This window comes from Uloborus diversus, chromosome 2, assembly GCF_026930045.1.
Source record: "Uloborus diversus isolate 005 chromosome 2, Udiv.v.3.1, whole genome shotgun sequence".
In the NCBI taxonomy this organism is placed as follows: Eukaryota; Metazoa; Arthropoda; class Arachnida; order Araneae; family Uloboridae; genus Uloborus; species Uloborus diversus.
This window is the reverse complement of record NC_072732.1, coordinates 206,352,470-206,496,648: the sequence shown is the minus strand read 5'-3', so window position 1 is coordinate 206,496,648 and position 144,179 is coordinate 206,352,470. Positions and strand designations below refer to the sequence as shown.

Sequence of the window (144,179 nt, the reverse complement as noted above, 5' to 3'; positions counted from 1 at the left end):
AGTTCGTAATACCATTAAGACTTAAGACCAGTCATTGGTAAATGGGGACTTTATGGTAATTCCGTCTGTAATTCCCTCCTTTGTCTTTGGAGGCATTCCGTTTGACTGACAATGACTCTTAGCTCCCCAGACGACTTGATGAATTGCTGGCAGGTCCAGTGCGTGACAATTTGCGTAAACTTATCCTGTGTCGTGGAAGCAATCAAAGATGCCTGCAAACAGCTAGCGGCACATTTGCTGAAAAGTTGTCCTAACTACAGAGATTCCTTAAAAATACCTACCTGGGACTTCCTGTGGTGGTAAGAAGAATGTGGAATTCTGCGTAAACTGCTGTCCCCAAATGATTAATAACGCTAGGTGACGCGTTCCCTGGTTGAATAACAGGCTAGTTAAAAATTCATTTATGCAAGAAAGCACATGTTTTAAAGTGGCGGTGGATTTATGAGTTTTGAATTAAGACTTCTCCATAGAATTCAAAAAGCTAAGGAAATAATAATTTTGATGAACGTAAAATGAAGACAATAGTACTATATTTCAAGTGCGTAGCATTTTTTTTTTTTCAATAACTTTTTTTCTCTTTCACTATTTGTGCATATCAAATTTTAATTATTTTTTGTTGGTTTTTAAACTGAAAAAGAAGTTCTCATTAAAAACTAAGCAGAAACAAATACTAATTTTGATTAAAAGCAAAATAAAGGAAACAAAATTGTTAGTTGTGTCATCTATAATATATATAAATAGATGTGTGTGTGTGTGTGTTCCCTAAGATATCAGAAACTACCCGGCAGATTTGGCTTGAAACTTTCACCGTTTGTTTTTTTAGTACTGGGAAGGTTTATAGAACGTTCGAAAAAAATCCGATTGATAGTTCCTTTTTTATTCTAATTTAAGTCTCAATTTTTGCATAAATGCCCCAATATGAGGGTGAAAAAATGCATGCACAAATTAAAATTATAGATCCATCGAAAGTGCTAATTTTTCTGCTGAAAATGGCATCTGTTAGAAAGTTCTAAGTTGCATAAAAAACGAGTTATGAGCTTTTTTGTTCCATGTTCGAAAATTTTCATCAACTCCAATTCATTATTTAGTGTATCATCTCAACTCCCAGTTGATAACTAGAATTGTTGTATTATTGAATATTTTTGCGTTTCGTCTGACTGTTCGAGGTTTTTCTCAATTCAAATCTTAAAGTAACGTTTTTCCACAAGATTGGCTAATAGTAAATGGATTTGGCTGGTGATTTTCCATTTAAGTGGAACTTTAATGTAATTAATGGTTATTTTATTATTATTTATGCCGATTGGACACTTACTCACTATCCGATCAATCAGCAGAAATATCGCGAAAATTTTTGCAGAAAGCTTCAGTAGCTGATGCATTTGGTAGTTTTTCCAACTGTCGCTGTTTTTGAAGCCAAAGACTATGTAATAATGTTTCTCAGCTTTTGCCATGTACACAAAATATCGCCAATCAAATAATATTAAAAAAACTTTTTTTGGTGCATAAAATAATCCACCAACTAAATTAGGCAAATTCATAAACAGCAAAAAAAACACATTAATTTTTCTTTTTGCACAATTTCAAGTAATCGCAAATTTTATTACTTATTTTGAAAACATTTCGAATGAAACAGTTCAGCGCCATTTTATGGTGACCAAAAATATCTCAGCGTCTGGCGACAAAATCTCTGCAACGAAAATTAGTAACATATCCTTTTACGAAGTAAGGAGGGGGAACATTATCGAAGGTATCCCAAAACGATTCCCGTAAATTTGGTAATATCGCACCAAGAGCCCACAATGATTGAAATTTCCCAAAGTAACTAGGACAGATAAATCTTTTAAAACATGTGAAGTTTAATTTCATATTTTGGAAATTCTTAAAATTTGTATATGCTTAAATGTCGTGCTTTCGTTTCTAAATGAATACTATTTTGTTCTTTATACATACTGCTATTTCAATTTTACGAGTAAGGAAGAAGCTCGATTTTTAATCACGTCAAAAAGGTGTGTTTTAAATTCTTTCACTTAAAACAGAAAACAAATGCAAGTAACGATTGTTTCTCATAATTGTTACTGACCCAGGCAACTCCGGGTATTTTTGCTAGTTATTCTATAACTGAAAGCTTATTTTATTATTTGTTTTCATTAAATTTCATTTTCATTCTTAAAAGCTATTTCTTTTAAAGCTTCATCATGTTCATAATTCATGCCCATCAAAAATTAAATTGAAACATTCGTGAGCTTAATTTATCTTTATTATGTGTTTAAAAGCACTCAGCTAGTGTCTTTCAACTGAACGAAACTATTTTCAACAGGTTCTGTAGATCACGTACGATTATTGCATTAATAATACAAAAGCTATGCGAGTCAAAAAGAATTCGCAGACTATCGGCATATCAGATTATGTGTGATTTTCAGCGAATTTTTATAATTTCATCTTTTAAATTACAAAAAATACAGTAGAGGAACTTGGGGTAAAGTGAATTAGTGGTGCAAAGTGAAATGGTAAAATATTTTCTCTGCTTTTAGCTCTACCTATCTAGTATCATTTTAACTATTTAGTACCATATATAGTCTATTCCAGTCAAGAAAAAAATAACGTCGAACATTAAAGCATTTGGTAATACAGGCAATTTTAAAAAAATAAGATTCATATTGTAATTTTTTGTTGTAAGTCAAAAATTATTTTTGTTAATATCAAATGATAATGTTATTGTTTTGAACATTTTAAATATCACAATTGAGACCTCCTAGCATTCAATGCAGTAAAAATTTAGTTAATACTGAGTTTATTTGTATTTTAAATAAATTGTACAATTAGTCAAGCGCATATGGGGCAAATTGAAATAGTTTTTTCAGTCACTAAGTCAATCATTCAATATAAATCACTTACGTTTTCGCATATTAATTAATTAATTTGGATTCCTTCATTTAGTAATTCACTTATTTATTCATTCATTCACTTCTTTTCTTATTCATTTATTCTTTTACTCGCTCATTTATTTTTCTTCATATATTAATTGATTTATTCATTTAAGTATTGGTTTATTGTTTCATTACCTTTTCATTTATTCATTGAACCCTTTATTTACTGATTCTTTTGATAAAAAATATGTTTTATACTTGAATAGCAAACATTTGACTAAAAAATATTTTATTTTTCAATTTGTCCCATGAAAAAAATAAATAAATAAATAAATGAAAAATTTCCACCTTTTTTTGAAGACACAAATTTACTGCCAAAAATTAAAAATACTGTTTCAACGCGAGTTTTATTATAAAATACAATGTTCTTTCTTTATGTACTTGAATTTTCAAAACAAATTTCTGATTTATTCATTTTGAAAAAACTCAGTCATCTTAAGAGCCATTGTCTGTAAGAATCAGGCAGTTTAAAGCATTTGTGATTGTTGACATTTTTAATTTTTTTTATTTTTACATATGTTCTTCCTTATCATAAATGTAATGTAAATCCGAAATTTGAGCTTTGTCTGACTCTTCGTTTTTGAGAAAACAATTTCTTTTGTTTAGAGGGCGTGGCACATTTTTGCCGGTTTTTCAAATTTGCAGATTTTAATGTGCTTGTTGCTTGAAGCACCCTTATAATGACATGGATTTTTCAATTCCATATTACTATATGGTCTTGTTAGATACTGTTACAGCTGTCAAATCGGTGACACTACGAGGGCGACGCCCACAAACTCCGTTTAAAAATGACCGAAAATGAATTGTTTTCTATATTCAAGGCCAATTTTCTCAAAGCGCCTTCATGATGACACCAACATTTTTAGATCATTTTCTAGCCACACTTACATACATCAAAAATATGTATCAAAATCGGTGTCACTATGAGGACGCCAGAAGATATTGGAACTTTTATTCAATAAATTTCACAAAAACACAAATATTTAGAATCTAATTACAACTGTCGCCCTCATAGCAGATATGTGATACTACATTAGGTTGATAACCAACATGTTTGTCTAACATTTGCACAAAAAAATCGGTGTCACTCCTATTATTTTTGGAAATATAATCGTTCTAAGTTAGTACGTGATGGCGTTTTTTTATATTTATTTATTTAATATTTTCACACCCATATATTTTTTTGAACATATTTATTTTTAATTTAATACAAAGAACTGTACCTTATAACATAAACAGTTTTTGGGCAGCAAGAGAGTCTTTTTCTTAAATAGAAAATGCCCGTTTTGATATAGGTACCAGGTGGATCTATTGTGCATAACATGTCTAGACTATTATACCAATACTCGTCTTGTTTTTCCGGCCAAACAAATTTATTTATTCCAATTGTTCTTGACATGCATTTGACCTAAACTTGCAAATGGTCAACTTCTACTATTTTTCTGGGATACCATGTTTTCCCATGCTTTAGTGCTACAAAATTAGCAGTTTTGAATAAGAGATGACCGTCTTTCTGAAATTGGTTTGATTTGAATCTTAATGTTTTTTTCGTTTTGGTCTACGTTATACTCAAATTCAGTTTCAGATTCTGAATGTTCGCTTTCTTCAATATTCTCATTTGATGTATTGAGAATGCATTCATTTTTTTGTTTCTTCCATCGAAAAAAAAAGGAATAGGATTTGTTTCATAGTACAATACTTTGAAGCAATGAACAGTTTTTTCCCCTTTACGAACTGCATTTCTCATCTAGTGTGCAACTTGACAGGGATGTTGTTTTTTCCCAATATTTTCACCAATCGTAAATTGTTCTTATAAATACTCCTTCTGCTTTGAAGTGAACTTGAACTGAGCTCGTAAAGATAGGGCCCATCCAATTTCATTAAATTGAACTTTTGGCAATGCAGGGGTATTTATTAGTTGAAAATTTGAAGCATTTATAAAAGATGTTTGTAAGAGCTTCTCTCTATATACCTCTTTAGTATAAAATCCATTTGCAAGTTGAGGTCAAATGTATGTCAAGAACAATTGGAATAAATAGATTTGTTTGGCCGAAAAAACAAGATGAGTATTGGTATGATAATCTAGACATATTATGCACAATACATCCGCCTGTACCTATATCAAAACGGGCATTTTCTATTCAAGAAAAAGACGCTCTTACTGCCCAAAGCTGTTTATGTTAAAAGATACACATTTTTGTATTAAATTAAAAATAAATATGTTCCAAAAAAAACTATCTGGGGATGAAAAGATTAAATAAATAAATATTAAAAAACGCCATAACGTACTAACTTCGAACGATTATATTTCCAAAAATAATAGGAGTGACACCGATTTTTTGTGTGCAAATGTTAGACAAACATGTTGGTTATCAACCAAATTTAGTATCAGATCTCTGCTATGAGGGCGACAGTTGTAGTTAGATTTTAAATATTTGTGTTTTTGTGAAATTTATCGAATAAAAGTTCCAATATCTTCTGGCGCCCTTATAGTGACACAGATTTTGATACATATTTTTGATGTATGTAAGTGTGGCTAGAAAATGATCTAAAAATGTTGGTGTCATCATGAAGGCGCTTTGAGAAAATTGGCCTTGAACATAGAAAAAAATTCATTTTCTGTCATTTTTAAATGGAGTTTGTGGGCTTCGCCTTCGTAGTGTCACCGATTTGACAGCTGTAACAGTATCTAACAAGACCATATAGTAATATGGAATTAAAAAATCCATGTCATTATAAGGGCGCTTCAAGCAACAAGCACATTAAAATCTGTAAATTTGAAACACCAGCAAAAATGTGCCACGCCCCCTAAACAAAAAAAATTGTTTTCTCGAAAAAGGTTAGTCAGACAAAGCTCAAATTTCGGATTTACATTACATTCATGATAAGGAACAACATATGTGAAAATAAAAAAAATTAAAAATCCCAACAATCACAACCTGCCTGATCATTACAGACAATGGCTCTTAACCATTTCACTTTGCCCCACATTTCCATACTGTAGAAAACGAACGTATGATTAAAATGTAGAACCAACAAAAGTTTCATCACTTTGCATGTCTCATCACAAAGATGTCATAAAGAAACTGCAATAGCAAATAAATACATAAAGTTTAAAGAACAGTCTTCATCTCCTAGAGCTACGATGTCATAAGAAATACATATTATAAAGAATAATTAGATCATAATTCATTCTTATATTTTAAATATCAATTAATTACTATTTAATTAGTGTATTTATTGAGCAATCACGATTGCTTATTGCTTTCATTTGACTGTTTTTGGCGTCCTTTGATTTTATTTTCCCACCGCCACCCTCCGCACCATCGACCGGCTCCTCACGATGCTGCTCCTCTAGCGAAAGCCGTCTCCAGGTTGCATCCATGTTCTACACACACGCGCATACCTACACAACTACACACACACACACACATACACAAACACATACACACACGCATACATACAGACACCTACACACACATAAAACATACACACACACATACACACAACGACCCACACATTCATGCCTGCACACAGACACAAACACATATGCCTACATACACATACCCCTCCCCCCACACACACATTCATACATACAACTACCCACACACACATACACATATCCCCTACACACAAACACACATACTCTCACCCACAAACACACATACCCCCCTCACACGAACACACACGCCCACATAAACACACTCGTGATTGCGAAAAACATAATTTGAATTCAAAATGTCAAAATTCAAATTAATTTTCTTTTTGATTTCGTTATTCTTTCACTTATTTATTTGCATGTTATAATATTCAATCTGATATATATTCTTTACTTATATATTTTTGAGTTTAAATGATGCTTCCTTACTTAGGTGTTACAGTAACGCTGCAATATGATAAAGTACGTAATGTAAAATTGTATCTCAAGATTTATTGCTCCTTCACTTGTACGATTCGTTTATTTGTTAATTTTTAAAATTCATTAATTCATTTATTTATCATTCATTCATTGCTGACTTATGCACGCATTTACTCATACATTTTTTAAATTCAATCAGTTATTACTTATTTTACTGCTATATACTTTTATATCATACTTGAAACTTCAAGTGTGAATAACTGACTACTAATGGGGTCGTTTCCAAAAATTTAAAAGTATATTTTTCTGAAAGAGCATGCTTAAAAACATAGGATCTGACCATTTTTTAAATAATTTATTTAAGTTTAATCTTTTAAAAAAAAACTTAAATCGGTGCGCTTTCATTGTTTACACTTCTGTCGTGTGACATCACAAATGATGAAATACCATTCAATGTTGCCATTCACAGAACAAAATATTTAATTCGCATCTTTACTCACGTGCATTGGCAACGATATGGTTGATAGCAAGCGTAGAGCGCAATTTTAATTCGCTGCTTGATTGTCATAACGTGGAAACGTGGTAGAAAGATGCGCCAAAGTGCATCATTTGTGACGTCATAAAGACCACGTCTTGCTTTCAAAATCGGTCATTTTAAAAAATTAATTTAAAAAAACTGTTGGGAAAATGAAAGTATTTTCTGGGTCCATGTTATTTTTTTTTTTTTTGCTCATTCTATCCATTTCAATGACTAAAAGTAGTACTTTTGACTGAAAGAAACCACCCCATTGCAAATTTTTCATTTTTTGCATTTTTGTGATGCTGAAGATGTGCCGTAGATTTGCTTCTACGTTAGCTTGCTTGATTGCACAAGCTTGCTTATTTGGTTTCCGCTGGAAAAAAAAGCACAAGCAGAAAAAAAAAAAGTCTTTTTCCAAGATTTTCATGTTGAATCCGAAACGCGTTTCATACCTCAAAACTCATTTCTGCAGATACATTTACCTATTCGCGGCAGTACTATTTTCATAAACTTCATATTTACAACTAAGATAAAATTCTAATTTTTTTTTCTAAGTTTTGACTTAGAAGCAAGATTATGCGTAACTTATCCTATATAAAAGCTTGCCTTGAGAGAAAAAGCAATCTAAGAATAATATAGGAATTGAAACACTTAAATTTATTCAATTTTGTTAACAACCTACATCGCTAACCATTTGTTGTCTTTAAAATGGCGTGTATTTTAAGCCTTTACATCTGGCGAGAAAAATACAAAATGCCTCCAGGTAAAATTATACCTTACTGAAGCATATCGTTGTAAATTACTTCCGCTGAAAATTTAGATTAAAAGTATTGTGCTTGATCAAGGTTAATTGGCGAAAGAAAGGTTAATTATAGCCGCCATTGAGCCATGCGTAATTTTATGTTTTTCATTTACTCATTGAAGGTAAAGTAATAAATTATCTTTAACACTTAACACCTGTTTCCTTAATGATATTTGTTTTCTAGGATTTCTATGGTTTTAACCCTTAAATTATGTGTATTTTTGTATCACAGAAGGTATTATTACTTGAATAAATAATAATTATGAGTCTTAAATGAATTGTAACTATTGAGCTCAAAGCTTGGAATTTAATGACTGTTCGCATAATATTTTTGAAAAATAATTCACTGTAATCTTGATATTTAATATGTTGAGTGTATTAATAACTATTTATTACGCTTCATTCTTATAAGTAATAAAATATAAATTATTTGCATATTTGAAGCATTAAATTTCATGACGACATATATTTTAAAAGTTTCTATTTTAATATGCATTGCAGACGGCCCACTAAAGAAAAAAATGTAATTTCGCTCTAAAAAGCTAATTCAGCGTCCCTAAAGTTTAAGTAACATCCAGCAAAGCACATACTGTTTCACTTCGCACTGCATGATTTACTTTATGAACCTTGGACATCAATTTTCGATTTGAAAGGGGCCTTATTCTTTTCATTTTAAATTATGGTTAGTCAACCACACACACACACACACAAAATAAAAAAAAGAAGGAAAAAAAAAACACTTTCTGAATTTTGTCTATTTTTGTTGAACTCTATACTTTATGATATTAAAAATACTGCCCGAAAGTTTGCTCCACCCAAATTTTGAATAAGAAAAAAATAAATAAATAAAATAAATAAATAAAATGAAATTATAAAAGTTTTGTTGATACATTTTTTTTATTGGGATTAAATGCCAAATTTTTATTTAGCAAACTACATATTATGTAGTAGATAACAACATGGCTATAGAGAAAGACTAACCGTAAAGAATGCAATTCAGGTTAAAATTGAATTAAATTCTTATTCTTGGTAGAACAAAGTTACAACAGGTACTTTTCACATTGAAAACATGTAGCCTTTGCAGTTCGACATTTTACAGAATTGCTTGCTTCAACTCATCATAAGTTAAATAGGTGAAAGGAAAGAACTAGACTTTTTACAAAAAAAAAAAAAAAATCATTTTTCTCAAGCCTAATGCCCTAGAGACACGATGGTCCCCCAGTACGAGTGCAGACAAGTTTATTTTACAAGTAGTAATAAAAATAGCACGAGCGAAATGATGGGATTTGGGGAGTTAAAATACCTCTCGAAAATTTTTGGCTATGTTAATATATTTATATTTAGCAAATATATAACCATAATTTATATATAAACAAAGTACAGTATGACAGCCTCGGAGAAAGTTCTGGCTACCCTAGTGGCAGTGTCAAGGAGCATTAATTGTGTTTATTATTCTTTATTACTTGATTTGGAACTAGAACTGCATTTAATTTCTTAACAGTTATGTTAAAAAAATGGTGAACTCTTTTTTCCGTGGTGTCAACCAAGTAATTTGATTAGAGTGTAAGAACGCAATCACAGTTGAAATGTTATTTGACAAGTAAAGGAGATGTGAGAATGTTAACTTCAATGTTTTTAACTTGGTCAATTTCATCCATTCCACAATTCAGGGTATTTTAATACGATGACAAGAAAGAGAGATAGTATTCTTAATTTTGATACTTTAAGCTGTTAATTTCTCTCCGTTGAAAATAGTGGCCATTGGTCAATTTCTTCAATTGAGGTAACCTAGTCTCATCACTGAAAAAAAAAAAAAGAGTTATCTGAAGAACTAGTTCAAAAAAGTATTTCATGTTTAAAAGAGTGACACATTCATCCAGCCAAAATTGAATCTTTTCAAAAAAGGAAAAACAAATCACTAAACTCCTCCTTCTTACGACTTCAGATGCGACTAGTTTCAGTATTACATTGAGTGAAAAAGCAGTCTTTTTATGTGATAGTGTTTATAAGGTGCGAGTTTATCTCTGTAAGCTATTCCTTAATGTAAGAAAATCACAATATAATGCTCAAGCCTTCAAATATCATCTAGGGCTGGACTAGAATTTATCTATGGATCACCGCAACACTTCAGCTTTTGCACATAGCTAAGGAAATAAATGTGATCCGAGTCAAAGAGAAACGAAGCACTAGCTGAGGCAAAAAAGTTTTCCCACTAACCAGACCTATCGCTTCTAAATTGCTAGTTCTGTGAATAGTTAATCTCGTTCATTCATGTTTCTGGAATTACTGAAGCAAAGCTCCAAAATTTAAGGAAACGTTCAATATGAACATGAAATACAGTCAACCAAGCTGTCACTTAAGTCATCTTAACTAGTTCTTAGATTCAATGGTATTGAATAAACGAATAAAACCAGAAAGGGATAAAGTTTTGACGACTAAATCTTAGAGAAATTGAACATTCAGAAAGCAGAAACACTGTCAACTTCGTTCCGTACATATTCCTCCTTCAAGCAGCAAAAAAGAAAAAAAAAATCTAAACAGAAGTAGTATCGATATAATTAGTGAACGAATGCTCAATGCTTTGCATGAAAGTTTGGATATTTATTGCCAAATGCTTTGCTGAGATCTAAAAGCAGTTTCGAAGTTCCCACTGGATAAACACTAGAAAATAAAAATCCTGATGCGTCTGATGACTTAAATGACTTCAAGGAGCGTTCACTTCAAGGAGGTGTCTGTGCTTAACTACGCAGCAAGCAAATTGACAAACAGACGAAACACAAATTATTTGCAAAGAAATAGAAATATTTGTCTTTTTTTTTTTTTGCTTTTTAGAATCAGATGCTTAATCTTATTAAGTTTCAGTCTCTAGTAGAGCCAAAACTCTCCTAGTCCCCTTAGTCCTCCCTTTAAAGAGCTGTAGTAGGGAAGAGTCGGGAGGAATGGGACGGTAGGAGGCATGGACCAGCGATATACATATGTCGAATTAAAAAATGAAACATTGTTTCTATCTTGCCAATAGACGTAGCATCAGCAGTCTAAAGCTGCTACACGTATTACAACACGGACATGTTAGATATTTTTTGCACGTTTTATTTCGGCATAAATGCACTGCTGCCCCATTCCTCCCACCATCCCATTCCACCATACTCTTAATTACATATGGCAACAACATCAGTAAAAACAAGCTGCAATCGAAACCACCCTTTCACTCTACGATTTCATTTGTCCAGTCATCCATGTCTGCAACAGCAACAAAACAATGTCCTCCTCATCGGCAGTTGTTAAACGTCAAATCCTCAGGTGCGAGATTGCCTGCTAGCAGATAATCTTCTGTGTCTTATCGTTATTTGAGGTGTGTATAATAATCGCTTCCTTTCCTCTGGTCCATTGACGCTTGACAAGCGCTACCAGAGCATCCGCAAGAACTCGCCAGATCACAGGATGTCCCTGTGGCAATATGGATTAACCATTCAATTATGTTCTCTTTATTCCATCATCCCTTCTGTCGAACGTGCTCCAGGGGTGTTGCCGGGGCAAAACGGTGGCACGTGATGAGGAGGAAGGAAACGAAAAGGAAACGTGGAATTACTGAAGCGTTGAGGTCGCTGCTTGGAGGCATGTGGACTTCGGGATCCACAGGATGTGATTTGTTTTGGAATGGGTTTTTGCGTTATTAGGAGCTATAATTTTTTTCGCCGGAACATACAATGTTGGACAAACTGTTAGACTAACATCATGTTTCTTTGTTTCAAGAGTAGTTTAAATATATTTACTTGAGTTGGAGTTGCTTTAAATATCATTGTATTCTTCAACACTTATCAAAACTTCGTTTGTTTTTCTTTCATGATTCGTGTTTCGCAGAAAATTAACAGCACTTTACACTTTCTGATTATAAAGTTTTATTCTTGTTTTACCCTTTATTTATTTACATTACTAAAAACATTTGCTAAACGTTTGCTTAAATTAAATATTTTAAATTGAAAATTATGTTTTTATTTATTTATTTTCAACTATTTATTTCAATTCATTTATTTTGTTTATTTATTTATTTATTTTAGTTTATTTATTGTAAATTTATTTATTTATTTTAAATTTATTTCTTATTTCTTGTTTGTTTACAAATCTGAAAATTAAAAAAGAATAATCTGGGTTAAAAAAAAGAAAAAAAAAACATATTTACGCTGTAAAAGGCAGATATGTTTTCATTACATTGTAGAATTCTGATATGACTGGAACTGAAATTGCTAAAAAGACTGTTTCCTTAAAAACTGTACCAAGATCTTGAAAAAAAAAAAAAAAATATATATATATATATATATATATATATATATATATATATATATATATATATATATATATATATATATATGTATGTATGTATATATATGAAGCTATTCCAAGAACCACCAAAAAGTTTTTTTTTACAGAGAGGAAGAGAGATTTTTTTGTTATTGGAGAGTGATAAACACTTTTCCTTTAATTCACCCGTGTAGACCAACACCATATATTTTTGAAGCACGTGTGATTTTATAAAAAGAAAATAAGGAAAAAGTGTGAATTAATTCTCGACAACTTTGCTTTTTGATAACAGTTAAGAAGCTATGGTTGCCGTAATTGATGCACTGTTCCTATAACTTGGATCCACTGTAGTAGTAGATCCTCGTTTTCAGAATGCTATTAATATATGTATGTATTTTCTCGTATATCTCTGTGTTCTCCGCTGTTTAAGGCTTAGTATAGATCGTCGGAGCTCTGACAATGTTATTAAGTCCTCAAAAGAAAATTTGATGAATCACTGCAATTAGACTTTATCAAAATTTCATGTTGTAAAACAATTACATAATTTACAAGTTATCTGAATAAACTTACAGTAAAAGTTTTGGGGTCTGTAAAATGTTTTTGGTTATTTTTCATTGCGGTTTGAAAGTTGAATTTGACAATATCTCAAAATCGGAGTTTTGGACTTACGAACTTTTTCCGAACGGCGTCGATGTATGGTACAGTCCTGGAACTGCTTCAAAGCCCAATTTTAATTTCAAATAGCATTTCACAATTGCATCTGACCAATACCCTCAGTAATGAAATTAAAGACTTCTCAAGAATTAATTTAAAAGGGCTTTGCTACCACTCAAATATGAGGAGATAAAGCACTTTCAATAAAAATTGGTTTATTTTAAATGATATTGGTGAATAAATAATGGTTAATGTTGCTTTGTGCTTATTATAACTAGTAAAATAGAGCAACATGAAATTAAAGACTTCTCACGAAATAATCAAAAAGGGCTTTCCTACCGCTCAAATGTGAGGAGATAAAGCACGTTCAATAAAAGTTGGTTTTGTTTAAATAATATCGATGAATAAATGATGGTTAGAATGTGTATGTTGCTTTTGCTTTGTTTTCTAACTTTTGAATATTCCAATTGTTTTAAAAAGAAAAAGGGGGTATTTTACATAAAAAGCACATCAATCTATTGAGATTTGCCAACAAGCATTCGGCGCAAAACTAACATGATTTTAAAGCAGAATTAAACGACTTATTCCAAGACTCACTGGTTCATATTCGAGAAACTGTTGCATTATGGAAGCATAATAAAGATAGCTGCTATACAGGGCCCCTTCTGTGCTTACTTAATCTCAAGTGAATCATTCATATTCCACGGAAGAATCCGCTGAATGCTGCATTTCGAAAATTGCACACAAAACTGCGTTCATTAAGCCTCCCTTCCATCTTACATCCTGAATAAGATCTCAATTTCTAACCTCGTAAGGAAATCTCCCGCCCAAATGACTTTCATTCCAAAACTCTAATCAAACGTCCTCAAAACTTTTGCACAATAAATGTTTAGAAATTCCATTTACCCACCAGCCTGGAACGAGTCAGTGAGGATCCGATGCCGAAGTTTTGCTTTAAATTTCAGTTAAATCTTCCCTGATTATGCAAGTTATTCCCATTTAGGCTAAGAAAATTCTTCCTTTCGTTTTAATTGACTGGAGGGTAGCAGGAGTATCATTTTAAACCTGACTCTCGCTGGCGTAATAGATAGCACGAGAGGCTCCAGTTTCGCGTGTCGGCCTTTTCCGTAGACAAACCGTTTCTGCTGAATATTAACTGTATTTTAATCGGAAATGATCCTCTCCTTAATGTTAGCCGGCCCGCAGGAAAATCAAATGTTTCGTGAATCTAAATTCATAACTGTGGGTAATATTCTTGGAAGTAAAGTTTCTGGCAGGGGCTCATCATTTTGGGTAAAGGGGTAGGCTTCTAGCTGTCGCCATTTTGTTGGGGGAGAAGATGCATATTGCACTAAATGCAATTGAACTGCAATAATTATGCCAAATTTAGATTTTAATGAGTTTTATTAAAAGAAGACATCGTTACAAAAATGATTATTTGTGAGATCCCGTTATAACGAAAACCAATACAACGAAAAATCCGTTTCAAAGAAATAATTTTCTCAGTCCCGATTTAATTTTGAAGACATTGCTTGAATTTTCGTTACAGCGTTACAGCAAAATTCGTTAAAGCGAATAAAATTTGCGGTTCCATGAAGTTCGTTGTAACGGGATTTCACTGTATCGTTTTATTTCCAAACATCTGCAATTTTTAAGTTGATATTTATGTTTTTCTAACTAAATAAAATTTGAAGTACAGTACAATTCTTAAACATTTATTATGAATAATCATTAGTTTACTTCAGAGTACCCCATGCAAAGGACTATCTTAAAGAAATATATCGTACAAGCAACAGATATCATTTGCTTTTTTTTTTTTTCAAATAAAAGAAGAATTTAATAAGACAAGAAAAATATGGTGCCCTAATCGTAAAAAAATGTTTTGTGGAAAAATTTTCGGCAAATTTCATTTTGATAAAATTATTGACAGTCGGTTCATTTCTAATCCATTTTGAGTGAAAGATTTTTTAAAAAAAAAAGGTTACTGAGTAGTGCCATTGGGCAATAAATATTATATTTTAATAAAATGAATAAAAATTTTGCGTCTTCACTCAGCTTTTTTTTTCACACTGAACAAGAAGATCAAAACACAAATTAATTCGTACTCTATTCAGTATTACTTCATGGCATTTAAGTTTAGTGTCACGTTTTGTTGTTAATTTCTGAAAACATTTAAGGCAGTGGAAGCCAAAACTAAGGAGACATTTTTAAATTTTAAGTGATACGCTATGCGCTAATATCAAGTCACCAATTTTGAAAAGATGCTTTCTGGTTCTATAGAGCGTTGTATTCAAATGATATAATAGGAAATATGAGCAATGGTTCCTATAATCACAAATGTGATTATTTACGGCAGTAAGAGTAAAGTATTCCTTTGCGTAAAATATAAAACTTCTGGAGAAATAGATGAAGTCATGCAACACAATTAATATTTTTTTACATTCTTATATACGTTCTTCTATGCGTTCTTACAGTGCAAGATACAAGTAAGGTAGTTCAACTGAAGTTCCTTTTTTTTTAAATCAAGATTGTAAAACTGAAAAAACACAACGTGTAATTTTATCACTTACCACATTACGTGCTCTTACTTGAGAAAGTAAAAAATGAAAAGTGTATTTGCTTCCTGATTACAAGGTTATGATTTGAATCATAGGCGACTCGTACGAGGGGGCAAGAGGGGCAATTGCCCTCTCACTTACAACAGTAAAGGGACTTTGCCCCTCCACTTTTCTAAGTGCAAAACTAATAAGGGTCGAATGAAAAATTATAGTGACGATCTATTCACGTGATTAAAGAAAGAATTGACTCAATAAGTGCTTGTTTTATGCTTTTTTCTGGTTATTATTACGTAAAAATTAAAATGGAACTTTGATTTTGGTAGGAGGGAATCTTCTGGGGCCATCTGGTCCCGCTTTTTGAGTCCGTTTCTCGAATTTTGGGAAGAAGGTCAATTCATTAATAATGACGTAAAAATTCAATTGCCCAATTTTTGAAGAAAAAATTTAGCTGTAAGTGTGAGTCGCCCACCAAACCTGCCGCCTCCCGCACCTCCTTTGACCCCCCACTTTTTTGGATTACCAGCCGTCTATGATTTGAATTACCAAGAGCAGTACCTGATTGAAAGTCACATTTTAACCTAACTTGTTTGACAGAATAAAATTGAAAAAGGAGATTTTTTTTTTTTGAGAGAGAGAGAGAGAGGAAAGAACGAGAACCTCCTGAAGAAGGACGAGGAGAAAGAGAGCATGTCTGATTACAAAGCTATGTGTTAATTTATCAACGATAACATTTGGTTATTAGCTTCATAACGTTACTTATTTGGCGCAAAAAAAAAAAAAAAAAAAAAAGAAAACAAAGGAGAACCCCCCCCCCCCCCAGTTACAGAGCAAGTACTTGAGCTAAAAAGGCATATAATCAAATTATTTGGCTGCATTAAATTGAATTTAACTTATTTATTTTTTATTTCATTTAGTTCTACATTTTAACGTGAAACACATTATGCTTACTTTTAATAAATCATAAAATCTGGGGGAAAAAAACTGATTTCCAGATACAAATCTAGAATATTTTTGATTAGGGAAGTTTTCGATTTTTCAATTTTATTTTTATATGATAGAGTAACATGTATGAACATCATAGGTGAAAAAAAATTTTGCGATACGATAAGTAGTTTTTTTTTTAAATTAATTTTTAAAGTTCAAGCGCTTGTGACGTCAACTGGCATAGGAAGTGATGTCGTGCGCTCTTCCGATAGGGGAGAAACCGAAGGACGTGCATTCGACTTCGAAGACGAAACGTAAAAGGCTTTATCTCCTTCGCATTTAACTCCTCGCGTTTCTGGAACATTAAACCTCTCATCCTCTCGGAAATATTCGAATATCATCATTGATGTTACTTGAGGAAGATTATTTAGATTGTGCTTTAACGAATCCGGCCTCCATAGTGTGTTCAAAAGGATTATTGAATTTCTAAAAAATAAAAATATCAGCGCGCTCAAAATGTCCGTAGCGAAAACAAGGGATCTTCGGCGGAAGGCTGCCCATTAGTGCCCTGTGACGTAAGCTCGTGACGTTTCAGAAGAGCGCACTTTTGCGCGTGGATTTTTAAAAATTCATTAAAAATCAATCACGGTGTTTTAAATTTCGGCGATGGTGAATTTTTTAGTTTTGAGGGTCAATTAACAATATCCAATAGTCAATATATGAACATTTAATAGGTTGCAACTCCCCTATTATCTGGTCCAGTATTCCAAATAATGAACTTGTGTTAAACTGCTGCGTTTCTACCGTTTCATGCTAAATTGTATTCCAGATCCCATATTAAACAGGAAGTCTATACTTCTGAGGTACAATTACGACAAAGTCAGCGTTTACAAACAAACTAAATACGAAACCGTCAACGTTTGTAGAATAAAACGACCTGCTAGTGCTACATAACAAATAAACATTTCAGTAATTGGCATTCCGAACAAACAAAACAGAGAGTCGTATGTTGTGGAAATGAAAATAAATAAAAAATGTGCAACAAATTCACATCTCAATCTTTGCCTTAAAAAAGCAAATTTTCAAAACACCATCGCCAACTTCGCAAAAGACCTACAACCACGGTTATGTACTCGCAGGCAAAGACCCCTTCTTTCAAGTTCCGTGCTCCAGTCAAGATTCTCCTGTTGCACGGATGGCAACTCCGATTTCCCGCCATTCTATACAAACGCAAGGCTTTCTCTAACTGCTACGTCATTACAATTGCAAACCCTTTGCCTCCTCTCATGAATATTCAAACGATACCCCCATTTAATATATGGCACGAGAAAGACCACGTGTTACTGCAAACTTTGAAAGCCGGCTTGGCGTGATAATACGACTGCTGGATTATATGTACGACGGCCTCGCATGGACTTAATTGCTTTCACGAGGGAATTACATTTTCCTGAAGACCCCCGCTATGAGACGGGTTGGCGAGAATTTTCAGTGATGGAATCTGTAATTAACTGTGCCAACTTGAAAAAGTTGTTCTTCAGAAAACTTCGTAAATTTTATTGAAAACTTATTTTCGAAATCGAAACAGATTCCAGTTGGCGTTTTGAAAATCGGTTGATTATACAGCTAAAATATTGCAGAAGATGTCACTATCTATTTGAATTAAAATGAAGTAATTTTTTTTTCAGAGTGGTGATCACCCTAACTGCCCGCAGACCGTACACAACCGGTGAAACTAATTCTAATCGCTCGTTGTTGTGTTCAACGTTACGAATCCAACTGTGAAGGTTCTAAAACTGTGTGCTAAGACCTACCAGAACAGTTGATCATCTTCACTTGATATTAAGAATGATTAAATATTGTTTCAAATTGGAAGGAAAATAGTCATAAATTAATTTCTAAAAACATATCGTCTCCTCAGAGCAAGAGTAAGATATCTTAGTGTTATTTCTGGGATTAGATAACTTACTGTTGCTCTGAGGCGACGATACGTCAACTTCGATTTAATAAAATAAGCATAATAATAGCAATTCTTGGTTTGTAATTTTCACCATCTTAATGTGAGATACAACCTTGGGGTAAAAAAGGGTTAAAAAACTATTTTAAAGTATCATTAAGCTTTTTGTTGTGCTACGTTATTTTATCACACACTCAGTCAATGCAGTCTAAAATTTCAGAAAAAGTTTCCTCAATTTCTTAGGAAACTGCTTCGAGTTTCTCAGATTCGTCGTAAAACTATGCACTGCGAGGATGAAATATCCCGGAAAATTTTCATAATTTTTTAGTGAACCTTTCTTTTATCGAAATTAATTTCAACGAGATGCGCAAAATCATATAAATTAAGTGATTAAAAAAATACTTTGGGAGAAAACTTAAAGGACTTTCACTGTCATACTGAATTTGAAAAAAAAAAAAAAAAAAGCCTTTTTTACTCTAAGATTGGATTTTATAAAAGAAGTTGCATTTTCATATTGAACAAATAATTACTATCATTCTCATAATCTATCAAAAAAAAAAAAGAAAAGAAAAGAAAACCTCGTAGTACACGCAGTAAATTTTGTACTAAGCTAAAATTCGTACTGATAAAAAAAGAGCACTTTTAATCTCAAATGAGATTGAAAAAAACAATTCTGAAAATATCAAAAAAATGAACAGGAGTGGTCAAAATGTTGGGTTTTATCAAAAGCTATTCCAACATGTGAACAAATCGCAAAATTTGAAGTGAGACATCAGAGCAAAAACAATAATTCTCCTTCGCAATTAATCGTTTTTACCCTTTTGATAGTTTAATATGTAAATTGATCTGTAATCAGCTGATTTGGATACAAAACATTTTTAGCTCGGTTCAATGAAATGATTTTTAGGCTTGAAGGAATCAAAGTTTTTCTGAAACTTCAGACATATTCCTATCATTAAAAGAATGTAAAACATGATTATTACAGTTCATGATTTTTGTAAGAATTTTGAATATTTTATAAGATATCATTTATTTGTTAGAACTCCAGCCATAATGAAAAGGTTACTTATAACCTGAATTACCAAATATCGTATCCTGAGTAATAAAATAAATAATTATTTTCTTAAATAAGATGGTAAACATGCTCTTTCAACTGCAAATTATAGTTTAATACTTTTAAGCACCTTCGTGTAAAAAACTAAGTAAAATATTGAAACGGAGCCTAAAATGAGTTTTTAATGAAAGATAGCAACTCGTGTTTTTTTTTTTTTTTTTTGCAAAATGAGTTCAAACACTGAGAATAAATTAATTAAAAAAATGTTTTAGTTGCAAGTAGAAAAGTTAAATGAATGCCAAATATGTAACCAGAACCCGGAGCTATCACTTATTAATTTATCAGATTGCTAACATTTTTGAAAATAGCTAATGAGCTCCAAAACATAGCTCTACATTGCTCATATAGTTTTACTTATATGTTCTTAAATAAAAACGTTTTCGTTTCGCTCAGACAGTGAAAAGCAATAAATAAATGAAAAGTAAATAAAATAAAAATAAAATAATAATAAAAATAATAATAAAAAACAACAACTTCGGCACAAGCTCTCAAATGTAACTACCAGGACACTAAGTATTTATTCCGATTCAGATTCGGGATAGTTCCTTTCCGAGTTACAAACAAAACAAAACAAAAAAAAGGGGATGCAAATTGAGAAGCACATTATCTATACATATAATAAAATAAGATGTTTGTGTGTGTGTGTGTGGCGCGCTTCCCGGGAAAACGGTAAGGCCTAGAAAGATGAAATTTGGTATACAGGTACAGTTTCTGCCGAAGATGTGCACCTCGGACTTCGATTTTTGATATTTTAATTAGAAAAAAAGTTATTTAATGTTTTATGTGTTTTTTTGCGCTTTTTTAGTACTTTTTACCTCACAGACCCCGAACCAATCGCACCACACAATTTTTTTTTTGTACTATAGTGTTGGAAATTTAATTTCAAATACGATGAATGAAAAAATTTTGAAGATAGAGCAATTTTTGTATTTTTTATGAATTTTCGAAAAAACCTTCAATTTGCATTTTTTTCTGGGTTTTATATTTTTCTAATATCATCCTACGAGAAGCAGCAAAGCCTCATTTCTAAAATTTAAGTTGGTAATAGTAAAAACATTTCGCCCTCTTCAGAAGAAAAAAGTTCTTAAAAATACGCAATAGTTTTTTTTTACAATTTTTTTAATGCAGAACACATCATGTCTTTCTACGCATCGGTCGAAAAAAGCGTTCTTCAATCTTTTATGCCTCTGACGTCACTACTTGGATTTCGATTCGATATTTACGGCGGAATCTTAATCGCAAACAATTTTTTTTTTTTTTTTTTTTTTTAACTATATATCTTATTTTTACATTTTATGACTTGATGACCACGTGTTTTTCCGACAGCGCTTGCTTTTTTTTCTTTCCTTTTTTTTTGTTTAATTTAGGGATTGCATTTATTTCTTTTTCCATTCCCCACCCCCACCCCCAAGCTGGACCTTTTGCTGTATCTATATTACTTTACATTTCATAGATGTGCGCATTTAATTCAATAAAAACAGCGAGATTTTTTTTTCTTTGTCACTTACTTTACTTCGTTACTTTTTGCACACAACGGGAAATTTTGTAGATAACTTTTTTTTTTTTTGCTCTATTTAAATAAAAAAGCGGTTTTTTGACTAATCTTTGTTTTTATTAGGAAATGAGCGGGGAAGTTAAAATAAATAGAGATGGATAAGAAAACTTAGAGATAGATCGTAAAGGTAGATAGCCGCCGGAGGCGGCATTAGGTAGATGTAGAGATAGAGATTTAGTGGACAAAAAATGTTTTTTTCGAATTAATACTTATATAAAAGAAAAAAGATTGTTAATTACTGTCAGCGATAGATATGCATAGATCGTATAGATAGATAAACAAATATAGAGGTCGATATAGTAAATAGACAGCAAAGAAAGAGACATGCCCGTCATTTAAGGAACTTCAACGAGGTGTCAATGCCCCCCCCCCCCTAACACATACACACACCATGACTTCGAAAAAACAATGCTTTCACATAAAAGTGGAATTGTTTTTTGTTATTTTTCGACAAAATTTGCATGAAGAGTACGCCGTTTGTGTCTCCCCTCCCCCTTCCTTTAAAAATATTCCAAACGATGGAACTGGAGATAGATCTAGAAAATATTTTATTCAAACTACTAATGATATAAATAGATATAGATTGATTGATACCGCCACGAAATTTATTTAAGCAGTCGCCGAAAGCGGCAACATTGGCGTAAAAAGGCGAATGATAATGTAGATAATATAGAGAAAAACATTGATTAATACCGTCGCTAAACTGTACAAGCAGCCGCCGAAGGCGGCAACCCTGGCGCAAAAAGGCGAATGGCGTAAAAAGGCGGACCAGCTGGTCGCCGCAGGCGGCTAGTTTCAGAATAAAATTATACAACAATGTATAATTTTTACCCCAATCTGCATACGCACGATACAGAGGAAACGACTGTGAAAAAAACATGACAAATGATAAAAGCGCAACCTTTCACCTCTATTTTCTCCACGGCCGATTAACCAACTGTATCAGAAATGGAATTGATCTACGGAAAGAGCCACTAACTGCAGGATGGACAGTAATCAATTCCTGCTATTGCGTGTTACGCTATGGGGAGATAACCGATGGATGGGGGGAAGTTATGCATATATGTATTACCGAATAAAAGGGGAGGGGGGGCATATGAGTGAAAGCGCTATTAGCAAAGCATTTAAACGGGACCTTTCCCCTTATTTGTAACACTGGAATGATATGTGTTCGATAATGAGATTAACAGATTGCGGAAATCGGGGCTTAGAATAGGAGATCGCCGGTTGCATGATTAGCATTTGAGTTTAAACCCGATGAGGTTAAACTGTCGGGTTTCAGTTGTTATTGTATTGAAGAGATGTTGCAGTTGTAATGTTATGAGGTGAGCAAGGTTTTTGGCGAGAGTGAACTGCGCCGCATTTGGCGAGGTATTGCTAGCGGGAAAGCTTGTTTTTGTGATGTAGTAAAGTGATGCAATATTTTATCTTAGCTAAGAGAAACATTAAAAACCGAAGTATGACCAGCTATAGGAATAATCTATCATGACCAGAGTCTATCATGGCCAGCAAAATTTTTTTTTCAAGTTTCTTTCTTTGTAGAACTTTATGCACGTACCTCTCTTTTCAATGATTAGTGAAGTTCTAAAGTAGAACACTTGAAAATGGTTTGGTTACGATTTTATTGCCAAAAATCATTTAAATTCTTTTGATTGTGTTGCATTCTAATGCTCATTTGAATTAATGAATCCTGCTTGCAAAATACCGTCAGCCTGGTAATGCCATCCAGAGACTGCAGTCTCGTCCTTGTTGTGGACTCATCAGTCTGCAATATCCAATAACTGAGCTGGAGGCAGATATTTAAAGAGACTATGACTAAGGTCTAAGCCTTAGCCCTTTTTTAGGTCGGTAACTCACTATTTATTCATCGTAGTTTCAAAAAAAAAAAAAAAAAAAAAATCACTTTTTCTACACTAAACTACAAAACTTCACAAGTAGAAAAATTTCTCAGCTCAGATATCAGAACTGAGACTCTCCGGGCGCGCGTCTTTATCAAAACTACTGTACTTCCCAAGCTTGATGGTTGAGGTCCATCCGTTCAGTTTCACCTCACATTTTCTCGTATATAAATGGATTATGATTTTAATTTTCACTGGACAGGTTACCAATTTCATATTTGAGGATATCCTCTTTGAAAAAGGATATTTCCATCAGATGACCTCTGAATATCTTAGATAGTTAGTCAATCAGAAGCACTAGCGTCAAAAATGAAACCGGTGCCCTATCCAATGAGGATTAAGATCATGATCCCTTTAGAACTTGAAGCACTAACTTCTGTTTTAAATTTACTCCTTTTCTAAACAATACTGAGACATAAAAGCCAGAAACTTTCTGGATTGAGCATCGCACGGGAAACAGTCCAATTGAAATATATCTTGAAAGAGCAAGATATCTAGCGACAGTAAGACATTTGCACATATCCTATTGCTGCCATGAAGCAACGATAGTTCATTTTTATTCCTAATTTTTTGCATATGCATTTTGCAATATTGAATTGATGATTATTTTTTTTTAAGAGGCCATCTTACAAAAACACAACTATAAATGTGGCTAATTGGCTTTATTAGGAACACGGGGGCTCTAATAAGGACAACGCTGAAAAAGACGCCAAAAAGTACTATCAAACAAGAAAAAATTGAAAAATTCAATATTGTCATGTAAAATGTATTCAACTGCATTTGATAAGCACAAAAACATTTTCAAAAATTTCATATTTACTTCAGTGGAGTAATGAAAGGTCAATTGTCACATTCTGGGCTCTCATAAGTCGTAATTTTCTGGGTGTTTTTTTTTTTTTGGTTTCTCCTGCACACAGTTTTTTGGCATATGTGCAGCATATGCAACACAAGATCATATCCTCCACCCTACAATTTAGTGTCTTAATAAGGACACCAGAGTCCTAATAATGCCAATTATGGTGTTATGAGGCTATAGTCTACTTTTCAAGGGTTATCGAATCATAGGAAACAATGTTGGTACGCAGCAACATTTTTATATCGAAATTCGTCGACTATACAAATTAGACTTTCTAGCACAATTAATAACTTTTTTATGCTAGTAAACTACAGTGAACCAGAAAATTTACTGCCAAATTTACTGAAAATTTTGACAAGATGGTTTTGTAATAACTGTTGCTGCATTTTTGCCTGTTGATAATGAACTGCTTGTTAATAAAGCTTTAGCATTAGTTAGGCTTTCTCATGACAATGAAATCTCGATCAAGCGAATTTTCGCTACCCTAAAGTGAAGAAAATGGATGGTTGATCGTACTCTGTATTGCCTTATTTGGTGCACCCACTTTATAGCTTAATGCTTAAAAGTGGATTTTATATGTACTGCACTTTTCTGAAACAATTCATACAAGTAATTAATGAACACTAATCTTAATGGCAAAGAAAAAATCATTTGATTTCAGCTCCTGAGTCTGCTTGTCTCTCTTTACAGTTTACAGCCATCAATGCAACAGAAATACAGAAATATCAATACAGTTATTGATCAAAACGGCCAAAATGACCTCTGGTTGGTCATGCAGGTGACTATCGATACAGCGATTGATCAAAACACCCAACAAGCGTAATTGATCTCTGCCTGGTCAAGCATGTGACAAGTCAACCCACCTTTTGTCCTGGGTCCTGCTTTGCAAAAGTAGCCTCACCTGTCAGCAAGTCATGAACTTCTGTCCTTTGTCACTTTGTCTCATTAATCTTATACTGATTTGCTTTACCAGCTGACGTTTGGCGTTGTGATAGATACGGTTTTAATTACCACAGCCTTTTGCTCATTTCTCATAATTATGAGGAAAGGAAAATGGATGAGGCTGTGATTTCTCTCTGGATATTGACTGTTATACAGTGAGTAATTCGATTTGATTCTGTTGATAAAAATAACAAATATCCAAGAATAGCGCGATAACACAAAATTAATTACATTTAATAACATTTTAAGGTCAGATTTTGTGGTAATTTTTACCACAAAATTTATAATATATTACGATTAGACTTTTATGTTTCTTCCAGTATTAAAAAGGAGGGGTTATCTAGGGTTACTTAGAGTCATAATTTCTTTCTTTTAACCGGCCTCACTCATATTTCAAAAGTAATAGTCGAGGCTTCTCCACCTGCTGGCTTCGCTCACCAGCCTATGTTCGCTAGCTCCGATGGCTCGACTGAAATCCTCTATCATGACTTTGATGTTTTTTTTTTGCCCAGTAGGATTCTTTATTCTCAAAGTATGTCTCTAACCCCTTAATATTTAAAATGGTGAGACAAAGCAAAATGGCTTCCCCTGGATGTCTACATTCAACGGTACCAGTATTGACCTGATAGAGATTGAAAGAACGGAGTAGACAGGGTTACAGACATACAGAGACCAACGCCCCAGGTTGTAACAGTATAGATTCTTTTTTTTTGGGTATGGTATAAAACAGAACAAAAATATTCTCTAAATAGTGCATAATTATAAAAAGTTAAGAAACAACAATTATTGAATCCACTAAAAATGAATTTTTACCTTGGTTCAAAGCTATAATGCCATTAAAGGTAACTTTAAACTACGTGAGAATTGGATGAATTATTTTGATAAAAGTAGTGCATCTTAACAGAGAGCAGAAAAATAACAATTTATTGGTATTTACTATCTCCTTCTTTTTACAGTATTACATAGCGTATTAAAAAGAGTAAGAGCAATTTCAACTGCTTCAAAAATAGCTTACAAACAGTAACTTCAGAATTATTGAATCGTGAAATTAGTTATTTTCTGTGCAATTCTGTATTTTGTAAAATAAAGAAAACTTATTTCATTACCTAGTCAAAAAAGTGCAGCACTGGGCCATCTAGTTTAAAAAAAAACTTTTTTTTTTTGTTTTTAACCATTGGTAACGTTTTTTGGCACCACGTTGGTTTCGTTTTTTTTCTTTCTTTCTTTTTCTTTCTCTCTTTCTTTCTTTTTCTTTCTTTATTTCTCTCTTTTTTTTCATTTTCTAATCAGCTGACACTATGACTTCAACAATTGGTTGAATAAATAAATAAATAAATAAAAATGGTGGCCTCAAACAAAGCCACCGTCCATAAAGTCAAAATAAATTAACGCACCCCAAGCCGTGAATAATGAAAAAATTAAATGCATAAAGAAAATTATTTCCTCATCGAATGTCTTAAAACAAATAATTCTTGGTGTTACTTTTTAGGTTAAACAGCACAATAAAAAAAATTACCTGAATTTAAATTTTTACGAAGCTCATCATCGCACAGAAAATAACATTAGCATACCATCGTCATAATGTCTGACTATGAAGCACCTTTTGCATGACATTCCAAAAAAGTAAATAAAGAATATTTCCTTCTTGTATGTTTTATTCAAACATCTTCAAGCAGTCAACTTCTCATCCTAGACCTAATACGTGAGAAGAGAAAACTACAGTAAAAATCAAACATTTCTCTTACATTTCTTTTGCTTTAACGAAACTTTATTTTTTTTCTTTTCGCTTGTCTTTTTTGCGATTTACTTTCGAATCACCATTTCTCTGGCAAAAGATGGAGGAGGAGTGTTGTAGAGGAAGTAGTCACTAGAATTGTCACGTTATACTCGTCCGCGTTGCCATCAGAAGTGCAAAATACTCGGAACGATTTGCATTTATTTGCTGAGGCAAAAACCATCGGAATTTGTTCACACGTGATGTCGTCATACTACTTTGAATAATGTTTTTTGTCGCCGCCGTCGTTTTTTTGTTGTTGTCTGATGCTCCGTGCAGGTGCTTTGGGTAATGACTTTGCGGGGGGTCATTTTTAAGCGAGAATCACGTTAAATCTTCAGAAGCAAAATGGCGCAAGAAATGTCTTTCGAAAAGTCTTGCTGTGACATTTCTGAGGGAATCTTTCAGGCATGGTATTTAGAAATATTGAAAATCAAAACACTTTTCAGATTGAAACCACCAAGCCATGAATTAGTTTTGGACAAAGGAAAAAAAAAAAAAAAAAACAAGCTCTTTTGGTTTATTCAGAAATATTCAAAATATTCTCAAATATTTCTGAGTTATTTCTCTCAGATTCTATCACAAACTGTTTACTCATATTCTACTGATATTTTTAAAGACAAACGAATAAAATAACCAAGTTAATTATATTCTACCTGTCATAAAAGAATTTGCTGCCACAAATTTATGACATGAGTCTACTATTTGGTATCTACAGGTAAGCTTTGGCAAAAAGTGGTAACTTATGCAGAAGAAAATTCCATGCAAAATATAATAATTTCTCATTGGAAGAAGAGGATTATCGCATAATGTTGCACGGACACTACAAGCCAGCTCTTTGGCAATTGCATAAAAAATACCGAACTTGATTTTTTTTTGTTTATTTGCCAGGGAAACGTTGTGAAGAAGGGTGGCGGGTCTTTTTTTGTACGTTAAGCCCTACTTAAGTACCAAGGGACTAGTGCCAGCAGTTACAATCAGCCTTAGTTTTATAACGGGGTAATAATGACTTGATTCATAGAATGCAGACGTGTGGTGCTATTAGAAGGTTGCTTCTAGTTTTTCTGCGTACAACTTAAAAAGAGCTCCTAGATATGTTTGTGGCATCTTACAGCAGTGGCATTACTTTTCAGGATTAGATAATACTTCGCTATGACGGTTTTGCATATCTCTGGACTACTTCCCTGCAATTGGTGTGCTTCCTTTTGGCCATCACGGCAGCTGGACCTTTCGTATATTGAACATGTCTTGGACAAGGCTGCCACAAAATGTAGCATATCATGGGCAACAGATGGATTTCAGGTAGAATGTATTGCAGCATAACATGAAGAATCTTTATTAATCTTTACACTGCCATATTCAAACATGAATCGCAGAGTGGAGAGAGGCTTTCACCAACTATTGGTTTGAAATATTCAATTGTTAGACTTGAATTTATCCTACGTCATCGAATTTTCAAGCATTTCGTTATATGTGCATGAGCTGGACACACATTCAATTTCAGGAAAAGCTCTAATTTTCTTCGCTATGTTTCCTTTTTCTTTTCTTTTTGCAAAGATGTAAATCAGCGAAAATTAGTTGGTTTTTGAGCACTTAAACAAAATCGCCTCACCTCTAAAGAATTAAATAACTTTAGTTTAATAAATGTTGCTATGAATTACTGAAAGAGTACTGTAAACAAATCTTGATATAATCTTCATTTTAAGTGAATGATGAAGTTATTAGGTACGCACTTTCAAACTACTAAATTATGTCATGATTTGCAATTGAATCGTGAGTCAATTCTGATTTTTTGAGTTAATTTGATATAAATTGTCATTCATTGTTGATATAAATCTAAAACAGAATTCGACTGATTGTGCTCATCTGAAGGCACTACGTTTTCTACGGTTTCATTGCACTGAGCAGCAGAAGAGTGAAAATGAAAATGACCTAAAGAAATAACCAATATATTTTATCAAGTCACTGCTTTTCTGAATATATTCAAGTTTTATTGCTATGATTAACTATTTTACTAATATTTTTTTTTATACAGTAAGACTTCTTTACTGATAAAATAATTATGAAAGACGATGTTAAGACTCGATTTGAAAGATGATTCGATCGAAATTTGCTACGCAATGTTTGCTATCAGTAAAAAAACATGTAAGCAGAATTATAAATATTTTTTTATAAACCTCAAGAATGAACCAGATGATTATGTTTCGACCTCAAGAAAAAATACATCAGCCTTTTAAAATTTCTCCCTTTAAAGAATAAGAAACACTTAAAACTTAAAGTAATAAGGAAAACTTGAAAGAAAATGAAAAACGTAACTTAAATCAAAAGGAACAACTGAAAACGTTGATTATCCAATCCAAAAATGATTGCTACAATGTGCTTTCAAAAAACGAAATAATTACAAATAATATTATTATTTAATTCCTATGTCTAGCACGAAAAATCTTTAAAAATCAAAAAACCTGCTGACTTAATCCATTCTCCCCGGCTATAGTTGTCATAACAACAAAAGAATTTCTCCTCTTCGCGGTGCGAAACAGTGATGACTTTTCGATAAAAAAAGGAGCCGCGCACGAATAAGAATAGAAAGTAGCTTTAATGCGTCAGCCACCTTGCTGCACTCTCACAACATTTGCGGGAGCCACCGTATAGCGAGAAAACTGCGGTTTTTAAAACACTTCAATTATCTTTGCTGTTACTAATGCTCGTTTTGCGGGAAGGGATTTTCGAAATGTCACTTTTATTGCGTCATTAGGAGCGGAATGCTCAAATCGAAATAAAGGTTTTCCGGGTTTTTTATTGGGTCTTTAGCAAATGGGATTGGATGTGGTCTTTAGTTCTACCAAATGATGACAATTAGATGCGATCCTCTTTTGCTCATTCGATGAGCATTGTTGCTTTTTTTTGCTGCTTTTGTTTGAGTGTTTATGCGAAGAATTGTCCAATAAAGAAGGGGAGATTTTATTGGATATTTAGTGTTGCTAATAGGGGCACATTAGGGTACAATTACGAAGGGTTGTATTTGGAGGTTGCTGTATTTTTTCAAACTTGATGTTTAAAGGGTTCGTTATGAAGCAGGGAAAACTTTTTACCGTGCTTCATAAATCTTGGGCGATTTTGTTCAAGTCTTAATTTTATCTGAATTCGTTGACGATAATAGGCACATAGGTCTTGCTTGGGATTGGCCATAAGACTACGATTATTTTTATTGGTTGGTTGTTGTTCGAAATTGGAGAGAGTTGCACTAAGTGTGTTTAAAATAAATGTCGATTAAATGATCCGTTTTTTTCAGCTATTAAATGATAAAGTACGAAGTTGTTTGGGATGCGCATGTACACATTTAAATGTTCAGCTAATTTCTGCCATTTAACGAAAGGTTGACAAGATAGCGTGGAATGTGTGTGTGTGTGTGTTTTTTTGGAAAGAGAAATCATTTTCTTATATTTTACATCATTATTTCTTTGTTGCTTGAGTCATAAAATCTCATGCTGCAGTATAGGACCGTTATAAGAAACTCTGTGAGTGGAAATTTTTTTTCGGGGGGGGAGGGGGAAGCGGGTGTTACTAAAGATCAGTGCATTGTAAGTCGAAACATTAAGCACATGTGTGCATAAAATTAAAAATTAAAAACAACCACATTAAAAAATATATTGATTAATTGCGTCGCATTTTCTGGAGATTCAAGGAACCCTATTGAAAAATGGGTTCTTTGAAACAAGTCCAATGCATTATCTTTTCGTTGCTTTTTAACAATGCTGTTTAACTCCTTTTTTCTGTTATGTGGTTTTGATATTTTGCTTGACTTAGAGCTTGAGATTGTTGAGGAAAAACATCGCATTACACAAGATAACCTAACAGTATAAATTGGGGTCTGCGTTTCAAAGCTACAAAGTAAATTTTCTTCAATACGGAGAATGTAACCACGACAAAAATGTGTGGCATTTATTTATGTGAAGTGAGCAACATTTAGTTTTGTCAAAAAGTGTCTTTTCAAGTCAACCGTCATTTATTCTGTTCTGGCATTATTATGGTCATAATTTGAATGTTTCAGAAACCATTTTTCATTTAACGTATTTTGTAGTGCACCAACAATAGGGAAGTTGCAACCTATTAAATGTTCATATTTTGGCTTTTGGATATTGTTAATTGACCCTCAAAACTAAAAAATTCACCATCGCCGAATTTTAAAACACCGTGGTTGATTTTTAATGAATTTTTAATAATCCACGCCCAAAAGTGCGCTTTTCTGAAACGTCACGAGCCTACGTCACAGGGCGCGAATGGGCAACCTTCCGCCGAGATCCCTTGTTTTCGCTAGGGGCATTTTGAGCGCGCTGATATTTTTATTTTTTAGAAATTCAATAATCCTTTTGAACACACTATGGAGACCGGATTCGTTAAAGCACAATCTAAATAATCTTCCTCATGTAACATCAATGATGATATTCGAATATTTCCGAGAGGATGAGAGGTTTAATGTTCCAGAAACGCGAGGAGTTAAATGCGAGGAGATAAGCCTTTTACGTTTCGTCTTCGAAGTTGAATGCCTGACCTTCGACTTCTCCCCTACCGGAAGAGCGCATGACGTCACTTCCTATGCCATTTGACGTCACAAGCGCTTGAACTCTAAAATTAATTTAAAAAAAAACTACTTATCGTATCGCCAAAATTTTTTCACCTATGATGTTCATACTTGTTAATCTATCATATAAAAATAAAATTGAAAAATCGAAAACTTCCCTATTGCACATTTTCATCGTGGGCGATATTAAAGTCAACCAGCATTTAAGAAGGATATTTGTTTTTGTATTCTATCCTTATCAATATTTTTTAATCTTTACACCGAGTTTTGAAATAAAAACAATTAGATTTTAATTTTGAAGCGTTTTTTAACTGGTCTTTTTGGTGTTTTTGTACAATATTGCTTTCTCTGAAAATAATTGTAACTTTTTTTTTCGCAAAAGGACCTTCCACTGTCTTTTGAATAGTTTCATTGTTTCGTTTCACAAATATTTGTGAAATGAGGCGTGTTTTCAATGGTTTTAAGTACTTAATTATTTTTTAAACAAATTTACATGCGCTATTTTTTTTCATTCAATAACAATGTAATAATAACAATGATAAATACGTGGTATTTATTTTAAAATCTGTTTAAATAATAATAAAAGAAAAATACAATGTTCGTCTGCGGCGACTGGAGTCTTTTTTGACGTCGAACTTTTATTTTTTGTAGTTCGAATATGTGTGCTATTTATTTATTTTACTTTAAAGGTGATGTTTCGCTAATATGTAGAGAAAATATCTTTTTTCCCCCCTTTCTTTTCAGAGAGTTATCTTGTATAAACTGGACAATGCATTAAACTACGTTAAGATGAAAGTGGTTCAAAGCTTCAAATACTTTAAAAATCAATAAAAACTGCTTTTCGCTCCCGAAAATTCAAGGTTAACCATAAGCAATAAATATTTTTTTCCTAGCTATCAAATCACATAAAAATTTCTTGCTTCATTGTCATAGCTACGAATTCACAAATGATGAGGATTTTTTTTTTACTCTGAGCTGTTTGCTCCCATTCTGGCTTAGGATGCTTTTGGTTTTTTCCGTTTTTATTACCCTAGATGTTCTTTGGTGCATCTTTCTACCACGTTTCCACGTTATGATAATAAGCGAATTAAAATTGCACGCTACACTTGCTATCAACCATATCGTTGCCAATACACGTAAGTAAAGATGCTAATTAAATATTTTGCTCTGTGGATGGCAACACTGAATAGCATTTCATTATTTGTGATGCCATCGGCAGAAGCATAAGCAATTAAAACGCGCAGATTTAATTAATTTTTAAAAAATATTTAACTTAAACAAATTATTTAAAAAATGGTCAGATCCTATGTTTTTAAGCATGCTCTTTCATGAAAAAAATACTTTTAAAATTTTGGAAACGACCTCATTGGCAAGATTGACAGCAAAATCAAACGATGACAAATAATCTGGATGAATCAAGGTCAGCTTTGTTCGGATTTATTGATGCGTAGCTAAATGTTCTTAAAACATTAAACTTTACTTTAGACCTTATACTTTTAACTCGTTGTAGTGTGAATAAAATAATCATAAATAATTGCCTATTTATTGTCAGGGAAGTTATCTAGTTTAAATTTGCGCAAAACTATAGTTTTAACGAATTAATTTATAATTTTCGCAACATGAAAAATTCACTAAGCTTTCTACAAATGTAAAGACTGGATTTTCATAGCACTGTAATAAAAAGACAGTAATAAATTATTAATACCATTAACAAGAAATATTTAGGAAAATATTTAAGCCTTTTTCTTATGTAACGCTTATTCTTTTTGAATATGTAAACTCACATTCACGTAATCAGGCGTTTTGTTACGAAGCATTCTATTTTCCAAGAATCAGTTCCAAAGTGTGTTCAAGTTTCAGAAACAGCATAATCCACTTTCAGTTGCCCCAATATTCTCAACAAAGTATGACCAAAATTCACCCATAATAAGCATGCCAAAAAATTTTTTCAACTGAAATGTTCATCTCATAAGTGCAAAACCTTATTAGGGTAATTCCACGAAAAACGGTAACTTTGTCCCGCACGTGACGCTTAATATTTCATTCAAAATAATAATTTAAAAGGGTTATGACAAAAGTTTTATTGCTTAACAAATTACAAACGAATGTGCGATTCATTACGCTAAATATTTCTTCATTTCTTTTTAAAATAATTACTTTTTGATAAAATATAAGCTCATTATTTTTTGCATTGAAAAAGGCGTTCCCTGTAACGCCGAAACACGTGTCTGCTGTAATTTACAAATTTGTGCTTCTACTTACGTTGTTTGGTCTGACTTTACAACACATAATTGTTTTTCAACGGTTTAAACTATTGTTTCTCAACAAATGAGATAGGTTTCCTTTACATTGGAACCTTTGCTCGCAAAATCCGTAGTTTATTTTAACATTGATACATTAATGTATCAAAGATATTAAGTAATTCATAAGCAAGTTACAAGGGATTCACTTCGGATGTCCCGCACGTGACGCATGCAAATAAATTAAACTTAAAAAAAAAAAAAAATGTAACTATGTCAGAAGTATCTTTGTATCGAATGTAAAGATTAAAAAATTTGCTTACCCCTGTTTAATTAAAATATTGAGAGATATGACAAAATGTTAATAAAATTTAAGCGTCTTTTTGTACCGCGCGTGACGGTGGAATGGCCCATTACATCGTTTTAAATGCGTAAGTAGCAAATAACATTCTAGGTATGTGTTTTAGCACTACTAGGAAACCCTTTCTCAATGCAAAGAAATGAGCTTGTTTATAAAGGGACATCCTATAAAAAGTAATACTGAAATTTTATTGCTATTTGTGCATTTGAAACGTTATTTATAAATCTAGCATTTTTTAGAAGATTATCAAAAATCAAAAGTCTATAAGCATTTTTTTCCAGTAACGAGGAAACCCTTCCTGTTCATCCATTTTTCATGCTTCCAGGACTTGTGAAATCAGTAAGTACATTTTTTCACAACAAAATCGACTATTGAAAAGCGATAGCTTTGTGCAAGGTAAATTAGATAAAAATGGAACAACGTTTAAAAGCACAAAAAGGATAAAAAGTTTTTAAAAACGCAGACATGTTTCGGAGGCAATAGCCTCCTTCCTCAGTGCGAAATGAACAAATGGATGAATCAAGGTCAAGGGAGAGTTTAAATGCGTAACCGGAAAAACATTGACCAATCAGCCATCAGCGAGTGCTGAGGTAAGATATGACGTATTCTAACACGTAAGATTAAAAAAGATTGGAGAAAAATGCGGAACAGCAAAAGACTCATTGCAAAGATTATTTAAGTTTTTATGAATGTAAAAGGATTCCAAGAAATCTAATTCACCTACTGTTGTAGATCTGCAAATGATCTTGACTTCCGAAAAGAGAAAATTGTGCACTGTGTCCCAACAATGATTAGCAATTGAAGATTTGTTCAGTTCATGTTTTTTAACGTGGTTTTCATGTTCTTTCAAACGAAATTTAATTTTTGTCTGCGTTTTTAAAAACTTTTTATCCTTTTTGTGCTTTCAAACGTTGTTCCATTTTTATCTAAAATCAACTATACTGCTCGGTTTCATTGATAGCTCTTATTCACACACATCTCATTCGAATTATCCGAACCAATTGGGACCTGACCCTATTCGGATAGTTAAAAATTCGTATATTTGGATTTTGTGAGAAAAAAATGATCTATTTTAATTAATTATTGAATGTCTATTAAAAATATGTGAAAAAACTATTTTTTAAGAAAGAGAGCTTTCAATTAATCAAATGAAAAGGCAAAATCTTTACTTCTTAAGCGTACTTTCAAGTGTATGTACGCCCCTTACTTTAAATAAAAGTCATAGCTTCCTGAATATCTCTGTCATAGAAAACTGCCTGACTAGTTTCACGGAGGGAAAAGCGCTTAGACAGAATCATTGTTTTGCAAATCGCAATTTTGACAGTAATTCGGATAATCAGCGATTTGAATAACTGGAACTCGGATAACTGGAGTTCTGTTTTTTACTGACAACTTTTTCGTAAAGCTATCAATTGTTCATGACGATGTAGTTTATGCCATCCTCAGCGACATATCAATTACGACTTTTATAGTATAATGAACTGTGTTTTGGGCTAAAACCGACTTGACAAAGCATTAAAAAATAATAATCGATATTATTTTTTAGTGGCAGTGTTTTGACTTCGATGTGACCAAATCCATTTTTTCTTGTACATACAGATATTTTCCATGATTCCTAGAGAGAATGAAAAATTGTCTCACATTCCTACGACAAAAGTTGAGATCCCCACGGCATAGGCGGATTTACGGGGGTGCCAGAAGGTGCGCCGCACCCCCAAAATTTTTGGTTGGGTTTTGAAAAAAAATAGTTTAGTATATTTCACTCAGAAACGCAGTTGGAGGGGGGGGGAGGGATGCATAGCTGCTATACTAGTAAATTTACTTGAATCCAGTGTATCACCACACGTCGCTAGTGCAAGAAAAACGTAACTGTGCTGATATTAAGAATGTAAGTAATTTTATCCATTTGGAAAAAAAAAACCTAATAAATAATTTCATGCAAATAAAAAAACTTCTCCAACAATATATTGTTCAGTGCTGTGTTATTGTATAGAATAATAGCATGTTCTGTAATTGGGTATTTATTCGTATATCAATACCAATTCTTCTATTTTGAAACAACAATGGCTAATAAAGTCCAAAAAAAAAAAAAAAAAAACCATGGCTATTGCAAGAAACTTTATCAATAAAATCTACACCGAAAACAACAGAAAATTAGCATTTTTAAGGTAAATTTTCAAAAATTTTTGAAGGAGGACTCCCGGACATTTTGCTGCAGTGGTGCATCCAGGGGGGAGGGGACACAAGACTGGTGACTCTCCCCACACATGCTGAGTAGATGTTTTAAAAAAATATTCTTATTATTGAAGAGAAGAAAAGATCTCATTTTGGGAAAACAGTTATTTTACGGAAAAAAAAAGAATATTGGGAAAAAATTTTAATTTCTTTCAAAAAGAAATACTGACATTTACATTTTTCAACAGCTTCAGATTATTGGCGGTGAATTTTGTGCCTCCTCCCTCCTCCTCGCAAAATCCTTTTTCTTTCATATCTCCCTCCTCCCTTTTTTTCATTTTTTTTCTATTTCGTTTTCATTTTCCCTATTAGTTCTCAAAATTTTTCTTCTCCAAAGCCCTTTCTCCAGCCAAAGTTATTACAGAGTAACTCAAATTTCGTTTCTTGGGCTTCACTTTCGCAAAATTTCCAAGGAAGATCTTCTAATCACCTAAATACATCAAAAATCGTTTAAAATTGCGTTTTTGGAGCTTCAGTTTTGAAAAACTGCAGTGTCCCTAACGTTACCAAATATGGTCATACACTCATGTGTTTAAGACTTTAATTTTGGAAAATATTCGAACTAGTCCCTCCGACCCCCCTTTCTCTAATATCATCAAAAGTGTTAACATTTTGGTATTGAAAACTACTATATTTCGAAATATTTAAGTGTTAGAATCCTTTTTTTTAATACCATGGAGGTATTACAGAAAAACTTCATTTTTAGGATTTCAATTTCGAAAATTTTCTAGGGGAGAGCTCCAGAACACCCTGTCCGGTAACAGTATCAAAAATTGTCCTCCGTAGTATTTTTGGAACTTTTATTATGAAAAGTTAAAGAGGTAGCATGGGGGAGGGGAGAGGGGTACGTATTTCTATTTGCTTTTCAAAAAATCGATTGGAGACAATCTATGAGTGTTATTCCTAACCCAAACTATAAATATGGACTATAATTACATTTATATGACTAAAATTTCTAAAAATGACCTTGGAGCCATGCGTACCTTTCTTGCCCCCAAAATATCACCAAGAACTGTAAAACTGCGTTTTCAAAACTACTATTTCAAATTTTTTCTGAGGCGTGAATCCCATTCCAAACCAGTAGCTGGATTCACCCATTGCTTCTAATATCGACTTTCGTTTAAGACTTTTTCTGCAGTTAGAAATGTTAAGAATTGCCCAACCCCTAATCTTCCTAAATATGGTTTACATCGCGTTTTTCAAACTTAAAAGTGTGTCCTGCCCTAAAATTATTTTCTGATTTCGCCACTGCCTTGTTATTCCGGGAATACCCCCCTCCCCAGATCCCTGTTATTGTTGCACCCCCCAAATATTTCGGCTTAAATCCGCCTATGCCCCACGGACTTCATTAACATGACTCTCATCCGCTATTTTCACCACTCTTATTGCATTTGAAATTTTTACTTCAAACTAGCGAAACTCAAATGAATACATAAATATATTTCAATAATAACTATCTTTTTAAACGAAGATAGAGGGAATAAAAAAAAGAGTTTAAAAAGGACCCGAGCCAAAACGCCAACTTTCCCCTTCTCCATCTCTCCATCCTCCGAACATCATCCCCCTCATCTCCGCATCCCGGATTGGCTGGCCGCCGTCAGAGGCCGACCCTCCCGTGTGTCACACGGCCGCGTGACTGCGAGAAGAGGGGGTGTAGAATACATCCGTGCCACGCATAAAAAGGAGACAACGCCGCCATTTAGGGACACAAGCTTGAATGTTTTTCAGCTATTTCTTGATTTTATTTATTTACTTGTGGTTCCAGCACGGTTTTGCCCGCAGTAGAAAGGTGAAAGGTCATTTTGATTCGCCTGTATATTTACAAATAATGGACAATGAATTTCTCGCCAATTTGGCTATGTTCATTTGCTCGCCCATGTTATGGTAATTTGCTCGTACACGTTATAATAATTTACTCGACCATGTTATGATAATTTACTCGTCCACGTTATGATAATTTTCTCGGTAAAATGTTCTTAAAATTGGAATAGAAAAAGAACAAAATCGAATTTTCGAAAAACCGTTTCGAGGGTCTCACTCTTATCCTACGAACTAACTTTGTGCAAAATTACATGAAAAGCGGCCGAACGGTCTAGGCGCTATGCCCGTAGCAGACATCCAAACAGAGATCCATAGAGACAGAGGTCCAGAGACAAAGACTTTCAGCTTCATTATTAGCAAAGATTCCCAGTGGGGAACTGAAAAAGCGTTTTGTTTAAGGAAACAAACGAATTTTTCATGGGTAGCATCTTTTTCTTTATGCAACAGTTTCCTTTTAGTTTCGAAACTTGCCTCTCTTTTAACTTTTAATTCGTCATTAAACTGATTTTCTTTAAGTCCGTTACAACTTCCTAAGTTATGCGGAAACCCGCAAAGTGCAGAGTGAAGGCAAAGCATAAAACCATGCCAAGTTAAAGGATCCCCAGACGACCTGGGCTCGATCCCAGGCATGGGAAGAACACACTACTTCTCCCTTACTCTATGACATGTTGCAGAAAATCTGTGGTTGGAACTAGCTGTGTTGCCCGGTCTACCTCGATAATAAAAGATGTGTTTCGGGACTCATGTTCATCAGACTTAAATCAAAGAAAATAATAACGTACAAATTCTAGTCAATATGTAGAGAACAGCAATTTTATGACTAAAAATTCTAATTTAGATTTTAATTTTGAATTTTTTTTTAAAGTTCCAAACATTCAGAGATTATTATTAACAGGTGTGAACATTCTTTTTCGTGAATTTTCTGGCGGACAACTCCCTATTGTGAATTTTTGAGAATCAAAGCACCTTTGGCGATACTGTGGATTTGATGTAAGGAACACACAGACACATCCATTTTTATGTAGTATGTATATAAGCAACACCTGTCGTACTACGATACACGTTTCATGAGTTCTATATACTATACGCAAAAACCAATAGTGAGTATTCAAAAGGAAGAAAAGCTCATCTCAAAATACCTCAAAATAAGCTTTTTGAATTCATATCCTTTACTTATATGTACTATTATTTTTACTACTGCAGAATGACCTTTTGCGTTTTAGCTCATAGTTTTAGATGCCTCACGATGTTTTGAATTTTAAGACTACTTTTACATACTTAAAAACAGCGTACATAAATTTAAAAAAAAAAAAAAAATTCTGCCTACTAAAGGGTTTTTTAATTTTTTTTCAGCCGTGTACAAATGTTCATCGGGTCATTATAGGGTTTTAAATACAGAATGAAATTTTCAAATTTCAAATTGTGCTTTCAGATATCACAAGATGTTTCGTAATATATTATGTTTTCGGAAATCAGAAGATGTATTTGAATTTGAGATAATATTTCAAGTGTCGAAAAATGTTTTCAGGTCCAAGATGCATGAATATACGTAAGAGTGGTGCCAAACAAAAAATGCCATGGTTTTTATGATTAAACATTTCAAGCACGTTAACCTCTACGAGTATTAAGTGTATAAGCTTTAGGTGGAAGCAGCGGGATCTTACAATGCAAATTTCACTAGAAATTTATTTTAGCCGGGTGCATCCAAGCCTCATAGCTATTCAAAACTTGGGTCCGGTTTTGAACCCCAAACTAGGGTATAAGAGGCCAATGACAGCAGCTTATAGACAGATAAATAATAACCTATTAGTTAAGGGGTGTCCAACTGGAGGGACCATGGCACAGACTGTGCAATTAACATTTTTAAAGGGGGGGGTTGAGGGGTAGTTTTACTTTTTTTTGGGGGGGGGGCTCTTTGCTCTTAGAGGGGTGGGCATTCCTGAATCAGAGTCATTCACACAAGACTCATTTTTGAACAGTGTGTACAAAAATGGCTATCGCATCAACCCATCACAAAAACCAAAATCCAGAGCAATCATCGATGTCGGAAAAAGAAGCAACTCCGTTAATGTCGAACCCGTTTTTCGGTCACGCTATCCCCCTCCCCTTCGCGTTTTTTCTTTTTTTTTCCTCTCTCTCTTCCTCCAGACAGCAAATAACGGGCCAATAGGCTTCGATCCACCCCTGCACCCCGCCACCCTTCCGTAGGTCGGCATTTATCACTTTTGTATTGACCGTCGCAATAATGGAACAAATCAGATGATTTGGTTCGAACGCACCTGGGGATGTACCCATGCGCTTGCAATCCTTATTTACCGCCGGTTACAGTTATAAGGATTGGAAAACGGGGGCAATGGATAGATATAGAGGGAAAAAAATTGGAACGATATGAAGGAAGGGCCTTTTCCCAATAATTTCTTTATTATTTTTTATCTCCTTCGTGGTAGACGGGAATAGATAAATATTCTGATAATATCTTAGTGTCCGACCCAATTTGCTGCCGATAATCGGAAATTTTTTTAAATCAAAATTGCATTTTTATGTGATTAAAATCTTTCGGTAAATAGTTGGGAGGAAATGATTTACTAGTTTTAATGATTATAATGGTAGTGGAAGCATTGACACGATCTTTATTGTTAAGTGTTTAAGGGTAAAGTACTTAATCGCTTTAAAAAAAGGTAATTAAAGGTTAAAATTATTAAGAGAAATTTTAATTAATGTATAAACAGATTGAAAAAAAAAAGTGTCAAACGCAGTAAATTTCGTTTCGTAATTATTGAATTCACATTTTTTGGCGACCGCATTTCAGTGTTAAGTCTGATTTCATTTTATTCATGTATTATGGGGCTATGGTGGGAATACGGAACCTTTTTTTTCAGACCACATACACATGACAGCTGTTTCACATGGACTAAAACGTGAATTTATTGAAATTTAATGTAGGGGAGTGCTTGGCAAAGTACCAAATAGTTTAGATAAGGGCGTTTTCAGAAATAAAAATTTGAATTTTTAGCACTAATTTTATTTATTTATTTATTTATTTATTTATTATTATTATTATTATTATTTGAAAGTTATTGAGCATAGAGAAAGAACAATATATTTTATTGTAAAACTTATATTAACGTTTATTTTTCCATTTTTAGCAGCAAATTTATACTTTCAAATGAAGGTGATAATTGAAATATTTTTCTAATGAAGTAATTTCTCTTTAATTATACAGAACATTTCTCTTCAAATAAATAAATGAATAAAACGTGAAACAACCAATGAATAAATAATAAATAAATAAATATGGTAATTGATTAATGCATAAGTAATAAGTAAATGAAAAATTAGTGAATGAATTGGAAGATCAGTGAACGAAACAAGAGAACCGATCAATGATTAAATACAAAAGATGTAGTTTTGGAATGAAAACGTAACTGATTAAATGAAATACACTATTTCGCTTTTCCCCATTCACTTTGCCTTGCATACACTTGATAAATTGTATTTGGGCGTAACTTTTGAAATCGAAACATGCATATACCTCTTAAAAACTTAGTACTGCACTAAACATTAGTAGATCTCAATTAATATTTGAAATGTCGATGAAAACAACCTGGTCGTCTAATAATAAGAAAATATGTTTGATGTACTACAAAATATTACAAAATGGGTATCAAATATTTAGAAATAGCTTGTACGTATTATCGCATATGGTCAAACTCCAATCATCCGAACTTCAGATATCCGAAACGCTGATTATCCGAATGGCTTTATAAATTTCAAGAACAAAAATTAAAGCGGAAACAGACTGCGATTCACAAAATATCGTTCCTTCTGCGAAGTTAGTCAAACAGCTTAATTTGACCGAGATGATTACCAAACAGTGACACTCATTTACAGTAACATATCTTACGTATACTGTTCAAATGTACAGCACTTGTAAGTACTTTGAGCATGAAAAGTGTAATGTTTCTATTTGATTAATTAATAGCTATTTTTCTTTAAAAATAGCTTTTTTCTCTCCTTTACGAAATAGGGGAATCTGGGGCAAAGTTAAATGAAAAGTGAAATAATTCTATTTGATTAATTAAAAGCTATTTTTCTTTAAAAATAGCTTTTTCTCTATTTTACGAAATAGGGGAATGTGGGGCTAAGTAAAATGGTCAAGACGACTGACTTTTTTTAAAAGGAACAAATCGGAAATTTGTTTTGAAAATTACAGCACATAAAGAAAGAACTTTGTATTTTACAATAAAACTTGAGTTGAAACACTATTTTTTATTTTTGACAGTAAATTCGAGTCTTCAAAAAAAAGTGGAAAATTTTCACTTTTTTTATGGGGTTGAGTGAAATTTTCTAAAATATTTCTAATTAAAATATTTCATAAAAAAATATCAAAAAATTATATTAAAAAATTATATCTAAAAAAATATTTTTCAAAAATATTTCTAATGAAATATTTTCTATTCGATTATAAAACATATTTTTGATCAAAAGAATAAGTAAATAAAAGTTTAAATGAATAAATGAGAAGATAATGAAACAATAAACTAATAATTAAATGAATAAATCAATTAATATGTAAGGAAAAATAAATGAACGACTGAATGAATGAATGAATACGAAGATAAGTGAATAAATGAATAAATAAGTGAATTAATAAATAAAGGAATGTAAATGAATGAATTAATAAATGAGAACATAAGTGATTGATATTAAACGATTGATTGAGTAAATGAAACAAACTATTTCACCGTGCCCCATCCACTTTGACCCGCATGTACTTGACTAATTGTACAATTTATTTAAAATACAAATACGCTTAATACTAACTAAATTAATACTGCATTGAATATTAGGAGAGCTCAATAACTATTTAAAATGTCAATAACAAGAACTTTATCATTTTATAGTGACAAAAACAATTTTTGACTTGCGACAAAAATATTACAATATGAGTATCAATTTTTGAAAATTGCATGTATTATGATATGCTTTAATCTTCGGCGGTATTTTTTTCCTATACAACATACTTAAAATAATACCAGACAGGTGGAGCTAAAAGCAGAGTAAATATTTCACCATTTCACTTTGCCCCGCTATTTCACTTCGCCCCATGTTTCCCTATATTTAATAATTGATTGATTAAATAGATCCCTGTTTGATTTAAAAAAATCCAATCATTCGAATTTTTGATTATCGAATGGGGTCCGGTCCCAATTGATTCGGACAGTTCGAGTTGTAGTGTAGTGATTTTGGATATTATGAATGATTTTTTAAAATTCGTATGTAAGATAACTTTGGAGTTTCTCATACCGAATCTCTTTAAATAAATTTATGTAACGCTTTTCATTTTCTTTTTCCCCCCTTTACAACAAAAATATTTTACTACTGTTTTCGCAGCATCATTTATATTTTAATATTACAAACGTTCAGAGTATTTATTTCATTTTATTACATTTGAATGATTTCTTCTTTATCATATTTATTTGATATTAATAAAAAAAAATTAACACAATTATAAAGGGGAAAAATATGTTTTAAGACCTGGCTTCAATTCTTGATGACGAATATTTAAATTTCTCAGACACAAATTCAATTTTTATTTATCTTTCTGTTTTTGCCTCATGGTTCCTTGGAGAAACTTAAAAATGTCGTTTTTTAACCCTTCTAGTCCGTGGCAGCTTACATATCTTTTGTTCCCAAGCCAATCTCAGTGCAGGTGTGAAAAATAAAATTCATAATTTGAAATTTTCAATCACAAAAATACCCACGTGAAAAAAAAAAATTTTTCGCCCGAAATTTTTCTCACGAATACATACGCTAACAAATAAAGAATTAATTTGCAGACCACTGGCAAAAGACTACTTTGCTGAATTTTTCATCATTTCAAGCAGTTAAACCATTATTTTCTCACTCACAAAAAGTTTTAATAACGACTTTCTCAACGGTTGTTTAATCTATTAACCAATTCCTATTGAAAGGGGCAAGCTCAAGCCATGTGTACAACGTGTGGGAAGATATTTTGAAAGCCACCACATTCAAAACTTATTATGAACCGATGTCAAAAACTTCCCTCCGAAATGATACAAATGATTGGGAGAGGGGCAAAAAATGAAATTATCCACATTAAAATGTATTTGTAGCTGAAATGCCGTTCATTGTTGTCAGAGTTGCACTTCAAAGACCTGATCACCGATCAGTTGAGCGTAACTGTGAATCCAGGTGTTTGTGAATCACATGCTGGGATGGGCAATTGTCTCTTCATTCCTCACCCCCTGCTCACCCCTCTCATAAACGTTTGTCCCCCCATTTTTCGTAAAAACGCCCCCTTGCGTTTTCTCTGTTGAACGCCCATCCCGGTGGTAATTTTATGCAATGAAGAAGGCTTTTTTACATTCAACCTATATGAATGTTATTTCGATTGTTATAGGGAGTACTGCACTTTGCAGAACGCACATCCGACACTGCGGTTTTTTTTTTCGTCCAAAGAAAGGTTGTACATTTAAAGAAGAAAGAAACTAAAATAATTTTGGGAAGAAACGGACTGAGGATCTGCTTCTTCCTCAAATTTTATTTTTCTTGACCTACTTTCCTTTTGGCATTCGCTTTTGTCGCGAACACAAAAGTGGTTGCCAATTTTAAAAAGGACCCTAATAGAAGACTCCCTAATAAATCCTTAAAAAATGACGATGACTGGTTTAACGATAAAGAGATGGAGCCAACAGTTAGCAAAACTTGCAAAATTGAGATATGAGGCTAAAGAGAAAGAAGCATTTCTTTTCTCCTGTATCCTTGATAACTTCTGAACGAATGATACACCGGACTTGAGGATCTACAAATTTAACAGAGCATAACCCATATGTACTCAGTGCGTATTTATGACTTCGGGCTTACTTACACCTTTACTACAGCATCTTATTAAAAATACTCTGATTACCATTATACGGTTCTGAAAAGCCGTAGCCTCAAAATCATTCTTTTTTCTGTGTCCAAACATCGAGATTGCTAAATGCATAAATGTAGTATTAAATAAATACACAACGAGGAACTGGCTATATATATATGGGCACCCGAGACCATCATGATAGACGGGCAAGCGTCGGAAAAACGCATGCGCGAAAACAAATTTTTGCTGTATCCATCCTCGTCACTGATCTTCTTTGGCTATGCTTCGGCCGTTTGCTTCAAAATTCGCGCCTTCAATGGCCGCCAGCAGGGGCGGCATTTCACCATTTTATTTGGGGGGTCGAGTTTCTTAAATATGTATAACCCCAAAGCGAAACCAAGCACTCATTAGCTAAAAAGAAGTTGTCATAAAATCGGGTTAGTATGAATAAAATTAGTGTTTAGAAACAATTAAGATTTTGATTCATTGACTAAAAAGTTATCATACAAAACATCTCGCTACTAAAGTTTTATACCTTTTGGAAAAGTTATAAAGCATGATTTTTGGAATTTGGAAGAACAGGGAATCGTGTTACTAACATATCAGTGCCCAATGCCGTTCTGTTTTGCCAGTTTAGCTAAATGGAAAAGGTACTTTTTTCCCCCTTTGTGCTTCGAAAATATTTCTCTAACCTCCTGAGACATAAAAAAAATATTTCTCTACTAGCTGAGCTGATTGTAGTAGTTAAAAAATAATTGAAGTAATACAAAGTCATGTATGTAAACACTTTTTATATCTTGCTCTTCAAAATCACCCAGGCTACTTCAAAAACTGCGAGGGGCAAAAACTTTTCATCATTGAATAATCTAGTCATGTCGGTGCTCTCAGCTTCAATGAGATATCATCTGCCTCCAGCTCTATTATTCACTATTCCAGACTAATGAGTCCATAGCAAGGACGAAACTGCAGTCTTTGGATGTGAAAACCATTCTGTCGGTATACTGCTTGTAATTTTTCTTGCCTCATGCTAAAAATTTTACTCACAGTTGAAACATTTTATTTTTCGTTTTCGAAATCTAATCCAAATAACCATAATCCCAGCCAACCGTACAGAAAAATAATTATCATCAAATTTTGTGTCAGTTTCATTCGAAACTGAATCTAATACCACTTCATACAAAATATTCAAAAATCCATGTTTGACTTCACATCATGTGGGTTTTTGTCACTTTTTTTTTCGCCTCTTTAAAATTGGCTCGAAGGAAGAATTTTTTTGAAAAATTTCACGATTGAATGAAATATACATCTATGAAAAATCTATTTTCAGTTTCAATTGTAGATTGAACTGTGGTAGTATGGTGCACAGATCAATTGCAGATTGAACTGTGGTTTGAATACTCGAGTAGCGGATTGAAGATATAGATTTTGATAGAGTAAAGCATTTTTCAAAACTCTTTTCCCGATGCAAACAAATTGGATAAAAATTCAAACGAAGTCATACATGCTAAAGGGCATGAGCTTTTTCACCATTGAAAGAATCGTTTTGCAATAATTCTTCCAGTCGTCAAATCACTGCTTCGAAGTTATAGAGAACTGTTTTTATCGTTTTAACTCTTGAAGATTATCTTGTGTCACTCCGCGATTGCATAATTATAGAGCCCCATAAAAGGTAATTGGTTGATATGTCTTTTTTATTCCATAATCACATGCATTTTTAAGAAGTTTCTATGAAAGCATTATAATGTATTGAGCAGCTGAAACGTGTTTCTAGCAGAAGAAAGCGATGAACACTCATTAAATAAATATACAATTAAAAAATGAGCGTAAAAGTGATTGTAGAATATCAAGGCATTTTCTTGTGAAAACCATGCAGCCACACCACTTTTCACGGGCCCCTCATATTGGACATACCATCGTTAAACTGGGCACACAAGTGTGAAATATTTAGCCTATATAAGGCAATGTCTTCCTTAGTTAAAACTAACCATGGTTCTCTATCAGTTTTCTATGTTCTGAAAAAGCCGAAAATAGTTCATGAATTTCAAAATCATCATCCAAATAACAAAAAACACTTTCTAGTCTGAGAATGTGTCGAGTTTCGTCAAATAGTTGCTGAGAACCAGCGAGATTTCCTTTAATGAACATTGATTTCCGACTTACATAAATTGAATTCACTCATTTTCTATCATTCTGCTCAAAAAATTTGGGGGTGCGACCGCCCCCTCTTGACCCCCCTATTTGCCGCCCCTGGCCGCCAGTTGTTGTGTACATAATATACTACATCTATGGCTTAATGTTACATTAACAAATTCATTAAAAGTGTTGAAGAAAGAGAATCGCAAAAATTTCATCAAATTTGGATTAAAAACAAGGCAAAAATATTATTGAATCAAAATCATCATGTTTTCTAAGCTAAAATCAGCACGTGCAGTGCAACTATACCACAAAATAAGCATGACTGTCTGCCTAATTAAATGAAAGGCGAAGACTGGCAATGTCTAATGAATAAGCCAGCACTGTTTTAGAATCTTAGATTGTAAAGCAACGAGATTGCGTGTTCCATTTGAAGACTCAATCTCAATAAACTATGGATATTATTTCAGTGCACTTATTACGATGAAAACATTCTCCATTACATTGGCTTTACCTATCCTAATTTAACTACATCAGCAATATTTCAAACCAAAAAAACAAGCACCCAGTATTCTATCGGCAATTATATTTTATGTGACATTTCTGCAGATATGTAATATATTATTTATTAAATGTACCAAAAGAAACGTCCATCGGTTTTATTTGCATCATGTTTGTGTTTACTCCAAAATTCTAACTGAGATAAACGCGGTTAAACCAACTCCACCTTTGTAAAATCTGCTTCTTATACACAAAATAGGCTGATATATCTCTATACTATTTTTTTTTCTAAATTTACTTTGTAAGATAAAGAGTATTTGATGTCGTTTACTGTTGATTATAGTGATAGCAAGTTTTTGCTTCGTTTCACTTATACCAAATTTTCGAATTGGACGGAATATATTAACTCATCATCGAATGCTCGTTCTTTGCTTCAACTGTCAAGGTGCGAGTAATGTCCAGGTGCATTTATTTGTGGATTCTTGGCCCTGACGTCACCATCCGTCATATCATTCTTTTAACAGGTGGGAGAGTTCTCTGGGTAAATCGGCGGGCGGCCGCTCCTGTATAATCCCGATGAAGCCGTCCGTTAAATGGTGCTCGAAAAGGGGAAGATCAGTTGGGGAAGAACATTTTTTGGGGGTAGAATGTTTAGTGGTAGGCACTTTATCTAATGATCAATTAGCATGAGGTAATACGAATACAACACAAAAAAAAAAAAAAAAAAAAAAAAAAAAATCCAGTGTTAATAATACGATGAATCAATGTTTAAGTACCTGGTATGTAATATTAACATTTTTGGGGATAACCCTATACTTTTGAGCACCTTTATTGCTCATCCTAATTAAGCACATTTACATTTCATTATGGCATTCAAGCCGCACTTTACTACAATGAACGATAATTTGGTTTGTCACAAATGCTAAAAAACATTGACAGCAGTCATAACAGCGGGATATAATATTTCCCTTTTTTTACCTAGACTGTACGTGCAAAATTCAAGAACTTCTACTGGCAATTAGCAAAAATTCGTAAACTATTAGTATAAATAGAACGAAATTTTCGATATAGCGGATGATCCCTTAGTGGCTAAAATTTCAGGCTTCTAACTTTATCCGCAACGAAGTTACACTAGGGGGGAGGGCGCAAAAGTGCCGTGATTTGCTTCGAGAAAAGGATGGTATGGCTGTGCTTCGTTTGACTCGGACAAGGCTTGCTTTTGTTTGACTTGGCGGGGCACTGTCGTGCCCTCAGAGAATAATATTAAAGTATATGTCACAAAGAATTTTGTTAAGACATAGCATAAAATATACAAATCAAGAAGAACTCGACATGGCTTAAAATATACAAATCAGGAAGAACTCGACATGGCTTAAAATATACAAATCGGGAAGAACTCGATGACTTAAAATATACAAATCTGGAAGAATTCGATGGTTTAAAATATACAAATCCGGAAGAACTCGACCTGTCGATATCTCCCTATTACTTGCAGTCGAAATTTCTCCGAATTACACTTTAGTATCATATTAAAAATGGCTATATTTCCCTCTAACTGACTATTAATACGCTGTTTGCGCTCAGTCATGTGGTTGAATGTTTAAAATTTAGGGCTATATCCTTTTGCACAGAGTTTTTCGATTGAAAATGTGATGGAACTGATTTTGAGACAACAGCTCAATGCTGATGGTAAAAACAGCACACTCATTTGAAATTATCAAACTAGTCAAGTCCCGATGTGATCTCATTACATATAAGTATTCAATAAAATTATCAGTTGCTGTTTTAGGGGGAAAAAAGATACGGTATTACTTATTTATGCGATTCAAACGTATCACTTCATGTGGTTTGTTAATTGTTTTCAATCACCTAACATTATCGAGGTGATTAAGATTATCAAAATCTTGATGTGATTAAATTAAGAATCATTAAATCACTCTTGAGCTTCAGTCAATGTTAATTCTACGCAAATATACATTTTGATTTATACTTAACCTTTTTTCCTTCTTTTTTGTGAAGCTAAAAATTAATATAAAAAAAAACATTCAAAATTTCAGGTATTTTTTCATATTTTGTATAACAAGAGGACATTAATGTATATGCATTTTTATAAAATTGGTTTAATATCAATAAATAAGTCTAACCTTCTAATTAGACGTCTACGTCTAGAACTTTTGAATTGTTGAAAAAATACCATTAAAGTATTTTTTTTTTTTTGTAAGTTTTGAATTTTTTGAAGTTATGTTCCTCGCAAATTTGCCCGTATATGTAGGATTTATATGCCACTTCAAATTTCATTATAGAGGTACTAATCTTTACGCTTTTTAAATTGTTGAACTTGTAACAAAACAAAAGTTTATATAACGAAAAATGAAACCTGACAATTAGGTGTCTTCAACGAGTTTCTATTTTGAGTAAAATATGGTTTGCTCGAAACGGATTGCTCCCTCAAAAGCTATTATGAGTGAAGGGTTAACAGTTAAACCGAAAGACACATACAGATATGAAAAAAATTGTAAAGACACGTTGAAATATGAGTTTTATGTATGAAAGTAATCATCAACGGAAAACAAAATAAAACAAACTTTACTACTTGTAAATAGGAAACATTAGAATCCTGTTAGTATGAAATTAAATTACAACATAATTGTTAAATCCCAAATTAACACAAATGTATTGGGTGAAACATGGGAAAAACTACAAGGACATTAACAAATATGTCCCGAAAAAAATAAATAATATTCTACAAAATCACTTTTGTTTTCAATTACCCTCATCAATCGTCCAGTCATTGACTCAGCAAGTTCAGTTAAAGATTTTCTAGAAATGTTTTTACATGGCAATTCAGTGGATGACGTCCGTTCGTCTTTATTTGCATCCTGTGTTCCATCCTTAGACACTTTTCTAGTTAAAAATGCCCCACAGATTCTCTATGGGGTTCAAATGAAGACTTCTTGTGGATCAGTCCAGAATTTTCAATGGATTGGCCTCGAACCATGAATGTGATGCAACAGACACATAGCAACTTGCATTGCCTTGTTAAAACAAATAATCTCCACTTGTGATAAGAATTGATTGAGGTAATAAATTTTCAGCTAGTATATCAAAATATGATTCTGAATTTAAGGGATCTCGAATGAACACAATTGGTGGTTTCCATTAACTACAAAACCTGCCCACACTCATAACAAAACCACTTTCGAAATGTTGTTTGGGAAAAAAAGGTTTCGTTTTGGAAATCAGCCAGTAATAGTGAAAACCATTTGATCCGTCCAAATAAAAGTTCTTTTCATCAGAAAATACCACTTATTTCCATGGAGACCCAAAAGAAACGTGTTTCTTAGCGAATTCCAATCAAAGCTTCTTTTGAAGCCTTGTAAATGGTGAATATGCCCGTAGTTTAGCACATGTAACAGTTTAGCACATGTAACATTGGAATTCATTGCTCGTTTCTGGCTCTTAGTAAGAGTGAGGAGCTTTCCAGTTACTCTTTCTCTTATCATATTCTTTTGGATTCTTCAAAAAATTATAAACTATTGTTTTAAATCTGTTTATTTTCCTGGAAATTTCACGTGCAGTTGTTCTACATTTTTTTAAAGCAACAATTTGTCACTTTTTACATTCAGAGAGTTGTGTGCTGATGTTCGGCCTGATGAAAAACGAGATAAAGTGAACAAGCCTACGACATAACAGTTTTGGGTTATTGTAAATAATCATATGATACGAGTAAATATGCAAATTTTTGTTCCCGGTCTCAAAATAAATGTGTGTCCTTATAATTTTTTCAATGTGGCAAACTAGCAAAACCTTAAAAATTTATGCTTTTTACTAATTAAAAAAAAATTTAATCAAAGTTTGTTTGAAAATGTTTTGTTTCATGTATTTTTTCATCATGAAAATATTTGCAGACTTTTCCAACCAAGTGGCGCTTGGAATTAGCGACTTTTTGCTTGTCTTTGACTGTATCTCTGGTTCGTCGCCTATTTAAAATTTTACTTATTAAAACATTTACTGAATTAAATAATTTTATTTCTTTTGCTTTATTGCTAAAATGAAACTAATAAGCGTTATGTTGTGTCAAGCATTCTTTTATGCTTTAGCTTTTCTGGTCGTTTTATTTGTTTTTTTTGTTTTTACTTTTATAGTAAAATAGGCTAAACATTTGAGTTAAATAAAATATCTGTTCAGTCACAACTATCGTCACGTTATTGGTGATTGAATTGAGTTTTGAAAAACAAGAATAAACATTTTGTTCATTTCTTTTCACCTTTACAGAAAAACTGACTAAATATTGGAACTAATTGAAAAATCAGTTCATTCATTGCTATAATCACATTATTTCTGACTGAATTAAGTTTCAAAAAACGTGACTAAACAATTTGTTCATTAACTTTTCTTTTACAGGACAATTGACTAAGCATTAGAATTAATTAAAAAAACTACTCATTCATGACTATTATCACATTATTGGTGACAGAATTAAGTTTAAAAAAAAAAACGTGACTTAACGAATATAATTCATATTACGCTAGTGGTCACTGGAGTTTATTTAAGGAGCATTTTGAAGGATCATGAAGAGGAATGAGGACAATAAAATTATGTAATAAAACCTTGATTATTACTAAGTTTTAGATGTTTTCTGACGCTGGAAGATGATGTGGAATTTCAAATAAAAACTTAGTTTAGTTTTCTGATGAAAACGATTGATAAACTTCGAAGATCAACAGTCCGAAAATTTGGTCAAAAACGCCCGGAATATAAAACTCAATTAAATTATAATACGAAATTCTAAGCCACCTTTTTACGTATGATTTTTTTTGCTGAAAATTCAAAAGTTTTTTTAACGCTTGAAAATAGGTCCTAAAACTAAAATTCAAGCCGGAATAATATTTTATGAAGGGTGACAATATCCGGCTTATGAAATGGAACATCTGAGCAACACTTGAGTAGAAAGAGACTATTGCGGCATCCAAACATGTAATGTAAAACATGAAAACATTTCTTAGTATCTGAAACACAATAAATGCGTAAACAAATTCAAAATTTACTTCCGATATTTGAAAATATACTTACGTATCCTGAAACACAAAAACTGCTATAGACGTCTCAAGATATGTCATGAAGATCAAAGATATACATCGACCGTTAAAGGATGTTGAAAATTCAGATTCATCCTCCGAAAACTGAAATGATATTGAAAAGTAAAGGTTATGAAGACGTTTAAAAGTAATATGCGAAGTTCAAGAACAATTTTTATTATGTCAGGAAAACGGATATTAAAGGCAAAATACGAGGGATGTTTTTAAAGCAAGTACCGTTTAAAAATAAAAAAAGAAGAATTACAGATAGAGCAAAGAAATTTATTGCTCAAAAATTTACCAACCTTACGCTATTTTTCGACATTGCTCCCGTGATTTTCAAAGCATTTGTCATAGCGTGGTGCAAGTTTTTGTATACCGATTCGCAGAAAGTTACCGCCTGTGTAGTCAACCATGAGGACTCTTACAGAGCTTTCTTTGGCTGGGACGTTTTTGAACATTCTTCGGACTGCCTCGACCTTGCTCGCAGCAACTTTCATTTCTTTTGGCATCTAAAGTCTTTCCTTGTCAATCGATGGCACAACATAAAGGATGAGCTCAGAGCATGTTACCCCATGGCTGACTACATAGCCGGTTACTTTCTAGGAATAGGTATACAAAAACCTGTACCACGATATGACAAATGCTTGGAAAATCACGGGAGTAGTTTCAAAAGATAGCGTAAGACTGGTAGGTTTTTGCGCAGTAAATTTCTTTGCTAAATCTGTACTTGTTCTTCTTTTATTTCAAAACGGTACTTACTTTAAAAACATCCCTCGTATATCCTCCAGCAACTAATATTAGAAGCTTATACGGCCGTAAGCGGGTAAAGGGCAGTAACTGCAAATGTTTCTTTTTTTTTTTTTTGATTTTTGGCATCTGTTGTATGTTAGTTTTGTTGTACAAGTTTGCTTATTTGGTTTCTGCTGAAAAAAAAAAAAAAAAAAAAGAGGCTCGAAATACACGTCGTATTCTAACATTTCCCTATTGTTAGTATTGAATCCAACACACATTTCTTCAAATACAGTAAAACCTGTAAAGTTGACTACCCTTGTAAGTTGACCACCTGTCTATGTTGACCGCTTTTGTCAGGAACGGAATTAACCCTATCTCATATAATGAAGGAAAACCTCTGTAACTTGACCACTTCTCTATCTTGACCACCTGTCTATCTTGACCACTATTGTACACCAAATTTGGTCTGGAGTATTGTAAAAAACCCTTTGTAAGTTGACCACTTGGCTTATTTTTTCAAACTTTCTCCAGCATATTATTTTATTTTATTATTTATTTATTTATTTATAATAATAATAATAATGTTTTTTTTTTTTTGATAGCTTTCAAAGAATGTTTTTAATGCTTTGACGACATACTATCATTTTACTAACTGAACAGCAGCATAAAGTTTATGCTGCTCTTTATTCTCCAAGCTTGTTTTTCATTTGTTGTTCTATTTGAGATAGCTTTTTGTACTCTGTTCAATGAAAATAGGTGTCAGTAGAAAAGTTCAAAGTCTTTTCTTTCAGTTGCAATACGTTGTGGCAACACAGGAATTCTGCTAAAAAGAGCAGGCTCGGATCTATACATTTTGGGCCCCCTGCAACAAAATATGTAGGGCCTCTCCCTAGTGACTAGCAGTGTCAATTTGAAAAGCGATAAGCCTTAGTGCTAGTTTTTTTTTCATCAATTTCTAGGTTCGTTAGCCCTTTTAAGGACGCGGGTCCTTCGCACTGCGGGTACGCAGATCTGGACCTGCTAATGAGTAATGAGTAAAGTTACATGTTTCTGGTGCGAGAGATTAAGCGATAGGACATTTTAATTTTGCCTTTATGAACTGGGAGAGTCAAGCTTGTTGCTCTTTGTGCTATAAATTTTACATAAAAAGGCTTCAAAAAGAAAGTTAGTGGAACTTGAGATTAATAAAAAGTACGAAATATTAAATGTAATTGAAAATGGAGAAAGCCAGAGAAAATTAGATGGCATATATGGAATTTCTAAAATTAGTGTCTAATACATTTAAAAACAAGGAAAAAATAAAAGTATTTGAATAGCATTTTTAATTATTGTTTTACTTTCAAAAATGTTAAACAATGAAAGTGGAGCCGGACAGAAGGATTAAGAGTGAATTCCTCAAAAAATGAATACATGGTGCAAGAATTGACAAAAAAAAAAAAAAAAAAAAAAAAAAAAAAAAACATTACCGCCCTTTATAAGTTGACCACCTGTCTAAGTTGACCGCCAAAGCACTGCACCGCGAGTGGTCAACTTACACAGGTTTCACTGTATCTGGAAAGCTCATTTCTGAAGATACTGCCGCTTATCTGCTCACGGCAGTATACTCAAACACATCTCTCAACATCTGAAAACTAGCATTTGAAATACATCATAGAGAAGAGTAGAAGAGAACCTTTTGTTAACTAAAACTTTTATTCGAGCAAAAACACATTCAAAGAATTTCTCTTCTTTATTTTACTTTTTTTATTTATTGATTTGAATTTGCTTAAAAAAAAAAAAAAATTTGGTAACTACTGCTATTTGTTTTTTCTGTCAATATTTCCTGATAGTATATTTTAATATGAATAAAAAATATATTTTGTGCATAAATATTTATTTTAGCATCAAAAAAAAAAAAAAGATTAATCTTAGAGTATCTTTTTGCGATCAGGGATTCTTTAATTAAAGAAGACCAATCCATTTTGAGAATTTAATACGAAAATTATTTTTATAGATTAAAAAAAAATCACTGAAAAAAAGTAAAATAAATAAATAATAAAATAAAAATTAATTATTAACCTTTCTTTCCCATAAAATACTTTTAAAAGAAAAATTTCTCCGGTCAACTTATCAAAAAAAAGGGGGGGGACAATGTTTTATTGAAAATTTCGTAGTTTTTCATTATTATTTTCTTTCGGACAAATGCCACTGAAACTAAACTTAGAAGTTGCACTGAAAAACTTGACAAATTAGTTTTTACGTAACGCTGATTAATGAATAAAGTCAGCGGTTTCTGGAAAATAAGTTTTAAATTCGTTTTGTACAATATAAATTTTTCCAAACATTTTACAGAAGTACACTCAATTCTCTCTCTTTTTAAAGGTATCTTTTCACAAAAAATAAAATGAAAAATAATAAAACAAAGCGGATGAAAAGATTACTGTCTCAATCTGTACCAAAACTATTTTGTTCCTGAAGTACATCTCACAACAGTTATTATGATGGTAGTTGAGGAAAAAATAATACCAATAACACACATTTCGCCTTTCAATCCTACCCATAAAAGCGTAACAAAAAAAAAAAAAAAAAAAGAGAGAGAGAGAGAGAGAGAGAGAAAAGGAAGATCGAAAATAAAAATCATCTCCCAATACTTCTTAACAATCCCCTCTCTTTCCTTCAGAGTAGCCACTAAGGAAGAATAAAAAAAATCCTAAACAAACACATCAAAATAAACTCGGCGGCGATAAAGACCGCTATTGCTACTGATCAGCGGGCAGGGCACAAAAAATCAAGGGGGTGGGGCTCCGATTATTGACGCACCCCCCAATCAGAGTCCTGATTGGCTCCCGCTGCGTCGAATGGTTGGTCGGTACTTCAAGCCCACGTGCATTTCAAAAGGTAACGCGCACCTTCGTCGGCTTGCTTTCATCTCCGCTGACGCGCAGTTCGGAACAACACCGCTGTGAAACTCGTGGTAAAAGAGTGAATTGAAAAAGTCTGAGAATTAATATCTGTTGTGATATCGATAGCTGTAGTGACGATTGAATTAACAGTGGCTATCTGAACTTGATTTTGATGAGTTCTGATGCATATAAAAATTTTCAATTAAATCGCGGAGAAATCGAGAGAGATCTTTAAAAGAAAGCAGTTGCGAATTCAAGAACTAGTACTTGTTATTTGTTAGAGCCGAATTGGATAAGCGATATAATTATTGCAGTTCTTCAATATCTGCAATAAAGTGTAAAGAATTTCGCAAACATTAAACACATCGATATAATTTAAGAGCACTTATCATTAGACCCTTGATTAGCTGCGAGAGTCACCTGTAGAATCGATAGTATTTTAACCTATATTTCTAATTAAGTTTATCGTAACGAGTATTGACTTTTCCTGTTCGGCAAAAGTTCAAGTGGCAAAGTTGCAGAATACCAAAACTTTTTTAAGAATCAAAAGCGTTCAATTAAGATAAACTTCAAGAACTTCAACTATAGTAATTAACATTTTTAGTAAAGCAGTCTATATTAAACATCGAAAATTGAATGATTTTATTTCTGCAAATGAAGTTTTGGAAGATTTCAATGTATTGTAAGCAAACATCTACGAACATTGTCCAGCTTGCTCCAATTGCAAAAACAAGATTTTCATCCAAGATTAATCACTGAATCTCAGGCCTCTAAACTGAGACTTTTTGTTTGTAAATGACAATACTTAAAGCCATGTCCAGCGTGAAAATAGACGACTCTGGCTCCAAGTCCACCCCCTCTCCTTCATCACCTGACAGTCGAGATCCCCCGGACCACTCTCCAGCGGTTGTCACTTCCAGCAAAGTTCCAGCAATGGACCTGTTGCCGGATGAAGCAAAACCTCGGCTTTCAGCATTCACTCCGGTATCGGCCGGACACCAAATGCCGGCACTGCCCGGACTGACCCCCTCTCTAGTCGGACTGTCCGAGTACTTGAACTCGCGAATGTTGCCTTTCGCAAAGTTTGCCGATCTTGCCGCCAAGTCATCAGCAGAGAATTCGAGTCTGCTGGCAGGGAGGTCGACAGTGGTGGGGGGCTCGAGTTCAGAAGGAACAAACGCGGCAACAGAGAACTTTCCTCCGATGTTCCGGCCCATGTTCCCACCTGGCGGACTCTTCCCTGGAGCTGACACTGCTCTAATCTACCGAGGTCTTGGGGAATTCCCACTTGCTCCAACCGGGCTACCTGCTTTCTGTAAGTGATTTTTATCTTGTTAAGTGATTGTCTCACAAAATTTAAATTGTGGCTTTTACCATACATTTTTTAAACCAAAAATTGAATAAATACTTTTGTGCTCGAAAATAAAAGGAATATGAAACAAATTACGTACAAATTTGCTGGAATTCGTATACATTTGTTTCAGGGTTACATGAAACTTCTTTTTCGATGCAAAAGAAGTGATCTTGTGAAGATATCCGACAAAGCCCGAGAACAGCTTTAGTCGGGTGTGTCTTTTCATTGAAAACTCACTTCCTTTGCATTGAAAAGGGGGTCTATTTTCCCCCCGAAACATATGTATGCAGTTTTCAGCAAATTTGTGCCTAGTTAGGTTGTATTCTTTTTCTTATTTAAAGTGGTGAAATGAAAGCATATTTCATGCCACTTAGCAGAAATATGTGGTTTTCGTTTTAGTAGCTAAATAATAATGCCAAAAATATCCCTTACCAGTTTCTTTTTCCATCTAAAATCTGTTAGCGTATTTCAGAATGTAATGGGCTAAATTGTAAAAGTTCATCACCAACACAATTTGGGAATAAAGATTGTTGTATTCAGTATAAAATTTCTCGAATATAAAAGATCAACTAGTAATTGCTCTTTTAATTTTAACTAGGTAGTTACATGTCTGCAAATAAATGTCATGGCTGTTAGGATAAAATATAATATTGAAGTACTGAGACTAGTTACTCAAAGCAATTTTTCTCGGTATATGGGAATGTGTGGAAAAGTGCAACAGCGGGGCAAAGTGACAGAATGAAATATTTACTCCGTTTTTTGTACACCTTATACGGTAATATTTTAACCATGTTGTACCACATGTCATCCATTTAAGCCAGGAAAAACTTAACTCTGAGGATCAAAGCACATAATAACACAAGCAATTTTCAATAATTGATACTCATATTGTAATAGTTGGCGGTAGGTCAATTTTTTTTTGGTTTTACAAAACGATAAAGATTTTGCCATTAACATTTTGAAAATTGAGACCTACTAATATGCGGTGTAGCATTTATTCAATTAATATTGAGCTAATTTTTATTATGCTTCATACAATTAGTCAATTTCACGAAATGCGAAGTGAAGTATTTAATTTTTTTTATTCATTCATTCATTTATTAAGCAACGAATGTATTCATTTATTAATTCATTTATTTACATGCCTTCTTTTAATAATTTAGTTCTTTATTCATTCATTCACTTATTTTCTTCTTCATTGAATTTTTTATTCCCTCCTTAATTTTCCTCATATATTAATTACTTAATTCATTTATTTGTTTATTGCCTCATTTTATCTATTCATTTCTTCATTCATTCTTTTATTTACTCATTCATTTTACCGAAAGTATTTTTAATCATCAAATAAAAACTATTTTATTAGATATTTTCTTCATTTTGTTTCATACCCTTTCACTTTGCCGCATGAAAAAAAAGTGAAAAATCAACTTTTTTTTTGAAGGTAAATATACTGTATAAATTTAAGAATAATGTTTCAATGCAAGTTTTATTGTTAAGTACATCTTTCTTATCTACGTACCATAATTTTCAAAACAAATGTCTATCTAATTTTTTTTTAAAGTAAGTTATTGTAACTATTTCACTTTGCCCCACATTCCCCAACTATTTGCTTATTAATGTTTATCTCTGTTCAAAATGTATCAATTAAATTTAGAATGTAAAATGTCAAATTTAAAATGTTTCAAGAAATCTATCATTAATTACAATTTGGAGATATAAGTTAAATACGCTATTAAGTATGTGTCAACAATTTTTTCTAGAATACGAAAAGTTAAGCTGTTAACCTCTAACCTTTCACTGACAGCGTGTTATAAAACTTATTATTGAGCAAAGTTGGTGATGAGAGTTTTCAGGGCACATGTTTCGAAACAGCTTGATATCTACTGCACATATAAAAGTGAAACTTGATATCAAAACAATAATGTTTTCGTGTATGTATTTTCTTACAAAAAGAATGGGCTTCCTGACAACTGCAAAAGATGTCATATGACAAATCCGAAAGAAGTGTTGACAAATCCATGTCCAACATAAGTTTGCATTTTGAAAAGATGAACTAATTCAACTATGAAATAAACAATGACTTAAATACACTTTTAAAACTTCAGGAAAACTTTAAGGTTAGTAACAGTAACAAAGCCGATAACAAGTAACAAAGCCAATAAGATGCATGGATTTATCAATAGATATATTTCAAACAAATCTAAAGAAGTTCTTCTGTCCTTATATAGAAGTTTGGTAAGACCTCATTTGGAGCATGCTGTTCAGTTTTGGTCTCCTTATCTTAAGAAATATATTAATGTATTGGAAAGGGTTCAAAGGCATTCTACATGACTAATAAATGGTCTTTCTCATTTAGAATATGATTCCAGGCTTAGAAGGCTAAAAATGTACAGTCTTGAGCAAAGAAGAGACCGAGGGGACATGATTCAGTTGTTTAAATTTAATAAAATGAAGGATGTTACGGGGCTGAAGTTTAGCACCGAAAACAGGACAAGGGGTCATTGTTTTAAGCTATTTAAATCTCAGGCTAACATGGATATTAGGGAAAATTATTATTTTAGCAGGGTAGTGGAACCTCGGAACAGCTTACCGGAAGAAGTGGTAATGAGCACGGGAATAGATAGTTTTAAGAGGGCCATTGATCTTCACTGGGGATTGTAAATTGACTAGGACCAGTCTAGCTGGGCCCAGAGCTTGTTGCTGGTCGTCACTTTTGTACTTGTATTTGTAATAAGGGAGAAAGGGGGCAGCTGAATTCCGGAATAAAATGTGAATTTTTTCTAACTTGTCAAAAAGGTGTAGCAGATGAGAACTAAGCAAGAGTCTAAAGCTGCAACATCTGCTGGACAAGCAAGAAACAATTTTCAGTACTTATTTTGACATAAGTGCAACTGTCCCATTCCTCCCAGCTCTCCCCTACATTTAATTGAATGCTCACAGTACGAAGAAAATTTTGCAGCACATTGTTAAGAACTGCATACGATTTCAGCGCCAATTGGTACACTTTTTTGTTTCCTTAAAAAGTTTACAGTGAAATAGGACTTTAATGACAGTAACTTTTCAAGAATATTTTTAAAGTGTATATTTTAAAACAAATTTTTTAGTGAAGGTGATGTGAGTAGGGGTGATAAGTTTCTATTTCACTCGCTAAATCAGAAAAGAAGAAGAAAGTAATTTGTTTCTGAGAAATTAAATTATTTGCAGAGAAGAAGTGCAGCCATAGGCTTTTAGTCTTTTTTTAAATATATATATATATAAATGAAAACTTTTTTTTTTTCCTTTTCGAATCCATGTTTGAATTTCAGTCTCTTTTTAAAAAAGTTTTATTCAAACTAAGTATCATACAAGGAGAATACTAACAAGTTGTATTTTAATTATTATCAGTTATTTATTATTTTGATGACTGCGCCACAGATTATGTTAAAAAAAATTATTGCGACACTTAACATTTTAAGAGTTTTAGAATGACGCGTGACGCAATCGACAAAGCAGTAAATTACCGATGCAGTGAAAATATACGCTATTGTAACATCTAAAAAGAACTATTTATTTTGAAGTACACAATATGAAAATTAAATGGATTGAATTAGAGAACGAAATCACTGCCAAATGTACATTAATTCTAATTTCCTCGACATAAAATTTTGAATTTGAACAGGTAAAAAACAATGAAATAAACAACTGAAATAAGATCATTCTGAGGCAATTCTTTACAACCAGCTAATTTCTAGCTTTTAATTTTTTATTGAGCAATCACGAATTGCTTTTTGTTTTCAATTGTCCGTTAAATGACGTCGGCGTTCGTATCCTTTGATTTTATTTTTCTATGCTTGAAATGCAGGCCTCTATGTGCCTCGGAATCGATAAACGACCTTCTCGACTTTACACATCCCTTTTTACGTAAAAACAGTGTCCTGCACACAAAATCCAGCATCTAGCACATAACATACAGCCCTGGCATTCATTTGAATTTATACGGCTTGAATTCAAATTATGGTTTCGATAAAAGCCATTGGTAGAAACAAGAAACCCAAAGAGTAAGGTCCTATCTCAATTCGTTATTGCGAAAAATATAATTTGAATTAAAAATCTCAAAATTCAAACATTTTTTAAAAATTATTATTTTTTTTTTTTACTGATCTTTCATATGAGACTATTTTCGTTCTTTATTCTTAGTATTAAGTTTAATCTACAGAGAAATTGCTCAACTGCTTGTACAGTTGATGCTCGATTTTACGAACCTCTAATTTACGAACATTTACTATTTTTTTAAACAACTCATCAGTCTCGAATACTCCGCAGTAATGTTGCTATTAGATGTTACGGAAGTTTGATTTCATTTACATTTTTCGTGGTTTCCAAGAGTTTGTAAACTCAAGTATCAACTGTTTTCGATGTTTAATGATTCCTTTTTTTTTGTTTGTTTGTTGAAAAAGTAATCAGAACCACTGTTCATTTCACGCGTTTCAATTGAGCAGTTAGTTTTAGTTGTTTCCGAAATAAAAATGTTCACATTTCTTGCGCAAGTATGTTCGTTTTTTCTCTTTTCTTTTTTCTTGTTTTTTTTTTTTTTTTTTTTTTTTTTTTTTTTTTTTTTTGTTCTTCTAAAAGTTACCTTAAAATACAACTTAAATAAAAAGAAACAAAATCAACACTTGGTAAAGTTTCTACCGTAATTGAAGCATTTCTCTTATAGCATGGGAAAACAAGCAGAGGAACGAAAGTTGCAAACCAAGAAGTGTTCTTATCATTATCTAATCCACATTTTATAAATGCAAAGCTTTCATGGGATTTAAGAAACTAATTTCTAAATATTTAGAATGCAAATTTGTAGCAATCACTTTCAGTACCAAAGGAAGATGAACGGTTACTTTGGATTCGCGATTTTTGATTTTTCGCGATTTTTTACTTTCGCGATTTTTGATTTGTAACACTGAATGCAGCTACACTACAAGTTGTTTCCGATAGACTTTGTTCAAGGCAAATTCTTTGCTTACATCAAGATTTATAGATAATTCAAACTTTTCAGCACACACTGTAAAAAAAATTGTGTAAGATTACCAGCATTAATGGGTGTAACGTTGCAACAATTTTGGAGTGTGTAGTATCGTTTTAAAAACTCAAATTGTTTAAGGAACCTTGCATTATGATTTCAGCAGAATTCAAGGCGCATGCAAAAAGATCAGAATCGACGGAGAGCTGGTAAACTCTAAATAGCGAAACGAAAAACGGCTTTTGTGGCCGAGCGGTAAAAGCTCATTCTATGCGACCTGTTTGTGAGACTCGCGTTGTAGGTTCGAACACCACTCAGGTTATTTCCTCTCTCAGTGCAAAATGTCTTGTTTGTATATTAGAAAAAATAAGCAATTGGTGTATATTGGTTGTGAAAAAGCAGAACTTGATAAATATTGAATAAATAATTGATTGAAAGCAAAAGCTGTAAAGAAGAAAAAAACAAGAACGAAGGTTTCTAGCAGGATTGTTTTTTGAAATATCGTTGTAACGAAATTTCAAGCATTGTAACCTAGTAATTTATTTGTATACTTTCAATTTAAAACGTATAGTAGAAATAAATTATTATTTGATTATTTAATATATCTGGATAATTTAAACCATCGAATAGTCAACTTGAAGTATAAGTCTACTTACAATTAAAAATGAGTACCCGTTCAAGAAAGTCAGATGAAAACTAAATGTTTGCTAATGTGTAAACTTTCAAGCAATTTCTCTGTGAGAATACAGATAATTCTGGTGTAACCTTACACAGAAATGAGTGTTACGTTACACTATGGTTACATTACCATGGTGGAACCTTCCACAACGATGTGTAACTTTACACCAGTTATATCAGTTAAGTGACTCCAGAGCAGTGGAAGCAGCTAAGCTACCACCGATTTTATGGAGTTTTTTAATTCACACAAAGTTTTTTAATACTCTTCAATTTGACTTTTGAAACATGAGTATTTTTTTTTCTTTTCAAAAAAAAAAAAAAAAAATAAAGAAAAAAAAAAAAAAGAAAAGAAAAAACATGGAAACGTTGTAATGTAAAGCTATCTTTGAAGCAACAAAGTTTTGTTCCGAATTGAACTACTGTGTGGAAAGTTTAGAGGGGACGGTCTGACAAACACATATTTCCTGATCTCATGACGCTAATTTCAAAGTTTTAACTTTACACATTTAACGAATACTTATTTACTTACTAATTCTTTGCTGTACGTTTAGCCTTATTTCCGGCCATTATTTTAATTTTTTGCGTAGGATAAAACCTTTAAGTAATTGATTGGATGATTGAAAAGAAAAAAAAAAATCTTTAAAGCGAGTTAGAATTAAAAAAAAAGAAGAAGAAGAAATAATGAAATATTTAAAAACTTTACTCTCTCTTTAAACTCTTTTGCAGTGGCGCACACAAGGGGGCGGGGAGGGGAGGGTGCAGGGGGTCCGGACCCCTTTTCATGGCCCTTGAGTTTTTTTTTTTAATCGACTGTAATCCTATGTATGTGGTACGTAAAATAATTCCAAACAAAGATTACAATATTTTCAGATTTAATAAATGGGAAAATTAAAATTTATTTTCTCTTTCTTCCCCTACAAAATAGAACTGTATGTGAACATAAATTGTTCTAGAATGATAATTTTGCTTCGTTATTTTTATTTTTAACTATGAGAAAAGTAAATACATTCCTTTTTGTGCTTTCCAGTATTTTAATTAACTATTTGATACACTTTATTTTATTAACTAAAGCCAATTAATTATTCAATATTAAAAAAAAAAATTGTTTTTTCCTAACAATCGAAAAAATCAAAATAATATGTTTGGATGCGTGTTGGAGTATGATATGAGAATGGTGAACCTTCGATCCTGTACCCCTCATTTGAGAAATTCCTGTGTGTGCCACTGCTCTTTTGGTAGCTGATTTACATGAAATTTCATTTGCAATACGGATCATTTACAAATTTTATCAATAACGGAAGAGAATTTTTTAATGAAGCAGTAAATACGAGACGTTTCCGTTAGTTCGTTTTATTATTTAGTAAAGGGTGTTTTTTTTAGAGGTAGAGAACTTTAGGTTCAAATAAAACACCGTTAAATGTTGTTAATTGCCATGAATGTTGCTTTATTCCGAAAGATGATTCTTTGACATTTTTATTTAAATTTTTTGCCGGCATATGGGCCACCTCGGCTGGTTCGGAGAAAGTCCAATTGGAAAGTCCAATTTTCTCACTTTTTGCAGCAATAGAGGCCGTATGTCAGTAATAAGGTGGCGAATGTTCTCTTCCAAGGCGTCAATCGTCTGTGGCTTATTGGTGCAGGCCAGAGACTCCACATATCCCCACAAAAAGTAGTCTAGTGGTGTTAAATCGCATGATTTTGCAGGCCAATTCACGGGTCCATTACGCGAAATTATTCGTTCACCGAACGTTTCTTTCAATAAATCAATAGTAACACGCGCTGTGTGGCATGTTGCACCGCCTTATTGTCTATTCATGATGAAATGGCAAACCGAACTGAACACAAAACAAGTGACAGCTATCAAAATTGCACATATATCAAACAGTGTTGTCAACTTAAAGTTCTATACCTCTAAAAAAAACACCCTCTACTTGGTAATGGTAATTAAATTAATTTACCTTAGAAAAGGGAGAATAATTCGAATTTAGAAACTGGTGTATAGGATATACTGATATTTTCAATTATTTTCTTTATGGGGGGGGGGGGAGTTAAACGTAAAATTTTAAATCAACTGTTTTGAACCGTTTCACAACCCACTTGGTAGGCTTCCGGACATCTTGGTAGACTTCCGAATCCTAAGCTGCTGACATAAGATGAAAATATAATTTCTACAACTATTATATCTGTACCTCAGAGTCAGACTGATGTAGATCCAAAAATTGCGATTTTCAGTTTGTCTAATATACAGCGCATGTAGAATCCTATTCCGCATCGAAAATTTTTCAACAACGTTAAAAGAGCGCGCGTCCATTCAACCTTTTTCTCCTCTCCTGTGAAGTCGCGATTATGTGACATACGTTGTTCTAGTTCTGAAAAGTTATATTTGTAAGAATCATATTTAACGGGAGCAGAGTACTACATCGTAAGCTGCGGGCAGTATACTCAAATTTAAAACGGCATTTCATGAAACACATTTTGTGAATCACAAAGCATTTCAAGGAATATCATTTCGACAGTCGTTTCCGCAATGATGCATTTAGGGTAAGACCAGGTTAATTATGACCAGTGATTTTTTTTTTATTTTAAAGCTTCTTATGCCTCGCTACAAAAGAAAGTTCAATATTTTAATGGATTAAAGGGACTCTAAGAATGCAGAATGCAATATCTAAGTAGTTTACTTAGGCTCTGCGAGAAATAGTTACTGCACCGCCAAAAATTCCAAAAAATAAAAATTTGGGGACAATTAAGACAATTTTTGGCGGGACTATATACTTTTGTCACTGTTTCAATTTCTCACTGAAAGTGATTTCATGGAGCAATTATAACCACTAATGCCTTGGTTGTTTTGCTAACCTCCCTTTAAATTTTTGTATAGTTGTTCGCCGTAAACCTCCCTTTAAGTTGACTAAAACGTGAGATCCAGGCTTTAAATTTTCCTAAAACTGTCAGAAAATTAGAATTTTCTTGAACTACGTTTCGTATCACTTTGTAGTATGTCGAAATTTGCATTGTTGTCTGGATTAGAAGATGATCTAGGGATCTCTTAACTCGCTTTTTGATTAGAGCCATCTGAATTTGCCGTTTTTGATGTCATTACTTTTTATTGTTTTGGAATCTTGCTTGTATTTCTCTTGCTTGTATGATTTACTTGTCCACAATTTGAAAGTTCCTGTTTGATAAGCTTCCTTGAAGGGATTTTCAATATACATATATATATATGTAAGGATCTCGGCTGGTCTAGGGGTATTCTTCACACAACAAAGCATGATGAAGGCATCGTACACTAATAAACATTTAATAATTGACAGCACAAGACGAATACAGGAACATAGAACAAGAAACATTAAAACATCGAGAACAACACGTCTTCCACCACACTTCCCATCATTCCTTCTCAATCCGCCAAAACTGGTCGCGTCACGCACAATCTCACTCCGCGCGTAGGAATACACAAGAGTTCGAGTTCTTAATAAAGTGTCTTAGAAAATAATACATCACCACACTCGTCCATCCTGATTATTCACGTCCTCGTGAACTGGTAAAATTTCGGTGAGAGAAAAAAAATGAAATGTTCTAGTTTCTTGGAAAGAGGTAAAAAAAAAGGTCTGCAAATCCTTTGGAGTCGAGCTGGCATCAAGTCGTTGCTCCTCCATCGTCGTCAGCATCATCATCGTTGTCGTAATCTTCATTACGGTAGTCATCAGCATCGTTGTCGTCATCATGGTAGTCATCATCATCGTTGTCGTCATCATGGTAGTCATCATCATCAGGTGGAGTTGAAGGCAGCACGACGTCAGTTGCACGCTCCGATCATCATCAAAAGCAGGATTTAAACAGGAACACCAAAAAAAAAAAAAGAAAAAGAAAAACACTAATATTTTTTTCTCTCCCCCTTTTTTTTTTAGGGACAAAGTTAGTCGGTTGGAGTTGTCGTCCATTTTTTCATAAAGTCAGCAGCAGATGAAGTCGAGTAAGGGCCTTCGTGTGTGCCAACTTTGGTGACCTCATACCGATTGTTTGGGTTGACTTTCGTTACTCTGTAGGGAACAAGAAATTTAGGTCGTAACTTCATACCTGTACCAAACTGAGTTCTTTGTATGGCAACGAAGTCGCCTATTTGATACTGAGTAGCAATTTTTCGTTTTTTATTAAAATTCTTCGTATTTTCCTCTTGAATTTTAAGTATGTTTGTTTTTGCTGTGTTACGAAGCAATTCTCTATCATCATGAAATTTTTGTTCATTTTCTTCTTCAAGTAAACTAAGTATTTCTAGATCTTCGTTCGAACGCATTTTTACACCTGTCAAGAGTTCGAATGGTGAAAATTTCGTGCTTCTGTGTTTTGTGGAATTCAGGATTTTCTGCAGTGCCGGGACAAATGTGTACCATTTTGTGGGATTATTTATCGAAAGTTTTGCAAGAACGGGGATCAATGTACCGTGGACTCGTTCGACTTGTCCGTTTCCCCGCGGTATTCCAGTTGTGATTTTTACATGCTGAATATTTTGTTTTATACAATAATCGCTGAATTCTCTTGACGTAAAAGCTGGGCCTTTATCGGTAACTATACGAGAAGGATTTCCAAAAATACTCTCCTGAAATTCTAATTTTGAAATAACGTCATTTGTTGTAGTTGATTTTGTCGGGTATATCCATGTAAATTTTGTAAATGCATCGATAATAGTCAAAATGTGTTGATAGTTCTTATTTGTAGACATTAAAGGTCCTAAGAAATCGACGTGATAAGTGCTTAAAGGGCGATCATCTTTTGGAATTGGATTCAAAAATCCATCTTGCTTTCCACGTTTTTTATTTACCAAAATACAATGCACACAATTGGAAATAACAGTTTCGACAGCTTGTTTAAGGTTAGGGATAAAATAATTTTGTTGTACAACATCAACAGTTTTGGCTACTGCAAAATGACCATTTTCATGTACATGTTTGATAATCTCTGTTTGCATACCTTTGGGTATAACGAGCAATTCGCGATCATTTATCAATTTGTACAAAACACAATTTTTAACTACATAGTCATTTACTTTATTTACCTTGACTAGGGCAATTACTGTTTTTAAATTTTCATCATTTTGTTGAGCTGCAGCGATTTGATCTGTCAAGCAATTTTGAGTTATCATCATTACAGGATATCTACTCAAGGCATCTACATGGTTCATTTTTGTTGCGGGGCGATGAATTATATCGTAATTAAATTCTTCAAGCAACATGGCATATCGGGCAATTTTAGGTGATATATCTTTTTTAGATAATGTTTTCTTGAACGCGTCACAATCAGTAACAATCATAAATTTAGTATTCAAATAATGTCGAAATTTTTTAATTGCTTCAATGACTGCTAACATTTCAAGTTCATAGCTTGAATAATTTTCCTGCTGAGGGGTCGTTTTTCTACTAAAGTAGTAAATTGGGTTATAGTTGTTATTCGAAGACTCTTGTAGGAGTATAGCACCAAATCCGTGTTTACTTGCATCAGTGTGTAACTGAAGTTTTGCGCCAGGACGAAAAATGTCGAGAACAGGATAAGAAGTTAACTTTTCCTTCAAAACAGAAAATGCCTGATGTTGTTCTGGTCCAAAAACAAATGGAGCTGATTTCCGAAGCAAATCACTGAGTGGTTTAGCAATTAATGCATAATGCTGAATAAATTTTCGGAAGTAACCAGTAAGTCCTAAAAATTTTTGTATGTCTTTCACATTCTTCGGCAGGGGAAAATTTTGAACTGCAGAGGTTTTGCAAGAAGAGGGCATTATTTTTCCATTTTTAATCACATGACCCAAAAATTCTATTTCTCGCTTGAGAAATTGGCATTTCTTAATATTTAGGTCGAGTCCATACTCAGAGGCAATTTGAAGGACTTTTCTCAACTTGTTTATACCATCCACTTCATCAACGGAAGGAATAAGAATATCATCCATGTAAATAATGACGGTCTGATCAATTAAAAGTTCACGAAAAATGCAATTAATATATTTCTGGAATAATAAGGGGCTTCCACTTAATCCGAAGGGACATTTCTGGAATTCATACTGGGCATTATGAGTGACAAATGATGTATACTTCTTACTGTTTTCTTCAATATCAATATGAAAAAATGCATTTTTCAAATCTAATGTAGTAAATGTCTTCGCTGAACTTAAAGACTCTAAAATTTCATCAATTAAAGGTAAAGGATAGTGATCTTTAATTGTTTTACGGTTTAGTTTGCGGTAATCAACACATAAGCGATATGAATTATCTTTTTTCTTACAAAGTACGATCGGTGAAACAAAGGAACTACAACTAGGTCTAATAATATCTTTTTCAAGCCAATCAGCAATCTGAGAATCTACGATTTCTTTTTGCAAAGGGGATAACCGACGGGGTTTGCTTACAACAGGAATCTCATCTTCTAAATTAATTGACATCTTTAAATTGGTCGTTTTAATTTTATCAGGCTTATAACTCTTAATTAAATGACTAACTTCTTCACGTATTTGAGGGGTTTGAATATGTGCAAGGTCTAATTCAGGTTCATTGGGCACAATATTTGCGACATTCAACAAAAAATTTTCATGTTTTCTCAAGTTACAACCATTTTTATCAACACATAAAATACCTTGATTAATAACATCAGTACCAATAATTGCATCCACATTTAAAATATCATCATCAACTACATAAATCAATGTCGAGAACATACAGTCATCAATTTCAATATCAGAAAAGAAAGTGCCAATGGGACAATAAGTTTTGTTTCCCAAGCCGGAAAATGTTGCACTTGTAGGTTTTAAACTTATATTTCGGAAATTTTTAAAAATTTTATTTGAAAGCGCGGTTAGCTGTGATCCAGTATCAATTAGAGTAGTTATAACTGAATCATTTATTTTAGCTGACTTCAACATGTTGGAGTTAATTTGGAAAGAATTACAAGTTTTATGAGCATAGTCGGTCGTTTCCGTGGGTGAAAATGGAGTCTGATCGGCCTTGCATTTCGAAGAATTCGAAAAAGATCTCTTATCAGTTGTTTTCTTTTCACAGTCTTTACTAACATGGCCAAAGCCTGAACAAAAAAAACAACGTTTTCCTTTGTTTTTTGTTGGACAGTCATACTGCAGGTGGGAATCATTTCCACAAAGAAAACAAAATTTGTTCATCTTTCTTTCGTTATGTTCGTTATATCTGGCTCCTAGTGAATTTTTTTCCGATCGAGTTGAAACTGGAAAAGGTTTAAACGCTGTATTTTTTCTCGAATGTGCATCAGCAGACATTTCAGAATATATCTTCAGCTTATTTCGAAAGTCATGAATATTCAAGCAATTATACAAAACACTTTTATTAAATGGCGTATCATCTATTCCGTTTATTATATAATGCATTAATGATGAATCATCAATATTAGCCGTCGAACCAATCTGACGCATCTTAAAAAAATATTCTTCGACACTTTCATTATAACGCATTTTTCTGTTCGAAAGCAATTTGTGTACCTCAGCCGGACAACGACTGTCGGAGAATTCCGCAAGCAATAATTTTTTTAACGTCTGCCAAGACGTTGGCAAAATTTCGCTATCAATGAAAAGTTTTGCTTTTCCTACTAGTAATCGTTTAGAAAATAACAAAGCTTGCAAATCACTGAGATGTAGAAGTATGATCGCTTCTTCAACGGAATCTATCCAAATGTTGACGTCAGACATTGCGTCGCCATTGAAACGTTTAACTAGAGTTTCGAAATCAGAAAATGTAACGTACGGTAATGCGGTGTTTGGATTATCAACATTTGTTATTATATTTGTTTCGTTTTCGTTAGGATATTCGGTTTCAGTTTGCACTGTAGCAGTTGCAGCGCCTTTAGGTTTTTGATCTCTCTTTTTGGACTTCATTTTTTCCACACCACGTCTGTATGTTTTCGAAATAAGGAATTGAAAATTGTGAAAAGAGTCACTCACCGCTTTAAGTTGAAGGAACAGCTACACGTTGAAACTTTCAAAGGGGCGAGGTTTCGGAATCAAAGGCCGTGCCCCCATTTGTAAGGATCTCGGCTGGTCTAGGGGTATTCTTCACACAACAAAGCATGATGAAGGCATCGTACACTAATAAACATTTAATAATTGACAGCACAAGACGAATACAGGAACATAGAACAAGAAACATTAAAACATCGAGAACAACACGTCTTCCACCACACTTCCCATCATTCCTTCTCAATCCGCCAAAACTGGTCGCGTCACGCACAATCTCACTCCGCGCGTAGGAATACACAAGAGTTCGAGTTCTTAATAAAGTGTCTTAGAAAATAATACATCACCACATATATATATATATATATATATATATATATATATATATATATATATATATATATATATATATATATATATATATATATATATATATATATATATATATATATATATATATATTCTTTAATTCCTACCTTTCATTTGTTAGGTACTTCATCCTTATTAATAAAAAGCAGAAAAAATGTTTTTCAAGGAAAGCTGAAAAAAATATATTCAGTAAAACCTCTCAATATGGGACACTAAAGGGGCGGGACATTTTGTCCCTTAAATAAATGTGTCCCTTCTTCGGCGGTACTTGAGTTGGTGTTTGTAAAGTATAAACTCAGTATAATTTCGCGATAAACATAATGTATTAACGTTTAAGATTAAGTACTGGAAATATTTGCCTTAAAGGGAGTCAGTACCCTAAATAATTGATTTTTATATATTTTGAAACTCCATTTCGATATCTTTTTAATGATATAAAATTCTTGATCGTGCTCAGATTAAAAGGAAGTTAAAATAAGCTTTAAAAAAATGTAAACCTAATTTGATGAGGTATGATTTTCCTCTTTAAATTGCAATATCTCGAAATGGTATTTTTGAAACTAAATGTTCCTTTTTCTCAGAAACTAAATTGTTTCAGGATTTGAAATTTTTGCCAACTATTCCATACATCTAATTGCATATACTGAAGTAAAGTTTTTCGCATATTCGAAAAATGTTTTTTTATATAGAGCTGAATTCGTGTTGTAAAATGGCATATTTTGGAAAAAATACAGAGACTTACACATTAGATTTAAAAAAAACAAAAAAAACTTAGCTTTCTTTCTGTAAAATTTTACTTCAGTATAGACAAAAGAGTCTACTTAAAGTGCAGAAAGAGTTTCATAATTTTATCTTTAATAGATTTTTAGGAAAAGGTACATGAACCTGTGCAAATGAACATTTACGGTATATAGGGTACCGACTCCCCTTAAACTAAATTCAGAAGCACTCAAATTTCAAAAACTACTTTTTAAAATAATTAAAATTAAATCAAATTTAGTAATGGCCAAGTTTTGTGACAGAAACTATTTTGAAGTAATTCGCTACTTGGATTTTTTCAGATGCCATGTATTTTTCTATGCAATATGTTAGCATTCACGTTTTAAGTTTTCTACTCAAAGCTAATGGACCATTTAGTCTGCTCTGATCCTATTGCTAATTGAATAAATTGCTGATAAAGAACAACATGCATGTAAATTTTATCAAGAATTTCACAATACATAATTGTTTCATTGCACAAATTATTGTGAAAATTCCTCTAGTTACATTTTTGAACCTTGAATTTCAGTCAATTCAATATTTTGTATTCATATATCTCATTAAATTCACACATTGATTTCTGTAATTCCGTTCTCCATGACTGTCCCTTAAATCAAGTGTCCTTTATGTAATATTTCCCATAATTGTTTTAAGAAAACCATCCGATTTATTTTTATTAAATCTTCTCGCAGAATGAAGTTTAATGTTTTTTTCCCGAGCGGTACAGAAAGTGGGCTTGAAGGATTCAAGAACATTCCTTATTAGATCAATGAAAATGACAAAATGATCCACGGTAATTAATCCTTCAAACCTTTTCTTAATCATGTGAATCGTTCCAAGCTACGTGCTTGAACTGAACTTAATGATGATATAAAATATTAAAAGCTCAGACCGTATTCGAAGTTTAAAAAAAAAGAAACAAATTAAAAGAAAATGCTTTCATTTTTTCCCATTGTTTTCGTGTTCAAACTCTGCTTGAAGTAATATGGATTTTTATATGAAAAGATATGGATTTCCAGATCTCTAATGATATTGTTGAAATGAATCAATGTAATTGATCCTGAAATCATTTTGTTAACCTGGTAAATTATTCCAAGATAAATGCTTGAAATTTACCTAATGATGCAATAAAACATCAAGCGCTCAAAGTATATGCATAACTCATAAAACACATAATGTCATTTTTTCTATTTTTAGATTTTTACTTGCATAAGATAAACATAATACTTTCGAAAAAGGTCAAAAAATATGGATTTTACGATCACCAATAAAATTGATGATATAGTTGCCTGTAATTGAACCAGTAGTCATCGCTTCCATTTCGAATTATGTATCCAAATTTTATTCATAGCAATGGTCAAAAAATAATCTCAATAAAAATGCTAGTTTTAAAAAGTTTTTTTTTTGCTGCTGTTTTGTTTAAAAAATGCTTAACATTTGCCAATAAAATCTGGACAAAAATCAAGACTTAAAGTAAGTGTAATGAAATCGATTGTAAACGTGGTCAAAATCATTGGATTTAATTTCGGATTCGGTACTTAGTTTGTAATCAATAATATGAAGTTAAAAATATAGAGTAGGGTGGACCGGGGCACGTTTACGCAATGCCCTTTTTTTCAAAACGAATTAACAGACGAACGTCATAACAGATTGATGCTGCTCCCTAGCAAATATCCTCACAAGTTTTTGAGCATCAGTCGAGCTTGCAGAAAGAATAATCTGTTTTCTACCAAATCGAGTAAATTTTGAGTTGAACGTTTTGAAGCTTACTGTGAATAAATAATACTTAGTTAAGAAAGAACAAATATATAAAAATTAGCAGAATTTTATAATTTTCTGAGAACTGTATTTGTATGAACTGAAATGTTATGACATTATTTGCACGTTAAAAATAAATACAAGCTTGGCGACGGGGCAAGTTTAAGCGTTGACGTCTGAGCATCTTTACTCACGTGGTTACTGTGTCTTACTTCTAATCGTGCATTGACTCTATTTTCGCTCCGAACTGTCTCAAAACTTTTTAGTGTTTTCAGGCTATTTATTTTTGAAAATCACCATTTAATTTTTAATTGAATTACAAAGTAGTATCTTATAGCTTGCAATCATGTAGTGCTGCCATCATGCTCGTTCAGCTTTTACTTTCTACACTATCAAAATAAATATGCGTAAACGTGCACCGTGTCCGGGGCACGTTTATGCAACCGACTTGGACTCAAAAAATTTTTTTTGAAGGTTAAAAACACAAACTGAGCAACAACCGAATACACCAATTTTGACTGCATTAACTGCTTCATAAAACCGCAATTAAAATTTCCTAAAACATAAAATTTAGAAAATTATTGAAAAAAATCCGCGTAAACGTGCCCCGTCTACCCTACACACAGTTGATTAAAAGCACTTGCTTTAACTAGATGCCTCTTTTAATATTTATTTCATCGCAGCGAGTAAACATTCAGGGAATCAATCTACAAAACTGACTTGACAATGATCTATATGATTTTCAATTTCTTAAAATATCTTGTTAAATGAACAGCTCTTTCTTATGAAAATGAAAATAATAACGACTTTGATGAGTCATTTCGTGAAATAGTTAACATATTTTTCTTAAAATATTGAACTGTTTCCGGAAAAATATCATATTTTCAGAAGTTATTTTTTATTATGCCATACATTTAAAAACTTCAAAATTAACTTCTACTTGGGTCACGGTCCAGTAACAGACAGTCATAAGTTTGGATTTAAATAATAAGAATTTTGGGCGGGAAAAACTGTGGCCCATGAATACTGTGCAACCCATCTAGTGCTATCAGAGTGAATTTTATGAGCCAGTTGGTATTTACAAGGTAGTGGTGGAAGGTACGACAAGGTCAGATGGCTTTTCAAGTACATTTGAGTTTAATAAGGCTTTAGTTCTAAAAATTAAGAACTTTTGCACATTTTAAAGAGAAAAAGGGAATTTTGATCATTACTCATCCTTTCCTCATATTATCTGTTACTGGGTAACATCAGATTTTTTAGTGTCTGTTACTGGGTGTCGAACCTTTTTTTTTTTTGAAATTGAGCAAATAAAAATAAAAATTAACTAATTCAGAGGATCAAGAAGCAGCCAAAATGCTATGCAGTTGCATGAGAGAAAAATAGTTTAAAAAGTCCAAATACATTGAAAGGCTCAGAAAATTAAGTTAACCTGAGAGCGATGTCTTACTGGTGCCGTTACCCTATCAATTAATCATTAAATATTTCCTGACAAAAAGGGGAAAGAAAAAGCCTTTTTAAAGGCAGGTAGTTGAATTCAGGAAGCTATTGCTGTGTAGAGTCAAATGTAGTAGAATTAACTGCAAATCACTTCGAATTGCACAAAATGTTGTGAACATCAGTAGTTGAAAAAACGGCTCATTTCGTAAGAATTGCATGTTTTGAAAAGTTGCATTCCATCTCACTAAGTGTTATTCAAAGACTGAAATTTTATAAATAGGTCAAAAAATACAGCAAAAGTTCAAAAATCTGCTGCTTAGTCAAACATTCGAACTTGAAAAATCCAAAACGTCAATTTCCAATATTCACTTTCTGATCTTGATATACTAGCCACTCTCCCAGCTCTCACAGCAGTAGTTGAAAGAACGATTTCAACCTTTCATGAAAGAGGACCAATTCAAGTAGCAGTACTGGTCAAAGGCGTGTAAACTAAACTTCGGTCTGTCAATAAACAGAGTCATTAAAGTCTTTGATATGGAAATAACTGAAGATTTCTTGAAAAATATGATACATTTCTATGTTTAAAACAAAAATTCTGTATTAAATTTAAGAAAAAAGGTAATGCTATTGTTTGTAAAAACACTTCGGGATTTTTTTCTCTTAATTATGGAAGTATTTTATTCGTATTAATCATGCTATCACACAAAAACTTTGAGGTAACTCTACCCTTTTAAAAATTCTTAGAATCACAAAAATGTGTGCATCGGTATTTTATAGTTACTAATTACTAATTATCAATATTTTTCATAATATACAATGAAGTTCATTAATTTAGAGATTTAATGAAAAGTAATGATAATAGTTTTTTCAATGAAAGGACCTGCAAGAAACAAAATCCTGGCTACGCCACTCTCTGCAGATATTTGGTATGAGATGGAAATATCTTCTCCTGAGAAAACATTCACCAAATCAAGGAACATTCAAAGACTGTTAGTCAAGTTCTGAGGTAGTGAGGAGCAAAAGGGATATATATAAAGGGATATACATAAAGGGATATAAGTAAATATTAAAGGTTCTGATAAAAACATGTTCAAAATTCAAACCACATGGGCATGCATGCAATATACCAGACAGCCGGTACATTGCATGCAGTTCTGCCTTAGCTATAGGGGCTGTAACTTACTGCTAATCACATGAGCATGCTTTCATTGAAAAGTGATTTGAAAATATTTGGGGAAAAAATAACTCTTTCCCGTGTTTTTCCGAAGGGGTTTCTTTTCACTCGGGAAAATTGTGACATTTCTAGTACAAAATTATGTATAACGAAATTTACAATTTTTAAATTCTAATGTTTTTTGTTTAATTTTTTTAAACGTTCAGTATCACACATGAACACACTAACTTTGAATTTCAAGCTGTAATATAATTTCCCTGTACCTCAAAGAATTACTCGCCGCTTTTCTCACTAAAACTGTTTCGCATACACCTGCATAGAATTACTATTTCGATATTAATAATTAGTAGAAATTTTTAAATAAATGTTTTAATATGTATTCCTTTGATGTATATTTGTACACACACACATATCGTCGCTTCAAAGCAACACTAAGACATCTAATCCCAGAAATAACCTAAGATATCCTACTTTTGCTCTAAGGCGACGATATATATCATAAATGCAAGAAACTAAAAATGAAAAAAGCTGTTTTCTGCTTAAAAACTCACAATTTACAAACAAAAAAAGATAATTAACATTTCTTATGCCTTTTAAGAAAATATAACTTTCAAACTGCATTTTTATTTGTAAAATTTTTTTTCCATTTTTTTCGAAAAAAAAATCTTTTTTTTTTCCATTGCCTCAAATTTTCCGGAAATTTTGCATCGCTACTTTCTTGAGAATTAAATACTTTCTGGCAAAAACTTCGAAAATAACTAATAAAATGCTGACATACTTGTACGAAAATCATTAAGTTTGCCATGACCCTCTTAAATCTAGATACTAAAACCACGATCAGCATCATGAAGTAAAAATAAAATCCCTCGTTCGTTCGTGAGAAATAACATATTTTCACAACTTATGGTTAATTACTCTACCTACAGCATTCAAGTACTACTCCTTAAAAATATCCTGAAATCAGTCAAACTGATTAGGAATAGTTTTAAAACCCCAGTCAGACAAAATGCTAACTATTTTCGAGTAAGCGCCAAAGGAAAGATGAGTTTAAAAATCGCTAATGAAAATGCTGAAATGAATCAGTCTAATTAAATCCAAAATCAGCCGATTAACCCGACTAATCTCTCGAGGCAAATTTTCAAATCTCACTCCCTCTCTCCAAATAATACCCGGAACCAGCTCCCAGTTGATGAAACTCAATTCCTCAAGTGAACCTTGTGGAGTAGAAAAGCTAAAAATAATGCGAAATATACTTTAGTTGCAGGAAGATTCGAAATGCATCGAACAAGCCAAGCATCCCCTTCTTCGGCCTAATTAAAACACTAAAGAACAAGTTAATAGGCAGCGCGTGATGTTGAACAGCGTTGTTACATTATAATTACTACATTTATTTTCCCGACTTAACTAATGAATGGCGCGGGCCGCTTAATTGCTACCCCCTAATTAACAACGTTTTAATTGTTGCCTAATAGCCAGCCGATTAGGAGCTTTTAAAAGAGCGCTTTCCGTGCTCCTAACACGCCTGGGGAAAGAGCGCTGCACTTTTCATTTTTGCTCCAAAAGGGGAAAAGTTAAAAGGCATAACATGAATGACTCCCTCAGAGAAAATTAAACGGCCCCAGGAAGGTTAAACTGCCGGAACCCATTAAATTTAATTGCATTCTAAGGTGGAGCGTAATTTTCATTTGTTCCTACAATGTGATTTAAAGTCTAGAGAGCAGTCTGAGCTAAAAGAGCAAATTAAATTTTTGTCAGATGGAAAAGCTCTGGGGGGTGGGGGAAGGATTGAAATAGCTTGACTCCTTTCCTTCCTTATTTAATTTAAGCCAGGTTCCGTGACTTCGGCAAGCCAATCCTCTGGCTTCTCCACCGAAGTTTTTTTCATTAAGATTAGACCTCATATATGTATGGATGAAAAAAAAAAAAAAAAAGACTCATATCGTGTGGGAAGCAAGGAATGGGGGAAAAAATACTTTGAATAGCTTCTTTCGTTTCTCCCACTTTTTTTTCTTTATTTTCCTTTTTTCCCCGTCCGCTTTCCTGCTTTAAGCAGTGTTTAAGCCATAATATCATTAGAGCTTAAGAAATCGTCCAAAAGCCGGAATTTCTTTCTTTCTAATAAAAAGACACATATTAAAAAAAAGGGAACTTTTTTTGCACAACTTGTAATTCTCTCGCGGGTGAAAACGTTTTCTATTTTCCAACTGCCATCTTAATTTGAAAAAACTTATGAGATTTCAAGAAGCTAGTGGAGGAGGGGGGAAAAGTATAAAACAGTTATCTTACTTTATTTTAGTCATTTAATTTTTTACATCGCAGAAAAAAAAATCCCGGCACGGTATGTCAGCCTTTAACTTGCACGGGAGTAATAGAAAAAATAGATGAAATTGATGAAAAAAATTAACTTTTGCCATTTCTTAATGATTTCCGTGGGTTAGCAACGATTTTTTTTCTACCACTTCTGGGCTCGCGAAAGTTAAATGAATAACATTGATTTGGCGTTTTTCAATTTACTTTAGGCACATTCGGTTATTAAAAAACAAACCATTTTGCACCGGGGAAATTTATTACGCTGTTCTTAAATGGAGGCGGAATCACGAAAATGGTTTTCGAACACACATCTGATTAAAATGCGATATTGGAAAAACGTTCAAAAAGTATTATTTTAAATAGAAACAAACACAGATTAATTTATTAATTGATTGGTTCTGCGGAAAGAAATGGCATAATTTCCTCGTTTATTGAATTTCTCCCCGCTGATTACAAACCGAGTGCAAACCGATTTAAAATGTAATTATATTTATGTATTTAATAAGTTTTGTTATTTTAATTACATTTGTTCATAAATCGAATTGAATTGCTTAAATGCTAGCATTGTTTTTATTTTAATTAGAGCTGTTGAAATGAAGGAATAATTAAAAGCTTGGAACTGAAACGTTTGCTGTGATTTTACTGAATATCGTTAAAATGTGAAAATTATTATTAATATTTTTTAAAGAAATTTTGTGTTTCTTCATATTTAAATTATTCAGCGTGAAAGTTATGTTATTATATATATATATATATATATATATATATATATATATATATATATATATATATATATATATATATATATATATATATATATATATATATATATATATCTTGATTAAAACATCCTCAATTTAGATATCACTAAGAGATTTACTCATTGTGAGAACTGTGATGTTGATTTTTATAGTACGTGTGGTTAGTACGTTGCAGTAATGGAATGTCGATGCAAAGACCAAGTATTTTGGTCTTACATTGTGGTTTTCAGAACGGATATAACGAGGAGAAATTTCGATAGTACATTTCAGTTGTAGAATGGATATAATGGCGAGGTACTTTGATACTGCATTATGGTTGTAGAAAGGATATAATGGGGAGGAATTTCAGTTGCACATTTTGGTTGCAGAATGGATATGATGACGAGTTATTTTGATGCTTCATTATCGTTGTAGAATGGATATAATGACGAGGAATTTAGATAGTACATTTTGGTAGATTTTGGATAGTACAACCAGTACATTTTGGCTGTATAATGGATGTAATGATGATGTACTTTGATATGCATTATGGTAGTAGAACGAATATAATGACAAGGAATTTCGATAGTACTTTTTTGTTATAGAATTGATGTAATGATGATGTATTTTGATAATTTATTGCACAGAGAGCTATAGAGTTTAAAGAGAATGGCTCTTGATTGGGTTTATGACTTGTTGCATCTGTACGAAGTTTTTTTAGTGTGAAGGGAGTCACGACCTGATTTATTAAAATTTTCTGCAAAACCTGAAAAATGTAGCTTCCACATTAAGATTTAAATGAAAAGAAATAATATTCATTGAGAATCAAGCGCAATACACGTATATTTTGCTACTCATGGAAAGAAGGATGTTCATTCCTTTTGCTTTTGATTTTTTTACTGACAGTGCATGTCTGAAAAGTAAATGTTTAATGCTTAAAATATTTTTAAATGTTCAATAATCTGTAAAAAAATGTAAGCGGAATGTATTATTACGCAAATAGTCAACAAAGACTGATTTTTCAACTTCGAACGAACTTTTAGTGCTTGAGGTATCCTGTCATTTAAGTTGTTCAGATTTATTTGCTGCCATACATTTTTTTATTGCGTTTGCGCGAATTCCTTCGATTTTTGGTAAGACGACGTGATGTATGTAAAGTGTATAAACCTAATTATGACTGGATGTTTTTGAGCTTGAATAAATTCTAGTAAAACATGGCGAGTTACTTGATTCCAGTGTCTAGATTTAAAGGTAAATTACTTATTCAGTGCATTACATTGTGCCGTTCTTGGGAAATGTGCTTATTGATATTTTATCATTATCCAGAACAGCGTTTTAGAACCTTTTTTTGACCCGCGGACTGGGAAAAGCTTTAAAAAAAAAAAAAAAAATTGAATACCAGTAATGTTTTTTTTTCTCTTCATTTCTTTCTTCCTTTTTTTTCAAGCAAAAAAAAAAAAACAACTTGTATTTGCGGACCGTTCTAAAAACATGTAAATTTTGTTTGCGTGAAGCTTAGTTTTTTCCCCTTTTTTCTTCTCTTGAAAAAAAAAAAAAAAAAAAAAAAAAAAAAAAAAAAAAGAAGTTTTTAACTTAAAGATCGTTAAAATATTTGAGAAAAACCTTTGCGAATGATTAAAGCTTTTTTAAAAACTTTTTTACAAGTAATAATGATAAATGAATTAATAAGGATATAAATAAAACTTCACTTGGTGTTAAATAACTGTTAGTAAAAAAAACATTTAAATGCTAAAAATAAGATAAGTAATAAATTATTGAAATAATTAATCAGAAGTGATAAACATTGCTGAAAAACATAGAAAATTACAAAAATTAATCACAAAATTCTCATAAAGGATATCTTATAGGACATTATCTTTATTATTACGGTGTTTCCTTTTTTCCAGTTAGGAATGTTTTATCCCCTGGGGGCTGGTTAAATTTTTCTGCGGACCGGTGCCAGTCCACCGGACCACTGGTCGAGAATAGCTGGTCTGTTCAATAGAAACTTAGGTTGATAAAATAGTTTTTGCTTCAAATTTAAAGCTTAGATAATCCGATTTTTTGAGTAACGTAACTTCTTTATTGATGTTAATAAAACATGGCTTTTAAATGGATGCACAATGTTTAGATTAAATTTTATTTAGATTTTAAGGTGGACTAATCAACATTGTTCTTGTAGAACGGGGATAGTGATGCACTACCAGTGTCTAGATTTAATAAAGATACCCTAGACTTTATAGTTTCTACAAATTCTCTTACGATAAAATGCAGTACTTTCAATAGGCCAGCATTTTTTTTTTACTTTTATTGCTTAACTGATATACAGTAGTTCCAATTTGTCCCACACTTGACGGTAGAATCACCCAAGTGAGGGACTGCTTTTGTTTGTTACGTTCGTGTTTTTAAAATTAAGTTCCAAAATATTATAGGCACTTTAAATCTACAGACCGTGGTCCACTTGGAATCTTTTTCGGCCTACAAACGAGAAAACCAAGTACATAATTGACGGAGGCAGTTAAAGTTTTAGTTCTTTATTCTCAAAGTAAAAGATGAATCTTATAAAATATAAAATTGACTCCCTGATAAATGAGTCTGGAAAGTAATAACGAAATGCTGAAATTCAGTTGATAGATGATTTACGTTCTGCAATGAACAACTTGAGTCAATAATGGGGATAAATATTACAAAATCCCACCTTTTTTACAGCGAAAGGCATAACTCTCTTAATCGCAAGTTGTTGACTCGAAAACCCATCATTTAATCGCTAAGTGTCGACGTAAAAAGCCCATCTCTTAATCGTAAGTTGACTTAAAATGCCCATCTCTTAATAGCAAATTGCTTACTTAAAATGACCATCTCTTAATCACAAGTTGTTGACTTAAAACGCTTATGTCTTAATCGCAAATTGTTGACTTAAAATGCCCTTCTCGCAACCGCAATTTGTTGATCTAAAATGCCCATCTTTTAGTCGCAAATCGAGGACTTTAAACTCACATCTCTCAATCGCTAATTGTTGACTTAAAATGCCCGTCTCTTAACCATAAATTGTCGGCAGAAAATAACTATTCTTTTATCCTAAACTTTTGGCTTAAAATGCCGATCTCATAATCGTTAACTGTAGACTGAAAATGCTCATCGCTTAATCGCAAATTAATGACTTTGAATGCCCATCTTTTCATTGAAAATTGCTGACTTAAAAATTAAAATAAAATATCAGTATTTTTTATAATTTTTTGAAACGTGTTTTTACTCTTAGGAAATTAATTTGTTAACTACAAATCAACTGAATAAGTTCAATGAGTTATACCACCTACGCATGCGCATTCACACTTCCGTTCGAAAGGTGAGAGTGAAAAATATAGTAAGTATTTAGCTCTAAAAAAGAGCATCAGCAAAGAAAAAAAGAAAAGAAAAAGAAAAACAAAACAAAACAGAAACCAGCACCGCATTTCGAACGGTAATTGAATTTGTTCTGCTTCGCCTCCGTTGCCCTATAGCGGAATCTTCTCCCCCCTCGAAGAGCCAATGATGTTCCGCTTCTGCCCCGGGGAAGCGGCCAATCAACAGCGGTGAGGTACGCGCGCGTGCCTGTAGTCTCGTGCCGGAAATGCCGGCGGGAATCCACTGACGAAGTGAGGACGATATGATAGGAATAATGATAACATTCAAGCATGGATTCGAACATAGATCAAGCTTTAGCAATGCAGTGGTCAGTTGCGGTTGCAGATTTTCAGCCCGTCCTTTAATTTGAATCATTCAAGGGGCTATAGATAAAATGTTCACTATTGTAAGGAAATTAAATGTGATAAAAAGGAATAACTCTCTTAATCGTAAAATATTGACTTAAAATGCCCATCGCTTAATCGTAAATTGTTGACTTGAAAACCCATCATTTAATCCTCAAGACGTTAAGTGTCGACTTAAAAAGCCTCTCTCTTAATCGAAAGGTGACTTAAAATGTTTTATAGCGAAATGTTGACCAAAAATATCCATCTCTTAATTGCAAATTGTTCACTTAAAGTGTCCATCCCTTAATCGCAAGAAATTGACTTAACATGTCATTCTCTTAAACGTACGTCGTTGACTTAAAATTTCGAATCCCAGAACACTTTTTTGCAAGTTTGCGGGTTATAAGTAAAACATTGTTTCCCCCAGAATAGGTATTATTTTTTACCAATTCGATTTTGTTTCAAAAGTCGTCGTAATATAGTATTCTTCTACCAGTTAGAATATTTAAAATTTCTAACACTGTAGTAAAATAAGATTTTTATCACTAAGACTAAGGCGAACTATTTTTTTTTTGTATTTTTTTACAAGCGCTGTCGCAAGGTTGCTAATCCGAAATTTTGACGAAATTATTTTAGTTTAAACGCTAATGCTCACAAAAATGAAATAGTTTAAATAAACTCTTTATCATCATTCCTTTTTAATTACCTGACATTTGAAATTTGGCATTCATACATATTTGCTGTAACATGAATACAGGGTCGGCTCTATCAGTTTTACCGCCCCAGGTGATGTTGACAAGGGCCCCCCCCCCTCGTCTTTTATATATATATATATATATATATATATATATATATATATATATATATATATATATATATATATATATATATATATATATATATATATATATATATATATATATATATATATATATATATAACTAGCATTCCCGTACCCGGCATTTCTCGGGTAATGGAATTAGCAGAGGTTAACATTGCTTGGTGCACCTAGTTTCGAAAATCCCCTATAATAATTACTTATTACCTATATTTTTTTCTAATTTTGGGAGGATCCCAAGGCCCCTGGACTCCTTATACAGTGGCTCCCAAAAGTCTTCGTACACCTACGACTTTCAACGAAATAGGCCCCAATCCATTGGTTAGAATTAATATTTTGGAATGGGTATTTAATTCTAAGATCTATGATCAATTTTCAACAAAACTACATGAAAAGTTTTTAAAAAATATTTAAACTTAATTTTTTAAAAATCAAAAACCAAAAAGTGCCAGAAATTTTATCTCACAAAAGTCTTCGTACACTTTATAAAATGTCTATATATTATGGAATAATCTAACTTTTGATTAAGTTATTAATTAGTAGAATATCATACAGTATTCGTAACACCTTTTAAACGTCTAGGAATGATTTCATTCTTCTTCTTTCTTTTTTTTGCGTAATTTCTGAGTAAGTGTTCAACCACACTTCGAGTTTTACTGTTTCTAGCTCTATTTTCGTTTTTAAGCCCTATTTTCGTAATCTAGCCTCTAGATATCTCTAAATACGTTACATTAAGTTAAAATCTGGAGATTGAGGGGGTATTTTCTAAACTTAAGGACAATTTTTGAGGCAGTGGACGCAAACGTTGAAAACCGTGTGCTTCTTATCGTTATCTTGATGAAAAACAAAAATGTTTCCAATAACCAAATTTTTGGCTAAGAGTTCAAAATTTGTTTTTAAAATATTTAAAGGAACAGCATGTTTCATTATTTCATCAAAAAATTACAAACTACCAAGTCCTGATGCTGATATGCACCCTCACACTAGAAAACCTCCACCGTCCGGATTAACTGATCCAAATAAGTTCTTAAGATTAAGTTCCTAATTTTTTCTTCCACTTACAGTTATACAACAATTTAACCAAAAATGTTGAATTTATTTTTATCTGTAAGTAAGGCGTGATTCTGAAACGTTTTTAGCTTATTTAACATTGATTTTGCGGCGAAAAGCGTAAACTTTCTGTTTTTCGCACGACCAAGAAACTTTCTGCGGGAAGAGGTCCCATGTAATCCAGCTAATCAGAGAATTTGGCGAACAATTTTAGGTGAAAATTAAATGCAAAATGTTTTATTTAACTCTGCAGAAACTTTTACAGCACTCAAATGTGTATTTTTCATAAATGTTTTAACCTGAAATCTCCGATCACGCTTTGTCAACTTCGCCGGTTGACCTTTTCTTACCTTTTTTTTCGGTCTGATTCCTTTTTTTAAAGTATTTTATCAAGGACTTTACTATACAAACAAATAAATTAACTAATTTAGAGATATTTCAAACCAATTTACCACTACTGTGGGAAAAAATTGAAATTTTGAATGGTGTTTGTGGGTTTTTACGAATACCAGCCATTTTACAGTAATAAGCACAATATTAAGGAATAAATAAACAAAAAAGTAAAGCCAAATCACTCTTAAGGGTCAACACAATGCAAAAATATTAATAAAGTGGCATATGATAATTTTAATCATGAATTAATTCGAAAATATTTGAGTGTACGATGACTTTTGTGGCGTGTTATTTCTCTGTCTCTTCGTTTTCTGACCCATTTCAAAAAGAAAATCCGTCAATATTTTGAAAAAACTACAGGGTTTTATTTACAATGACAAAGGAATGATGTGACAAAATATTGAACTTCATATTCGAATTCAGTTTCGAGTTATATTGGTTTTTCTAAAAAATTTCAAAGTGTACGAACACTTTATGGAGCCACTGTATATATGCCCTTGTCCTTAGCCGATCTTTATCTGTTATTAACAATCCTTTTAAAGTATTTATTATCTTTGCAAACACAGACCATCCACATTTTATTGTTATACCTATGTTTAAGCAAGAACTTCTTTGTATACAACATTTTGTTTTTTTTTCTGATGCTAAAATAAACTAAGCTGCTTGATGAACTGACTTTGGAGCAAGCTACATAAAAGTGGCCGTGTTGAAAAAAAGTTTTCTCTTAAATCGATCCCTACTACTTTTAACGTCTGTCCTTGTGACTTAATAACGGTTATTTCAAAGCAAACTTTTACAGGAAACTGCACTCTTCTAAATTCAAAAGGATAATCCACTTGTGATGATGCTCTTAAAAGCTTTGTTTCTTGTTTTGAAAAAATGAAAGCAAAAGACAGAAACATTATTATTTGACTTGAGAAAAGCCTCGAAGAATCTCGTGAGAAACAAAAACAATGTCAAATTTAAAATTCGCTATCGACCAAAAGTTGAGATGAAGTACTGAATAATGATTTGAATGGAGGGAAGCCTCCGAAAATAAGGGATTTAAATTTCAATGACAGGTTTTAATTTCACAGAAATTAAGGGGTTTTAATTAATTTCTCCTGAACTAATTGATATTTCGAAAAATCCTTTCTTAGTGGATACTTTCGTAATCATGTGGACATGCCTGCCAAATTTCAAGTCTGAGGCTTCAGCGGTATTGGCTGTGCGTTGATATATATATATATATATATATATATATATATATATATATATATATATATATATATATATATATATATATATATATATATATATATATATATATATATATATATATATATATATATATATTATCTCAGGACATGGACTTTTATATATTAAGATTAACGAGCATACTCTTACTGCTGCAATCTGAGTTGCGAAGAAAAAAAAAATACGGAACGAACTCCAGTTTCTTATTTTTTCTTTCTTTTTTTACCTCCTTACATTTCGTCATCATGAAATTTGCCTCTCCTATAATCTACGGCCCTAGGCGGTGGCACAAGTTGTCTACCCCAGGAGCCATGCCTTCATGAATACTAGAAAAAAAGAAAAAATTTTCCGTGAAGTCAAACTAAATCCGATTTATTATAAAAACATAAAAACAACGTTCATAGTTCGTCATAAAAAAAAAACGAACTGCTATTGAAGAAACGCGTTAGATCGTTTTTGTATTTTTGGAACACGTGTGTTTTTTTACTACGTTTCTGACACTGAACCTACTGTTCACACCTCTAGTCATTAAAAAATCACTCTACACACAACACAAATTTTCATCTTCATTTTCACTTCTCCCATTCTTCCTCTTTTGAAGAAAAGGAAAGGCGCATTTTGTTATGTTGCGCGCTTCTCCAACCTGATTTTCAGTGACAGCAATTACTTAACGTTGCTACAGAAGAAATAATAACATATGAGAGATTTCAACGTAGACAAACGGTGCAACATAATTATTGTAGCACAGGAAAACTTTTTCAGAAGCGTGAAACAAGCCAGTATCAATACTTTAAACAAATTAGCCTCGTCATAAAATTGTATGCTTGCTTTAAAAATGTAATTTAAGCCATAAAAAAAAGGATCCATAATCTGGAGCAGAAGTCTAGCTAAAATGATGTTGCCTTGATATAGAGCAAAACCCCTCCTAACGGACACCCCTTAAAGGCGGACCCCCCTCTTATGCGGACAATATTTAATTCCCCAATTCTAAGACAAATATCATTATTAAATCCCTGTCCTGCTGACACCCCTCTATTGCGGACAAAAAATTTGTCCCGTTAGTGCCCCAATTTACTTAAAAATGTATTCCTTTAACTAAGCGTGCTTTATGTTTTCTTATCATCAGCTAATTTGTCCATAATTTTTGCAATGGGAGGAGAACCAATCTTAAATGTGAATATTATTTTGGAATTGCTCCCATTGTAAATATGAAAAAATGACGTCAATTAGTTTGGGTAGTTGTTAGGGACATCTTACGAGCGTCGAGGATTTATCTGTTCCAGATCACGTAACATTGCACTCAACAAATACAAGTTCTAAGGCTAAAAATAATTTTCAATGACGGATTTTAAAGATGTCAATTGCATCGCCATTCATCACATATAATGATGTCAATGCAAGGCGATTACGTGTCACTCAAATTGAACAAGCAGGTGCTTTGAAAATTTTTGACTCACTTTCTTTCGCTATTGCAATGAGTTTGAATCCACCATTGGAATTTACAGGCCCTAAACGTAATTATAGTAGATAAAATAATATATCCCTCACTGGCGACAATAATGAAAATGAACCGGAAGAAAAAAGAACACTACAAATGAAGAAACTTCAAGCTATGCCAACTACAACTTTTAACTGATTTCTTCTCAAATTTCAAATATACGGGAAAATGTTTGGCATGTGTGCTTACTGGTTGAATTTTGTAGGGTAGACCGGGGCACATTTAAGAGGATTTTCTTCAATGAATTTTCTAAATTTTATGTTTTAACAGGAAATTTTAGAGAATGCTGTTTTATAAAGCAGTTAATGGAGTCAAATTCGGTATATTCAGTTGTTGCTCAGTTTGTGTTTTTATCCGTTAAAAAAATATTTTTGAGTCTAAGTCAGTTGCGTAAACTTGCTCCGGACACGGGGCACGTTCACGCACACATTTATTTTGACACCTAGGTGTTTCTGTTAGTGTTTTGAACATAATGTCTTACCGTCGTTAAAATGAAGCAAGTTTATTACAGACAGAATAGTGTATAAAGTTAAAGTAGAAGGGGCATGAAGACAGTACTACATGATTGTAAGCTATAAGCTACAAATGTGTAACTTAATTAAAAATTGAATGGTAATTTTCAAAATTAAATTGCCGGAAATTACTAAAAATGTTTAAGACAGATTGGGGCGAAAAAAGTGTCAGGGGGACGTTTAAGTAAGACACAGCAAGAACGTGCGTAAAGGTGCTCAGACGTCAACGCTTAAACTTGCCCCGTCGCCAAGTTTGGATTTATTTTTACCGTGCAAAAAATTCAATAACATTTCAGCTCATACAAATACAATTCTCAAAAAAGGATTAAATTCTGCTAATTTTTATGTATTTGTTCTTTCTTAACTAAGTATCATTTATTAACAATGAGCTTCACAACGGTCAACTCAAAATTTACTCGACTTGGTAAAAAACAGATTATTCTTTCTGCATGCTAGACCGAAGCTCGACTGATGATCAAAAACTTGTGAGAATATTTGCTAGGGAGCAGCATAAATCTGTTATGACTGTTAGCTCTATAGTTATAATTCATTTTGAAAAAAGAGCACCGCGTAAACGTTCCCCGGTCTGCCCTATGCTAAACAAAAGTGTATACTTAAAGTTCGAACCATTTTCCTATAGGAACAATTTTCGTGCAAGTCGAGCTCGTGTCGCTTAAATTGGATAAAGCCTGTGCTTTGAAAATTTTAATTGAATTTGATAATGTAATAATAGTTAATAAACTAATATATCCCTCACTGGCGTGGCGACAATGATGGTACATTTAAGGTAAGAACATAAACAACAAGGAAAAAGAATCACTACTAATGGAGAAAATTCAAATTTATTTGCCATCATGGCATAGTATATGTGCCACTTGGATATTCATTGTTAAAGTTCGAACTTCTTTAACATTGTTAGTATACCCCACCCAGCAGCAAAAGTGGCACAACCCAAAAAAAGAAAAAAAAAAAAAAAAAAAAAAAAGGAAACAGCATTGGAGAAAATAAAAGTTTTACGCAATAATAGTAATTTAAATAAATTCAGTCTCTAGTGTTACAATATGCTGGAAAAAATTATGATGTGGTGTTTACTGGTTAGCTGCAGTTGTCTAAACTAATAATTCGCTCTTAAAAATTGAAAAATTTCATTATAAGTTTTGAAACTCAGAAGATTGACTATATCGTTTATATGTCACCATGCACCCTTTATGTAAATTTACTTTGTGCAAGTATTGATGAAAGAAAGAGTATTAAATTCGTTTTTTTTTTAAATAAGTTATTACGTTTTTCCTCTTTTATTGAGATGTGCCTCCTTTGTCGTCAGGAGTGCGATGCCTACTAGTCTTCTTTTTTTTTAACGAATGGAAGTAAAAAAAAAAAAAAAAAAAAAAAAACGAGCTGATGTGTGCATCACATGACTTCATTTTACTTCAATTTAATGTCATTTTCCCTTTATTGGCAATTTTAATGTGATTCAATTGTTTACTCTCTAAATATCACCAACAGTGGCTAAATTGAAACAAAATTAAAAAAAAAAAAAAAAAAAAAATCGTCAAATTTGTCGTCGAGTTAGCGACAAAACTTGGCGACCAAAAGACTGGCGATACTTCGCCAGTCTTTTGGTCGCCAAGTTTTGACTCAGCAAAAACTCAACACTCATTCGGGGTGACCGATTTTTGAGTGAAAATTTTTTCACGAATACAATACTTCCTTTTTTGTAAAATGAAGTAAAAATATTGTCATCAATAAGAAGTTGTCAGAAGCCGGTTTGAAGAGTGCGTTAATTTACTTGAATATGAAACTTATAGCCAGAATATACATCAAATAAAAAAAGGGACAAAGAAAAAATCTTTTTATCCAAAAAACATCCTTTTTTTTTGTTAATCTCCACTCATAGAAAATAAATAAGTGAAAATCATACATTGAATTTACAAAAAAAAATTAAAAAAAAAAAAAACTATTTTTTTTCTAAACAAAATTTCAGCTCACGGAAAAAACAAAAACAAAATAAATCTTAAGTGTTTTCTATAAAAGAATCTATTTAATATACCGTCAGTATTCCCCATTTGTCTAATTATATTACACAAACCATCAAATAAGTGTTCAAATGACTCTTTCAATCACAATACTCCGCTAACAATCCAAGCTGTTGAAGAGAATTTTAAACATTCTCTTCATTAGCTGTAACCGTAGCTAACGATACGTACTTGGAATTCATTCTTTCTCCACGTCAGACTACAATTCCAGACTCAGCTTTCTATGCATACAGATTAAGTTGAATTTCGCGGAGTAAGTATTCCATAAAAACCGAAAAAGAAATAAAAAACGATTTAATAACTTTTTCATTCAAAACGATTCCATGATTTCAAAACGATAGCAGCGTAGAGCTATGATAATATCCAATCAAGAAGTAGTCTTATCAGTACACTATATTTAAATTTATTCCATTACGCTGGTGGAAGCTTTAATGTCTTAAAGCTTTTCGGACTATTTTAAAATTAGATTAAAACCGCGGTTTGAATTTCCATCACCATGTATAATCCTCCGTTGGGAAAGTAAATTTAGCTTTCCTGATTTGCATAATTGTATTTATTTTAAATTTAATCTTCTGCCTTCTCCGCATTTTTCTTATATGTAGATTCCTTGGAATGGATTTCTTATAGGTTTAAGATTTAAATATGATGTTATTGCATGTGAGTAGTAGTATTTGGATCCTCGATGCAAATTACTCGAAGCACAATTTTGATTTAGATTTCATGAAAAAACACTAATGGAGCTTTCAGGTTATTATTTATTATAACTGATGGTGAATGTAGAATTCGTTCAAATACAGCAAATAAAAAACATACTCGGTTGTACTTTTGATTTATGATAATGCTTGGTAAATGTGATAAATTTATTATAAGAAACTAATCAATATATTTTGTTCTAATAAAGTAACTATAAAACAGTTACGTAATCAAAGCATATCAATAATAATGTAAGAAGTTTAAATCATGTTTTGGGGTTTCAAGGAATCACTTTTTCAATGAAGAAAAATTGGATAATGTCATTCCTTAGAAGCCTTTTTTTCTTTTTAATTGTCGAATGACTTAACATTAACAGAAACTCACACTTTTTCATTGCAAAATTGCTTTGCAAAATTTGCTTTGCATTTTTGCATTGGAGCTCCTTGAAACTCCGAAACAGGTGTCTGAAACTCCAGTTGTGCTCTCATTACGTTTCTGTTTCATGGTTAAATGTCATGTATTTGGAAATATACCAAATTTAGTTAACATGGAATTTTAGTTATTTAAACTGGGATTTCTTATAACACCCGTTTACATAGCAACCATCGTCTTAATCAACTCCAATAAGCCAGCTTTTTGGTCAATTAAAACGAGCTCTTAGAAAAAATCTCTCAAAACCTCAGAAAACTACTTTTCTTTTTCTTTTTTTTTTGATTGTTTTTTTGTCGAATATTTTAACATCCGTAAGCTGTCATATTACTGCATTGAAAAATGATTTCCTTGAAATCACGCAACATGTGTCTACAATTATTTTCAACATTGTTAATGTATCGCACCCCGGCATCAAAAGTGACAAAAAAAAAAAAAAAAAAAAACTCAAACAGCATTGGAGAAAATATTGGTTTTACGCAATACTGCCGTTGGCAGGAAAAAGGCAGTAACTGCAAATTTTTCATTTTTCATTTTTTTTGCAATTTTGTCATCTATTGTACATTATCTTTATTGTACAAGCTAGCTTATTTGGTTTCCGGTGAAAAAAAGACGCGAAAAAACGTATAATTCCAACATTTTCCTATTGTTAGTATAGATATCTGCATTTCTGCAGATACTGTCGTTTACCTGCACACGGCATAATAGTAATTTGTAGTCTGAAATAATACAATACGTTTAAAAATAGTTTTTGTTGTCTAAACTAATAATGCGTTCTTAAAGTTCAAAAATTTTTGTTCTAAATGTTAAAATATAAAAGATGTGTTACAATGGATTGCATAATTTTTATGCCATCACCAGTTATGTAAGCTGACTTCATTCGAGTTTTGTGACAAGAAAGAGCATTAAATTTTGGTTTTAAATCACTAATTACAATAATTTCTTGTTACATCGCGCATCGTTATATCGCTCATTCGGATAGATCGCACTTTCCTTTTGTCTTCCGAAAAATTATATTAATAATAGAGAAAAAAAAAAACAAAAAACAGTGCCACTTTTCGTTTGACATCACATAAAAAAAGGTTATATGTCTCTGAAAAAGTATTTCCTGTTTTTTTTTGTAATCAATGAACTAAACTAGCATAATTACCAGACTTTATTCGTTGCAGTTGAAGTTGCAACATTCGAATCGTATTCCATCATAAAACAATAAAAATATTTTATTTTATTTTTTCTTAGTTTTTTTTTGAGAGAAAAGTTGGTTGACAAATTTTGTTTTGTTTCCATTTAGAAAATCATCCTTATATGATAATAAACTAATATTTTGTAGATGCACATTTCCTTAATTTTTAAGTAAATTGAATAATTACGTTTTATGACCCCGGTTATGTCGCTTTTTCGGATTAATATTTTTTTTTGTTGTCTCTCGAGAAGCACGATGTATCGAGGGCTTTACTGTAATACATTTTCCCCCAGTTTTGAGTAGTGCTACTTTCGTTGCTGGTGTGCGATGTGATGTTGAGCTAGTTTTCAGTTATATCAATGTGATAAACCGAAAAATCTGATATTTACACTACATGAATTGTTTGCTTGTCTATTAAATAATATATATGTTTTTTAATAACTAGAAATATGCGCGTGTACTACTTTAAGAGCCGGTGCTTATTACTTAAGGTTGCACTTCTTAAATGCATATTTTAAAAAATAAGTTTTAGTTATGCTTTCATATATTGTTAGACACTTTCCTATAGCTATAAATTATGAGGAATATTTTGATATAATTTTGGTAGCATCTAAAATTTTGAAAGAGCAAAAACTAGTTAAAATGCGTGAAAAGAACAAATGTAAAATATGAAATGCTCAAACTACAAAATGTATATATGTGTGTTTTACTCACTTTCCATTTTTCATTTCCACCGCAATGTTCTTTACATAATTTCGCTTTAGAGCCCTTTCAGGGAAAAGCCACTTTGTTTCACACGTGACAGTTACATTTCATAAAATGTAATAATTTTAGAAGGTAATGAAAACATTTTTTTTTTTTTTTTTGCGCAAAAAAATCACATAAGTGGTTCTTAAGCAACAAAAGTTTGTTAAGTTCATTTACAAATAATTATTTTCAGCTAAATGTATTAGTTGCCACTTACTGGTCAAAATGCGAGTCTTTTTCGGCGGAATGGCCCTTTAGCTATGTAATTGTGAGAAATAAAGTTAAGAAGAAGAAGGAAAAAAAAAAAAAAAAAAGCAAATGTAATTTTCTACACTATACTATGTCCGCAAAACAAAAACCCGAACTCAAAAGTTCGAAATTTTGAAACGTATCGAAAAACCTTAAAGTTTACCTTATGGGGGGCTAAAGGGCAAACGGAAACTGCCGCTACCCATCTGTTAGCCATTAATAAAAATCTAAAAAAAGAACCTTAAAATGTTCTCCCATCCCCAGTTCTGCGAGGCAGGGGGGTCAAACGGTTTCCTTGGCCCCAATCGACGACGCTCCGTTTCAAAGAGAATCGGGGGAGAAATTTGATTGATTCTGGATCTGTGTGAATGAGCTCATTACAATCAAAATAACATATAATGCTTACAGTTGGTGTCTGTTATGATTGAAAAATAAGCGTTTTCAGGTTTTGGAGAGGTAATTGCGTTTCAACGGCTCGTCAGTCTGACGTACGGTGACCGTTGTGAACCGATGGGCAATTCAAAAAGTGAAAGTTGTGTGTAAAGATTTAGTCGATGGAGAAATATCGGTTTTAAATTTGATTGATTTTATAGATTTTGAAATGCATTAATCAGTTTTTGTGCAATATAATTTTTTATCGAGTAATTCCCTCTGTCTACTGGTAATAAAATAAGTACACGTAAATTTGCATTTATCAAAAAGGTCATCTAAGATTTTTTAACCCCTAAAGTAATACATAATCCATTTTATACGATCATATTTTTATCAACTCCAGCTATACAACGTTTTAAGACAACCGGGGAATATTGTAATTAGAATATTTTTCTCCATGTAAATTTTTATACTACAATGAATATAGCTAAATAAGCATTTGAAATAACGCGCCAAACAATATGAAATTATATTCAGTAAGTTACTGCCCTTTAGTCCTATGCCGGGCTGATGAGTGCTAATAAGCACGAAACTGCAGTCCTCGGCTGGAATTGACTGAGCTGGCGGTGTATTTCAAATATGAAATTAATTCTAATGTGTAGACATAGAATACATGTAGTAAAAAAGGCTTATTGATGGTCAAAACATCAAAAACTGGTACTATTAATAAACCGTGATAAAAATATCGATAAATACTTGTAATTAGAAAGTCTGGAGGTAACCTTTTTTTTCTAAATTATTGTGCGTCGATTTTGGTTACTAGAAAAAAAAGAACCACAATACAGTGGTCGTAGCCCGTTTGAATCCCGTTTGTTCTAAACAGTTCTGATTCCACAAAGCGGCTGATTCAATAAAACGGCTAATTCAATAAAGCTGGATTTTGTTCTGTTTTCAACAATTGACTCATTAAAGCGGTTGATTCAATTAACCACTTGTTTAATTAAAAGGCGTCCACTGTATAACTAATTCTTTTTAGGTCCTAACTGCCTTATGCTTATAAAAGTGTGTTGGTGGTGGCACTGTGAATACAGACGGAGTGACTTCTAAATGCTCTTAATAGAATGTATCACAGTAAAAATAACAGCTTTTCAGGGAGCATTTTCAATACTTTAACTACCACTTTATCATTTTTCTCAGAGACAAATATTAACAATTTAAGGATTAATGGTTACTTTTACAATTAAGTGAGTTTTAAGCTCAACGGATTGATGAATTTGATGAGTATTAAAATAAAAAAATAACGAAACGATAGAGCTTCGTCAGTAAAAATTAAATTTGATCTGACTTCAAGTTTCGCTACTCAACAAGGAAAAAAAAGTAACATATTTCAAACAAGTATGTTTTAACATCATATTTTGACATTCTTCAACATCATGTATAAGAAAGCTTGATTTTCGTTTCTAAAAACAAGTGTTTTTTGTTCTTTATAATATACATTTTTTAATTATACTACATTTATGAGTACGGATAGTGCTGGATTTTCAACCACCAGAGTCAATATGAAACAAATTACTTGATATTTTATACCCATTCACACCTTGAAGAGGTTTTAATAAAATGGTGCGCACTTTTTACATAAAACACAGTTAAATTCTTATTAATTTTTAAATGGAAATGTCGTGCTGGGAATAGAAAAAATTACTCGAAGTAGAGTTTTTCGTTTCAAATCTCTATCATACGTGTTTTGTTTCTTGTCAAAGTAATTTCAACTCATATAACCCTGTGACAGCTTGTCTGCTTATCCCACTATTTCCAAGGGTGTGCTAACATGAGTTTAGTAAAAGTTGCTCATTCAACGATCTTTTCGTGTAAGAATTTGTTTTTTGCTCATTTAAAAAAAAAATATTCGTTTAAAAAGTCCTTTTAAATATTTCATTTTCTAAAATATTGAGATGGATAGCATATCAATTCGCAAAACATATCTCCTTTTCAGTATCGAAAAAGTCTTGCAAACAATTGGTTGCTCGTTTTTTTTAAAAGAATTTCAAACTTAGTGATAAGAGTGCGACTAAGAGAGCTTCTTGAAAACTGTTCTGAGATTTAGATTTTTAAGTTCTGTCAATAATGTACATTATTTATAGAACTTATATTTTTACCTTGGTTTTTTTGAAAATATACATATTTCAAAGCAACTTGATAAACAAAATTGATCAGTCAGAAAGTTGATGATTACGGAAACGGAAAAACAAGATTCTACTTTTATTTGTTTGCATATGAATATTAGCTATATATATTATTCGTCTTTTTTTCATTTGCATATGAATATGAAAATACGAGCCATACATAATATTCGACTTTTTCTTTTTTTTTTTGCATGTGAATATGAGTCATATATAATATTCGAAACATTTTTATTTACATCAGAATATGAACCACATATCATGTTCGATCTTTTTTTATTTGCATATGAATATGAGTAATACATAATATTCGACCTTTTTTATTTGCTTACCAATGTGAGCCATATATAATATTCTACCTTTTTCATTTGCTTATGAATAAGTGCCATACATAATATTCGACCTTTTATATTTGCATATTAACATAAGCTTTATATAATATTCGACATTTTTTATTTGCACATGAATATGAGTCATTATAATATTAGACTTTTTATTTATAAATGATAGTATAGGCCTGGCTACAAAAAATATCACGCAATACAGTAAGCAGTTTGCTTCTGAGTGAGCCCCAAAAACAAACAAGCAAGAAGTCAAGCGCACTGAATCAGCAACAAAAATCATTCAGTTAATGTTGACATCAAACAAATAAAAGCTAAAAGTCAAAAACCATCCTGAACTACATCATTACGCAAAATATACGCGGGCTGCTTCAATGACTTCCGAAAGTCCCGTTTAAAATCCCATTTTCCATTAATCCAACTACACCGGAAGGTAGTGGAAGATACTCATAACAATAACCATCAGTATCGGGTGCCCTGCCACCCAACGATCGGAAGATATAATTTCCATTTTGAGGTAGGACTTGACATCTGTTCTATTGATTAGGTTTCTTACTCCAAAGAGCAGAGGGTCATGGGGGATGGCCGAACCTCTAGCAAACTCCTTCCAAGGATTTCAACAGATGTTTGTCCACGGTGGTACGAGGTTTCTTCGATGTTGCGGAGTTGTTTTTCTGTGGGTATCAGTTGCTTAAAAAGCATTTTGGCGTCTTCAGGGAGGAACGTTTATTTTAACTGAAGGCAACTAAAAATTCATTTAATTGATTTTCGGTTTCTAACGGGCTATTTGTGGTCAGCATAATTTTGATGCCCGCTAATCTGAGAAAGCTAATATTTTTATCGAAATAATATCTTAAAATTGTTGTTAAATTTTGCCAATTGGAGTAATTTAATGTTCAAGATTAAAAACGAACGCTGTTATTAATATTAGTTGTATATTTTTTATCTGATGTACCATAAAACGTCTATTATATTGCGATATTTTTAGTTATTGAACGTCCAAGATAGAAAATACTAATATTATAAATAGTTTCATGTGTTTCCTTTATATTTTTATCGAAATAATATCTTAAAATTGTTGTTAAATTATGCCAATTTGAGTAATTTAATGTTCAAGATTAAAAACGAACGCTGTTATTAATATTGGTTGTATATTTTTTATCTGATGTACCATAAAACGTCTATTATATTGCGATATTTTTAGTTATTGAACGTCCAAGATAGAAAATACTAATATTATAAATTGTTTCATGTGTTTCCTTTCATATATTACTTCAACTAAGTATCGGCAATTTGAGTAACTTAACGAATGTATGCCAAATGTTAAGAGTAAAAAAAAATGCTAGTGAGTAACACTTGGAATATTTGCACTAATTTCAATATCGTAGTTATCTGGAATATACATTAATGAAATAGATTCTTTGGATGAAATAAGGATGTATACTGAAGGGGAAAAATAATTTTACTTTTTCTTTTCTACCTTTATTTTTCTGCAGTCAAGATTGTGCATTGATCTCCTCTTACCCAGTAAACATCAATTAATCAGCAGCATTAATGGAAGTAACGCAAAAGTACGCAAATTAATTTCATATAACCGATTCTGATTTCAGCTATGTTCTTATGTCTAAGTAAGTACCTGCAGGTAATTTCCTTAGACATTTGTTATAGACTCATTTGAAAATTTATTTGCACGACTGATTAAATCTAAATGTAACCATTCCGTTACTCTCAGTATTTTTGTTAATGTTTTGCCTACTTCATTGAATTTAAACGATACGTCACGGATCAATTTTCAGCAAATGTTGACATATGTGGTTCTAGGGGGCTAAAGTGGATTAAGTGCATTTTGCCTTAATTAATTTTAGCTCCTACCGCCACATTTATTAGCGTATTGCCAAAACTTACCACTTTCCGAGCTAATGTGGATCAAATCGTTTAGTATTTGATCCACTTTAATTTTGAACGTCTCATTTATCAACGTAACATTTCATGACCAAAATTTACTACGTTCCGAGCTAATACGGATCAAATTGAAAAGGACTTGATTCACTTCAGTTCTGAACGCCTCATATCACAGCAAGTTGTAAGTTTGTATCTAGAATAAGTGATTGTCCAAAATGTTCATTTTCAGCAATTTACTTGACTAACTTCGACATCAATATAGCATGGCCAACAAGATGAAATACTAACAGTTTCTTTCAAACTAGAGGAGAATTTAATTGAAATTCTCCACTAGTTTGGAAGATGTTTTATTTCATTTATTGACATCAACATAAGGCAAAAGCTTCCTTCATGGCTGAGGCACGAAGTTTGTCAGGTTGTTTCATCGTCCCATCCCCACTTAGCACCATCACCTTTTCCAAAACAGGGATATTAATCGTCCCCTTCTGCCTGCAGGCGGTTTTCGTCGCTACTGCAACACTTAATTTTGACACCGGATGGCAAAACCATTGCCAATTAGATCGGTAGCTATAGCTGCAGGCCACTTGCACTTCTTTGGATTGTAATTGTGGCACAATTTCAGTGTTATTTGCGTGATTTTCCTGTTGTATGACATTACTTTTTTCCAAGGGACATTTGCATAGGGGTATGCATAATGTTCAGAGTATCTAAAAAGTAGATTTATCAACACTGTTGAGCAGTTGACAAGAAGGATATTAATTTTTGGGTCAGCATCGTAGTTTTGCACTTCATACATTTATCTGTATTTTCATCGCAATCTCAATGTATTGGTTACCATCAACATGGTATTGTACATTGTTATATATCTTGACAATGTGTAGCTAACCATTGTCATGATAAAGTACTTCGTTTATACGACGTAAACTTCGGCTGTACAAATCGTTTTTCCTTTAAAAAATTCTTAAATTTTGCTGAAAACTTGTTTTTTCTGTGTTACCCTTTCTGACATAGGAAAAGTTTACTAGAAAGTATAGGGCAGACAAAGGCCAAGATGGGAAAGAAACAAATCTTAATCTTGGCAAAGGACAAGATTAAGATTTTTTTTCTGATTGCGCGCGGCTAAAAGTAAATTGATTCTTTTTTTTCCTCACCATCCGCCTTAATTTTTGCAAACTGGAAAACAACAACAACAGCAACTAAACTACAAATAGTTTTTAAATTGATACAGGAACATAAAACAATATGAGTTCAAATAAAGGTTAATTTAACTATTTAGCAGCAGTAACGTTTATTGTATAATCGAATGTTAATTATGCAAACAAGATGTATCATGTTAAAGAGGAATGCTTTCTGACAGCTTAAAACTCTGGGTAGCAAGGTTTCTACAAACGAACTCCTGTGCCCTGGAATCGACTTAATTTATACCTGACCCTCTCTAGTTCACACAATCCTCTTTAGAAAAATAAAAATAGCATCCAGCACACAATAAACTTACGAGGCATGTCCTTCTGGGCGGTGGCGTCCATCGTCCATGTCCTCTGATCCAGAAGCCTAGAGCATGTTCCTTCTCCTGGATGGTGGCGTGTATGTGGTATGCGTGTGCATAGGCATGTGTGTGTGTAGGGCGTGGACGCCACCACCCAGAGGCAGCGGATTCCGGTGGATAGTGCTGCTGGTGGACACTCAGGACCAGAGGAGCAATGCCTGCAGGGTTCGATGGGGCTAGCAGAGAAACCGGATCCAAAAATCATTGGACCATCAAATATGGTCAAGTGAGAGTGATAAACAATTCGTTGATCTCTTAAAACAATTAAAATAATTTTTAAAATGTATGAATTTTGAAAGGATTACTGAGAAAATGGATTTAGATTATTTATTTTCAGTTAAATTTTTCCGCTTCAGGTAATTTTACCGGAAACTAAAAACATTTTCTGTTTTCACTTATTATTTTAATCATTTCATTTTATTGAAAACGTAATCTTGCACTTTTTAAAAACTTGTACATCTGTTTTGCTGTAAAAACGGGCTAAAAATGCTTACGCAAAATATTTTCTGGGAAGTTTTCCTAAATTAGTAGCAAAAAGTACGTAGCACATAAAGTGCTGGCACTTTATGGAAGAGTAAAATAAAAACATCCCATCAAAGCATGTGCCATAATTTTCATCATCCTGAACTTTTTGCCTGCACAAATCTTCACGCTGCAATTCTTTAAGAAAAATTTCAAACTTTATTTGCTCACATTTTTTAGATAAAAATAAATTGTTTTCTAGGAACTAGCTTTTTATATTTCCTTTTTCTATGAAGTGTCTTAGATTTTCAAAAGCAGTAATTAAGAGCTATAACAATTTGCATAATTTTATAGCAATTAAGGAAATTAGAAATGGAGCGCTAATTATGAGAAAAAGCAAATGGCTTGTCCTTAAAAAATTACCAACTGCTTTATTGAAAGTAAAAACTTAAATTCTTTCTTTTGAAAGTGATTAAACTCGATATTTTTTGTTAAATGAAGGAACACCGCAATAAAAGGGCTTTGAAGTACTTTTAAGTTTTATCCAAATTTATGTTCTTAAAACCCATCAAATTATTTTTCCTGATTTTTCATTTCAAGTTTTCTTTCTTTATTTTTTCTCTTTTCTTTTTCCAAAAATTAATAGAATTTTAATGAGAAAAGATTATATGCTTAAAACGTATCTAGCTTAACTTAAAGTTTTTAAACGTTAAAGTTGTTTTCATTCTCCCTTTAAAAAAATAATGTTGTCAGAACAATAGTGGATTACATGAAACACACCGCCAGCTCAGTCACTTTCCTATGCCGGGCTGATGAGTGCTAATAAGCACGAAACTGCAGTCCTCGGCTGGAAATGACTGAGCTGGCGGTGTGTTTCATGTATTTTTGCTTTAGCCCTGGCTAATGGGCGGTAATTTACTGAATAGTGGATTAGTTTGTAGTTTTAATCTAACTACTGCTGTTTTAGACGCGTCTTAATGTTTAAAAAATTCTTGCAAGTTAAAATGTCCGCTATTTTGTTCCGGAATAACTCAGTAGTATGTTTTTATTTGTCTATTTTTAACTAAGATGATGGTACTACAGTGCTGACATTTCTTTTTTCTTAACTGGATACTTTAATAAAAAAAAAATTAACCCTCAATCACTCAGTAGCTTTGATGTTTTTGATTTTCTTGGATTCCAGATATGAGCAAAATATAAATAAAATACAAGTATTTCTGGACTTTTTTGGTTATGAAGAAAATTGCAATAACAGGGATACGAAACTAAGACTAATTGTTAACAATATATATATATATATAACCTCCTGAGACCCGAGAGAAAAATAAAAGCTTGATATTTGGTAAGAGGTACTTAAATAGTTGTTATGGTCACTATGATGTAGAAAAGTGCAATAAAAAAATTATTTTTAATTTATAGCAGCTAGGAGGGATGTATCACATGTGATACATCAGGATAAGACACTACAATCAGAATTTTTTTAAGTATCAAGCAAGATTAAAATAATTAATTAAATCTTAGTCTTTAATCACACAATACATACATTTAATAAATACAACAGGAAAATCAAGCTTTATTGACGTTTTAGGTACATATTAGTAGTATCATAGTAGTACAGTAACATTATTTTTTATTTTCGTTAAAAGCGTTGAGCAAAAAAAGTCAGATGATACATCCGGATCATCTTCTTCTTCCATCTCACTTCCATGATCACTTTGATAATCATCTTTGTCTGACAGTGAACTTACATCAGAATCATCACGATTCATCAGCTCCAAAACTGCATCTGGAGTCAAATATTTCACTGAAAAAAAAAAAAAAAAACTTATTAAAAAAAATATCATGAAAAATAGATGAAAATAAAAAGCAAACACCTCAACTAAAGATTTTACCTTGAGAAATAATTATATCATTCTGCAAATTCTTCCAAAATATTTCAAAAAATTAAAACAAAATAGATTAAAAAAGTGTATTCATAAAGTGATTAGGACCCCTTGTATCACATGTGATACAAACAAATGTAACAAGTCATTATGCTTAAATATTTCAATAAAATTTTATTTTTTTGGTGTTAACTAGTAAAAAGTACACATGCAAAGAAAATACATAGCTTAAAAAGAGTTTAATATTTGTATATAAATAAGAAAAAAATACTTACTTCGAGGACGCGCAGCCATCTTGTTTTGATTCTGAGACTCTACTTGAAATCCCTATCATGGAACGGTACTACCATCTGCTGACTAAACGAGAAAATTATATGCGGTATTTCAATTTGTATCACATGTGATACAACCGGTCCCAAATTTGTTTTTGCGTTTCAGGCTTCACAAAAAATTATGAAACTTATGTATCACATGTGATACAAGGGGACCGAGGAGGTTAATGTAAAAAAGTGATCAAAAATTAATGTTACATAATAAAATTGAAGCACTTACCTCTGAAGGTGGTTTACCCTACTTTTCGCCGACATTTAAAAGTTCCTCGCCTCATAAATATATCAAAAGGTAAGGTTGAAACCGGAAAAAAAGGAGAAGGAATTTCGTGTTAGCGAAAAGTACGGTAGGCCCTTAAGGTGACACACAAAAAGCACAATCATAGTAAAAATTTATTATTATTTTTTTTAATTTAACTTTCTTCGTCATTTTTCGTAAATCTTTGCTACGACATTTTTCGTTTCTCTATACTTGCGAAATTGTTATTTGCTGAAAGTAGCATTATCTAGTTATTTTGTTTGCTTATTTATTTATTTATTTTTTAAGCACCAACTCATTCGTTTAGAGTGTAGACCTCTGGCTACATTTCATTTAAAACTAATTTTATAAATTTGACAGGTGATTCAATTTTATGAATTTGACAAGTAGCAGCTTCGGAGTCAGGTGTTGGTTAATTTTTTTTTTCAGTTGGGTTCAGATACTTTTGAAAAAATTTCATCGAGGTCCGGGAAAACAAATCAGATACCTTATAAAAATTTTAGTTTTGATTACCAAATGTCACAGCTTTTTTCCACACCGCACGCTTGGTAGCTGAGTATTGAGCTGTCTCTTTTTTTCTCACTTCTGCCACTCTCATTTGCACCAACTTATAGATACATTGCTGTTATAATAGTATTGTAGTGATGTCAGAAGTGGGATATTGACTACATAACTCGGTTTTTGGTAAATCACTGTTTAATACATGAAATTACATGTTTACTCTTCTAGTGACAATCTTCCTCTGACTGCCGATTGCAAATTCTCAGTTAGCCTTGTGAGAGTTCAAGTGGTTGAGCAATTGGGATTTCTCCTTTTGCTGATGAATTTATAGGCTTCCCACAGTATCAACAAGACTCGATCTCTAGTATTCTTTAAAATCAAAACTGAAAGAGCATTAGTAGAATCTCTCGCTTATCGAAACGGATAACTTTTTATTAACTGAACATAAATAATCGACCATCACTCCAGTTCTATTAAAGCTGATATGGAGCAGTGAGAAGCAAAAGGATGTAAGTAATTGAAAATTTGGAGATAATCGGTACAAATAGTAAGGGAACCTTTCCTAAGTCTTGGGGCAAGATATAGTACTAGTAGCTCTGGTAGGTGCTGCTGTACAGCATGATTTAGAAAAAAATTAATGAAAGTCTACCTCGGACGTTATCTTTAAACGCGTTTTGTTCAAAACTTGAAAATGTCCACTTACATCGCCTTGCTTTTCACTGCCTGATATGATCTTCAATGTACTTTACATATCTAGATATTATAAATATATTTAAGAGTTTTTCACATCCAATTAATATATTCTTTCTGTCTTTAGTTCACCGACGTCGACGTAAGGATGGCCGCCAACGGCGCCAAAGAACTACTTTCACGAGCGAACAGACCTTGCGCCTTGAGATGGAGTACCACCGCAATGAATATATTAGTCGGCCTAGGCGTTTTGAACTTGCTGAGTCCCTAGATCTCACGGAAACACAGATAAAAATTTGGTTTCAAAACAGGAGGGCCAAGGACAAGCGTATAGAAAAAGCACAAATGGATCAACAGTTCAGGTAAGAACTCAAAAAGCAAATAAATGAATAGTTACTGTAGCAGAAGTCCTCAAAAATCCCCTTTGAGTACAGCAAAGATAGTTCCTTGCTGCTTTCGAACCCAGTAAGACCCCTCACACCAGGAACTGCACCTTCCCCCGTACAAGAGCTGCGGTACCAGATTTACTAAGTCCTCATCAAAGTGATAAAACACTGAGGATGGCGGAGAAAATTGAATATTTTCCGATTCACTCCATATCCAGATTTAGTAAAAGGTAGCTGCCATTGAATTGCTCCATGTTATTGTGTTGCACTGCAGTCATGTTCTTTTGAAAGACCCGAACTAGGTACTTAATCTTTAGTCTAAAAAATTTCGAAGTTCAAAAATATTGTTAAAACATTTTTTTTGACGCAATTCCTTCGCGTAGACGAAGAAGAAATCAGGGCAACCAATCCCAACCTGGCTGCTTTAGTATTTGCCTCATGCAAGGTTACCAACATTTTAAATTTACTCACTTGTTCTAAGAATAGAAAGGAAAACGAGCTGATGTGTGCATCACATGACTTCCTTTTACTCCAATTTAATGTCATTTTCTCATTATTGGCAGTTTTAATGTGATTCAATAGTTTACTCTCTAAACATCACCAACAGTGGCCAAATTGAAGCCAAATAAAAAACTCGCCAAATTTGTCGCCAATCTGGCGACAAAACTTGACAACCAAAAGACTGGCGATATGTCGCCAAGTGTCCGCCAAATTTCGTGTGTCCGCCAAGTGTCCGCCAAAAACACCACTTGAGTTTACATCGAAATTAACAATGATTTCCCCCGAAAAAGGGGAAAAAAACCCCATGGAGCATCCGAATGCAATCAAAAAGAGAGGAGGACAACTAGACCCCACTAGGAGTCTACGTACCAAATTTCAACTTTCTAAAACATTCCGTTCATGAGTTAGGCGACGTACATACGCACTTACGCACATACGGACATACAACGTACATACCGACGTCACGAGAAAACTGGTTGTAATTAACTCGGGAAACGTCAAAATGGATATTTCGGACGCCCTTTACAAATGGAAATTAAGGCCGATTGTTGAGTGAAAATCTTTTTGCGAATACAATACTTCCTTTTATGTAAAAGGAAGTAAAAATTGATGAATTATGTTAAAAAATTAAAGTTGTGCCATTACAAGCGTATTGATAACATGAAACATTAAACATAAATATTGCTAACGGGCGTTTGATATAAATACTATTTAGCGTCCACAATTGAGTCAGTGAGAAGCAAAAGGATATAAGTGGACATTTTCAAGTTTTGAGTAAAACGCGTATAAAGATTACGTCCTATGTAGGGTTTCATTGATTTTTTTTTCTAAATAATGCTGCACAGCGGCACCTACCAGGGCTACTAGTACTATCTCTTGCCCCAAGACAGAGGAGGAATACACCTACCATTTGTACTGGTTATCTCTAAATTTTTAATTTTGCTACTTGCATCCCTTTGTCTACCTCAATTTTTGAATAGTTGTGAGAGGACTCTCAAAACCAAAGAGTTGTTACAAAACTTTATTCGCGGTGAGAGGAAATCTTAAAGTTGCATTTCCAAGAATTGTTGGATTTATGTAACGGAACACCACTTCATTACCCGCATCAGGTTATGAAATCTCAAAGAAACAAGTGCGTCTGATCAAAATAAATACATTTCTAATTTGTAAAATGTTTGCACTGAAAACGCGAGAACAACAAATCGATACATTAAATAACAATAGGAAAAAATACATAAGTCAATAAATGAAAATAACACTAACGGAAACCTATAGAAAAGATAACAAATACTGGTGATTTAAAAATAAAATGAAGCTTGGTAAAAATTAAAAATTTCTTTTCAATAATGTATAAAATATATTGCTGGCATGAAAGATATTTTTCAAACATCTTGAAGAAAGAGTAACAGTTTTTCAACAAAATTTCTTTTTAATGGCTTAAGAATGGACAGCATAAAATAGCAGAATTTCAAGAGTTCACAATAAACACGATAAGAGTAAAATTGGAAAAGTTTTAATGAAATTGATGGTTTATTTATTTATTTTTAAACACATATAACAAACAATAATCACGTTAACTAGGTCATTTGACCAACTCTGATAGCTACTCAATGAGAATCAGCGGTAGGAAAGAATAATGTGCTAACTCAAAATGTGTTTATAAAATTTTCCTAGCATCAAACATAATAAATTATGCATTTTTAATTTTCTTTCCGAACACCCATGTACGATTATTACTTCTAAACGGGAAAAAAATCAATATTTATTAAACTATCGAGCGATATTGTATTGAATTTTCATCATCCAAATCCAAAACAATCCAGGAGAAAAGATTGATGCTATGAGTTGTAAACATCGGCTTTGTTCTCAACAAGCAACAAATAAATTAACTCATCAATCAAAAAATTACATACTCTTTGCGTTTTAAATTTATACCAAAAAGTAAATTGAAGCTTTATTTTCTCAGTCATTCAGCTACTGCTTTTTTTATATAGATTGATCTATTTTTCAATGTACCCAGACTAAGACATTTCCGAAAACATATAAATCCAATAAACGGGCTCAGTTTCAATTACAAATATTTTCCCAAATAGCACACCGGCCATAACAGGATACGATTCAATAACAAAACTGCCTAAACCTTCATCACTTTGATCAGGAAATTAGAAATCCAATGAACACCACTGATGTGAGCTGACGTTTGAACCTGTGTTTCGTCAGTATCACCACTAGCAACGGAAATTCAAATTTCTTTTTACAAACGAGATATGCAATACATTGAAAAGCACCTGCGCGATGACTTTCCGAAGAGGAGGGTGGCCGTAGCGTACAATACGTCCGTAATACGAGAAGTTAAGTACGTCAGATGATTGCTTTTTAACACAATTTCCGTCATCGGTGTACTTAAAGCGGAAATTGTCCAGGTGATAGAAGGCAATGGGCTACAGCAATGAGATCAATATATAGGGAAAATATTTTGCAAATAACTACCTGTTTGCGGGATAAATATCACTGTTACTTTCCACCTGCTGCATGAGACGGATACTAATAGGTATTATGAGAAGGAATAGGTTTATGTGAATATCTTAATAATAAAATAAAAATGTCAATACATATTTTATGAAAGTCTTTTTTTTAATGAATTGATAGGATTACTGTATAGAAACTGCACTGTTCAACTTAAGTTGCAGATATTTCATTATTATAAAAATTTAAAATCGAAAAATATTTCCTATGATTCAATAAAGCAATTTATTATTGATAAATATCAATTTCGTGATTATTCAGTGGACAATTTACGAGATTTTTGCAATCTGATCTTATTTTGAGCCCTTTGAGGGCCATAAGCTTTGCGGTAAAATAAAGAAGTTAGCTGTGTTTTCGAAGAATAAAAACCACACACACACACACACACACACACACACACTTAAAAAAATAACTACATTTTTAAGAATAACATTTTTTTCTATTTTTAAGATTCCAATTTTAAACTTAAGGGACACATGGTATATAACAGTTCTTAAAGGGTAAATTGGTTAACAAATTTTTCGAAGTTTCATTACTAACATTTTTTCGAAGTGACAGAGACGCTATTTACATTAAGAAATTATTTTTATTGTTTAACAAAATGTAATGCACATTTTAATAAATTGAAAGGAAAAAAAAACAAAACAAAACTAATTTCAAAGCAGAACTGGGAAAGAAATCAAACCACTGTCTTTGCAATATTAAACTGCACTGAATAGCAAATGAACTTCTAAAAGTAGCCAGGAATTCATTAAGAAAATATATTTTTTTTTTACTATTTCATGCAATTTCCTATTTAAAAAACGGTACTTTGATTTGATTCCAAACTCTGCTCTAAAAATTTTCTTTTCATTTTCTTTCAAGTTATTAAAATTTATACTACTTTTAGTTCAAAATATTAATTTTAAGCAAAAATTTAAGCCTCAGTGCTGAGAATAATTTCCTTATTTCGAATTACTTTTTGAATAATTTCATTAACACGACAAGTTCAAATGTTTAATTTTTGATTGTCGAGATAACATATTGAAATTTGAAATGAAATACATACAACTAAACTGAATGGTTATGTGTTGACATTAAATTTAATCATGTTTAATTGTATTAATTGTTGTGTCTAAATCCAACACAGCAATGCCATCAATACTTAAAATTTTCACTTATGGCGACATTGAATTGAATGTAGGTTTTGTTGAGAAACATCCTAAAAAATATTTCGAGATAATAGAGGAACTGTACCTACAGTATATCTCTGTTGAAAGATTTGCTAAATCCGACTGAAATCTAATTTAAAACCTCACGTGGACGTGTAATCAAGTCATAACAATTTGACGATGGTGAGTCTTTAACCGCACGCACGCCTTTTTACAGCGGGTTTACAGCGATGAGTACAGCACCTCAAATTGGGATACGCCCATATCACCTGCTCTCCGCCGTCACCTACTCAATCATATGGTGATCAATATTAATATTAATCACATTATAAACTAGCTACTTTAACATGAGAGAAAGAGAGGACTTAGTCCTTGATGTGTTGGAAATTCCATACCATTTGTCTTCCAGGATAAAGCGACATAGGATAAAATGGTAATATAGAAGGGAATTACGCTGAAAAAAGTTTTTTTTTTTATGATGGCTCGGAAGTACTATTAAAAAACATGATTGGTTTTGCTTCCAAATGATCAATGACTTTTATGCCACCAAGCATACGTTACGTAAATCGGCGTACTAAATTTTTAGTAACAAATATTTAACGTGGTATTAGTTACGACCAGGACTGTGGAGTCTGAGTCAGTCATTTTCTGCCCTGGTTATTACTACATCGTTTTCAAAGAATTGTTTAGTGTCTAACTTGGCGAAACAGAAAAATACCGTTTCGTCACGGATACGTTTTTTTTTCTCCCGCTTTAATTTTCCATTCTAATATAAGTCTTAATGGTTTTTATTGACTTGAAAAATTTACTTAGCGGATTATTTTATGCATTTTAACAAAGCTCATGGTATCACTTAATTTAGTTAGTGATTTTTTTTCTCATTTTATTGGAACTAATTTGATGACTTTTTTAATTCTCTGTTTTGATAGGATTTTATAACTAAATGAAACGTCCTGTAGCTTTTGATAATGTATTTTATTTAGTCAAGAAATTTTACATATTTTAATGGAACTTTTAATTTTGTACGGTGATGTATTTTTATTAATTGTTGCTATTTATGACATTTTTTGCTTTATTTCTTACTAGAAATAAATTTTCTGCAAACCTAGTAGTATCTCAAATAAGCCAATTAAAGAAAACATAATCATAAAAGTCCAATACAAAGCCAAAATTATATACGGTATCGCTAAATACTGCATTATTTTTATGCATCTTTGACTAAACATGATAGAAAATAGTATGGTTGCCATACACTGTTAAAACTACAGGATGCATTCGGCACCTTTCAGGGGAAAAACGCTTGTTCACCAGCGGCACCCAATACGGAGCCGAAATCGCACCTCTAAATAGGGTGAAAAACAGGCACCTTTTAAAAAATAGACAGCCGGAGTGAAAAAAAGGAACCTTCGGAGAGAGAAATGGCACCCTTACTATAGATCCTGCTCCCCCCTCCCCCGTATTGTGTGCGTTTTTAAATACAGTTGTGTATTTTTTTTTCTTTTTTTTAAGTTTTGTTTTGATTTATGATGTTCTACGTTTTGGACATTTTTCACATTGAACTCGGTACTGGAAATGATTAAAACATGTAATTACAGCATTTGATCATATTTCAGAGTTTTCTACATAGTTAAGAAGTGCTCATTGCTCGAACTCGGTGTTTATCAACCTCTTTTGACCCACGGGCGCGGTAAAAGCAAATGAAAAACTTTCCGGACCAGTGAAATCTTTATCGTTTTCTTAAAAATTCATAAAATAAATAATATTAATAATAACTCTGGGGCCGTTAAAAACATGTGAAAATTTCTCCATCTTTTACATCATTTCTTGATTCCAACTACATACACTTGGACGATCTCTACACTGTTAAAACTACAGGATGCATTCGGCACCTTTCAGGGGAGAAACGCTTGTTCACCAGCGGCACCCAATACGGAGCCGAAATCGCACCTCTAAATAGGGTGAAAAACAGGCACCTTTTAAAAACTAGACAGCCGGAGTGAAAAAAAGGAACCTTTGGAAAGAGAAATGGCACCCTTACTATAGATCCTCCTCCCCCCTCCCCCGTATTGTGTGCGTTTTTTAATACAGTTGTGTATTTTTTTTTCTTTTTTTAAGTTTTGTTTTGATTTATGATATTCTACGGTTTGGACATTTTCACATTGAACTCGGTATTGGGACTGATTAAAACATGTAATTACAGCATTTGATCATATTTCAGAGCTTTCAACGTAGTTAAGAAGTGCTCATAGCTTTAATTCATCTGATCGTGCTCTTACTCAGTGTTTCTCAACCTCTTTTGACCCACGGGAGCGGTTAAAGCAAATGAAAAACTTTGCGGACCGGTGAAATCTTTATCGTTTTCTTAAAAATTCATGAAATAAATAATATGAATAATAACTCTGGGGCCGTTAAAAAACATGTGAAAAAATTCAGGGTTCTGATGAGTTTTTTTTTAACAAAAAGTAATGTTAAGAATTAATAAAACAATAAATATCTACCCCTTTACTTGGTATCAAAGATCTGTCACAAATCCTTATAATTTAAAGACGAGTAATTATTTAAATAATGGGAAAAATTATACATTTACTAAAACATGACGCATTCCGACAATGAAGCATAGCTGTACCTATGAATTATTTACATGAAGAGCCAAAAATATTCAGGGATATTACAGTTACAGAAAAACAAAATCGTTTCATAAACGTTAATCAAGAGTAACAAAATAAAATGCACATAAAGTTTTTCGACAGTTAAAAAAACAAAAGAAATTTCTAACGATTTCGAGAAATTAACCGCTAAGAGGAAATGATTCTAACACTGAATGAAAAAGCAAAAAAAAAAAAAAAAAAAAAAAAGAGCTAGACTGAGAGAGATTTTTTTTCTCTCTATCTTTCTGTTATAATCTACGAAGCACAAAAACCATTTTTATTCACATTCTCACTTGTTGATTATTTATTGGTGATTAATAAAAGCTGCTTATCGAGTACTCAAGAAAATAAGGACAGACATTTTTAGTAGCGTTTTGAATGATGGAAATTTCACGATGGTAACAGTAACGGTAACTGAAAAGCAATAAATGCACTTTTAAACACTTAACTATGTTTGAAAGCCCTAAAAGCTACAAAGTGATCAAAAGCTGTACTTACTTGTAATTTCGGATAATTAATCCTAGAAAAGTTGTGTCTTAATACAGTAGTGTACTTCATTCAATGTGAAAGACACACAAACGCAATCATCATTTGTCCGCCATATTGAGGTGGTTGAATGTTAGTCTAAGGCAAAAGCGCATGCGCAATGAGTCTTTTTGTGATTGCATGCCGTTTCGGCTCCTCTGCTCTATTTTCTAGCCTGCATTTCACCTTCAGGCACTATGCATTCACCTTAGAGGGAATATTTTCACTCGTCTGGAACCCCTGGTTATAACAGTGTACATGTGTAGAAATATAAACATGTTTCCAATAGACGATAAACCTATTAATTTAACTATGCACACGTATTCCAGCCAGGGCCGTCGCCAAGTGGTAGTTGTGGGGGAGGGGATGCTAAGTACTACCCCCTTAGTTTTTCACAAAGGGGGTCCGATTTCATTTTAGTAATGAAAAAATAACGAGCTGATGTGTGCATCACATGACTTCCTTTTACTAAAATTTAAAGCTTCGGAGTGAGCAAAGAAACACTTTAAATATTTTCACCCCAAGTTTGTTGCAAACCGAAGCAAAGAAAACGTTTTATACAGATACATTTTCGCAATATTGGCAGTTTTAATGTGATTAAATGGTTAACTCTCTAAATATGGCCAAATTAAAACCAAATTTAAAATTAAAAAAAAAAACGCCAAATTCGTCGCCAAATTGGCGACAAAACTTGGCGACCAAAAGCTTGGCAATATATTTCCAAGTGTTTGACAAATTATAGCACCGCTTGAGTTTACATTGAAACTAACAATGATTTTACCCACAAAAAATGTAAAAGACCCCTTTTGGAGCATCTGAATGCAACCAAAAGAGAAGGTGCACAACTAGATCCCACTTGGAGTCTATGTACCAAATTTCAACTTTTTAGGACATACCGTTCTTGAGTTATGCGAGATACATACACACATACATACGTACATACGGCCGTCACGAGAAAACTCGTTGTAATTAACTCGGGTGTTGTCAAAATGGATTCTTCAGGTGTCTATACGTTCTTAGGCATGTATCCACCTGTGGTCGGGTTGAAAAAAAAAATCAGTATTCATTCGGGGGCGAGCAAAATGGAAATTAAGGCCGATTTTTGAGTGAAAATTTTTTCGCGAATACAATACTTCTTTTTTTGTAAAAGGAAGTAAAAAGAAAGAAAGAAAACTTTCAAAGTTTTAAAAAATTGAAATCGTAATAATAAATGAACAAATGGGAGAAAAAAAGACAGAAAGTGTTTTTTTTCTGAAAAATTAAAATAAAAAAATACAATCTTTGAATAACATCTAGAAACAAACAAGATTTTTGCATTATAATTTACCTGACTGAAAGTTGTCAAAATGTACGTTTCAAAAATGTTTTGTTTCGTATGTTTGAGAACCTCTTAGAAAAGAAGCTGAAACGCTTTTATTTTTTTCTGTGTGTATTTAAGATATACGTTTGAAATACTATATACTACTTGTATATTACTTTATTATATTAAGAAACAATCAAGACTTTGCATTACAATTTACCTGACTGACAGTCGTCGAAATGTACGTTTCAAAATTTTTTGTTTCGTACGTTTGAGAACCTCTTAGAAAAGAAGCTGAAACTCTTTTATTTTCCCCAGTATTTGAGATACGTTTGAAATAATTATATACTACTTGTATATTATGTACTATAACACTATTCAATATCAACCAGAGCCACGTGTGATGAAATTTAATTCAATGCAAGTGCGTTTAAGAAAAGGCAATATTAAAATTAAACCTTACGTTTTCTTTTTGCTCTATCCAGAATTTAATTTTTATATCAGTGATTATCAGTCATTAAAACTAACTGGCTATTAAAATGTTATAAAATTACACAGTTACTTCTATACTAAAGTTTACTGCTGCGTAATGTAGATAAAATGCTTGTGGCTACATGTAACACCTGCGCTCCGGAGTTATATGTATCAATGCACCCCCGCATTTCTAATAAAGAACAGCTGCTACTTTTTTGAAGCTATAGAAACTTTTTAATGACCAGATGTCTACCAGCTGCTTGGATGTGCCTTCATTTTAACACTTCATACCACCTTCAATTAAAACCGTAGATAAATATGTTTCTTGCAACTACTTAGTACCCCATTCTATATGTTTCTTTTTAATGAGTGAACCATTTGGAAAAGTTTCATGTATGTTAAAATGATTTTCCTAGCAGATTAAGAGATGTGTTGGCTTCCAGAAATGGCTTTGAATTTTAAATTTCTAAAAGGAAACATTTATTGGGTGTGCCTGATTGTGTAATGCCTGAAAATACAAATTGTCTAGTAAGTCGCGGGTGGTCAGCAGACATTTTCATTTCAGTAGCCACTTCTTTTTTAAAATCATCAGTAGCCATTTTATCTAAGAACATTTTTATATATATTTTTTACGAATAAAAAAGGACACTACTCAAGGTAAGCAGCGGCTCCTTATCCGTTGCCGATATGGAACAGTACGTGAGAAATCGAGATCATTTTTCACCGCAAACTGAGATGTAATAAAAATTAATTCTTTTGCAAAAAAGAAAAGCAATCTTTAAAGTAACATTTATCTGCGACAGAATTGTGTGTTTAAAAGGTTTCCGGTTGAGCATTTTCATTTAGTCGGCAAAGTAAGACGTTTAATCGCTAGGTAGAAAATGACAAGGGATTATAGTATTTGGATCTAACTTTGCGATAATCTGGAACTAGTTTCTTCCATAGTGTAGATTATTGATTCAGTGGCGATATCAGTGGATTAATCGCTCTTGGAAACTAACGATTTCCTAATTTGGTGACATTCTACACTTCTTTGGAAACTTTATTATTTATCGCCGGGTTTATTTAAAGTAGCATAGAAATCCATTGTTTGGCAGTACTATAGATATTGTTTCTTTTTTTTGTTAATGGAGTTTTAATATAGGTATATTTTTTAATTGGAATATTTAGAATACTTTTTTTAAACAGATGTATAAAAGTTTACAGCTGAAAGAACTTCTAAGTTTAAATATAAGAACTAAATTTTTTACGGTCAGCATTAATAATATGACTACTTTCTGAGTTTGTACCCCACATGTCCATTCAACCAGAAAATTTCTAACTGAATTTTGCCTTCCATGGCTCACGGCTTTTTCAGAGTACAAATGATTTCAAAATAAGGGTCTTTGAATAAAATTCAAATGACGGTGCAATTTCAAGAACTTAGTCCTCATTCAGGTTCAAAGTTGATGGCATCCACTTAAAAAGATTGTACTCCAGTCAGATGGCTTCTCAAAAGCAAAGATGATAAGCTAACCTGAAGCAATATCTTCAAATGTGAGATTGTTTATCCTACAAAGGATCAAGTTCATGATTGATTTAGAATTTAATATACCCTCTTTAATTTTGAATTTATTCCTAGTCAGAAGAGTCACGAGGCATTTCAAAATAAAACTCAGCCCGAAATATTTTGTACAATTTATAAGCAATGAATGACCGATATGTACAATCTATAAGTAAATAATTTGGGGAATCCCGAATCTTGCAACGTCGTAATTCTGTAGTTAGGATATTCGTAGCCTTTCCATTACTGCCAGGTTAGGTTTGCTTCATCTGTAGTTATTTTTTTAGTAAAGGATTTACAAGTTGGTGTATGCTTTGTCTATCACAGAATCACGTAAAATATTTATCAAGTGAAAATTTTGAATCCTCTTCGAGGCCCCTTATGTTCGTGGAAGCCCCTCTAAATGCTGCAGTTGCAACTTGAAAAAAATTTCACATTCTTTTTGTACTCAATTTCAATACAAAATATCTTAAAAATATTTTTTTTAAATTCTAATCAATCTTTTTATTTTAGGTGTATGGCTCTGGCAAATTCCTTGGGTTCTTTATACGCTCCACCAACCTCAACTTCCGGAGTGTGTCCTTCCTTCTGTGGTACTTGTTATTATAAACCTGGTACGTCTCCTTTGCTTAGCACGTCTACGGCAGCCACTTCTTCGATGTTGGCTTCTCGATTTTGAAGTTTCCTTAGCAATAGCATTCAGTAATGCTGTTTGACAGTTGAATGTGTAACTCTGTATATATATATAAATGTGAAAAAACGAAACGAACAAGTTTTAAAGGCGGACTATGTACATCTTTCGAAATGAAACGTGGCGGAAATGAACTTTTGAGTAGTCTATCATGTGATGGTGTTAATAGACATACTCAAATGACAATATTAATTCTAATTGTACTTCCTTCATTTTGGAAATAAAAGAACTTGAGACAGAACAAACTGTTTGCTGCGAGACAGAGTAAATAAAGATTTAAAAGTAATTTGCTCCCATAGTTGATATCTATGTCCTGTAAATATTTTCAACAAAGGGAATATGAGATAGAAGCATCACCAATTGGAGTTGTAGGCCTACGTACTGGTTCTTATTGGCAGCAAAACTGTTACAGATGTAAAATATGAACGTTTAGTCAGAGATGCTTCAAGGATATTAACCATGATGGCGTTCGTTATAGTAATATATTGAAACCGAGTACTTTCCAAAATGTTTTTGTCTTGATATATGAAGTATTTTCTGAAACAATTATAGAAGTGCAATTTTGCAATGTTTCTTAAATAACAAATGAATAAAGTGTAATAAAGCAATAAATGGTATATAATAATACTGTTAAGCAATAAAAGAGGACGCATTTTTAGTAAAGAAAAAGTATCTCAAATGCACTTTACTCAAAAATTAAATGTTTGATGCAAATTTCCCTATTTATTTAATAAAGAAATTCTGAATTGACGAACCTTTTGATTTCTCTTCCTGTGTCTGAAATTGAAACGGCAATATTTTTAATTTCATGACATGAAGATTTAAAAATCTCCCCTAGTGTAAAATTGATCTAAATTGCTGGATAGCTCACAACGAGCCTAACGATATTTAATAGTTCGTATACCTTGATTTGGGATAGCTGTACAGTAGTTTAGAAGTATCTGTTCAGTTTTATACCAAAAAATAAAATAAAACTACTAAAGTATGAGTGATAAAGTTTAGCAGATCAAGTTACATTGAATGGTTGTATGGTTACCAAAGTTGCATTGAAAAATACAAATATTTTGTATTGAAACCTTCACGTGTTTCTGCATTGCAAAATACTGCCTTCCATTAACTTAATTGAATTTAGTTTTTTTTTTCTTTTTTTGAAAGGGTGTAAGTCAACTTATGAAGAGTGTTTGTTGACTTATGTCTCTTTAACAAAAATTTCATCCTTTGATCTTCGTTTCATTGCCACAGTTCATAGAACCAGATTCAAACAGTTCTAGTTGAAACCAAAACGTCATATCACATCCCGGCAAGGAAAGTGACACACATACACACACGCAAAAAAAAAAGAGAGAGAGAGAGAGAGAGAGAGAGAAAATCAAGGTTTTACGCAATAGTAGATTTTAATAATTCAGTCCCAAAATTTAAATTCATGCAAAAAATTATGGCGTGATGTTTATTGGTTAGTTATTGTTGTCTAAATTACCACACATACACAATACTTTTTCAAAAAAAAATTCTTCTAAACTATGAAAATTTAATGATATATCACTCTTGATTAAATCGTTTTTACGGGGGGGGGGAGGGGTAGAAGGGACACCTGTTGTCCCGGGCCTGAGCCTGAAGGAGGCCCAATATTTTTAAAAACATTCGTGAAATATAGGGATGAAAGAATATGGAGGGGCACGAAAAAGTAATTTGTGCTATTCCAAACTGACTGTGCACGCCCTTGCATAATACAATAGTAAATGGTGGCTTTCAACACTGTTAAAAATTCAGGAAGATTTTCTGGTAATTGTTACTGTAAAATGGCGGACTTAAAGCATCGCTCATTTTTACGGTAATTTATAGCGGAGAAATAAGCGATTCCAGCTCCAATTGGTTGCTGCGGCCTACCGAGGAAACCGTAAAATTTTACAGTAACATTTGATCTTTACGGAAATAGTTACTGGCAACATGGATGCCAGTAACAATTACCGTAAATTTTCCGGAAAATTTTTAACAGTGAATGAATTTCTGATCGGTGAAGAACTAAATTTTATAATCTAAATCTACTGAACGAATGAAAATATGACCTTGATTGACTGAAAATCAGAGGCTAAAATGGCAATATTTTCCCAGTTATCTAATGATACATTAGCAAATAAGTAGTTTGCTTACAATAAGTAAGTGTTCGTATGAAAGAACCAAATTTTAATGACCTGGTTTTACTGAATGAATACGAAAAAATGACCTTAATTGACTAGAGATAAACGAAAATAGTAAATAGTGGCTTACATTAAATTACTGACCGATGAAGAACTAAATTTTTATAATCTGAATCAACTTAACGAATGCAAATATGACCTTGATTGGCTGAAAATATGAGGCTAAAATAGCAATATTTTCCCAGTTATCTAATGATACATTAGCTAATAAGTAGTTAGCTTACAATAAGTAAGTGCTCGTATAAAAGAACCAAATTTTAATGACCTGGTTTTACTGAATGAATACGAAAATAGGACCTTAATTGAAAGGAGATAAATGGCTGAAATGACAGCATTTTCTCAGTTATCCTAATGCTTCAATCACTTCACTAGCTTCACCTGGAGCACTTGAATCTTTTTTTTTTCCTGGTTTATATGTATTAGAAAAAAAAAACCCCAATCTGCTTGTTATTTATGAATCTGTGATTGAGAGAACAGGTACTTCCAGGCAAACAGTAGCTTCATAATAATTTCCTAATGCACTAGCGCAGTCAGAAATACCTTCTGGAGAGTTTTTTTTGGTGAAAAATACCTTCTAGACCTTCTGGAGTGGTTTTTTTGATCAAAAATACCTTCTGAAGAGTTTTTGTTTTGATCAAAACACCCTTTTTATATGCATAAATTACTGTATTAGAATTTGCATTTATGTTAAAACTAATTGCTCTGGGGGTGTTTTCACCCCCCCCCCCCTTCGCTGCGCCACTGACCTATTAAAATATATGCAATGTCATTGCAGTATTCATTGTAAAAATTCTATATCACATAGGCAGACTAACGTAAGTCACAAAACCGCTACTTTACAGGAGAGAGGAAAAACGGTCGCTTGGTGCATACAAAGGATTGGACTAGCGCTCTTTTAACATTAGTAAATTATAACTAAGGATTTTTTTTCTAGTATTAAGTTCATATGACTCGATGTGGAATAGAACTCTGCATACAAAGCAATAATAAACGGAAAATCGCTATTTTTGGAACTTATGTTAGCCTGGCTCTGAAATGCAGAATTGATTTTTCAAAAATGAAATTTTTGTGTTGTTGAAGTTTTTTAAACTCTTGAATTCAAGAAGCTTATGTATATATCACAACAATATCAATATTTGAAATATAGGAACATGTTTCTAAGGAAACTAAAAACTAGTCTTTTTTGTTATCTGTAAATAGTTGCAAATTGTGTGTGAAGATATACGTGTTTTTTTTAATACTTTTCCTGCTGATAATTGAACAATTTTACTATGCAATATTTTAATTAAATTTTAGAGAAGAATTTCTCTACTGGTCAAAATATGTTTTTGTATAAATTTTGTTACTTTATATTTTAATGCGAAAGAACAAAATGCAATAATAATTGTAACAAACTACTTAAATGAAGTTCCTATCAGAAAACGAGTTAAACTTATGCGTATTTTATTTCAAAACGAGATAAAACATTTGTATATTATATTATTTATTACTGTATGTTATTTCGAACACAAATATTTTGTTTCAAACACAAATGTATTTGAACGTGAACTTTGTGAATAAATGTATAAATCACTAATTGAATAAACTTTGTATTATATGAATGAACAGGAATTTTCTTTAAAGATAATGTAATGGGTAAAATCTGTTTTTATTTTTAGTTTTTCTGAATTGATTTTATTGCATAAAAACCGACAAAAGCAAATGTCAGATTAAAAAAAAGAAAGAAGTTGCTTTACTATTCAGGAAAGAAACAATGGATGTTTTAAAATCTTTCCGAAATCGAAATCGTTTTTAGAGGAATAAAATTCTACATTTACTATTTTTAAGGATAAGGGAAAATATTTTTCGTGAAAACGTAGGAAAATGCTTGGCATTAAAAAAAAACTATTAATTCCTTTAGTTATTTAATTACTTTAATAGCGGAGGCTTATTCACACGATTTGTTTAGAGCTAAGATGGTCATCCACAAATGATGTCACGTTTATGCAATACTAGCGGTACCAGCACGGCTTTGCCCGAAGTAGAAAATTAAAAGGTCATTTGGTTCGCCTGAAAATTTACAAATAATGGATATTAAATTTTTCGCTAATTTGCTACGTTCATTTGCTTGCCCATGTTACGGTTCGACATTATGATAATTTGGTAATTTACTTATCCATATTATGATAATTTGCACGGTTAAATGTTCTTAAAATTGGAATAGAAAAATAACAAAATCGAATTTTCGAAAAATCGCTTCGAGGTGCGCACCTCCATAGTACAAACTAATTTTGTGTCAAATTTCAAGAAAATTGGTCTAACGTTCTAAACGCTATGCGCGTCACAGACATCCAGACATCCTGATGGAGATTAAGACTTTTAGGTTTATTATTAGTAAATATAGCGTAACATGTAACTAGTGGGGGCGGGGGGGGGGGGGTAAGGAGAAGTGATACGCTTTGTGTGAAGGGGGAGGAAGAGCTCAGATATATTGGAAAAAAAGTGACGTCATTTGTGGACAGCCCCTAATCGGACTTTTCTAAAGTAAAATTATTCATAGGTTTCTTCAACAGCAATTCAGTATAAAATAATAGTTATAGGCAATTCTACTGGAAATGTTGATTTTGTGACGCTTCATCTATTTAATTATTAATGATAATTTAATAGGGTAAGTCCTCCTATACAAGAAGCGGTTAGTTTAATTCACTTTTCATAAAAGTTGTCTCTGAATTAGTTGACTGACTGTTCACTGTTCCGCACGTGATGGTGGAATGGCTCTTATGAGAATATTTGAATCTTGAACAACGTACCAAACATGAAAAGGAAATGAAATATAATTTGATTAAAAAAAAAAAACAGTTCATATCAACTAACTTTTTTTTACATATTTTTTCTTGTATTACGAGAGAGCAAGTGACCTCACACTCTCAAATAGACTAAGCAATTTAGCCAACATTTTGATGCGTTTCTAGGGAATAAAAAGATTGGTAGAAAAAAAAAATCTCGCGAAGAACGATATAATTTAGTTGGCATTTGCAAAAGTATACATATAGAGCAACTGAGGCAATCTTTATCAGTTTAAAAAATATAAGATTTTTTTCCCTCATCAATATTTTTTTCAGTTTTATTTTACACGAAGGATCAATTTGATTCGGAAATCAAAATCTAAATTTCTTGTAAATAAATTAAAGTAACCATATTCCTTATTTTCTCAATTTCGATTTTGTAGAAATCTAGCTCAATCAGAAAAGCCTAATGATTACTAAACAATCCAATTTGAGCTTTTAAATAATTCATAATATCTTAATTTTTCGGACTACACTTAGGTTTACCATTAGCCAAAATTAAAGATTTTATAGAAAAAAAAAAAAAAAAAAAAAAAAAAAACGAGCTGGGATGTGTGCATCACATGACTTCCTTTTACATGAATTTAATATTATTTCCCCATTATTGGCCAAATGGAAATCAGATTTTGAAGAAAAAAATCGCCAAATTTGTCGCCAAGTTTGCGACAAAATTTGGCGACCAAACGACTGGCGATATATCGCCAATTGTGCGCTAAATTATAACACAACTTGAGTTTGCATCGAAATTAACAATGATTTCCCCTCAAAAAGGTGCAAAAGACCCCTTTAGAAAAATCCGAATGCAACCAAAAGGGTAGGTGCACAACTAAACCCCACTAGGAGTCTACGTACCAAGTTTCATTTTTCTAGAACACACCGTTCTTGAGTTATGCGACATACATACGCACATTGGCGTATACGCACATACATACATACGTACATATGGACGTCACGAGAAAACTTGTTGTAATTAACTCGGGGATTGTAAAAATGGATATATCGGGAGTCTATACGTTCTTAGGCACTTATCCACGTGTGGTCGGGTTTAAAAAAGAAAAACTCAACATTCATTTAGGGATGAGTTAAATGGAAACTATGACCGATTTTCGGGTGAAATTTTTTTCGCGAATACAATACTTCGTTTTTTGTAGAAAAAAGTAAAAAAGACAAAATATAAAAAAAGCTTTTTAAATCTAAAGACGACTTTCATAAACGTATGGTTTGCACAGAAAAGAATGAAATAAAACAAGTATATGGTTTCTTGAACACATAAAATTTGCAGTTGAACTTAATATCATTAAATCTATGTTAGTTCTAAAGCATTCAATAAAATTTAAATGACAAATTAAAAGAAGAAAATACGTAGATGTTTGAGTAAAAGCTATTCGTACAAAAGCTGCATACCAACCGTTTTTTCTCTCAGACTTTTAACATAACCATTATTCTGCCGTTTGCAGGTAAAGGGCAGTAACTACAAAATTTCATTTTTCATTTTTTTTTTTTGCATTTTTGTCATCTGTTGTATGTTAACTTTATTGTACAAGCTTGCTCATTTGGTGTCCGCTGAAAAAAATGTTTAATTCCAACGTTTCCCTGCGGTTAATATTGAATCCGACGCACATTTCTTCAAATATCTCGAAAACTCATTTCTGCAAATACTGCCGTTTACCTGCACACGGCAGTATTAGTTACTTAAGAATTAACTTAAATAAAACGATATTAAAATCGACTTTAATCTTTGCGAGTTGTAATCAAGAAATTTTATGCAAATTTCATTTCATACAATTTAGTGAGATAAGAAGTTACAGAAATAGTCTTAAAAAGCCCCCTCCCTCATTTTTTATAATTTAATTTGAAAGTTCTTTTTATTTGAAATTTATCTGAGGTTAAACTAATTAAAATTTTAAACACATTTACCTGTTACTTTTTTTATATGTACTAAAAGAAAACAATGTTATTCACTTTCGTAGAATAATTTTGAACAAGTACTAGTGAATATACCAGTGAAAAAAAAAATGAACTTTTTAAAAACGCTTTTAAACTGTTGACATGACTGGAATCAAAGAAAGCTTTAAAAACCTGTATTGTTTGAATCGTTTCACATGCTCGAAAACCAATGTTTGATTACATCATCCTTAAAACCAGTTTATCAACAAAATGCACAAATTTGACTTTAAAATTACCATTTTTTTTATTGTTTCTGTCAACAATTAAAAAGCGGAATTGGCGAGCAGTATGACAGAAAAGGTAACGTAAGAAATAGTATTCAACATTATTCATTAGACAAATCATATATAGAATAAGTGAACAACAAAAAATCTGAATGTCTTTCAATACGTCCTGTATTTATACGAGAATACACAAAATGCAAAGGCTTGCAAGAAAGGCTCAAGTTGAGCTGTTTTCCTTCTTTAAAAAGTCTTTAGAACCGATAACTCCATTTATATCGTTTGACACCAACCGATTTTTTGCTCCGTGAGTCTATTTATCCCAGGCTTTTCTTCGTCCGTGTTTAATGTGGATTACCCGCCAAAGTGGCCGTTTCGTGCGGATTGGGCGCGGCGGTTTCTCCCTCTTTTTTCTCCCCTCACAGTCTCTTGACCATTTTTTCTTTTTAGCTTAGGGATCGAGGCAGGTGTTTAAAAAAAATAAAGGAAATTATACATGCTCTCTTTAGACGAGGTGGCCGTTGCTGAGATTTTAAATTCCTCGTTTTTTTCCTTTTTTTTATTTTTAAATCGAGCTACGAAGATTCCGGACTTCTATTATTTTTATTAGGTGATGAAAAAAAGAGTATTTGAACAAATGGAAAAAGTGTGGTGATGTGGACAACGTCAAATTGTTTGGGAAATTATCCCTTTTTTTAAGTGTAGGAATATTTAGTTATTGAAAGTATTTAAAACTTCTGAATTTTTTAACTGAAAAAAAAATTCAGTTGCTGAAATTTAAAAAAAAAAAGAGTTATGTAAATACAGGTTACTTTTAGTAAGCGTGCATTTTTATGAAATTATTTTTGTACGCCATGTATTGAAAAAATATACATTCCCTAAACATTAACTTAAAATAAATAAAAAAAATAAATAAATAAAATAAAAAAAATTAAAAATCATTGAAAAAAAAAACGACTACTGATATTAACAATAGTTATGTTTTTAAAAGACTATTTAATTAGTATAAAACCACGTTTTCTTTCATAATACATAGGGTCAAATATGCAAATTTGCATTCATTAAAAATTCTTTTTAATTAAGGAAAATTCAGTTCTTGTTACGAAAAATAATTTATTATTAAATATAGGTAAATTTGAAAAAAAAAAAAAAAAGATTTTTCAATATGCAGAATATGAGAAAAGGTCTACTATTATTTAAAAAAAAAAGGACACATTCTTTCTGATTTTCCAATAAAAGTTAGATTTGGCAGAAAAAACAATACCTAACAGTATTTTGCTGAAACATAAACAATATGGTTTCTTTCCACAAAAGCTTGATTTTTCGGTCAACTTTCAATTTAGGTTAAGATTTCTTAAATTTACTTTAAAAAAAAGATTGACTAGCTAAAAGTAAAGGAATATTAAATTTAGGTACTAAATTAGTTCAGCTGACAAACAGAGCAAAGAAAAAAAAAAGCACACACAAATAAATAAACCATGGCAATACAGTGATTGTATGCACTTGAAAGGAATGATAGATGAGCTATTAAAAGGGGTGAAAGTCTATCATTATATCGTTTTGAAGTTGAGTACATAAACTATGAAAAGTTGCAACGAAACAAAAAGGGCAAATTTTTTCTGATTTTCCAATAAAAGTTAGACTTGGCAGAAAAAACACTACCTAACAGTATTTTTCTTAAACATAAGGAATTTGGTTTCTTTCCACGAAAGCTTGATTTTTCGGTAAACTTTCAATTTAGGTTAAGATTTCTTAAATTTGCTTTAAGAAAAAAAAAGATTAACTATTTAAAAGTAAAGAATATTAAATTTAGGTACCAAATTAGTTAAGTTGACAAACAAAGCAAAAAAAAAAAAGCACACACAAATAAATAAACCAGGCAATATAGTGATTGTATTCAATTGAAAGAAATGATAAATGAGCTATTAAAATGGGGTGAAACTATATCATTGTATCATTTTGCAGTTGAATACATGAAATATGAAAAGTTACAATGAAACAACGTACATTTCTGAACGTGAAACGTCATATAAGCTTTTCAAATTTAAAGTCACATAATATTTTACTAATTATGAGCACTCAATTTTGTGTGTTTGATGTTAGTCCGGTACAGCATTATTACATAAACAAATGAGAAATGAAACGAAAGTTCATAAAACTTTTAAAAAGAAAAGAATATGACAAAAAATACACACGCCTCTCGCTTTAGTAACTACTGTGCTACTCTTTTAAAAGAAATACGTAAAAAACTCCTTATCTACAGCCATGAACATTTGATTCTTTTAGTGAAGACGAGTTTTCAAACATTTTTGCGGTTAGCTTTAAATTGATGAAGCTTCCCTACACATTTTGAGCAAGCAAACTCAAATACTTTAACAGGTTAATTTCAGACTTAAATCCAGAAATTTGCATACATGTTTTTTGCTCATCCCAAACTCTTTTTGGCGCTATCAACATGTAGGAAACTTCTTCATTAAAATATAATTATAAAGTTACTTTCAAGGGTTGTCATATTCCATCATTAGGCACTCCAAAAGCTGCAATCTCAACTTCATTTTTTTCCCTTATTTTTAACGCGTTCAACACTTTTGAGGATTTTAAGAATATTTTGTTGATTTTTTACTTATGCATTTTGTTGAGATTTTAAAAAGTATATACTTCAAAGCACGGACAGGTACTCGTACACTCACACGATATTGCGTGAGAGATTTTTCATAGCTTCTTTATCTTCTGTTTCAGGAAAAAGTGGACTTTAAACATCTCATTCTAATTTAAAAATGGCGTACTTTTGCTTAGTTTTCGCATATAAAAATTATCTTACCTTCATTTAGCGGCTGCAGCAAAGTCTAGTCTCTAACTTTTATGGTTAAGAGCTACATGTAAGTTGTTGAAAAGTTGTTATACTTCTTTTATGAATATGAACAGACTTTAATGTTTTATTCCAAATAGTGTAATGTGGTCAGTAAATAAACAGTTAACCCTAAAATGCATGATATTTTGAAAACACTTTAAACTTTATTCAATAAGGTACCTCCCAATATTTAGTGCTAATTCTGAATTAGCTACCAGTTTGTTTGGCACTCTTGGCTTCCTTAAGAGGTTTTCCACCTCCAGCTGAGTCAATCCTATGCCGGGCTGATGAGTGCTAATAAGCACGAAATTGCAGTCCTCGGCTGGAATTGACTGAGCTGGCGGTGTACTTCATGTACTTTAAAGTATATTCTTTGTCCTCAAACTTCTGTTCAAATAATAAGAAAAATACTTTAAAAGATGACAATTTAATTTCAGTAAGGTTTGTGGTTATACAGCCACTTGGCAACCCTGCTTGCAAATGAGAAAACAACAAATTATTTACTCACACCATTGATGAAAGTAGGAAAAATATCTTACTATTTAAGCAATTGTAAAACTTGATTCGTCATAGAACTAAAAGAAGCAGGCATTTTCAAAAGCACCAAACTAAAAAAAGTCATATATTTACAAAAGCCGAATTTTTTCCCCTCACCTGATTGGCAAATTTATAAATTGAAAATGGACTTAATAGCATCTTCAGCTACTATTTTTATGGTTATTAGCAACTACAGAGATTCAATTTACTCTTATAGTAGCTTAGAAGGTTAAATTGGGTATGTTGCCAAATGGCAACAGGATGCATTTAAGGTTTAATCACAAATCCATTTTCAGGTTTTTATAACGTAGCATTAAAAATTGTAGCATTTTGGACACGACAGAAAAAGCATTTTTATTGTCATTGCTACAGGGTGTTCCGTTTTAACCGTCAAGACCTCTATTTTCGCTACCGTTGGTCCTAGATGCATACTTCCATTTGCAAAAATGTTCAAAATCAGATGTAGAGTAAGATATTGAAAATTTGAAGTGAAAATAAAAATGAGTAAAAAAAGTACAAAATTTAACTTTTTATACGGGCCCCAGGTCTCCTAACTTATGTTTAGGGAAATAATCTACTTTGAAAAACATTTGCAACACAGAAGGTTCTAAATTAATACGACCAATATTTACCGAGATATGAAACGCTGCGTTTTGTGACTCACACCAATCACTTTTTGGGGGGAAATATAGCAGTTAACAAGTGTTTAAAACTATGTGTGTGCAGAGTGTGGTTTTTCAAATTGCTCGAGGTTTTGCAGTGTGTTTTTGCGTGTCACGGCACAACATTTGCATGAATTTTTAAATAGCAATAAAAAAATATTTATACCTTCTTTTTTGGCTTGGACAACCTGTCATTCTTCAGAAATGGCGATAAGTTCCAATCTTGTCTTCTGTACGGTCCCTTAAAAATTTGAACTGAAATATCTCCTTGAGTTTTGGCAGCACAAATGTCAAGTTTTTTGTGTCAGTAGTAGTTTTCAATGGAGTATATTTCGTAAAATATAAGTAACGGGACGTAGGGCCCGTATAAAAAGTTAAATTTTCTATTTTTTGACTCATTTTTACTTTTGCTTCAAACTTTCAATATCTTAACCCTGCATCTGATTTTGAACATTTTTGCAATTGGAAGTATGCATCTACGACTAACGGTTGCACAAAAAAAAAAAAAAAAAAAAAGAGGTTTTGCAGGTTAAAACGGAACATCCTGTACATAATGAAAATGTGCGCGTCTGTCTGCATGTGTGTGTGTCTGTAACCCTATCTCCTCTCTCCTGTCAGTGTCTGCCTGTCCACTACTGGTACCGTTCATGAATATGTGAGATTTTCACAGTACGCCTAAGTTTCATTGAGGTTTTTTTCATATTCACGAGGGGACGGTATGAATTTGTTCCTCAGAAAGAAAATTAAAACATGGTTCGTATATTTTTTTCTATCAAGGACGTTGAATCCGATAGTGGGAGTCGAATTTTTTGCATCTTTCTTGTTATTGGGATATAAGTGGTTATAATACGGCTTGTATTGGTACATTTCAATGGCGTTAGTCTTGGTAGTTAATAATGCAATACTTATGAGACACTCCAGTAGTTACTGGTCATTCTCTTATATAGCGTATTAGCTTCAATTTAGTTCTAATATTTGAAAGCTGCATACAAATTTTCTGAATCCTGTCCGATTCAACATGACTTACGCTATTGGAAGATCACGGGACGCGGGAGCGTCCCGCCCCGCCAAGGAAACCAAACGTCAGCAGCCAACAGAAGCAAATCCACCACCAAAGACGAAAAAAAAAAAAATAAATAAAAGCGACCAAGAACCAAGATAACACGACAGAACAAGTTGGGGTTTTTTGAGTTTTTCACCCCTCTGTATCTCAGCCCCATGAAGACCCCCCGGAGTTGATTTTTGGTATACTCAATCTCTAGTGCCCCATGACGCCGTAAACCAAAATACAATCCCCTGGACCATCAGGGGGAGGAGGTATTAAAGTTATAAAATAGCTGTTCAAAAAAGTTTTCGCTTTCTTTGACAGGGCTACAGCCCAGACGAAAAAAGGAATCAAGCTGAAATTTCGCACACACACTCCTTGTGCCCTACTGATGTGCCTTTTGTGCCATTTGACCCCCCTCCCCTTCCCCCTCGTCTTTACCCCCCAAATTGTACCTTCCCGGGGTTCTATCACAGTCCCCCGGGAGGCTACGGTATTGATTTTTTGTATACATATTCTTGGCGGGTGATTGTACATATACAAAAATTCAACCCCCAGGGACATCATGGGCGGGAGTAATTGAAGTTTGAAAATCACTAATTTTCCCTAAATTCTTATGTACTTACACTCAGCTCATAGGGTTTGTTTATCTCGGATTGCAAGGTTAGAACAGATCTAACAGTTATTCCAAAGTTGTCTTAGGAAATGAAATTCAATCAAGACTAAAACATATCCAACAGTTGCAACTAGACGTTAAATCGCGGACATCAAATTTGCCACAGCGACTGCGCATGCGCACAGACTTAGCTCATTGGGCTTTCTGTTTTCAGATTCTATGTTGTTTGTTTATACTTAAGCAGAGAAACAAATTAATGAATGAGATTAGAATGATGTCCTCCCCCCCCCTCCCGCCCAGTTTCGCCGATACAAAATTTCATTTCTTCCAGTTTTTCAGTTTTGATATATTTATGGAGGAAAGAAATTTTAAATGTCTGCGCGAAACTGGGGTTAAACCATTACAATATTTTACGTGACAAATTATATGAAACTGTACGCATATGAATACGGCACATATAACTTTTTAATTGAAAGCGAAAAATAGCATTTTTTTATTGGTTTGCTTATTTTCTAAATAAATGGATTTTTCTCAAACAACACATAATGAATTGAAAATATATGAAATACGTGTGTGGATATCCGTGCTGTGCAGTAATGTGTTAGCTGAAAAAGTTTTTGCAATTAATTCAAGCAAAACTTTTAATGAGCTTAGTCCGCGCGGAACATGCGCATTCGCTATAGCAAATTTGGGATATCCGCGATTTGACATCGAGTAAAGTTGTATAGATCTTCTGACACATTCAAATTTGAAATATTTAATGGCTTAGTTTTTTTTCTTTTGCTTGGTGATATCATGCGTTATTTCGTTTTTTAAATGAACTTTTAAACAAAACTTGGTATTAAACAAGACAAATACTTCTATCAAGAAAAAGATAAATCACCAAACAATTAAAATTATCCCATAAAACGAAAATAATCCACGATTTAAGAAAAAATGTAATTAAACAAAAAGTGAAAAGCTAGATTAAAATAGCCCTCAAGCTGTAAAACATTTAAAGAAACCTTCATGAAAATGTTGAATAATCTGTCAAATAAAGAAACTAATAGAATTTATTGCGAAGTTGTAAAATACTCGAAAACAATATAATTTAAAATATAGTATTTTATTATCCAAGAAGTTTTCTTTGCAACAGAGAGGATACAAGGATTGCAATAAAATTTAAATCGCCCAATTCTCGCAAAATGAACATAGAATCTTAATAGTCAGAAAATAACTTGACGTAAAATTAGGCTAGCCATTATTGTTCCTTAAAAACACAAAACAGCGTTGTTTCAATTGAAAATTTTCTGACTTGAAGTTCTCAATTCTAAAAATACAGACAAAGTAATAATATCTATGCAAAAAGATGTGATATCTCGTCAAAAACAACCCTGTTGTAAAAATTTCCCCGCCAAGAAAACCTTTAACTTTTGCGCACAAACCTGCATCCTAAACCCAAAAACCCTCAGCCACAAAAAGTTATGATATCTAGTTAGCCCGCCAAGTATCTGCCGAACTATCATCCTCCCTCTTCTCCTTTTTCATCACAGCTACTTTCATTAGAACCTCCTCCCACCTTCAACTCCTCAGAAATATGGATAGATCTTTTAAATTGTTTATCTTGTTTGGCGGGAAGCTTTTCAAAGTGAAATGGTTGCTTGGTGAGCAAAAAGTTTCCCGCCAAACAAGATAAACAATTTAAAAGATCTATCCATACTTCTGAGGAGTTGAAGGTGGGAGGAGGTTCTAATGGAAGTTGCTGTGATGAAAAAGGAGAAGAGGGAGGATGATAGTTCGGCAGATACTTGGCGGGCAAGCTAGATATCATAACTTTTTATGACTGAGGGTTTTTGGGTTTAGGATGCAGGTTTTTGTTTCGTGCGGAAAAGTTAAAGGTTTTCTTGGCGGGGAAATTTTTACAATAGGATTGTTTTTGATGAGATACTATTATACGCTACATTTCAATCGCATATATCGTCGCCTCAGAGCAACACTAAGACATCGAATCCCAGGAATATCACTAAGATATCCTACTGTTGCTCTGAGGCGACGATATGTCGAAAGAGGGAAAACTCCGAAAAATTAGACCAGCACCTTCGGATTCAGCGCTTTCGATACAAATGAGAACCACATTTAAAACTTTTTTCTGTAAAAACATGCTCAAATATACATGCTCCATCGTAAATATTTATGTTGTTTTCTCATCTATCATTTTATACTTTACTTACTACTCTTGTTTTCATTATCTTCTGGTTTCTTTTTTATGCAATGGACTTTTTCCAAATTACTTTCTTTCTCATAAATTATCTTTCATTTATTCCCCCTCTTCGCCCTTTTTTTTTAATTTCAGACAACTGCGCATAAGGAAGTTACTGGTGTCAATTCATCTAAGGGGTTACACAGAAATTATGTCAACCTTTATGGGGAGAAGGGGTTAGGAAAATTATGACAGTTCGTTACCAGAAAGTGGTAACCAGAAGTGTGACATCGTGGTTTACGTATGAGGACATGCTTATGAGAAACTGACATTTAACAAGGGGAAAGAGGTAACAAGAAGTGTGAAATCATACATTTCTGTCTGTAATAAAAACATTATAACAATATAAGTTAAGTTAAATAAATACCTTTGTGCGTAAAAAGTAAAATAAGAAATAACAACGTCAAATATCACAAATTGCAGATTTCTCCAGACATGTGTTTCGGCTTTACAAGGAACGCCTTTTCCAATGCAAAAGAAATGAGCTTATGAATGAAAAGTCTTCTTGTCGGATGTCTTTTCATCTACAAGCACATTTCTTTTGCATTTAAATAGGCGTTCCTTGTAAAACCGAAACACGTGTCTGGAGAAATCTGCAATTTGTGATATTTGACGTTGTTATTTCTTAATTTACTCATTATAATAATATGTTTATGTAATGTATCGTGTCATGTAACAATTGGAGATGGTGAGGTGAAGTGTTACACTTTGTGACAAAAACAGGGGGGGGGGGGGGAGGGAGAGGGTATAAAATGTTGACAAAAGTCATTATGTATGAACAGTCTTTAAGAACATATTTCGAAACCTTATTGCAAAAAGAAAAAAAAAATGATTTTTTTCTTTTATAAAACCAGTTAAAGAAAGCGCTGATTTTGAATATTGCATCTGATGACAGTAAATGTTTTTACTTTCGTTTTGTCACAAGTTCTGAGTACCTTAGTGAAAACCCAGATTTCTTCTCATGAAATGCGTTAAATAAGAGGAAATATTTCAAGGTAAAAGAGCGTAAGTTTCTCCACAGTGCAAGAAACTAATTAAGAAAAATAGAAAATGTTTTTGGAAACAGTGAAACATTGAATGAAGGAAGCTGATTATAGAGTCTTCACTCTGCATTGGATGTTGGAATTCGGAAAGAAAAATACATCTGGCGGAAGTTAAATGCAATACTCATGTGTAAACCAAACTTCATCTACATTAATTAGTAACAAATTGTTTCCTTATCGAACCCAGACACAGCAGTTCCAAAACAAAGTATTTCAATTGATTAACCAATAGTTTACATTATGGTGCAATTACCCGCCTAAACAAGCGAAGAGAAATGAACCAAACTCCAATCATTTCAGCTCCGGGAACGTCTCTGCAATTAAAGAGTTTCTCGAAGGCAGATATTTTTATCTATTACGTCTGAATTAATGTCACCGTCTCTCTCGCTCTATTTTGCCCATGATCTCTCATTTTGAATCTAACTAATCCGGGCCCGCTTGATAAAGGTGCGAAGGCCGGCCGGATAGATCCATCTTTCGGCGGCAAAAGGCTCCACCTATCAAACCGGCAGACATCCAATTTGGGAGCCTTCATTAGAATGAGGGGTTAAAGATTTTATGGTTAATTTGGAGGAGAGAAGAGAAGGCTTTAAATCCGATGAACGCTAATTTAGCTCCACCAACCCCCCCTCCTTCTCTTGACTACCTGTCTCCTGGAAAATCCATTAGCCGGGATCTGCAGTCCCCCCTCCTCCTTCTTCCAGAAATCCGGGCAGGTGGTTTTCTCCATCGTGCATCCAGCGCAAATATTTGAAATAAACGATAAATTGTCCATGACATCATTCGGTAATTGCACGCAATTTCCTTCGCCGGCGGGGGAGGGAGAAGGGATTGGACGAGATAGATGAGGTAGGCTTTCGGCAAAAGAGTTTGCGTGATGCCGATGCCCCAAGAAAGCAAGGGCAGGTAGGAAGGGACATTGGAACAGAAATTGGTCAATAACGGGATAGGTAAAAGGGAAAGCGAACAGTCAGGATGCCTCGTTTTTTTTTTTTTTTTGGTTCCCCTCCCCCACGCGCTTGGCTTTTTTCTCCTCTTTTTGCCTTCTTACAAGCGCTGAGTTGTTTTCGGCATTAAATGATCTCAAGTACGAAATTGTGCAGTAGGAAACCGTTTTTGAGGACGGTCGTTGAAAGATGGTGGTTAACAATCACATCTTCGTTCAAGTAATGTCAAAATGACTTTAGACGCTGAAAATTGTTATTTCACAGAAACGCGACGTCTCTATTATGTCCACACATTTATTGAAAGCTAAGAAAAATATCTTTGTTATTCACTTACGAATCTAATTAAAGCACAACTTAATTCATGACTGTAATAGTCAAACTTTTTTCCTCAGTTTGTTTGAGGCATTTCCCTCCTTGCTTTGTCTTTTTACAAGCGCTGAGTTGCTTTCGACGTTAAATGATCTCGTACGAAATTGTGCAGTAAACCGTTTTTGAGGACGGTCGTTGAAAGATGGTGGTTAACAATCACATCTTCGTTCAAGTAATGTCAAAATGACTTAAGACGCTGAAAATTTTTATTTCACAGAAACGCGACGTCTCTGTTATGTCCACACATTTATTGAAAGCTAAGAAAGATGCCTCTGTTACTGATTTGCGACCGTAATTAAAGCAAAATATAATTTTATGGTTGTAATGATCAAATTGTTTTACCTTAGTTAGATTGAGGTAATTCCCTCTTTGCTTTGTCGTCTTACAAAAGCTAAGTTGTTTTCAGCATTAAATGATCTCATACGAAAATGTGCAGTAGGAAACTTTTTGAGGACGGTCGCTGAGGGAGGATGGCTCACAATCACATCTTCATTTAAGTAATACAAAAAGATTTTATACACTGAAAATCGTTACTTCACAGAAACGCGACGTCTGTTATCATCAAAAAAAAAAAAAAAAAGAAGGAAGCTGAAAAAAATCTCGGCTATTCTTTCACGAGTGTAATGAAAGTTCAAAATAGTCGAGTCCCGACTTACGCGAGGGATGCGTTCCAAGATCCCTCGCGTAACTCGAAATTTCGCGTTGTGGAAAAGGATATGTGTAAAAACTTTTATAAACATACACAATTATTTTAGACACGTGTAAACACCAACTCAAACGGTTAAAACCAATTTTTTAACTATACATTACTGTTTCTTATATAAAAAACTGAATTTTTATATGTATTTAAAAAAAAAACCGTTTTGTTTAACATGAAATACTGCTACGATGCACAAAATCAATGATCAATAAGAAAAAAAAAGTAAAATAAACCAGTTCAGTATATAGTAAGAAAACAAATGTACTGTAGTTATACTGTACAGTAGATCCAGTAATGATATTTGTAACTTAAAAAAGTTAAGATGATGATGATTTATGCTACGTTATTCTTACATATTGTTAAATACATACTACAGTTGCTTTACTAGTTCTTTTATAACGTTTCCATCTATGGTACACCCCTCCTCCTGGTTTCTTAAATTTACAATACAAGAGCAGCTTCCATTTTCATAGATTTTGCATTTTGCTTAGATACTACTCGATGATCTTTTACGGAGTTTCTTATCTTGACTTTTAATTGTACATATGGAAGATTCGCTCATATCTGATTGTCGTGCTACCTTCGACGCATTTTATAGTTGTACAATAGCATAATCTTTAGATTTTCTTTAATTGTCAGAAATTTTCTCTTTTTCTTTCTATATTCACAAACTTTAGATGAAACAGTGCTCTTAGGTGCTATTATATTTCGTCAACTTTCACATCTGGATTGAAAGAAATAAATGGAAAATGAGGATTAGAGTTATTTGTATAAGCGATGTTCAGACTAGTACGGTGTGGGAACTTCCGCTCTCAATGATTCTAAGGGGATGAAGATCCATTCACGAAAAACAAATTTTAGCAGCCAATAACAAAGCCGATACTTACACACCGCGATTCCCTTCCGAAAATTTTCGTGTTTCATGTGAAAATTCGCGTTAGGTCTAAAATTCTTTACTGGTGAAAGAATCGCGTTATAGCCATTTCGCGTAAGTCGGATCGCGTTGTAGCGGGATTCGACTGTATAGTTAATGATTGCAATAATAAAACTTTGTCCCCTTCCACTTGAATACTGCTACTGAATACTGCTTGATATTTTCCCCCGTTTCTATGTTTTCTTACAAGTACCGAGTTACTTTCGGCAGTAAATGATCCCCACAAAATTGTGCTGAGGAAACAATTTTTGAGGACAGTAGTTGAAAGATGGTGGCTCACAAAAACATCTTTATTTTAATAAAGTTAAGTAAATATTTTATACTTTGAAGATTATATGCAATATGCCGACAGCCCGGTTATGACATTCAAAGACAGTAGTTTCGTTCTGTTTATGGGCGCATCTGTCTGGAATAGGCAATAACCGAGTTGGAGGCATATGTCATCTCTTTAAAGTAGAAAGTGGTAATAAAATAGTGCACTCAATAAATTCTCATATATTTAGTGAAAGCTAATAACTATGTATCTATTATTCGTTTATGAGCGTAATTAAAGAATAATATAATTAATGATTGCAGTTTTGACTTTGAATACACCAGGCTACACTATACACAGCATGTTAAGGATTTTTTAAATATTTTTTAAAGGCATATAATGGGCTTAAACGTATGCAGCCTCAGATAACCCTTTTCGGCTTTTGCTTTCCAACTTAGAAGATATCACTATTATTTGGGGAATTCTTTATAACAAGTGAGGAATCCTGAACACATTCAGTTCAAATTTTAAATTACTTATGTCACCAGAGAAATAGTTACGATTATTTTGTAAATTTAATCGGCATATTAATGTGGTTGCTACTATGACTATAGTTTAAAATCCCGTCGTTAATTTTTGTGTCTTCTGTTGCTTTACTAAGTCCATAATAGTTAATTTGACTGCAAAAAAAAAAAAAAAAAAAAAGTTGGATTCAGCATGATAAGCTAAATAAGGCACTTGGAAATCATCTATCTTTTAAAAATATTTTAATCGAGTTCAATTACAGTAACCCAAAGTTACATCGAGCTTCGTCATATCGCTCATACGAACAAATTGCGTTTTGCTCTGGTATTTGCCATCACAGAATTTTTTTTAAATATTTCTAATAAAAAGTATTTCGTTCTTTTTTTTTAATCGATGGACAAAACTGGTATGTTTTTCACACCTTTAACTTGCTGCAGTTAAAATTGTAACTTTAAATTCGAATTACACCATAAAACAGTAGAAATATTTTAAAGTAATTCTTTTTTACTTCAAAAAAAAAAAAAAAAAAATCGGTAGACTTATTTTTCTTTTGTTGATTTGTACGTTAAATTGTACGTTAATTGAATGCTAATTTTATGACATCGGTGATTATCCCATTTTTGGATGTATCGCACTGTTTTGCTGTTTCCCGACAAGCGTGATATAATAAAGGGTTACTATATCTTAAAACTTATATAAATTTAATAAATCTTTCAACAAATACAGCAATTACTATCTTGGAGATTTTAAGTATGTGTATAGTTGATTTTAAAGACTAGGTTATCAAGGGCTGAGTTTTCAGTACTCAACTGTATTTTAAAAAATCCAATTTGTACTAATTTCTAGTATTTTCTTAGTATTTTCCTTTTGGTTTTATTTTTTTTTCCCATTGTTTAGTCGGTTTTTCTGAACTGTGCAGTATATTTTAAATAAATAAATGATCAAATTTTTTGTTCTCTTCCTTTTTGCTTTTGTACCATTCCCCCCCCCCCCCTTCTGCCTATCTTTCAAGCATTGAATTATCTTCGGCATTAACTGATCTCGTACGAAATTGTATAGCCGGAATCATCTTTTCAAGACGGTTGTTGGAAGATAGTATAGGTCACAACCACATCGTCATTTAAGTAACATCAACATGACATGAGAAGCAGAAATGTGCTATCCCATGGAAAGGGTCCACAATGTACTAATTGAACTCGTATAAATATGTCGAAAATATTCATATAAATATGTAAATAAAGCATATTATAATTAATTATGCAATACAATTTTTATCCCTTTCCGTGTCATTAAGTTAGCTTCCTTCTGTTTTGTTTGTTATAGATCCTTAGTAGTATGTAGAATTGAAAGAATTCGGATGAAACTGCGTAAAAGGAATCTCACTGTTTGGAAAATTGTCAAAATATGATTTATGATCAAATCTTGGTTTATATTTTGAAATCGACTTCAGGCCAAAAACGCTTGATACTGTAGAAAAGTGTTTAATATACACATGAAATCATATAAACTACTACAGTGGATGCCGGTAATTGAATCAGTGGTTAATTGAATCAGCCGCTTTGAAGAATCAAATTGCCAAAAACAGAACAAAATCCAGTTTATTAAATTAGCCGCTTTATGGAATCAAAACTGTTTAGAACAAACGTGATTCATATTAGCGGTGCCCCCCCCCACACTGACATTTAAAAAATACTCAGATTTATACTTTCAAATATCTGAAGTATGCTGAAGTAATGGGGGAAAAAGAATGTTCTGTTTAGAATCAGTACTAAAAATTCATTGGAATCAAACACAGGAAATCGAAGTGCATGACAAACCCCTAAGTCAATCCTGTGCAGCGTAAACGCTTAATAAACTGTACAAATTATTTAAAACCTACAATTTAGCTTTCAGAATGATATAAAAGTTAATTCACTTCAAGAAAAATCCCGAAAAAACATCTATCCAGTTTTAAATTGCATTTGTCTTGCGTTTTGTTTTAGTACTTAACCAAATATAATAGTACATGCATGTTGATGCTATAGTCCACGTAAAAATATAAATACAATATCCCATCAGTGTTTACAGATTACGTATTAAAATGGCCAGAAATAAATGTTAGAATAACAGAAGTCTACATTGCACTAAATAAAGCATGCATGTCTGAAAAATTAGAATGTGAATATAGTTTTTTAAAAATACGAAGTATCAAATTGCAGCTTTGCTTACGAAACATGGAATTTTCATTGACATTGATCGGCGTGAAATATTTGGGAATAAAATGCCAGTTAAATTCATTTAAACTTTAGAAATGAATACATATAATGGAAAATATTAAAATGTACCTCGTCTAGGTTGTTTTCTAAATTAAAATTTCTGTAATTGTTTATAAGTGCATAATAATGCGGCCAGGGAAGGTCATTTTCTCTGTATTAGCACTGTCCTGGCAGAAAAACTGGTTTTACAGAGTTTTTACTTGTCGAGTTTTCTTAAGCTTTTTATATTTTCTAACTTGGAATCAAAACAAAAAATAATTCGCTAAAAATGAATTATCATTCTGCCAATCCAACAAATACAACAACAACTCCATAAATTTATTCAAATGGAACCACATCTTCTTGCATCGTCATATTCATCAAGTCTCCCGATTTATAAAACATGCTTCAAACATAAACAAAAGAGGTATCGAGCGAAGGGTTATTAATGCAAATTGCGTGATAATCACAATTAGTATGTATTGGCTTAATTGCCTGGAAGCATAATGATTATTTGTGTGCATCGGATCAATGCCTTATTTACGCAAAAGCAAGAGCAGATGTTATTGGAATTGCTGGGGGAAGCGAGTTTACCGATATCGTTGCAGACGGAAGAGTTAGTTATTTATTTATAGATTTTGGTAGCTATTGTTAATTTGTTAGGTGTTGGAATTCTTGCGCGGGTGCAATTTAAATTCTAACGACTTGGCAATATAGCGTTGGTTGGGGGAATTTAATTTGTGAGGCTGTGATTTGTTTGGAAGCTGTGATTGGTTACAGAGTAATATGTGCATGAAGATTTTGGGTATATTTATTGCATCTCATTTCATTTGCACAAAATTGAGATTGGTATTGGTCGCATCATTTTCTAAAAAGGTGCTAAGGATGGGTTTCAGAAATAATTTAGTTTTTGTTTGAGAAAACTTAAAATGGGGTAGTTAAATATAATATACAGGCTTTACAAAAAGACGGATGGGGTTTCATAAGGATACTGATTTGGGAATATTGGATCTACAGCACATTGGAGCTTCAATGGACGAACGAGTTCCGAAGTTTCAATTGGTTACCGCTAGATGTCTCTGCGCGTTATCATAAGTGTTCCATTCGTCATTTCTTTACTTCAGGGTCAGAGTGCCGTAAGTCCAAAAATTGCGATTTTCCATTTATTAGTGCATTGTATGTAGAAGCCTATCCCGCATCGAGCCCTGTGAACGTAATTATTAAAAAATCAATTTCAACATTTTTACCATGGTTAAAAGAGTGCGCGTTCCGTTCTTTGCATGAGCCAAAAAAAAGTTTTTCCTCGCTCCGGTAAAATGACCATAATGTGACTTACGTCTATCTGGCTCCGAGGAACAGATTTATCATTCAGTTAGGCAAAGTGACACTCAGAGGAGAGGTGATTTATTACTTTATAATTGACGCCGCAGTGTGAGACTTATTTCTGTGGAAATATGTGTAGGATACTGTGTTTATACCCTCTTACCTGGCTAATCTTGACGAACTGAAAAATTGGACCGTTGCAGCAATTACGTCTATGGCTGCGTACATGCTACAAGACAAATAACAGGAGTTTGAGTGCAAGTGGGACTTGGTTCAGGTGTCAGAAGGAAGGAACTAAGAGCATCTTTTGTACATAAAAATGGCTTTTGTACTATTTTTATACTCTTACAAATATGCACGTTTGAAACCCCTTCATTCTTTTTGAATCACTTCTGTACATGCTTTTTATATAAAAAAAGGCCATACCCCCTTCCCCCAAAGGTGTCACTAACTGATTCTACCGCTAGGCCTTATTATATTTCTTTAGGACCTATTTTAGGTGAATTATAATAACTTTCGGTTACATTTTTGAAGGACGAAATGCATAGAAAATTTCGAAATGATTTAACTTTAAGCTAAGTGGTAGTGCTCAAACAGTTATGTAGTGAAAATAATACCAAGGATCATTGTCACTATGTAATTATGTAGTTATATGTCATGTGATCTATCTCATTGGTACTTCAGACAAATTGTACAGTACCATGTTGTGCAATTATACATGGCTAAAAGGGAGCGTTACGAGTACGCGCATGGCGAGCCTTTTGAACGATTGGGGAATCTATAGATAAAAGAGGAAGCCGAATTATATAGTCATTTTCGACAAAAGCTGGCGACAAAAACTGGGCTACCAAAATTTTGGTGATAAATTGCCAAGCGGTTGCCGAATTATAACGTCACTTGAGTTTGCAATGAAATTAAAATTGTTTTACTCCAAAAAACGTTTCAAATACCTTATAGAATATCCAAAAGAGGAATTACACAGATATACCCGACTCGGACACGATATACAAAATTTTGACCCAATTTTCCATTTTCCACGACGTGCCATTTTTGAGTTATGCGACGTACATACATACGCACATATTTACAAACGTATATATATATATATATATATATATATATATATATATATATATATATATATATATATATATATATATATATATATATATATATATATATATATATATATATATATATATATATATATATACAGAACGTCACGCGAAAACTCGTAATAATTAGCTCGACGGTTGTCGAAACGGATAATTTGGCTGTACATGCATTTTTAGGGTTATATACAGGCAGATTTGCCGAAACAATTATTCAAAATTCATTAAGAGGTGAACAATTTAGGCCAAGATTTTAGCAATTTTTTTTCGCGATTCCAATACTTCCCATATTAAGTAAAATGTAAGAAGTGCTATACCGATGATTGACATTCTTGCCCTTAACGAGCTCATGATGCGGCAGCCTAATGCGGCTTGGTACCTACCTATGCCGTAGCACACAAGAGGTATTTTGCATGCTAAGTTAGAAATTTTGAAGTTCAAACGGCGTTTTAATTTCACTGCGTGACGGGAGGCTTTGAATTCTTTGACATTTGGTTACGTCCATTTTCAAATGTGGTGCATTAACTGCAAAGCTACTCATACTGGTTCATTTTCAGAAATTGTTACTTAATAACTATACATATTATTAGTTTAAATCTAATGAATAAAAATAGTAATCATACATTGGTTAATTAGGACGTAATTAAGGCCATATGTTGTTACATTATTCGCTTTCACATCCGAAGATGTTGTTTCAAATAAGACAGTGAGAAGCAAAGGGATGTAAGTGCTGCATGCATGATTTACAAAAAAATTGTCATGAAAGCCTTCCTAGGACCGGAATTTTAAAAGCGTTTTATTCAAAGCTTTAAAATGTCCACTGACATCTCTTTGTTTCCCATTACCTCATATGTATATTTTTACGTTATGTATAAAACTGAAAAAAAAAATATATAAATGCGTGCTTGAACTTTTGCGTTATGTATAAATCTGCATGTGAGTAGCTTATACATGTAGATAAGTTACGGTACAAAAACAAAATATTTAGCTTTATACAATAAGATACAAACAATGAAGAAGTTTAAATTGCACAAATAGCAATAATAAGTTAAGACATATGTTTTGGGACAACAAGAAATCCAATATGAAAAATGAGATCTTATGAATAAAAAGTAAAAATAAAAGTTGTGTCGTTTGCAAGATATTTTTTTCATCCACAAGCTCAGTATTTCAGCATAGCGAAAGAATTTCATGTAGCCCCGAAATACGTGTTAGCAACTGTAACTGCTATTTGTGCAATATTAATGTTATTTTTTTTTTTGTTCATTTAAAATGTTTAGTTACTCGAAAGGTAGAAATATCGCGAAAAAGAAAAAGTAGCTTAAAAGTATGCTGAGGTTTAAAGAAGTTCAATTTGTATATCGTCACAAAATTTTAAAAGGAAATTTTTATCATGAGTTACAATCCCTTTAAGCAGTAAATAAATGTATACGGAAATGTACTTTATTTTCCCCTACGAAGAGAAGACTCTTTAAGAGAGCCCACTTCCTATTAACCAGCTGTCCCATCTTCATATAAATGATAGCCGAGGATCGACTAACCCGCGGGTTTCAACAATGAAACTCGCGTCACGGAATGATAATTTGATAACGTGTTTTGGTAATGTTTGACATGTAGGGAAAAGCTTTATTGTGACAAGGCTGAACTGGATCAGGTAACTTAACTGTCTTGCTAATAAGACTGTGTCATTTCAGAGGAATGAAGAACGAACGAAAAAATGGTCAACAATGAACGCTACCTACTGGAGTTTAGGGTTACAATTTCAACTATCAAAATATCACCAAACAGGCAATGGCTTCGCTCAAATGTAGAAGAGTAGAAGCAATTTTCACCATCATACCTTGACGGAGGACTTTCTAGTTAATAATAAAAGAACATGAAATCGGAAGGGAATATAAAGTTTGTTCCACTATTGTCACACAGTACTCAGAGGCGCCTTGATGGGAGATCACGGGAGGTCAGCGTGGCCTCCCACCATCAGCAAAAAATTTAGTTATTTGGCAAATTTTGTCTGACGATTTGGCAAAATTATCATTATTCGGCAAGATTTGGAGCTCTATTTGGCAAAACTATCATCATTCGGCAAACTTTGGAGCTCTGTTTGGCAAATTGAGAATTTACTTCTTCTCAAAAACTATGAGTTTGGAATTCTCCTCTGATTGTAATTAAGTCATGAGCAAGCGCATCGCGTGATTTTTCGAAATACAACACAAGAAGATGAAAATTTCAATCATCTAAAAACTCTGTTTTTGCTTTAAAAAACGAAATTCCTTTTAGTCTCAAAACATCTACCTGGAATTCTTACTGCTATTTGTGCAATTTTAACGTTGTTTTTGTTTGTGACGTGGTAAATTTGCTCAGCTAATCCACTAGTAGACAATTTAAAAAAAACATGGCTTAAAATTACTCTTGTTTAAAACTGTCCCATACGAATCTTTAAGTACAAAAAAGAGGAGTTTAAACAAGTTCAGCATGTATATTTCATGTATAATTCAGCATGTAGGGAATTTTTACCATGAGTTACAAGCCCTTAAAGCAGCAAATAAATGTGTACGGAAAAGTACTTTATTTTCCCCTACGAAGAGAAGACTCTTTAAGAGAGCCCACTTCCTATTAACCCGGCGTCCCATTAATAATAAAAGAACATAAAATCGGAAGGGAATATGAAGTTTGTTCCACTGTTGTCATATTTGAATCAAGACATGAGCAAGCGCATCGCGTGATTTGCAAAATACCATTCACGTAGATGAATATTTGAATCGTCCATAAATCGTTTACGACAAACAACGATAAAGCAATACAATTCTTGGAGATATTAGTCACGAAAGCAAATTGGAAGTGCATCGGTATGTTTATTGGGCTTGTTCCTGGCAATGGGGCTGCTGTCTGGAATATCGAAAAGCAAAAGCAGGTTTTTTATTTTTTATTTTTTTAATGTGTTTCATTTTGTTTAAAAATAACCATTTTGGGGTAATTGAAGGAAGCTTAATAAAGGAAAAGGCGTCTTCATTGTTTTTGGGACATATTGGTACTTTTATTGTTTTATGTTATTTTGCAAATTTATGGTTAAGATATTAAGCATATGGGTAAAATGTTTTTCTCTCATGAAGTTGGTTTAGTTTATTTCAGAGCGAGTGAGATATTATCTGAAATGAAATAATTATTTTGAAAAGACTGAAG

General features: G+C 32.8%; 1 protein-coding gene across 1 annotated transcript; it reads left to right on the top strand.

Moving 5' to 3' along the window:
• Positions 1-56,897: 56,897 nt before the first annotated feature.
• Positions 56,898-116,480, top strand: LOC129217644 (homeobox protein vab-15-like). Its single transcript, XM_054851973.1, has 3 exons — positions 56,898-57,399; positions 104,801-105,035; positions 116,241-116,480. Exons 1-3 carry the CDS (start codon positions 56,898-56,900, stop codon positions 116,404-116,406), a joined length of 903 nt encoding a protein of 300 aa, XP_054707948.1. The 3' UTR covers positions 116,407-116,480.
• The last annotated feature ends 27,699 nt before the right edge of the window (positions 116,481-144,179 follow it).

What these genes read in the sequence shown, in the direction of transcription:
- LOC129217644 (XM_054851973.1), top strand. Translation starts at nt 56,898, where the DNA reads ATGTCCAGCGTGAAAATAGACGACTCTGGCTCCAAGTCCACCCCCTCT. An exon ending in AACCGGGCTACCTGCTTTCT is followed by an intron (nt 57,400 to 104,800) that starts GTAAGTGATTTT and finishes TTCTGTCTTTAG; the next exon opens with TTCACCGACGTCGACGTAAG. An exon ending in CAAATGGATCAACAGTTCAG is followed by an intron (nt 105,036 to 116,240) that starts GTAAGAACTCAA and finishes TTTTTATTTTAG; the next exon opens with GTGTATGGCTCTGGCAAATT.